The sequence below is a fragment of the Netta rufina genome (genome assembly GCF_964035555.1).
Source record: "Netta rufina genome assembly, chromosome: 2".
Lineage (NCBI taxonomy): Eukaryota > Metazoa > Chordata > Aves > Anseriformes > Anatidae > Netta > Netta rufina.
Window position 1 is genome coordinate 78,159,296 of NC_140124.1, and position 144,179 is coordinate 78,303,474.

Sequence of the window (144,179 nt, forward strand, 5' to 3'; positions counted from 1 at the left end):
GCACTGGGAAGGACGCCTTTGCAGTGGGGAGCACCACACGCTCGCAGGCTTAGGGCAAGGCAGCTAATGGTTTACAGGTGCCCAGCGCTGCAGCTCAGATGGGTTTTCAGAGCAGAGGAGGCCAGAATTTCAGGGAGCACTGATCCCCAGTGCCGCTGGTGGAGGCCTCTCAGGGGTCAGGTGCCCAACTCCAATGCATAGCAGGGCTGAGCCTGCACGGCAGCAGTGACACAGCCAGACCCTTCTCTTGTTCTCCTCAGGGCCTCTCTGCAATTTAAGATGATAATCTTTGAAAGCCTATCCCTTTGTAGCCTCCTAGAAATCAGTGTATCCAGGAGGCAACCTGCCTCAACCCCAGCCCTGGCACAGGAGCAGGCCGCCTGGTTTCTCAGTGGCTTTCAGACACATAGTAGGAAAAGGAGGTGCTCACACAGGCTCCTCGCTTGGGGCTACGCTCAATCCCTGGAGACAGCGTACACTGAGACAGCGTACCCTTCAGGGGCTCCTCGCCCTTTTTGTGAGGTCCACCTGCAGCAAATTGCCTCAAAAACTCAGGGCAGAGCTGGATGCCGAGAGCAATCAGGCCAATCCTCCCCACACCTCAGACCAGTGAGCCACAGCAGAGGTGGCTGCCAAACCTTGCAGGCCAGGGGTTGCCCGAGCATATTCAGCCCCACAAAACCTCCCTGGCTCACCGGGGAGAGGGAACTGTGGCCATCTGGCTGGAGGCAGCCCGGCCGCAGCCCTGACAGTAGCAGGCACCCCGCCAGGCAGCGCCCATTACTTCCACAACAGGAGGACTGCTCACCTCCTTGTAACTACTTCCCTACCTTTGTATGGTGACTTTGTCGAATTTAGTGATTGTTAGTGGCAGTTCAAGCTCAAGTTTATTTTTTTTTCTGTCCTCTTTTTTTATTATTATTATTATTTTTTATTATTATTTTTATTATTTTTTATTGAAAGCTGGTTCTATCTTGTCCACTGTGTGACACAGTAGATAACAGAGTGGCTTCTTGTGCCTGTTGTGTAAATATATTATATATAAAATTATACAGTGTCACCACAAATATGGTGCCTGAATAGCAAATGGATTCTCCTAGGAAAACTCAAGGCAAACTCCATTCAAATTCTTTATTATGCATCTAGGTTTTAAGGTCTATTTTTTCTTGCAAATTAGACAGACTTAGCATCCCTCTCACAGCAAGAAGAATTCAATTCTGTCTTTTCTTCTTGCTTGGCAGTACCACAAAGTGCAATTTATAAAATCAGTACTGCATATTAAATATTGAAAGTGCCATATTGCAGTGGATACAAAAATTCGCAGTAGTATTTCTTTGCACCTTGTTGCATGCCAGCGTGCTAGATGATATAATTAGTATTTAACAATGCTTTCACACATCGCTAGAATTGTCATTTATAGATAAGCAAGTGTTAGATTAGGGGCTATAAAGTGGGTTTCAAGGCTGTTTTAAGCCTGCTGTTCTTACAACCACACCTATTTGAAGAGAAGAAACATTACTAGTAAATTTAGCTAAGCCAGGCAGAGATGAGCAACACAGTTGGCTTTTAATTTGGAAATGCGTCTGATCTAACAATAGGGGAGCTATTAAAAGATACCGAGGAATTCACAGGGACCTGTTTACAAGGGAGACATTTCCAGCCTTGCTATTGCAGAACAATAACATCTCCACACTTGAAATAGAATAGCATTTCTAACACAGTGTATTCCATCCCAACTCCCAAATCAACCACTTTATTCCAGAAAAGGGATTTTTATTCCAGAAGAATGAATGTTTCAGGTTAAGAATCCCTCTATCCCACAGCAGCACCAGTATGTGAAGATGCAGCAAACCAGCGCGCCTGCAGACGGTGCCGACACGATTGTGCCAGGACACCTCCCCATGCAGACCGGCCCTTGGAAGAGAGCTAAGGCAAAATCTTGCAGTGAGCTCTGAAGAAAGGAATTTGGGATTTTCCAGACGGCTCGACTGGCAGTACCACAGGGCTGGAATATGTTCCCAGACCTGATATGGATGGATACACTATCTAATCATAAGGAAAAAAAAATCTCCCACAAGAACAAGTTATCTATGTTTCAGCTATTGCTTATAAAAAAATGTCTGGGAAAGATCCCAAGTAGAAGAGAAACACTCTACATGTAACAACAACAATATTTTTTAAATTTGTCCTAAGAAACAGATATATTTTTCTGATGATTGTTTATATTGTTAGCTGTCAGGTCTTAGTTCATTCTATGGAAAGGTATTTCATAGTTGTTAAACACGAATGGGAGAGGCAACTTTCAAATGATCCAGTTTTGGAAGTAACAGGCTGCATTACAAGGCACAACATTTTCATTTCTCTGTCACGAAATAAACTAACAAAAACCATTAACTGAATATTTCTAGTCCTACAGAAATACAGTGGTCATAAAGAAGTGGAACAGGGAGAAATGCCTTTGGGAATGTGTGCACATGTACAGTATGCATAAAAAGAAGGGAAATAATAAAGCGAACATTGGGAGCTAGGCATGTTTCAAAGTCAGACTTAACTGTGTTGAACAGGGACAACAGTGCGCAGTCACTTCTACACTTCCAGACTGCCTACAACAGCCAGAGGGAGACTGGTGTGGATAGGAAGACAGACATCATCTTTTTCAGACCAAGTAAATTAAATCAAGGCCATTTCCATGCAAATTTCTAGTGAAGAAAGTCCTTTTCTCTTGATTATTAAATGTGCTAAATTTCTGCATCAGATATATCTTGATGGCCTCCTGCAGTGTTTTCAGTGAATTATGGACAGTGATTCTGAGCAGGTAACTCTCTGCAGACACCATCATGTTACCTCTTCCTGCCACCATCTGTTTCAAATCTCTCCATGTTTCATTTGGCTATAAGCAGTACTGAAGTGTTTTACAAGGCCACCATCCCAACTGGATGCTGCCATCCCCTGCCCATTTGTGTTTCAATTAACACTGCAGTCTGAGCTCCCTTGTCAAATGAGAGCTGACAAATTAACAGCCATTATGCTATTTCTGACAAGTATGAACTATTTTGTAAGTTGTGAAAGGCAGGGTATTTTTCCAGCCCCTCTAGACCTGTGAAACAGCAGCCTTCCCCAGTAAATGTCAGAGCCACGACATTTATTATTTTCAATTTAGCCTTCAGAAAGACTTGTTTTCTTAGAGGTTGATTCTTTATTTAAGAAAAAAAAAAAAAAAAAAGGAACAAAAGTATATTTAATATCTACAGCTTCATGCTCCAGAAGAAGGGAAAAAACACAGCAGCCGACTCCATGATTTAACACCAGCCTGTCCTCTCAGCACTTTTATTTAGGCACAGCTGAGACAATCTTGATCCTGCCCATCATTTTGCAATATTATACTTTTCAGCCCATACCTGCACTGGGCACACACTAAACACTTCCCTGAACAGTATCCAAAAGCCATGTCTAGGGTTGCAGGGAGTTCAAGAGTCAGAGACCCAGGATTTTCAGGCAGAAGAATGGAAAATGAATTGCAGGGGGTGGGAGACAGGGGGAGGTAATCAGTCACGTGCAAGGCAGGCCCACGGCACTTAAAAGCCACAAAGCTGTCATATTATACATAGAGTTACTAGATTTCAAAGGAGCTTTTACAGAAGCTGCTCTTATTTTGTTTTCTGCATGTCTTCTCTCTCTCAAAAAAAAAAAAAAAGGAAAAAAAGGAAAAAAAGGTGCTGCAAACTCCAAATTTTTCCTTCTGCAAATTTAATTTGACAAAGAAGATGCAAGTCCAGCACATAGAGAAATCCTTTCCACTCCCATGGGCTTTTGACCTTTCCTATGAGACTGCACTATTTATGTAAATATACTTGGAGACACTTTCTATAAGCTTTTAGTTTTCTACAATCTATTACTTTAGTGTTTATTAAGGAAACAAATGTATAGTATTATTAAGCATTCAGGTGAACACAACAAAGAAACAACACTGCAAACACAAAGCTGTTCTGGATTTTGACATATAAAAACTCTTCAGAAACACTGTACTGTTTTCATTCTGTGATTACTTTCATTGCTTTGAAAATTAAACTTAAAAAAAAAAAGGCCTTATAATAAATGCTATGTGCATCTTAACTGTGTTACTGAGCTAAATCAATCTGGCAAACTCCTATTGCGATTTGTGATTTTTAAACCCTTAAAATAAATGCTTTTCGGTATTGATCTTTTTTAATTAAAAATACTTCCAAGCATAAATTGAAACTAGTGCCACCACCTGGGAAGATTTACTTGCTGGTATGCTCCAGCTACACAGTCTCTCATGATGTGTCCCCCTGAGTAGGGGAAGCCTGAGCATCGGATGGATCTGCTCACCACTGAAGAACATTTGCAGGTGACAACATTTTTCAAGATTTACACCTAGAAGCTTCCCTCTATTACAAAGGGATCCATGCTGGAACGATCATCTCTTCTGCAGCATGGGTGGGCAATTTGTTATGGTCAGATGGCAAGTGTGCACTCTCTCCCTTATATTTCTTGTTCACTGTACTGGCTTCTTTTTTGGGGGTGGGGAGCAGGGGGAAATGAAACTTAAGGATTTAATGAGAAACCAATTTGAACAACAATTTCTCACAGACAGAGTGAATTTGCCTTTTTGCAAATTGATTTTTGTAACAAGTTATTTATATGATGCTACTTAATAAATTGTTTTTTTCTAACTTGCTTTTTTTTTTTCCCTAATTCTCTCAAGATATGGTTTGTATTTACAAAGCAATTGTAACACTAAGCCTTCAAAAAGATTCTGCAATCACTTTGAAGTACAGAGGTAAACTGGCTCAGTCTTTAAAACACCATTTGTAAGTGCCTGGCTTGCAACATGCTGTAAAAGCAGTAGGATCGGTAGCCTGTGGTCAGTGAGGCATCCCAAAAGAGTGATATAATTTCAGAAAGCATTCATTAGTCATGCTTACTATCAAGAGGATATTAATCTATGAAAACAAGCCACATTTTGACTAGCTCTGGCTTCCTTAGAAGTCAGCAGGAGCTTTGCCTAAGTAAAGCATGTGGAATACCATCCCTGAAGGATATAAAGATCATAGCATCTACAGTGGCACTGTTCAGTTATTTGCCTTTCATTGCATGAAGTACCAAAAAAAAAAAAAAAAAAAAAAAAGACTAAATCTTGGTTCACTTGAGAAGAGTCCAAATGTCATTTTCAATATCTTTTTACATAAGCAGAACAACCTCCAGAGGAAATGATTCATTTTAACATTTCCTAAATAAAAGATCTGTCTACATCTCCAGAAATTTGATCATATTTAAAATCCTTCCTAAATGGAAGGACAAAGAACAGACTGGGAAAAGTTACAGCAAAGCAGTACTTCACCAAAAGCATTACTAACCAAAAAGAGCAAGTAGTATAACACTGAGATCTACCTGTAGTTTATGAATGAACTGAGGACCTTCTGTAACTGGTTAAAGGAGTTAACCTAAACATCCACCTGCAATCCTTGGTGGACCTCAAGAAGGTCTTCTGTATGATTAGCCCAGAAACAGTTTTGTTGGACACTCAATAATAGACCATAAAGTGATAAATACAGAGGTCTACATATTAACTAGAAGTTTTCGCTTATTTTTGTTTCATTATCCAAACACCAAATCACAGAAACTAAGCCCTGCACCCATCTCCTTTCCCCCAGACCTTGCAGTAAGGTCACACACTTGCAGGAGCCAGCACAGAGAGGCTACCAATGTTACTTTTGGTGTTACAGCAGCCCTACAAGATTTCAGAAAATATCAGACTGAGTGCTCCATCTTTTAAATGAAGATGTTATCAGCAGCAGCAGGAAGAGGAGGAGGAGGAATCCTGGTTGCCCACTGCTTGAGCAGTGGTCCAGGCTCTGCAGACCTCCACATACACAGAGGGCTGAGTGCCAGCATCAGAGCAGATGGACCCTACAACTTTTCTTTATGGGAAAGAGGAATTGGAACCATTCTTTGTTTTATTTACTGTATTACAGAGCAGCTCAATCACAGGAAAGTCAGCTAGAGGCTGGTATTTTAGCTAGAAAGCATATCTGGTTCTCAGATAGTCATTTACCAGTTTTATCTATGTAAAATGCCTCTTTCCACCCTGCAACAAGCAACACACAAACCACAAACATGCTGAAAGTTCATCATTCATTATTCCTATCAAAGTCATCACAGAGACAAGTTACGTAGATGAGCCATTAATGGCTACAGTGTCTTAAAAAAGTTTTACCAGTCATTGCTGAATTTCAAGGGCAGCTCAAACAAGAAACCCAAGAAGAGAGCAATATGTTTCACTAAGGCTTTAATCCTTACATAGGAATTGCAGTAATGATCATTTACATGAGCAGCCAAGTGAAATCAGTGTTGGTCCCTCCAATTTTAATACCAGATGATGTTACGTTTGACACTGTAAATAAAATCCAACTTTGTAGGATAAGATACAGACCATAGGGCATGGGGGAGAAAAAAGAAAAAAAAAAGGAAAAACAAAAAAGAAAAGAAAGATATATATATTCCCACCCAAAGCCTTTAAAACCTTCCCTCTTTCTTACCAACAATGGAATATTGTCCCATTTTAAGCACAGATGGCTGTCTAGCAAACGCCCATCCTCTGCATTCCCTTTTCTCCAGACTGACCATACCAACTAACAGATTCTCAGCCACTCTCTGCCCAGTCAGCCTCTGCTTATTCCCACCAAATCAGAAAGCAAAATTCAGCACCATCAGAAGTCCCCAGCCACTCCCTGTCAACCTCCGAATTGCCCTAGTACTCATCATGCATTTTTTAAGCCATGCCTAAGCACTGAGTGCGCAAACCCCTGTACACTAGCTGTGGATCTACTTTTGGCCTAATGGGACCTCATCGTGCATCTCACTTCATTTGAGCAAAAGAGAAGAGATTTACTAGGACCAGGGGAACACAGATAGGAAAGTTGTATGCAAGGGGATACATCAACCTGAATCCTCCCCCCCAGTGGGGTGGTTCTTCCTGTACAAAAAGCCAATAATCACCCATATTGAGCTTCTCTCTACCCCCTGCTAGAACTTCGCCTTTCTTCACTCAGAACTTTGCTGGCTGTCTGCTCATGCATGCATCTTAATTAATAAACAAATGAATAAATCCCCTCCTGATTGCTTTTACATGTTTTTCTAAACATCTGCTTCTACCTACATTGTTAGACAAAGCTGTTCTCTTCCACAACTCAGCTGGGGAACTTATTTCTTTCTCTCTCTCAGGACGCAATTGGGTTTTTCACGTCAATTATCTTAATTGGAAGCAAGCTTAACCCATTTCCCAATTACAGCTCCAGCTTATTAGAACAAACAAACTCTCAAACCTCCTTTAATAAAATATAATACAACCAGAAACACCCCCAAAGAACAAATGCTAACTTTGGTAACAAGACACTGAGAAAGGGACTGAATAAAACAGCTCTGGTAAGGGAAAGAGTGGGGTGCTTTGGAAGCTGGAGAAGCAGAAGGAGAAAGTGGGGTCTGATTGTCCAGCTCAATTTCTTATTTAGCATTCTTAAAGGTCTGCATGCTGGTGACTCACAGAGGGCGAGCACTTCACCGTCACTCATTCCATATGCTTTTTCCCTCCACATACCAAAGGGCTCCTCTTAGAAACAAAACGCTGAGCTAAATGCAACTTTGCTTTGATAACGCTGGGCATTTTGCTGTCCCTGCCTCTGTACAGTTTGAGGCTGGAGCCAGGCTCTCTCCACCTCCTCCTCACTCCACTCCCAGCCTTTATCACTCCTGTTTGATGGACATGAACCTAATACCTATTATCAAACACGGAAAGCCTAAAGAAATAAAGAGAGTCCTGTGGCAAGAGGGAGAAGCCAAGTGTTACAGCTCCAGATGATGGTTGGTGTAGTCATGCCTCCTCACATGGCCCTGGGTCTCCTGCTTACCCATTTTTCATCACAGTGTCAATGCATCAAAGCTGCAGCTTCCAGTACCAGACACACACTTTGCTACAGATTTGTGAAAACTGCAGATTTTCACCTTCCTATTTGGCTTCCCACGACTGCCACCAGCTTTTTGAGAGGCACCTTTTATACACATGCTGGATTCCAGCCTAAGAAGCTATACACAGAAATCGTTCCACTTGCACAGATCACAGGATAAATGGGCAAAATATTTAGCCCACAAAGATGTAACACTCTACACCTACAGCATCTGCCAGGCATGGATCCAGTGATGAGCATTTCCCCCTAGCCAAGCTTACACATTCAGACACAGCAGCTACGATGCTGTTTTGATTCTGTTGTTCTCCGGTATTGTCAACATTTCTCTAAACAATTTTTACAGTTGTTTTTGAGTAACAGAGAAAAGTCAAAACTAAACTTGGAGATTCACCGTTCTAATATCTTGGTATTTAATCAACCTGTAATATAATATTGATTATGAATGCCCTGGAGACAAGAGATTGGTACTTTTCTTTAGAGCAGATACTTCATATAGCTCTTTATTGCAGTAAGAGCCTTTCGAATGTTCTGATAACAAATATCCATCTGGCCCATGGGCTCGATCGCTTCTGCAGTCAGAATTTTATCATTGATTCTGGCAGGAGTGAGACGGGACTCCTGGAAGGCAACACGCCTTAACTGTGTGATGGCCAGGAGGAGCTGCAGCAGAGGGCAAAGGGACTCAGACTGTGGATATTGCTCCAGAGGGCCATGAAATAAAAGAACCACACATGAAGAAAGATTTCCGGCAGAAGGAACATAACATACAAAATATTCTGTTGAGATTTCAGCAATTCTTCTCATTGCTCAGGAACAGTTACCTTGCACAAGAATAAAAATAAAATAAAATAAAATAAAATAAAATAAAATAAAATAAAATAAAATAAAATAAAATAAAATAAAATAAAATAAACAACCTCACTGTATGCCGGCTGTTTCCCTGCTCTCTCCCAGTCCCTCTCCACAGAAAGGTCACATCCCTGGTGTGTCTGGTGGTCCTTATCTTGTGCCAGCTCTGGCTGTTCCTCCTGCATGCCCAGCCTCTAGACTAACTGGACCAAAGCTGAACGGCAGACTTACATTTCATTCAGCTCTTCTTCTGGCATCTCCTTTCTTTTATCCTCTGCACAGCCTGCATACATTCATAAACATGAGTGCTATATACTAACCCTGTACGTATAGAGCTGTAATGTGAATGATGGCACAGCCTTATCCTGCTCCATATTGTGTTTTGAAACCCTGCCAGGCACAAAGCCCATGCTCTGGGTCACCCCTCTCAGTGTAAATGGGCTGCTCACGCTTCACTGCTGCCCTTAGGTCTGGGCACCCGCCAGGTACCAGGTGTTAAGCACAGCACCGAAAGGATAGAGCAGAAAGTAGCTTTAAGAAGCCTTTTTAATGATCAAATCAGCAGCCAGCTAAAATTATCTTCCCATCCCTCCACCTGTAGTACCATGGCAAAGGAAGAACAGAGTGGTAGACTGGAGAAATGTTGTTCCTGATGCAATTATAACTTAGACTGTCATACAGGGTTACTGGGCACGTTTACATCCATAACCCTGAACCATTAATATCACAAGCACACAAGAGCTGAGCAAGGGGAACTCAAAAATCCAAAGACTGCTCCAAAAAACATGAATTAATTTCTAGAACCTGATGGGGGCTCAGAAACTGACTTAATATATATACTTAGTTTGATGTTTTTTCCACCTGCCAGTTCTTTGAAACCAAAGACGCTAGTCCAGGTACATAAATGAAAAATATGCATAAATCTGGGCAAAATGGGTACCTTATTTTCTTCAGCAGCAGGACAAGGATCCAAACTGTAGCCAGACTGAGCTGTTATTTGAAAACACAATTCTGCACTTGTGAAGACCAGAACAATCCTTTTAAATAACATTATCTGTATTTTCCATCATCTCTTTGAGTCATTCTTCACTCACTCCACACCAAAAGGTATGATAACGTTGTGCAGGGCAAATAGCTGGAGCTGGGTATATCAGAATAAGTGCTGATATGCTGCAGGTATGAGGGTTCACACTCATGACAAAATTATCATGTGGTGTTAGGCATTGTCAGTTCTAGTCCTCAAAACCCTGCTGCTTTACTGCATTAGATTTCTCCTCTATTTACTGTAACAACTTCAAGTCATTTACAATAAAGTCAGAATAAGCATACTTGTGCAAAGAAGCTTTGAAGAGTAAACTCATCAATGTGTGAACGTACTCTAGGACAGGGTTCATTAACACAATTAATGCCCTATCCACAAACTCGCTGCATTTGGAAGGATTGCTACAGTGCTCACTTCCTTGAATTGGCTCTGTACCAATGTACCAGTGTGCCCCCCTGCAATAAGTGACAAAACAAGAGTTTGTTAAATTTCTTGTTACGTTCTGGATTAATGCAATACTCTCCTTTGTTGTCAATGGTTCTGCACCTGTCTGAGGATGCTTGTCTAATCAGATGTTTGCCATGTCCTGATTTTATGGAGGTAGCTTTCTTTGCTACGCAGTAACTATATTTAAATCACCCTGTGCCGCACAATTTAAGCGAATAAATAACAATTTGGCATGCATTGGAGTTAGTTTGTTTAGGAAAAAAAAAGGAAATGCAGTCCCCAGTCTTCTATTACAGTGTGCGGACAGACAGCTGCATCAGTACAGAGCAGCACAACAAGCCAAGGAATAATTTACAAGGCTATCAAAAGGGAAAAAGATAAAATGTTACTAAATATTTAGTGTTAGTGATATATTTAAAGCCCCAGAGTACAAGCTGTTCTGTCCACAGACAGTCAAAAATCACACACATGAAAGTGTTCAGACAGTTTCTTTCCATGTTACAGGTTGACTTGATGTAATAATTCATTTTTTCAAAAGGGTATTTTTGTCTTGGGGAAAAAAAAAAAAAAAAAAAAAAAGGTCAGGCTCCCTCTGTTTTCTCCTACTTGCTTTTATATATACTAGAACAAATGAGTCTGCCAGGCATAAAGACACAGTTTATGACTCAGACTTGTTGAGAGTTGTATGGAGAATAACTATGAATTTGTATTTTGTGCTTCCTTATCTCTGGCTGAGTTGAAAGACCTGATGCTTTAATTTCAGATATTTATTTTTCAAATCATTTTAGTTACCCTAGTTGAAAAAATTCATCAGGGAAACACTATCAGGCTTTTTAACAAGACTGGCACAAATAGTATCTTTATAATGTGGTGCCTATTGTACTTAACGCTTGAGCTACAAAAAAGCACAATGCTCCTCCAAATTCCCCCGTGTACAAGAAAGGTGATTTTCTTTATTTGAGTCCCTTGAAGTGAGAAAGAAAGGGAGAGGAGATAGATACAGCTCTTTGTGGCACTGCTCAGATGCAAAAGTTAATCATAAAGTGCAGTGCTCTTTTTACATGTTTCAGAACGTAAAGCAGGGATGCATTCAGACCTGCCTCAAAAATGGGCTGTTCTAGTTGAAACTTGGAGAAATGAATTCCTGGCTCTGCTTCTCTTTACTGAGAAAGAAAACACAGTGGCCTTCTGGGGCAAGATCTTTAAAGATTTTCGATGAGATTTATGTGGCAGAAAGAGCTCTCAGAGACAAATCAATATAACTAAGTACAGCACTCTTCTACAATCACGCTGATCAGGAAAACCGGCTGCATCATCACAGGGCTGTCATTTTCTCACTCGCTTCGTGTGAGATCGCCTAAGGTTTCTCACAACATTGAAACCAAACCCTCTGGATGACAGCAGCCAGGGACAACAGGGGGCTCAGGAGTGGCATCACCTCCAGTTTGTCGGTTGTGATGCCCATTGCTTTTCCTGGCATCTTCGAGCTTCCCCTTCCCTGGCACTGCAGCACTGTATTGCCAGCACTGGCACACTCTCATATTGTGGCTGCCCCTCTATTAGACAATTTTTATAAGTGGTAACAAATATGAGGCCAAAGGCTGCACGAAAAAGTATATTCTTGCACTTTCTATTCCTCCATTCTATTTAAGGATATATTTTTTATCAGACTGCTTGCAAGGAACAGAAACACAATGCCTCACCTTGGATCAATTAGCAAGGTGTTTCTGCTTGTCAGTTCTTCACTCCCTCATCATCAGATGAGCTGATTGCATTGTGTCTGTTTGGCTTGGCTCCTTTTACTTTGCATTAAATTCACCCTGTACGGCACCCTGGTGTTGCTTCAGTCTTGTTTTGCTGCTGTTTGCAGCCTGGTGCAGAGGAGGAGCTGGGAAGAGCAGGGCTCTGCTGTTCCCAGTACTGCATGGAGAAAAGGGCAGCTTCTGCCTAGAAAACTTACCACAACCAGGTTGCAGATGTCAAAAGGAATTCAAAGTTGGAAGGTAAGATCAAAAATGTAAGCATTAGAAACTCAGCCAGCCTAGTAGTCACTCCTGAAAATCCCCCTAGACCTCTACACGCAGGTCAATGTGCTTAAATAGAGCTGGAAACCTGGCCTGACCCTTGGCAGGAAAAAGGAAAGGAAAAGCATCCGAAGCAGAAAACGCATCCTGAGTGCCATTCTTGTACATTAGTTGTAGAGCACACGTTCGCTACCTGCTTGTTCAAATGCACACACCAGGGACAGACACAGACCACAAGTTACACAGGCTCCATGCAAGTCCAGGCTGCTTGCAAATAACTGTGCACCAGTAATGAATCCAAGCAATGGGAATATAATGTCCTCCTTGAAAAAATGAAGGTTTTAGTTTTGGTTTTGCTATGGGTTTTTGCACCACTGCAGCAGCTACTTTAGTAATACAAAATGTTTGCTGCTGATGTATATTAAAAGCACAAAACAATGTGAGAAAACTGGCAATATTATGGAGTATTTTTATGACATCCCCTGCCCCCAAACCATTTTAAGGTGAGTTCTGCTCCTTACTATTAGTCAAACACGGGAAAGAAGATCACATGTAAAATTAGTTAAGGTACTGAGCTGTACTGGTGATAGAAAAGACGGTGAGCATACAAATGAGGGAAAGAGAGGAAAAAATAAAGGAACCGAAGAGAGCAGTACAGGGGGAGAAGTGAAACCTCGGGAGGAAAATGAACATAGCCTGTAAATATCTTCAAGGTAACAATGTAAATGAAGGAAGGAAATAACACCAAGTCTCAGAAGATAACAGATAAAGAAGTAATGGCCACAAGCAAAGGAAGGAGAAGTTTAGGCTAAACATGAGCAAAAATCTAAGAGTAATTAGGCTAGTGAAATAAATTCAGAGATAGCTGAGATGTAATTAATGCCCAGATTTAAGAACACTAGACAAAGAAGAAAAAAATTGGAGAGAGCAGATCTGTAAAATTTAAGCTTTGAGAGGAAGCAAAAAAGAAAGTCTTCCTCCCTGGCACTCTGTGACTTTTCTCCTCAATCATCTGATTGACTTCAGATTGGCACAGTGCTCAACTTCTGTTACTTGCAACATACCTATTTTTTCATTACACCTGCTTGTTCGTAAGTTTTTTCTTTTGTGACAGCTGACATCAGTCCCTTTTTTTGTTTTTTTTTTTTTTTGGATCTTATTTGACTTTTCATCAGTTATACCTCAGTCACAGCATCTCCTCAGCTCAGCTCATCATTTTCTCCTCTCTCCATCCGGTTCCTTCAATCTGTTTATATGGACATATAGACAGATGCCTCTTTTGCAGTGAGCACTAATTCGGCTGTGTGTTCCTTCAGCTGCTTTTGCCCCAAGCATTTCAAATCGTCATGTTGCAAAGAGAGCCCGTAGCTGTTCAGATGTAAGTGGCCACTGTTAAAAGCTGCGCAAATGGATGACCTTTGTTCAACACGGGGGTGGTTTTCAATAGGTATTTTCTTTCAAGAGACATCTGTGTTTCAATAAGTACATTATGATTTAGTACACAGAATAGGTGTTGTTTCATCAACACTGTCTCCTTGATATTTTGACAAACTGTAAATTCATGCTTTTAAAGTCTCAGTTACTCACATGCCAAGGTTTCATTTCAAGGTTCAACTTTCAGCTGAGTATAGACACTTATTAAAGTCAAGGGAAGGATCCTATCAACTCGGATGAGTTTAGAATGAGGCCTAATACTTCTATTCAAGTTTAAGTAACCCAGAACATAAATTTGCCATTTGGATCCTTTAACACAGTCAGTACAATAGCTTCCACTTCTGCCATCACCAACTGCACTGTAATTCAACAGGCTGTCTTCAGTCCTCACAGTGCTCAATGCCTTTGTATGTGAGCACTCAGAAATCAAAAACAGACTTACACTTCCAACATTGTATGGCCAAGAAGTGTTCTTTTCTGCTTTTGCAGATGGGCAATTGACATGCAGTTAAAAAGGACTCGGGTGCCTACATAACCTTGGTGACCTACTCCAAAAGGACTTTTGTGGTGTTCCAGTAGTCCTTCAGATTTTCCTGGAAAAAAACACTTGAACCCAAGTTTCTCAGCACAGAGGGGGCCATAAGGTAGGGAAAGCTGGATGGAGCCACAGCACAGCCATGGAGACAAAGAAATGTTGGTGGAGCAGCAAGGAGCTCAAGCCAGCCCAGGGACACCAATGGAAGGCACAGGGGAGAGAAAGGGAGGGCAAAGTTCATAGTCCTTTAACATTTTGCTCCTTGTTTTGCCATTCTAAACTTGCCCTTGCTGGGCTTAATTAATATCCATCCATGCCAGTGCTAGAGAAACAATGCAAATTGCAGTTTTTACCCCTCTCCCACGTTTTCCATGGCCTCAGCCAGACCTTGGGATGTAACCTCTGTGAATGCTGTCTCATTAACTTCCCACTAATTAGTCACATACCATTTATGATGTATATTATCTGGGGATCTTATACGGTTTAACACATTAAAAAATAAAGCTTCTTGACATTTGAAAACGCTCTCACTTAGGAGAAACTGTCACTCCTCCTCACACCTGCAGGTAAAGAGATGGCCGAGGGAGTCATCTGGGGATAACGGAGCATCCTCCCCACAGCAATGACTTATGCAAAGTGTTAAGGTGGCTGCGCCATGATGCCTAAACTTTTGTCTTAGCTACAGCAATATGCCACGTGCTTAAAGCCCAGATTCAGCTCTTCTGACCATGGGCACTGGACTAATCACCGAGATAAATGAGCTGTCGCCCTTCAGTTTGCAGACAAGTGAGGACAGTGCGTCTTGTGAGGGAATCATCCCACCTAAGCCATGAACCAGTCTCTCTCTGGAGGTGTTGCCGTCCCTCTCCACTTATTACAGCAAGCAGTAGGACTCATTGTCTACTACTTGGTAGGTTGTATTCAACCTTGGAGTTTAGCGCTGCAGATGAACTTGCCAGGAGTCCTCGGGTTTGGGGCTCCTGCTTCTTCTATAGCTGCAGCTTGCCACAAGTTCTAACTTCAGCCACGGTCCTTGAAAGCCTGTTGTGCCAGCCTGTGCTCCCCTCCGCTGTTCTGTGCCTTCAAGTGCACACATACTGAAGACAAAGGTCACTAAAAACGCATCCCCGAGCAACAGAAGCCAGATTAGCACATTTCCTCCACAGAACTATGATGGCTCAGGTACTTAAAATACAAAGGCTGCTCTGCAGAGCCAGGTACACTCACAGGCTGCTGGTATTCACCTCCAGCAAAATAACAGCCCCCAGTCGTTTCCCCACTATCCCTTCCTCCTCGGAAAAGTGAGAGGAATCAATGAGGATTTAACTTCTGAAAGAGCCATGCCAGAAGTCAAGAGAGGAGCTTTTCTCTCTCTCTCTCCACAGAACATCTGATGGGATGTCTCCTCCAGACTTGCCTTCTCTACACATGCCTCCTTGTGCAGAAAAATTGCTGAACAAAAGAAGCTGACTTCAGGTGAACACCTCGAGTTGTATTACAAGTTTTAAGAAAGAAGGATGTGATCTATTCTGAAAGTCCCTGATGATTTATTTAGTGGGCATATTCTTACATTGTTTCCCTTAACATCAGAGAGAAGGTGCCTTTGGAGAGGCATGGCTTTTATCTCACCTGCTTTAAAATCACACCACAGATCTCGAAAGAAAGGCTATGCCATGTCAGAATTTAAAAGATTCACCTTATGGCTGTCACCCACAGTAGATGAAACATGTGCCACGGAGTTTTAAATGATTGCTTATGCTGCCAATCATAGTTAATACTATGGAGTCAGACTCTCAGCTGAATGATGTAAGTTCTCATTGTTTTCCTGAAAGTGAAGAAACTGAATCATTTTATACCAGAAAAGGATCTGGCCTGAAAGTTTCAACTTCTTCTGAATCCAAAGTAATTTCATCTACCTGAATAATTTATCATAACCTATTTTTCATTAATGTGACTACGCTCTCGGGCTTGGTACTTAGCGTAGCTCTACTGCAAAAACAACTATGTGAAATTAGCACTTTCTTACTCAGCAGGTCCCTTTCCTGTGTGAAGTCGGAAAGAGGGTTTTTTAACTTTCCATAAAAAGTACTAAAATCCCCTTCCCTCCCCATTTTTTTTTCCTCTCCTCCCCTCCATCCTTTCCACCCAGCAGAACCCATAGAGTTAAGGGGAAGCAAACAGGAGAGGATTTTGGGCTTGTGTATTTACACAAATATTAACTCAGATACAGGGCCACCCGTGAAACCTCTGTGTCTCCAGATTATGAACATCACATTCCCACTGCAGACGACAAAGGGCTGCAAGCACACATTAAGCTTGCGAGGATCTTGCCACTGATGAATGCAGCTTGAAACATGAGTCCCAATTCCCAACTGACCTGCTCAGCTCAACGCAGACAATTGCATGTTTAAAATTAATCATAGGTGTAAGCATTGCAGAATCAGGGCCACTGCAAGTCTGGGGACTAAAAACCACATAGGGCTATTTGGAAATGTCCTGCAAAACATCTCCTGTATACACCCTTCTGTACCCATCCATTTAGTTAAAACAGACTGTGCAATTGGACTGAGTGTCCCAGAATCGAGTAAGATTTGGGGACAATTTCTTATACTGTAAGAGAGAAATTGAGTGCTCTTTCAGAGCCAAAGTAACACTGGCATAATATCTCCTCTCTTGTGGAAGAAGGTACAGTTTGAGGCAATGCACCCTCCAATATAGTCAAAATATTTCTTCTACTTTTCAAGATAAGCCCTTTCTAAAACTCACATTAAAATTTTAAAATTAGTATCCCCCCAAGATTGTTGTTAAGTGCATGCAATTAAGTAGAAAATTTCAAAAATGCTTTCAATTTCCATTTGTTATAAAATAACTTTTATTTCCAGGATATTCTTCAAATTTAGACAGTCTCTAACATATGACTAAATCTGAAGTCACTTTGTCTGTCAAAAGGTAAAGGGCAAATGAGTTATAAGGTCAGCTGGGTCATCAGAAGTCTTTCTCTTTGGACCTGATGCAGTAAAAAATACCCACAGTCTTCCAAACAGTGAAAGTCCCAAAAGGCCACAAATCCTAGCTTTGCAACAGTCCAACCTATTCAACACAAAGGTCAGTATCGTTAAATAAAATAAATGAAACCAATCCTATAGCCAGAAATGACAGATCTGCCTAGGAGGTGAAGGAGCCATGCAGCCCTCTCTCTGGGCCTCCTTCACTCCCACTCTTGCACAGGCCCAGACTTCTTCATACGTGCACACACACGCTTGTCCAATTAAGTGCATACATTAACTCCACACTTCTGCACGCGTGTGCAAGTGGGTGGGCGAGCAGTCTTTTCCCTACCTCCACCTCCCATTACTGCCACTGAGGCTGGAGGACGCAAACCGCCCAGCCAGAGTGAGCACATGCTGCATTCAGCATGAGGCTGGGAAGAGGGGACACTGAGTGACATTAACCCATGGCACCTTCTGTCACTCTGTGGCCATCACTGGAAGGCAAACAATCCTCAGAAACATCTTTTCAAGGAGACAAAGAAATTGCTTTGCCACTCTTCAGTAAAGTACTATGCATAAATAAGTGTGCAGCTCTTTACACACTTATTTTCTCTTGTGACTGTGCTTGAAACACTTGCACAGAGCCACGCTAAGCTCAAATGGGTTTTGTTCTAGCCGAGTGTCACTTGTTCCATGGCCTGTCACAAAGACTGAAGGGTAGACCCCAGAGCTACGAGGCCGAGCTGCTGCAGCAGGAGGTGTACATCAAAGGCAGCAAAGACAAACACAGCGGCTGCGGAGGGAGGCTTAACACGCAGTACCAACTGGTTGTGTTTTCTTTTCCATGCATCGCTTTTTTAATTATTTCCATGAGCTTTCAGTTTGAAAGAGATTATGTAAAACCACATTCTAGTCTGCTGTGCATGAAATTCAAAATGTCTACATTAATGCAGAAATAAAGCAACTCCCACCTCTAAAGCTAAATGCTGTAAATAAATAGCTACATGGTATGAAGAGAGAACGAGGCTCAGCTGGGGCTCGACAGACTCAGGTTTTGTTCTCATTTCTACCCTTGACCTGTTCTGTGACTTTGAGCAAGTTGTTGCTTTTTTCCTATTTCTTTCTGGGTCAGGGACTACCCGTCATTTTATGTTCATATAGTGGCTGGCATGAAAAGCCCTAGCACTAGCAGAGATCTCTGGATACCACTACAATACAAACAATATTTTAATACCTGTTAAACAAGAAGCACAGAAGAGACATTTTTCTTTCCCATTAAAAAAAGTTTCTTGCTGTAATGAGTGAAAACTTCATGTGTTTCATAAATACATCTATGTTTCTGTTAACCTCAAACACATATTCAAATACGTTCCTAATTAAAATCCAGATGCTTATTACAGAACTGTTAAGAGTATTTTCCACCTCTGTGACTTAAGATACTGAAGTTTTATTGCCTCTCTTCTACTTCTCATAAAAAGTATTGATTTGCTATATCTTATCTTTTAGATTTATATTAAAGGCTTCACAAAAAACTCCACTCCCAATGCATTTTTTTAAACTATCATTATCTCAAGCAGAGGGTGCAACTGTATTTACGTTAGAACAAAACCCCATATATTTACTACATATTTGAAAGTGGTTAATGTATTTTTTTCTATTCAAATCAATCTCTTTCTCAGCAGTCAATGTTGAAATAGGCCTTTTCCTAGTGTCTTAGGTAACAGTTCTGTCTTTTCTTGCCTCTTTCTCCTTGCTTACACATACAAATGTCCAATTATAAATTGCCGGCTGAAATAGATGCCACTCTAATTTCACAAATTCACACAATAAGCTGCAAAAAGTACATCTTTACATGCCTAAAGACTTCACCATCTCTAACGGTGTCATACAGACTCTAATAAAACTACATTAGAAAGATTCAGTTTTTTATTTGTCTGGGTGTACATTAAGGCTTTTGTTCTTACTTTTGGTACTTTATTTCTGATACAAATGCTGAAGTATCATTTCCAAGGACAAAGAGTTCAAGGTCATTGCAAGAAACTGATACCTTGAAATATTCTTTGGAATAAAAGACAATACAATACAGACTGGGTTAAACTAATGAAGAAAATTAAAACACTGGGATGTGAATTCAAAAAGCTGGGAGCAATAATACACAGATCATTTTAACCTGTTCGTGTACATATGCTCATGGAGCCATGATGTTGACAGCAAAATTCAACACATTCTGACCAGTGGAAAATGTATTTAAAATATATGGCTTGATTTTTGGAAGGAGACAGCAGTATTGAATACCAAAAATATTAAACATGAAAAATTAAAACAGCCGTTTTCTTATTTTTTTCCTTTAGATGCCAGGATATTTACTTTTTTTTTTTTTTTTTTTTTTTTTTAAGTGATTACAAGGCTTAAAGATGCTCACGTATTTGATAATGTTCATCAGCCCAAGAACATAAGGTAAGAACAGCAATTTTAGATGACTTGTCCAATGAGGCCATTAAAAATTCTTATCTTAGAGAATTTTAATTGGATTTTTTATTTTCTTTAAAAACAAACAAAAAACACCACTGTATAATTGGATAGTGAAAAATATTTGCATTTTCAAATGCTGCTGGACTGGGAGATGGTTGCTTTTTGTTTGCCAGTTCAAGTACTCCTCTGGAAACAGAGCCACAACATTTGAATTGTAATTCTAGTTGGCAGCAAAAACGTTTCTTAGCTGGTCAGCATGTCAGGACTGTTCTGACACAGTAAGTGGCTGAAGTAATGACAGGAGGAAGCCCGCAGGGAACGAAATTTTGTTAGAAATGTTGGCTCAGCTGGCTTCAGTGGGGTCACATGGGTCCCCATGACCAGCATGCCCATCTTTATTTAAAGAAAGAAGCTACCTCCAATGACAAACACTCACCCATCACTGCCGCATCACTTCTGGACCGCCGACACAGGAGCTGCTTCTGCCACTGGTAAAAGTTCACAATTTGTCAGCTCAAAAGTCTGTCTTTTGCTAATGGATTACTTTTGAAGTGTCTGCTGAAAGGGAACTTTTAAACTTATTTATGTATTTATTTCTAAATAGAGTACAAAAAGCACGTTGCTTGGGCTCTAGCTTCTCATAGCAGGGTCCCCAATTTTAGAGACCTCCTTGGTCATTGTCTCCCAAGACTCACCCTTGGAAAAGGGATGAGGGTGACAGTGTCCAGATTGCACAGCCAAGCTCTCTTTTTCTCCCTCAGGGGCTTTCAGGCACAGGAAGAGAAAGGTAGCATGCTTTGAAACAAAGATACCTAATCCATAGACTGGAGCATCCCCTGGATGAAGCATCATTGCTCTACCATAGACCTCCGCAGACCTAGACCCCAGTGACAATTTTGTCCTTGCTTTCATCTCTCAGCAATAGGATAAACAGTGCTTTATTCCCTCCACTCAGGTACTGAGAAGAAGAGCAACAAAATCACATTTTTGAGACAATCAGATAGGATTATAATGGAAGTAACATGTATATCATTTATATGCTTATTCATGAAAGATTTTAGAAACCTGTTCAGGAATGCCAAGATGATTTAGATAAAGGGAATGAACCTAATTAGCAAGGTTTCAAGTGCACATCTTTGGTGCTTTCTTTGCAAGCAGGTGAAGGAAAGTGCCTCTGAAATGCACTTGCTACCTGGTGTATGGGGAAATCTGAATGGCCAGATTACATAACCTGCTTCATTTTAAGGCCCATAGAAAAATATCTGTGAAATCTGAGGGTACCTGAAAAACCAGGCATAGAAACGAAATATCCAGGTGAGCTAGAGAAGGTAAGGGCAGAGCTGTCCTTGTCTTTTAATGTTATTAATATTATTATTATTATTTTATTTTTTAAATAGGGGAGATCTTTCCTTTAATTTCTCTTCACAGGCTCAGCCTACCTGTTCTGGCCAAAACACTCAGCTGCAGCTGCAGGGCCAGCCTCTCTGACTGCCCTGCTGTCGTGGCACCTGGCAGATCTTCCAGCATGCTGATACCCGCCAATGCACTCCGGTCAGCAATGCTCCCAGCAATGCGCCTTTCTCTCAGCTCATTACCTTCCAGGCCAGGAATGTGCCTACAAGCAGACAAAACAGACAAAAGAACCTAAGTCTTTTCTTCTGCAAGCTTCAGAGAGTTCCTCTGGATTGAACAACTCACCGCAACAGCAATGAGGTAGGCTACCACAAACAGAAGAAAATAAGGAAAATAAGACAAGTGCATTTACCCTTATTTCCTCCTACAGAGAACTGTTTTAGAAGAGGAATCCAGTGAAACACTAACTAGTTGTTGTGATGGATGATCTCACCTAGCATTTCATTGCTAGGCAGACGTAGCATGTTCATAAACATGAAAAATTTGCTATGAAACACACCATCTGTAACTCAAGCTGGGAACACAAAATACATCAGAATACAAGGGAAGAAAATCATGAAATATTTTTGAAAGGCTCTTCTCACTAAACTAAACTTTCTATCTTGTCTATAATTCGAAGTGACCAACACATCCCTAGATTTGCAGTCCATTTTAGTGAGCATTCATATATCAAAGAGAGATTATGGCTTCAAAACACAAGGAGTTAACCTATTTTTCAAGCAGACCCACTTGGGATTAGTGGAAGATGGTCTAATGGGCAGCTCTGCAGAAAGATTAAATTGTATTGAGATGTGAGAGTGACAGATGAGGGAATTGATTCCTGCCCCACCTACTGTATCGGTATGGCAATTTTTCTTTTTTAGCACAGAAAAAAAAATCAACAAAAGCTTATTATGCAGCTGCTTTTCAGGTTATTCACTGTATTTCCCAAAGGTGAACAAAAGAACACAGACAGCAGAATCCAGAACGTCTGTCCCCTGACAGCAGGCTAGCCTGGGCTTACTGGGAAAGAATAATCACCAGAAACCACTGACAGGTCGTGTCACCTTTCTTTCTGACCCTATTTGTGATAAGATTTCAGTCATTCCAAGAGCTAAGAGCAGACAGCACTGTGTTCTTCAATAGCAAGCTTTTGCTACAGCCTAGACAATGCTTCAATGAAACAAAACACGACCCACCTTCTGGTTTAGTATTCCCCATTTACACAAAGCTATTTAAAATGCTGGATGACGAATGTATAACCTCTAAGGGAAGGAGTGAGTAAAATGCAGGGTGGGGCATATGAGTCTCAAATTTTTATCGCAATATCAGCTCCACCAAATATAACGTACGCTGTGGATGATCAACTTCTGAAGCTCTTACAGGCTTTATAAACTTCCAAACAAACTTTTCACACGTGAATCGCTTCATTTAAATACGCAGCCTGTAAAATCAAATAGTCTTTGAAGTAGGAAGACATGATCAGGATTTGCCTTTTGATCTTTCCAAATTGCTTTAGCAAATAACAACCATGCCTGAAGTCTCTTCTGGAAAATTTTATTAGCAACAATGTTTACACCAGTCTTAGAAACCAAGGCTCTTTTATTATCACTGTTGAATAATCTTCCTGAAGCCTCACAAAGCGAGCTTAAGCTCCACAAATAGTGATGAATTTCAGGTAAGTTCAATTAATATCCCCATTCAAATGAGCTGTATTTTGCATTATTATTCAATCCTCTGTACATTACACGTGTTAAAAAAAGGAAAATGCTTTAACAGTACCTGCTGGATCCATGCAAAACTCAGTCCCATTCTTCTGATATACAAAACAAGTCATTGGATCTTGCATTAGCACCTAAAAATATGTGTTAATATAGATAGGAGGGCAGCTCACTCGTGAAAAATGATCATCTTCTACATTTTACTATAGGAGACTTAGAATTCATTGACTATAGTAACAGAATGCAGAAATTGGTTATGTTTGTTTTCAAGCAGTTTCAGTGTCAAAGACAAAAAGAGAACAGTTCCACGTTCCACCTCCCGAACAGCATAGCTGATGAAATCAACAACCTATTTTTATGCAAACATTTATGAATAAGCTCAGTCTTCTTACACGTGAAAAGTGGTATGATGTATAGGAAAAATAAAAGTGATGTGTAAGTATGAGCCAACACTTCCGTGGGGTACACTGGAGACACAAGACATGAGGAGAGGTTTTTACAAAGCAAATTCACACCCATGAATATGCAGTTAGTGCACCTTCTATTTGTTAAACACAGAATCTGGTCACCTTTAAGAGAAAAATAATGATGTAAGCAACTACCTGTGACCCTCTACTACTGCACCACTTCAACTTATTAGTAGAAGCAGAGGGGCAATGCTGCAAAAGAAGTTGAAATACAAAAGACTTAGGGTCAGGGGAGTTGATGCTTCTTGCTTTTTAAGTCTTCTGCTGTTCAGAGATGTTTCAGCTTTTTATTTACAGAGGGAAGCTGTAAGGAGCTGCAATCACTTCTCAAAAGTCAAAGAAGAGCAGCATCCAGCAGAGAGTAGCTTCTTGCCTTTATCTCATTGTTTTTATCCTTTCTTTATGTTTTAATGGTTTATTATCACTCTCTAAATTACTGAACGTTTTCCTCTGATACTCTGAAATGGATTCAAAACATCAATCCATTAAGAAAAGGTAATCATACAAACTGGAAGAAGTGAGGTAGTGCTGTGGGGTCAAGTTTTAAAAAACACATTTAAGCACGCTTCACGTTGCATGTATACAAAAATTGTGCTTATGCAAATACACACTGATTAGCTCAGAAGTGAAACTTTGGGAAGACAGGTGTAGTCTGATCTTTTCAGCTACGCTTGAGTCTACTTTGGCACCTGCAAAAAAGTGCTTTTAGTGATCTCCATCACACACCTACAGAAGGGTGCTCCAGACAACTAAATAATTAGTACTGGAAACTAGTGCTGGTAAACATGCTCAGAGTAGCATGGCCATTGGGCAAAGTGTTTTTTTTTTTTTTTTTTTTTTTGTTCCCCTCTCCCCCCCCCAGAACACTGCTTAAATCCTGTGGGCCAGATTCATGCATCCTTGCTCATCAATGTGCCTGGCTACCTTATCAAATATATCTGTTATTCGTACTAGCAAAGATGCATAAATGACTCACCAAACAGGAGCTGAAGCAGGCAGAAAATTCAGAGTTCAGATTCAACTTTTTTTTGCTCATCAGAAAAGGAAGATGCAAAGATGACTCAACTACACAACAGGTACTAAGGGACTGATCCATCTCACAAGTCAGCACAACAGAAATGAATGGTTTGAAGCAGGCAAATTAAAAATAAAAACACACACTTACAATGAAGCCAACAGTCAGATGGACAAAGCATCAACAGACTTGGAGGATATTTCATTCTTTGGGAACATTCACAGCTTTTGTAGAAGTGTTTTACACAGGCCAGAGACTCCAAAAGTGAAGAAACTGGATTACATACATTAGTTGTCCAGGAGGTCAGCAGACCTGGTTGTCCTGGACTTAAACTTGTACACAATCTATGAAATACACTTCATAGATGTTAGTGAAGGTACACACCAGCTTGATAAAGCAGTAAGATGAGAATGAAACATTATATACATTCTCTACATTCATAAATTCTCTACAAAAAATATACATTGGCATTCTCTTACTTCAAAAGTACTATGTTCCCCACCACCCTTGAAGTTTCACAGTGTTGACTTAAAAAACACCTTTCACACATCCATCACTTTCAAAGTATATGTCCCACTGTTTAAAACAAAAGTGAGTATCTCCTTTGCTTAAGTTACTGTACCAATCTATGTAAAAGGACCAGAAGTTTATGTCTGTGGTTTAGGAGTCAGGAAGCACATTCAGCAGCAAAGCTGGAGTTAGATACATACTTCAGTTCTCTGAATTAGTATGTCATAACACTTTCCCCCTCCACACTTAATAACTGACGCAACAGCACTGGGACATAGTAGTCACTTGTTACACTGCTTTTTCTCCTACAGACTTTTGAAATTAATACTTTATTATTTCATACAAGATAGTAAAAACAATAAAAACAATCCCACAAATTTTCTTAAAAATTAAAACTTAAAAACAAACCTTATGGGAAAAAAAAAAAAAACAAAACTTGACAGTTAAAACCAAACTAACAAAACACTATATACACACTTTGAAGCAGAGGTTATGTTTTCCTGTTGGATATCAACAGGCACTCCTCATTCATCATCTGCAAGAAACTAGGTTAGGTCTCCATAGGCCACAGTCAGAGTTATTAGGTAAGTAAATATGCCACTGCTTCCGTGCCCTCCTTTTATTTCCTTGCTTCTTCGGTCTCATCTGGCTCTCTCTCTTGATGCTCTCTTTCCCACCTCATTTCTTTCAACTCTTGTCTGTATTTCCGTTCAATGAACCGTTTCTGATGGGCCATCTGGGGAAAGTTATCTGACACAAGGAAAAATATTTTATATTAATAAACAAACTGGCAACACAGAAAGCTTTTTTTTTTTAAAAAATTTAAAATTTAAAATTTAAAAAAAAAAAAAAAAAAAAAAGCTTTCATGAGATGAAGGGTTGGAGGGGAATAATGTTATTACCATTTTTACTCATTTCTAATAATCCATAGAAACAAGTGCTCTCTGTCATAAGACTTTGGTTTCTTTATGATTTCCACACCTGTTTCTCCTGCAACAAACTACTGCCAAATCTAATACACTCACAAAAAAAAAAAAAAAAAAAAAAAAAATCTGGTATAGCAACATGGCCAGGTATTACTTAGATTTTTACATTCAGTTCCCTTAGCAACAAGTGGTCAGTACTGAAAAGTGAATGAGTCTACTGTCAGTGCTGTCAAGTTTTTTTTGCCTTGTTCTCACTCCAGGAAGCATAAGTCACTGGTTCCAAGCATTGTACAGGTGTTTCCATTATTATTTTAAATCATGCAGAATCCACTAGATGCCCCCACGTTATGGCAGGGTTCCTAATGGAAAAGTAATAGCGTGGCAGAATAAATTGCAGTAAAATCCATTCTTGAAAAAGTTAGCGCTTAGTTATGTGCCAGTACACAGGCTTAGCATAGTTTATGAGCATGGATGAGTGAAGACTGGATAAAATAGACTAGACGCAGCTGAGGTGATGGAGAAATAGCTAGGGGGTGGATACTTGTGATTTCAGACATTTGCTGCTTGGCTGGTACACAGGTACAGTAAGCTGTACCATGAGGCTGTAAATCAGCTTATGCAATTGCTCTCTATTTAGCGCACATCTGGCAGAATACAGCATTTTCTGCATGATCAGGACACTGACATTCATCTACCTACACTGTAGACAACTGCCTGGACCTGCATCTCCAGCCAGTCTGCATCTGGCATCAAGTCCTGCTGAGATCCTACAGCAACAGAGCTCTGGGATCAGCATTAGCTGCTTGTCTGTATCTGAGATGAATGCAAAAGGTTGCTACATTGACCTTTAAAGCCATAAGCAAGTCTGGAATATGTCTTAGCAAAGGATTGCTCTAGTTAGCTACTGCAAGAGAATTCAGCTGAGGTTCCTCAGGGAGAGGCCCTTTGGCACCAAGAGAGATAGAGGCTCTGGGTGGTTTTTCCCCCAGGAGAGCTTTCCTGTTCTTTCCAGGTCCCAGGCAACAAAGATGTTTTTCAGCTGTAGAACACAGTGTGGAAGGCACCTAATTTGCAGGAGTTTCTGGCAGAGCAGAATGACTTTATTGCTATGCTTTATTGGCTGGCGAAATTTGTGTCTTTTTATAACACTACAGGAATAAAAAGTTTCCTCATCAGTTATTCACAACTTCGGTATAGGAATGTATTCTTATTTAAAACAAAACGATCTAAACAAAAGCAAATTGTTTTTAAATTGTTGTTGTATTTAAAACTCCAGTGCTTTGTTTAATGGAGTTCTGGGAAATTTTGTTGCTCATGTGCACCATAAAATGAAAATTGTATTTTTGGCGTTGTGCCTGTAACATGATTCTTTAAGAACTCTGCAAAACTCAGCTTGGTAGCAACCTGTTTATAGCCCATTAATGATGTGGAGAAAGAAGTTTATTATATAAACTTATCACAACTATCATATATATAAACAGGTATGGGAAAATGACTTTTACGTGAAGTTAACTAGTTATGCATTCATTAAAAAAAGCACCCAAACCACTCCACAAATACACATACCAGAACAGGTGCCCATAAGGACTATGGAGCCTCCATCTCTTAGCAGGGTCAAAAATGGACTGCACAAGAACCTGAGAATATTATCTAACTGCAAAGTTGGGCTTGCTTTGAGGGGTAGCTGGAGCAGAGACCTCTAGAGATCTCTCCCTACCTACATTATTCTACAGTATCCAATCAAAAACATGTCAGAAAAAAAGAGGTGAAAAGTCCTTACACGGATAGGAGATGAAGTTCACAGCTCTTTGAGAAGTGGTACTCTCACAAGGAAATACAAGGCAAACTTCATGAAGATTCTACAATTATTCACTAGAGAAGTTGTGCCTTATACTTGCCAAATTTACTGGTGAGGAGTCTACACCTAGCAAATGGATACAAAAAATTCTGGTACCCCTGGAATTACAGGGATTCATTGTCTTCTGAAAGTTTTAGGTCCTGGGATTTCTACATGCAGGGAACAGATTAAAACCCTTGGGCAACTGAAGAACTGCAGGCCTTTCAATCAAACGTAAAATGTACTTTAGTCTTTCTGCTTAGAGAGCTTCTGCTGCACAAAATGCATGCCATTTATTTGCTTATGGTATTTGCACATCTGGCATTTTAACTCAGCTGAAGTTTTCATATAAGATGCCTGCATACGTTCACTCCTTTCATCTCAGATTCCATTGCAATGCGGGACTGCTCCAATGCTGGCTTTCCTGTGTGTAATTTTGAAAGGCGCAAAGATCACTGGATCCTCAGCTGATAGGAGCTGTTGTTAACAGCTTAGTATCAACTTATATTAGGTGGAGACCTACCTGTTAGATTTTAACCTCACCTGCTATAAAATTTGCAATCAAAATTTATTTTCCAAATTAGCAACTGAAAATTAATTTCCTCCTCCCCAAATTAGAGTATGAGATAAGTCTGTTTGGTCTGACATTGAACTTATCCCATTGAGATTTTTTCCATGCTTGAATATGCTATGAAATTTCATTGTTCATGCTTCCCTCTATGTCACATTTACTGTAACATACCAACTCCCTTTAAAAAAAACACCTATTAGTACCATTAACACCTGTTTTTACAACATTGCCTTGGAAGTACTGATTAGCAAACCTGTTGCTCAGAAGCTGACAGCATTCAACACAGCATTCATCTGCTGTGTTCAGTTTTGCTTCTCCACATAACCTGCACCTCACTTTAGTAAAGTCCAAGGATGTAATCTAAAAATAATTTTCTTTGTTGCCCAAATATCTTACATTTTTCAAGTGCATCCATTGCAGCTCCCATTTCTGCTTGCTGAATACTGTGAAAGCCAAACAAAAACATGTTAAATATAGAATCATAGTATCATTTAGGTTGGATAAGACCTCTAAGATCATCAAGTATATGATTTAACTTGTAAAGAATAAACTAAAGTATATAACAAAGTTAGTGCTCGGTAGTAAAACTCTTTGGATAACCACTAGCCAGTAATTCCCAGAGTATATATCAGCATAAACATGTGAGCAACAGTACCACAGCTCCAGTGGAATATTTTTAAACTCTGACCAATAACACTAACAGAATATTCTACTACATTCTTTACTGAAACATTTGTTTTGACCTGAGAGAAAATAGGAACAAAATTTGGTAGCTCAAAATGGGCTTACGGTTGAAGTCTTTGCAATTCTAGAAGCCAATCAAAAAACAACTAGAAATGGTAATATCAGAAAAAAGCTAAGAGCCTCACACTCCTACTTTGCCAGCTTAAGCTGAACAATAGTCTTGCAGTAAAGCCACAGATGAAGTTGCTCTTTCCTGCAAGCTGTTCTGCAGTTTCCATTCTGAGAGCCACAAGTAGAGTATTATAGCGAGCCACCTTGTTCTTCAACACTAAAGACCCCAAAGTACACCAACTTCAAACCCTTCAGGTATTCCCAAAGCAGAAACTCATAATGACTTGAGGAAGGCTCCACAGTTTTCATCTTCTAAGGCCAACCAGACTCTTAGCTATCTTTGTGGTTGGCCATTTTGGACACCACCACAGTCAAACTTCGACAATATGTGATTAATTTATTTTTTTTTATTATTTTTTTTTTTTTTACTATACCTTGGGCCTTTACCACATCCTATTCTTTCCCCTTTGAAATAAACAGCTACTGTGTATGTCCTGGCATGAGATGGTCCCACTGTTTGTAGAGTCCTGAAATGAGAGACATGATTTATTCAGGCAGGAAGTATTAAAAAGCAGAACCTGTCAGTGGCACATACATCACCAAGCTCTCAGCCTGGTAAATACACTTAGTGGAACTAGCGCATAGCAAGGAGCAAGAGTTGAACGATGGCTGTACAAGTTACATTAACCCAGAGATTGCCAGGACGGTGCACATGCAATAAAAAGGAGCAATTTACATCAAATGCATCCCACTTATATCGAGTATACTTAATTCTTCCGGGTTCAGTCAAGGAGCACTAGGAAAATTAAAACCTTAACCTATAGGCAAAAATGCACACTATGCATTTGTTTCAGCAAAGTGCTGAAACACTGAATACACTTGGAATAAAATCAGTTAAATTGCATGTGGCTGTGCAATTGCAAATAATCACACCAATATGATTGCATGCACTAAAATTTTAGTCCTTGAGAGTTGCACAGTTAGCAAGGACTTTATATTGAGCACAGTACACCTCTCCACATTGTGAATTATCACAGTAATTTTCCATCAGCTTTGAAAAGTTACAGTTTGTCACAAAAAAAACACCTTTCCATTTGAGCTAAAGTCTAGGACATGCATCAACAATCACCTACTGTGGAAAAAGATAATTCCCTAGACATACAATGAGTGTTTCTTTTGCTGTCTCTTCTTCCTGTCCCAAATCTCTGCCTGCTGTCAGCTTGAGTGCTGTCCACTACCTTGTTTCTTTTTGGAAGTAGTACCAATTTCACATCAACATTTAAAGTATCTCTGTGTGCTGTGTAACTAGCATGAGCAAATATAAGCAACCCCAAATTTAAAAGCAATACTTCTGACTGCACTGAAACAGAACCCCAGGAAAAGGTATTCAACCAGATAATAGTGAGATAACTAAGCTGTGCTACAGAAATCAATTTATCATCATAGCAAAACAAAATAAACATTTGTTATCTGATACCTAGTGGGTTTTTACAAGAATCAGACATCATTTATTTTGTATCTATCTCCCTCACACGAGATAAAGGTGAGCCCTCACAGAGGCCCTAAGGAGTCAGGTTTCCAGTGTATCAATTACAGTGTTGAAACAATCCTATTTCTGAAGAGCACTGTTTCTCACTGAATCACTACATTTCATTGAAAACTTCACTTCCATACATGCGACAAATGAAGACTCACTCTTCATGTCTTTTTTTATATAATAATCCCAACAACACTAGCCTTGAACTTTCTTAGCCTCTCTTTCTTTTGGGGGTTAACTTTGCACTCATCCCTGCATAACTGGGTGGATATGGATGCAGTATACAATCTTAAATTTCATTATTGCCTCCAAAGCAGCTAGTATGCTATTTTACAACTCTTCACAAAAGAGAAGTAAGGCCCATCCCATCCAGCTTCAGGTATACAGGAAGACAGATACAGGGTGAATTGCACAGTGAGCGTCCAACAACTGTTACCCTTCAAATGCATCCAGCTGTGGATTACCAACAACCTACGATCAGGGCATGTATCAAGGCATCTATGTTTCCACAGGGATGTAGAGAAATTTCATACTACTGAAAAATAGAATGGAGGTATTTTGACTTCATATCCAAACACCTACTGTTCGATTCATTCCATATAAAATACTCACTCCTTACATTAAAGGAGAAACAAATATAGAATGATGCCAATGAAATATTCCATCAAACATACATCAAACGTAATGTTTTCCTCTCAAACTGTAAAAGATAAAAATGCTTTATAATTCTGTAATGGTTTAAAACATCTAAAACTTGTAAAACAATAGTTCAACATTTTCCATTTTCAGACAGTGACTTGAAGGCTACGGGAAAAACAAGGTGAACAAATACATCTTCCTCCATATAAAATAAAGATTGATAATTAACTGGTAGCTGTAAGATGCTGGTTCTTACTTGTAAAGAGGAATGTCTGGTTCTTTTCCTTCAGTCCTGAGAGTCAAGCAGCATTGCTGAAGCTGAGATTTAGGGTCATTCCAATCTTGATTTAAAATGAACTCCTACAAGAAGTTCACAAAGAAGATTACAGTTGAGAGATTGTGATATGAGTCCAAAACACTGCGTGTTAAAATTCAGTAGTGGTAGGAATGTAGGAAACTGACTGGCCTTACCTTTAGCCGTGGAAAAAAGCATACATTCATGAAAGTGTGAACATATTCCAAATCTTTATCAATGTATAGGGCAGCAATAAAGGCTGGGGAGAAGGGGAAAAAAAAAAAAAGGTTCTGTCATTTATATCCACGGAGAATGTTAATGGCTTACACTTTTAGAAACAAATATTCCTGAGTACAGTAAAGACATACTGAATTATGTTTCACAGCAGCGATCTGAGGAGGGTATTACTGTCTTGCACACAAAGAAAAAAATGAAGTTGACCAAGAGGCTAAATGACTTACCCAAATCCACTCAGTCATTTAAAGACTTTCACATTTTAACCAGCAAGCCATGGCTACTTAGTAATAAATTGCTGCCGGGTACTAAGAAAACATTTTATATCTAAATCACTACTGTTTGTGTGCAATTTCCATTTGCTAAGAGATCTTGGCAAAAGCCAAGGAAGTCTGGATGGCTCACAAAATATATCAAAATATACAAGATACAGATTAACTTTCTTTGCATAATATTGATCATTGTTTCCACTTCCTTTGGGGGAAAAAAAAAAAGTAGCACACGCTTTCATAAACAGACAAATCATTTAATTTCTGTGTAACTTTCCCTCTTGTGGAATGGCCATTTTGAAACCTCCTAAAGTGTAGTTAAATGAACCACAAAAATACTCACCTCCTGATGGTACAATGTTCTTCCCATAGTTCTCATAGTACCAAGAACATACTATTGAAACATTGCAACTGCTGTTAAACAGCTTGACTCAGTGACAAGTTTGAACTTCCAAGACATTCTTTTGACCCAGTCACCATGACCATCACGGCCATCATTTGTAACCCTACAGTTTTGTATCTGCAATTACACCTTCCTCGTGCTTGCATACAGACTTCAAAAATATAGGCTAGTGTTCAAAAATTTGGTGCGCAGAGGTATAGTCATAATTTACTTGAAAAAACGACTATACATTTTTAATAATGATCTGAGCAATTTCTGATGACTTTCATAAATAAGCCCTGAGGATAAGAAAGTTGCATAATCACTAAGCTGTTATAACCACGCTAACTCACATTCCAAGAGATCAGCCAAAGTCTTAGTTCGAAGAGCTACAGGTCTTTTTGTCTTGTCATTAGTGATGGCAAACTCTTGCATTCCCAGCTCTTCTGCCACTTTGGCCTGTGTCCTGTTGTTCACCAAAGAACTTCTCAACAGCTGCAAGAGAAAGAAGTTCCACTCAATGGTAACAATTAGCGATGCCAAACTACAAAAGGTAGGACGAGCTGGGGGGAGGTTTTTTTTTATTTTTTAATCCTTGCTGCCTCTCACTTCTCAGTTTGAGAATGTTTTAGCACACCTCAAATGATTTATGTACACATGCATTTTCTACCACTGATTCTTCCCTTCTCACCAATTTATTCTCTAGATATATTCCTTCTATAGATAAGTCTTGCATTTACAATGCTTTTTCTTGTGAGATTCTTTGCATTCATATGCCATCTCTTCATCAGTCCTATACTTCTTCAACTAACCTACATTCTTCTAGTCCAGGTAACACACAAAGTTGTACACATTTATTCTACATAAAGTATAAATGTATATTTTGAAGCCTATAGAACAGTCCCCATTGTCCACTACATTACATCAGTGTAATGTAACTTTGCTCTACTGAAGGCACTATAGCTGAACTGATGTATCCCTGATGAAAATCTGGCTCTAACATTTTCAAGACATGACAATGTCCAGGATACCTGGTTTCCCAGCAGAGCTCCCTAAGAGCTTACTGACTGTAGGCAGATTGCTAAATTAGCAATCTGATCAGAACTCTGTCAAAGATACAACAATCTGGCACAGCCTAAAGGAGTATTTTGGTATTTCAGATTTTTGTTATATTTTCTGAACCCATGGTTAAGGTGAGCTTTGTGTTTGTGGATTTTAATTTTCTTCTTTAAATTAATATTTTAATAAATTGGGGGATATTCTGAGAAAAATGCCTCTTTTCCACAGCTTATATATAAACGAGAGCTGAGAAGCTGGATACAATGTTTTTACCTCTTTTGTCTTCCATATCACATTTGCACAGCTTATTAGATCCAAGTTATGTGCTACCTGGCTCCAGAACGTCAACTGAGCTTATGAAAATCAAGATTTATTCACTGCACTTGATACTTCATCTCTGACAACAGATAAATAAAGAACAATATGTTCATAATTTGTCTGGCAATGATGTATGAAGCAGATACTTGCAACTTGATCTTCATAAACTAGGCAGACTGCAGAAAGGATTACTACCAGCCTTCCTAACCTGTGCTTAAACTCATCTTCTACTTGTTCCTTTCCAAAAGCCTTTTTTTTTTTTTTCCCATAAGATACTCTTCCCAACCATATCCTAACTCCAACATGCAAGCTATGCATGTATCATGTGATGATGCAGTATCATGTAAGGAAAATCCATTTATTGCAATGGGAGAAGTAGGATTTCTTTTGCTGTGTTTGCAGAGTCTTTATTTTGACATCCACTATTAGCACTATCATAAGTGAGCCACATACAAACTACATAGCAAATTAGAGATGGCAAGAACCACTTACCCATTCACCACTGTGGTTCTCAACTTATGCCATAGTAAACCTTGCTTCTTTTATAAGTGGAATCTAGCAAGAAGCTCAATTCCTCTTTGCAATATAGTGAGGATCTCAATTCTAATCAAAACTGAGTTGGTTTTCTTCCACTTTCACGCAGCATACTGCTACCCATGACTGTAGCATAAGTTAGCACTGGGGAAGCATCTTCCAGTAGCCAACAAAATTTCATTCTATTTTTTGGCAGATTATTTTGCTATCTCAAAACATGCATACAAGATCACGTTCTCCTTTCCTTGTTCTTACACATACTTAATTTACAGACCTCTCTTCACAAGTAATCACACTGGGAAGCCACTGCATTGCCAGTCAAGTGGTATCTTTCCATCCTTTACCAATGTTGTCTTCAACAGACACCACCCACCTAATGCTCCATTATTATTTCCAAACATCTCAAGTCAAGAGGAGAAAGAACCCAGAGTTTGCTGTTTCTCTTCAGGTCCTACATCAGTCTCCCTCCACCTCACAAGTCTCATTTCATTTGCCCTCGTATTTAAGAGATGTTCAAAGACTATTTTCTTTTCCACTGCATGCACATCCCCAGAATTTAAATTTTATTCTAGGCATTGCCTACCTCTGTGTCATAATGTATTTTCAGCATCCATTCCACCCTTTGTAGTTTCCCCTAAATCTTGGACAATGTGCAGCTTGTTCTACTTGCCAACTCACTTATCATTAAATTAAGCAACACAGTGATGTTCTGATCGTTGTTTTGAGTATTTATACCCATTAATAGCAACACTTTATGTCCTTCCTGCCAAATATTTTTGGAAGACTTATCTTACTATAACAACACTGATGCATATGTTCTTAAAAGTCACCTACAAAGGAAAACAACGCCAGTCTTGGATTTCTGCCTTATGCTTTTGTTTCTTCTGTAAAGAATTAATATGACAAGGTCCCTTTTAATTTTTACATTAGAAGTTCAGGCTTCATCAACTGCTTCTCCTGAATGGTGCAGAAGAATTCACACAAACGTAAATGACACTTGAGAAATGGTGAGGGAAAATGAAAATGACTTAATTAGAGCACATACTTCGTCTTTTTTGTAAACACCTAAGTGGTATTTTCTTCAAAACGCACTGCCTGTCAGATACTTATCAGCACCATCCCTTCACTGATTTGCAAAATCCACTCTCAGTAGCTAAGAAATCTATAGTGTTACTTTCTAATCTGAACTAGAGAACTTGACATATATTCTTAATACATGTATCACTTTTTTATTTCAATCATCAAGACTTGAAAACTAAGAAAAATTTAGCAAGCCTAAGAAAAACATCTTTCTCTCATACTGCCTAGCTGCAGTACTAAAGAAATCAGTCAATCAGGAAACCATTACATATATTACAACCCTACATCTAAAGTAATATAAGTAACTGAAAAATCCCCAGACTAGGCTGTTCAGAGCATGAACAAGAAATGCTGAAAAGTTACCATAATCAGCAATAGCTGACTAACAATATTAAAACTAAATTCAGAAGTTATTATAGGGGCTCCAAATTAAAAGCAATAAGAAAACATCGTAAAATAGATTGTAAAAATTTCCTGTCTTGAAAGATAACCCTGCCTGGTTTGGGGTTCAAAGGGTTAGAAGTCATGAATAAAACCCATGTGATGTGCCTGTTTAAATAAATGGTTTGAAACACCTGTCATTAAACATGAACTAGTCTTATCTCCCAAGTTTGTAACTGACGTCCTTAAAATTATTGATCCATTTCACAGGCAACAAAAATTATTGCACTGGGCTCACAAATCACCTTTTCCTATTCATTGCAGAGCTCGTGACTTAAAATTAACAGTCTTATTAAGAGCAGTGGTTGCTCAGGCCTCTTTTATTAATCAAATCCAGAACAATTCACTAGCGGCTCCCGTAATTTCAGTCTGCATCCCACACTTGCTCTCTCAGAGCATGATTGATGGCAGTCTCACCGTTAAGTGCCCTTCATGATGATCAGGGAAATGTATGAATAAATACTCTGTGGCTACCAGCTGCATTATGGAGTCACCCAGGAATTCCATCCTCTGATTGTGGCCTCTGAAAAATGAGACATCAATGCAGCAAAATCAATAAGCACTCAGGAAGGAAAAAACAAAACCAGCATGCACACACAAATTAAAATAAAGAGTGATCTGAAAGTGAGCTTCACTCATTTTTGAATACACTTAAGACAAATTTCCAGAGTTAACTAGGTGAGATGAAAACACAACAAACTGTTGTAATACTGACTTTGAGCAGGAAAGCAAATCAAAGTAGCTACAGATAAACATGGTTTTTAGATCACAGATCTAGGACTAATTGAAGACCAGTTGAAATCAGGTTTGTGATGGGTTAAGGTCTCTACCTGTAGCTTCTTAAAAACAAGCAAACTATTGAATCACAGAATGCTTTGGGTTGGAAGGGATCCTTAAGTATCATCCAGTTCCAACCCCCTTGTCACGGGCACGGACACCTCCCAGCAGACCAGGTTGCCCAAAGCCTCATCCGACCTGGCCTTGAACACCTCCAGGGATGGGGCATCCACAGCTTCTCTGGGCAACCTGTGCCAGGGCATCACCACTCTTGAGTGAAGAATTCCTTCCTAATATCTAATCTAAATCTACCCTCTTTTAGTTTAAAGTCCTTTGTCCCATCACTACACTCTGTGATAGCTTTCCCTCTACATTCTCTCTCCAGCTTTCCGTAGGCCTCCTTTAGGTACTGGAAGGCCACAATAAGGTCTTCCCAGAGCCCTCTATTCTCCTGGCTGAACAACCCCAACTCTCTGAGCCTGTTTTTCATAGGAGAGGTGATCCAGCCCTTTGGTCATCCCCATGGCCCTCCTCTGGGCTCACTCCAACAGGTCCACATCCATCTTATGTAATTTTATGTTAGGGGAGCCCAGAGCTGAACGCAGGATTCAAGGTAGGGTCTCAAAAGGGCAGAGCAGAAAAATCCCCTCCCTCACCCTGCTGGCCACACTTTTTTTTTGATGTATACAATGTACATGGATACGGTTGGCTTTCTAGGCTTAAGTGCACATCGCTGGCTCATGTTGGTCTTCTGACCAACCATCACCCCCAGGTCCTTCTCAGGGCTGCTCTCAATCCATTCTCTGCCCAGCCTGTATTTGTGCTTTGGATTGCCTCAACCCAGATGCAGGACCTTGCACTTGGCCTTCTTGAACTCTATGAGGTTCACACAGGCCCACTTCTCAAGCCTGCTAGGTCTCTCTGGATGGCATCCCTTCCCTCCAACATGCTGACTGTACCACACAGCTTGGTGTCATCAGCAAACTTGCTGAGGGTGCACTCACTACTGGGTCCCAGTATTGACCCTTGAGGAATGCCACTCACTGGTTTCCACCTGGACATTGAACTGCTGACTGCAACACTGAGTGTGACCATCCAAACTATTCCTTATCCACTGAGTGGTCAGTTCACCAAATCCATTTCTCTCCAATTCAGAGACAAGGATGTTGTGTGGGACTGTCAGATGCTTTGCACAAGTCCAGGTAGATGACATCAATTGCTCTTCCCTTACCCACCAATGCTGTAACCCCATCATAGAAGGCCACGTGTCAGGCACGATTTGCCCTTAGTGAAGCCACGCTGGTTGTCACCAGTCACCTCCTTATTCTCCATCCTTAGCATAGTTTCCAGGAGGATCTGCTCCATGATCTTGCCGGGTATGGAGGGAGACTGACTGGCCTGTAACTCCCCAGGTCTTCCTTTTTTTTTTTTTTTTTTTTTTACTTTTTAAAAATGTGTTTCCCCTCTTCCAGTCAGTAGGAACTTCAGATTGCCATGACTTCTCAAATACAACAGACAGTGGCTTAGCAGCTTCATCTGCCAGTTCCCTCAGGACCAGCGGATGAGCCTCATCTGGTCCCACGGACTTGTGCACCTTCAGGTTCCTTAGATGGTCTTGAACCTGATCTTCTCCTACAATGGGCTATACTTGCAGTGATTTCAATAGAGAAAGATCTGTCCATTCACAAGAAATAAAAGGATCAGGGTTTACACCCATGTTCGATCCTGGACTGGATATGCACTGGTACAACACTATTTTCTTTATTACATGGTCTGGCAGCTCTAGTCAGAGACCCAAGCCTACTGTGTGTTTAGGTGCTGTACACACAATATAACACAAGGGCTGTAGCTGCACCAAAAAAACATGACTTTTTTCCTCTGCCCAGATGTACCTTCAGGAGTGTTTTGCTACAGTGTCAAGAATGTTGTCCCAAAGTCAATGATGCAGGAAGCTCAGAAGATACACCAGGATGGTTCTTTAACACACGTAATTCCCAAGTTATCCACTATTGACTACTGTCAGAGACAGGACACCAAGACACGCAGGCTGACAAACATAGCTATTCTCTCTTCTGAAGAAGAGATAGAACATCTAGAGTTTGTTTGCAAACAAAGCAATTTGGGATATTAACAGCAGGGCCAACAGAGCTATACAAGGATTCTTGCCACATACTCACAGAGTCAGGTGGTTAAAGCCTACTGTCCTCAGAGTGAACGCACGTGCTAGAAGCCGAACGTGAGTAAAGATGACTCCAATTGCCTCCTCAAACTCCGTAAGCTTTTGAAGAACTGGAGATGTCTCAATGAGTTGCCTGTCAGTATTAGACTCCTGCAGCTGTAAATAAAATGAAGAGCGAGTAAAGACAAACTGGTACTATTTCAGAACTTTTCAGAAAAAAAAGAAAACATTCTGTAAACCAAGGGCAAAGAACACAGTGAACTAGTCATTTTGTGAACAGCAGAACTGAGAAAATCCAGTTTCCTCTGGCTTTTTTACTTGGATATTTACTATGCAAAGAAAACGTGAGGTCAGATGAATGTGTTTTGGCTTCTTTTTCTTTTAAAAACACTTAAGGTGTTTATAACACATTGCTTATATGGTCTTGTCTCATGTCAATAGCATGTGCTACTTATCTTCATAAAATGTATAAAATTGTGTCAGATCTCTGATGTTAAGAAATTGCAATTGAACAACAAATTCAAAAATTAATAGAATATGGCTGTCACACCACGCATCAAGATGAGAAAATACTAATCTATTTCTCTCGCTCGAGTATCAAAAATGAAGAACACTTCATATACAAAATTCATAAGGACACAATAACATCAGAAAATTAAAATGATCACTTAGGTCAGTATCTGTCCTTATCAGTTTCTTGTCTAACGTCTTTGACGTAGGAACACTAAAATGACTTTCTGGAGTTGGAAAATGACTTAGGCAATTTCTCCAGTCACTCTGGGCATTTGTCTTGTATAACAACGTCTAAGAGAAGGCATCCAAATGACGCCTAAAGGAAAAGCAATAATAATGCAAGTATATTAAGGACTTTCCTGATAACTATTTAATCCTCCAACTATCAATGGACTGCCCAAGTTCTATGCTGTTTAGGTATACTTAGTAACCCACAATGGGTTGTGCAAGTCCTCTTCCACAAGCTTGACTCATTGTCACATACAAGCTTTCAGTATCCCCAGAAATGTTCATCAACAAGTTCCACAAATCTGCTGATTTTATTTTTTTTTCCTAAAGAACCAGGTTGGTTCAAACTTGGGTATCAAGTTTTCTTTTTGATTATTCCTCTGGCTTATACTGGAACAGGCAATTGGTTAACTGTTTGTCTACTTATGTTTTGGACATGTCTGTTCCAGGCCTTGCCTTCCCATCAGGCCCCATCCCTGGAGGTGCTCAAGGCCAGGCTGGACTGGGCTTTGAACAACCTGGTCTGGTGGGAGGTGTCCCTGCCCATGGCAGGGGGCTGGAACCGGGTGATCTTTTAAGGTTCCTTCCAGCCCAAACCATTCTGTGATCATCTCTTTTCCAGCCTGAAGATCACTAACTTACTTGCTTTCCTTCCATCACTAACTTACTTGCTTTCCTTCCAAGAGAAGCTTTGATCCTTTCTAGGATATCTTTGTTGCCTCTACTTCTTTCTTCCCACCACCTCTTATATTTCTAGTGTATCATTGTCAAAATGCGAGGCAGAACAGCACATAATATTCAAGGTGTACACACAAGCCACATGTTTTTTGAAGTGGCATTATAATATTTTTTTGTTTATTCTGTCCTTTTTCTATTAATTGATAACCTTCAGGTGGTCTTTTTTGAAACACTGAGCTTTCACCCTATGTCTTCACAAGGCTACATATCCCAGCACTGAAATCCCCTTTTTGATGATTATGGTCAGATTGGAGTTCAGTTGCATGTGGAGCTGGGACTGGTTTTTTTTGCTTCCTTATGTGAAGCCCTTTATATTTACCTACATGGTATTTTGTTCTTTTTCACTTCATAGCTATTCACTCTTGAATTCTCACTGTCAGACTGCAATTCTTCAGCCTCCTGTTGTCCCTGCAACCCTGAATAATTTGGTGTTGTCAAACTGCCACCTCACTGCTCCACCTCCTCCCTAAGGTGGAGATGTGAACAGCCTGTATTTCAGCAAAGATACCTAGGGAAATCCACTGATGATTTCCAATCCCTGTAAGATATGGAGATTTCTACTCCTTCTGTTTCTTATGTTTCAGCTATTTCTTTAAATCTTTGTCGGACTGACAATATTCACTTTTTTGTTGTTTTGTTTTTTGTTCCATTTTACTTAATGTCTATTTTTCTTAATCACATTTTCCACTGATTTGACTAAATCAAATGACAGGGTTACAGACCTTCCAGTTCTCTACATCTCACCCAGAGCTATTATTGTTTATTTTAAATCAGAACCTAATTTGCCATATTGTTAGAGACACTTAATAAAAAATTAAATTGCCACTTGTCAGGCTAGCTGTACCCAAGGTGCAACTTAGGAGGCCTGTGCCTCCCCTTCCTGGCAAGCAGAGAGTTAGGACAGCTTCTGAGACATGGAAGAAAGAACACTTTCATCAGAGCAGTCAGGATAGGGGTAACAAATGACAAGCATATATAGTCTCCAATATCATACATAGATAGACAGATTGGAGATTATCTATGACAGGACGAGGGGGAATGGGCTTAAGTTGCGCCAGGGGAGTTTTAGGTTGGATGTTAGGAAGAACTTCTTTACCGAAAGGGTTGTTAGACATTGGAACAGGCTGCCCAGGGAAGTGGTGGAGTCACCATCCCTGGAAGTCTTTAAAAGACGTTTAGATGTAGAGCTTAGGGATATGGTTTAGTGGGGACTGCTAGCGTTAGGTCAGAGGTTGGACTCGATGATCTTGAGGTCTCTTCCAACCTAGAAATTCTGTGATTCTGTGATATATAGTCACCAGCTCTATAAGCAGAGTCCAAGCCTTCTCTATGAAAACAGAGACAAAGGATAAAAACTAAAATCAAAAATAAAGAAATTCAGAAGAAAACTTTTCTTGGGAACTTATGCCACCACTGAGGATAATTGGTGCTGAATTGTGGAAGATCTTCCCACCAACATTCTTTTCTGTTTAGTTCTGTCTTACACCCACAAAGAGTTGGTTTTAAAATGCTTCAGGTGCACTGATTTGTTGCTGAAGATTTTGCCTAAGTAACCATTGCAAAAATCTGTAAATCTGTCTGCAACATTTCAGATGGAAGCCTCAGAGTGACCTGCTGAAGGGTGTGCTCACAAGTTTCAAAGGAGTCAAACCGACTGCACAAAACATCAGAGATTTGGTTGGACAAAAGAAACACTCTTAGATGTTTGTATGATCCTGAAAACTTTACTGACTGCATCACAACTTGGATACGGCTATCCTCGCAGCACTCCTGCACCCTTGGAAGACGTGAACATAGGAAGCTACAATGCAGTTCTCTCAGCTTCCAAACTTGTAAACTAACCACTGGTGGACCTCACAAATACATAAAAGAAAAAAGTTTTCAGACACCTTCATACTTTCAGTGGTCAGCTATTAAAGCTACAACAACCACTGAAGGAACCATGCTGTCATTGAACAACAAAAATCAGCATCACACTCTTAGGCCATTTAACTAATGTGACTTTCAACTATTAAAGTTCCAGTCTTAATTTCAGGTTAAGAAAACAGGTACAAAGACTGTTTTTGTAACCTTTCCCTGCCCCTAGCTTCCAGAAGATAACAGGAAGATGCCAGAACATTACCTCTCACTAGATTTATCATATGAAAAGCACAGTTATATATCAAACATGAACCAAAGAAAGGTGAATGATTAATCCTGAGAGAGGCATAGATTCATTATTTATCAAAAAATCAAAGGCAAATACATACACTCCTCTGGCTACTTTTTAGAAAATTTTCTGAGATGTCACTACAGTAGAAACCTATGGAAAAGCATCCTTAGAAATAAAACAGCTATGAAATTTATTACAGAAAGGGATACACTTACTTGGAGTGGGTGCAGTGGATAATTAAGCCATACATCCCGCAGGTCCTGCAAACATTGAGAGATGCCTTTAATGCTCAAGGGAGTCATTTAACAAATTCCACAGTACTAAATAAAATGTCATTACTTGAAATACTGAACTATTTCAGATGCTGACTCTGCTTATTGCAAATTCAATAGTGCTGGCAAACTAATTTTTAAAATCGTGTATTTGCTGTTCAAACTGCCTGTACTTCTCCCAATTAGCTTGTGTCAAAGAGGTGGAAAAATCCTTGAACCATATAGAAAGTGGTTAAAGGGAAAAAGATTTTTTTAGGCCTCAGGTCTAACTTTATTTGCACTCCTCAGTAGCAAGTTTGATTTAACCAAAAGTGAGAACTAAAATGAAGAAAAACCTTGTACTCTTGCTTTTCACACAGGTTTCCTTCATTATTTGCTGCCTGGTGCCTGTAAGCATGAGTGACAATAGGCTTCAAAATACTTCTATTTCTAATAAACTTTGTCATTTCACAGACTCAGACTTTCAGGATGGAGAAGACTGATTCATCCCATAACTACTGCTACATGTATTATTCCAACAGAACTTACTGGTTACTTTTCTTAGCCATTATATGGGATAAATGCTAATTAACTGCGATCTAGGATAAAATATGTAGGAATGGATCAGACTAATTAAGCAATTTGGTAAATGTTGGATGAAATCCCCTGTAATTTGTTAAGGTTTCTAAAACTTCTGGGCGTTCTATGATACTACAACTTATGATACAGCAACAGTCACTTGAAATGTGCATACTTTCGCCAAAGCACGCCATCTGGACCCACAGCACCTACCTCTTGTCAGAATAACACTCTGCATGGAAGCCTGCAGGTTTCCCACACCACACTCCCTTCCCTACCTAATCCAACCAACAAACAGCACACCTGAGTGAACACCATAATTTTTTTTTGCCTGAACCAATGCAGCTTGCTTTCCTAAACACGCTATGTTACATTCAGTTTCCAGGAATTAAGTACCACAGGTGTCTTCCTGTTCATGTGTGATTCTCAGGTAAAACAATGGGCAAGGAGACATGTTCTGAGATGTCCTCAGTTATTTTCTAAAATGTAAGGCAAATCAAAAATACATAAATACCTTGTCATTGAAGAGCAAACGTCCAAATAATTGTTTGGCCTCTTCTAGGCTCCCTTCTAGATAAACAGCTCCTACATGAGTAAAACAGTATGTTCAAGTGCAACAATACATTAGTTCTTAGAAGTTTATTAAGTACAAGTTACTCAAAGATCTCCACTGCCTTTACTTCCAATAAATTTATTTAAAAGCACGCTGTGTTAATAATCAAAATAGAATATCAGTTTTTGAGAAATCTAAAGCACATTAAACATGAGCATAAATCAACAGTTGTAAAATGCACAGAAAAAGCTGACACTTAATTCAGTGACAGAAAATGACACACCCAACAAGCAAAGTTTAAGCAAATTAGGCTAGAAGCAATCTATTTCTAAAAGTAGTTTCCAGTTTTCCAGCAATCTATACCGTATATATATTCAATAACTGTCACTGTCTACATTTTAATAGCCAGCAAATAGTTTATATTTATTCTGCACTTTCAACATTATATTCTGCATATAAATGTCAGAACTATTTCAAACCTCAGTGCCTCCTTAGGATCATAACATTATCTCCCTTAACTGCAACTCTCTCTACTTCTAGAGATTAGTTGTACAAATATATATATTTTAACTGCATATGCAGCCCTCACAAGCCCTCCACCTGCCCATTAGTAACAAATTTCAAACTCTGTGTTAGAAGATTAGGCTTTTGGTATACCACATGCACTCTGTCTGCACAGGCACTTTTAAAATTCAATATCAGCACTTTGTTCCTTGATTATCTTTATAGAAAAGCTTCTGAAAACCTCAAGTTAGTCCTTGTACACGCATCTGTATAAAAGCAAAGGGAATACACAGCTACATGAAGAGTACAGAGCAAGGAAGTCAATGTTCCCACATAAAGGGAAAACACTCTGCATTGCTCTGCTTCCACCCCCACCCCCCCTTCTTAATGCTCTCAGGTCAACTACTGTCTTTGGACTCTTTGGAGAATGGTTTTGGGGTTTATAAGAGCATCTTGCCAGAGGCATGTTGACAGCACTGAATTTTAAGCAGGTCCTAGGCAGTCTGCTTACAGTTTTGCTTATTATTTTCATCACAGGGAAAAAACACCAGACTTCTGGAAGGGTTCTCAAATAGGAGCTCCAGAGCCCACATACATTTTTACAGTCCCTTTACAAGTTCCCAGATTTTAGCTATGGCCCTGACAATGCCTTACTGCTCAATTAACTTCATGAACAACTTGATATTGGATTTAAACAGCAATCCTGCTCTCAGAAAATCTCAATGCCTGCCAAATAGTCCTCATCACCGTATCCCAGGCAGGCTGAAGTATACGAATGAAGCCACAGATACATATCTAGTATTCCTCTCCTTTTTTAAATTAATTTTTTATTATTTATTTTTTAAGATCAAAACACTCAAAGAAAGCAAAATAGAGTTAGAAACACAACTCCTGTTTCTTGATAAGATGAAATGCAATTTGGCCCAAGGCAGAACACACAGAACTTGCCATCTAAGCCAGCTGTGATCTGTTTTCTCAAAGCAGAACAAAGAGCTTTAGGATCCTGTATGGAATATAAAGACCTGGAACACGGCTAAGCCATTTCTATAGTTCATATCACATACAGCACATTTGTATGAATACGAAGACAAATCAGTGAAGTTTAAATTGTTTCACGTATTCAAACAAAGATTTAGAAAATGATGCTATTTAAAATGGAGTTCATATGGATGTAATGGATCAGACTTCCTCCTTTATGCTTGCTGATTTTGGTAACTTGTCAGGTCTTCCTGACCTCTCCCACATAAACTTATTCACTAGCAGAACCAGTCACTGATCAGCATGCTAGTGCCCAGCAGCAAAATTGACACAGCTTCCCTTTATCCTCAGCCAGTGAGTTTTGGGAGCTTTATGACATAAGTCATGGCATATTGCCATGCCTTTTTTTTTTTATTATTACTTGGAAGGAAAATAAAAAGACCAAAAAGATTTACTTGGCAAATGTCACATTTAACCCACAGGAGAATGTCACCTGGGCAGAGAGGAAGTGGGCTGGTGCACTCTGAAAGCAAGTCATGGATGAAAATTCAGGGCTGACATGGGACCCCCCCATTACTAGTGGAAGCAGTGAGCCTCCAATTTTCTTGCCAGGCCACGGTGAACAAGCTGCTCCTGCCCAGAGGACTGCATGTGGCAGTCCACAGCATGCATGAGGAGTGAAATCCTCCAGCGATGGGTGGAAGTGCCATACCACAATATGAAACAGGTGCAAGATTTTTCATTGTAAGGCTGCATATTCATCATGTCATACACATGGAGCATGTACAGGAAATGGGAAGAAACAGCGGAAAATTAATAAGCTTTATCACCTACTCTTAGTAGCACTACTCAGCACAGACCTATGTGTTATGCAGACATTAAAACACAGCTGTTTGTGCATACACAAACACACGTGGTTTACCTATCAGGGCTTCAAAGCAGTTGGCCATGGCATGGCGGAGATCCGATTCCCTGCAAAGGTCTGGACCATGGGCATAAAGCATGAATCGATCTAGTTCCAGCTTCTGCAGAATGTGAAAAGAGTTAAAGCCATGGTTATAAAAGTACAAGTTCTAGTCACTAGAACTCAATTACACCACTGCGATGCAGCAACTGGATTTGAGGGAACGTTAAAGCTGTTCTCCACAGTTTCAGTTCAGACATCGGCTTTAAGTTTGAAATTAGAACACTTTAATTGTTTTCTAGAGGCAAGCAGCTACAGTGTAATACTGTGGGAAAGCTAGGAATTATCAAACCAAAGATTCAAGGGAAGACAGATCAAAACAAGTTACTAGTTAAATTTAGGAAGGAATTCAAGAGGAGGGCTGAGGGTGTGACAGAAAAACAGCCTGCTATCAGATGGATGTAAGTGTGCCCTGTCTCTTGCTGGTAGTTTGCCCTCATGTGCTTTGCCTTCAGAAATGCTGAAGCAGCAATCAAAGGGAGGGGAGTTAACGCTGAGGAAAAAGATTACTCCTACGAGAAGAGAACAAAGCAAGACAGTGAGTTACAGGAACTCTGACAGACACAATCCAGTAAACATCTGACTTTATCCTTTATGAGTTTCAACAGGTGGTAATACCAAAAGCCTCTGCTCACTGAAAGCAGAACTGATATTTTAATCTGCAGTGCCACCTAGCTTTCTTTTCCCTTTCAACTGTGAATCATTAACATTCATTTTTAAGCCATATTTCTGCTTGCCAGTCAGAACCTAAGGTAGTGAGTCAGATGCATCATATAATGTATGATAATTCTGCTATAGAAATGCAGGCAAGAGCTACTAGGTTCTCTTTTTGTATTCATCTTTTTGACACAAAACCATTATTGAGATTTTTAAGGAAGAAATTTGCACATCTTGCAAAATTTGTATGAGAATAGGTTCTTCCCAAATGGGCGTAAGTTGCTACTGACCAATTTCTCATTAACTTTCAACTTCATCTTCCCAGAGTATATTTAAGAGGTAAAAGTAGAGAAACTAAGGTATTTGAGATGTGAGGCTTAGACATCTCAATTTGAAAAAAGGAGTCTTCCATTTTCAATGTGTGAGAACATATTCACAGCTCCAGAACAAAGGACAATACCACTTACCACTTTATCCAGTGCAGGGAACACTCGTTAGTTAACATCGAAGTGGAATATTGTTTTACTACAAATTTAAACTTTAGATTTTTTCATTTGTTTGCATTAACTCTTTCTCCAATGTCTTAGCTTCATTTCCATTGCTTGCATTCAGTATATTTTGCACATGCTTTACATCTCATTTCTGATCAAGACATGGCTCAGACTGTTTTTAAAATTGCTGCCACATTATCTCTTAGAAGCCACAGAAATTTATCCTTTGATCCTCAATTAAAACAGCATTCCACATGCCCAAGAGAACTTAAGGAGTTGAGAAATTTTTTGAGAAAGTAAACTGCGTGCAACATGGCACTGCATGGGGTTAATTAAGGGGCATGAAACCAGGATGGTCATATAAGATATACAAGAGGAAAAAAAGGGTAAGTTAGGAAATCAGGAATGTATAGATATCTAGTACTTACTTTCTATCTAATAGAGTTCAAAAAATTTTGCAATACATTTTCAAAGATAGTCCATTTAGAATAGTAAGTATAGTGGAAAGAGCTGGAAGAATATATAAACTTACCTGATTCAGACTTTAAAAAATAAAGTAAATTCAGCGTCAGACAGTTCAATATCGTATTTAAAAACAAAGCCCCAGTTGAAATGTTTTTCAATCAATTCATGCCTATCTAAATCATTAAAGAAAGCTTTGGAGGAAAATGATTTTGTTCATTCCCTACCTTACACTTCTCCAGAGGATTCGGCAAAAAGGCATGTTAGAAATCATGCAGTTTTTGCCAAAATCTCAAGACTGTATATGCTTGTTTAAATTATCGCATGAGTATGAACAGACAAGATTAAGAGAGACTTGAAAATCATCAGCAATACACAGTGGGGTGGTCGTGGGAGATGCACGCGCACGTGCATGGCCTAATACATTATACTGGCAAGCCTCAGACCGTTTTTTAAAAAAATATGTTAACAATCAAATCTGAATAAGGGAATACCAAATTATCTATGAACATAGACTTAATGAGCTTTGTATATCATATTCCCACCTCCAGTATCACGCAGGAATACAAAAAGCTCCTGTCATTCACAGAATTAAATAAAATAAAAATCAGAGGCATCTCAATTTTTCCCATGATGTAACGCTACTTTTCACCAAAAGACTTTTTAACATTTCGCTCTTTCACAGTTCACAGAAAGTTTGAAGGTAACTGCTTAGGTTAGGGAGTGGATGAAACAAACTCCCCTACCACCACCCCTCCACTGTCTCTACAGCCTGCTGCCATCTTCTACCTTAATGCTCCATCCCACAGTCCCTTTAAAGTAAACCAATTTTACTTCCCTTCTACTATCAATCTCAACATCTATGTTATTTAAAGTTAAATATAGAGGCACCTTCACCATAAGCATCCTAAAAACCTAATCTTCTGCTGGCAAAAATGACCCAACTATTCTTCTTAAAAACCTGCTCTGGAGGTAACACCAAGCCCTACTTCATCTCTAAAATAACTTACAAATTAAAAAAAGCTCCTGTACCCTAAATTCTGTGCACAAAACATGATAAAGGCTGATGTTTGAAGCAGACAGATCCCTCAAGAAGCTACTCATGCACTAATAGTCTCACACATGGGTTTCAGCTACAGACACATAAAGCATAGGGATGTACCTTAGCCAGCATGGCCAGATGTTGGTTCTGAACGATGGCGGTGCGGTATGTAGCTAGTCCTCCTTCCTCCAGAGTGGGAAACAGGTAGTACAAGTGGACACTGGCAAAGCAAAATGAAGATGCTGTCAGCATTTGGTTAAAGATGAACTGACGTACGTCTCTATGGAACACCGCCTTCCCATCAGATCCTAGCTGGTAATGGGTCCCTTCCCAAGGTAGAAGATCAGCTTGAAGGTAAAGAAACAATCAAAGATTAAAACAGTTCTCAATAATATTGTCTGGGTAGCATGGGAAGCAGGGGAGAATGAGTGCTGCTTCTTTACTGGGCAGCACATAATTTCTAAACCCCTGCAGTGACAGGCAGTTCCCTCATCTGAAGGCATCTACCAACAGCAAAGGTGTTACCTGGAGGATGCTGAGCAATAAAAGCAGGGGAGAACCATCTGGCTTGAACTCTGTGCCACAGGTACACCACAGTGCTTTACGATGATATTATTCAGCCTGGACCACCACTTGGGATTTATTTAGTTTTTTAATTAATTAACTTATTTATTTTTACAGTACTTTAGAAAATAATTGCTCTTAAATGCCAATAAAAATAGTCTGTTTAAAAACAACATTACCAAACAGATGCTAACAGAGCCAAAGAACAGGAATCAACAGTCTGTATTTATCAAATGCGTGAAGTCATTAATACCACAAACAGAGAGAAAATGAGTTAAAGTCACAGGCTTTCAACTGCTGTTAATAATATTTATCATTGTGAAAGTAATATATTTTATTAGTAAACAAGAATTCAATGAGACAACCAAGACTTGAGTAAAGGATAAATGACACTGACTAGCTCTATATGGCTATTGAACCCACATCAAGAAAAGTTGAAGAGGGTTTTCAGAACCCCACAACTGGATTGCACTGGTAAGAGAGCGCTAATTATTAAAATACTTATTAATCCACTACAAAGGGGAAAAATCTGCAGGTGGAAACAGGATTTAAGAACAAGAGTTGCTATACAACTTAGAGGCAATCTAATCAAGGATCATAATTCACAAAAGCAGAAGCCTGAAGTTGAGTTGGGAAAAAAGCTTCAGATTTAAATAGGTGTTTACATGCTTTATTGAACAGAAACATAGCAGAGTTTTTTTCTTAATTGAGACAAAAGTTAGCTCAGAAAGTCAAGTGATGGTTGATGAACAATGACAATGAAAAATGCAAGACAATTTATTCAGCAAGTCTTCCATCTTATCAGCAAGTATTGTTCTATAGGAGAAAAGGCCATGGGCTTTAAGGGCAGTGGAGACCTTTACAGACTAATAGCTTTTAATACTGGGTAGCTAATGGGTAGTAGAGGCTAGCAGTGAATGGAGATAGGGGCAATTTTGTTATATGTATCAAACTTACTGTAAAGTTTTTCTTTATACAAGACTATTCTCCCATTAACAGTGGTAAAACAAAGCAGTGAAAATGGATAATCCTTGTTTCATGGAAATTGGTTGCCACCAGTGCCCACTAAGAGAACCCAGTGAAGGTAGCTTTTACAATATTTTTGTGTTGTTCACTAATTTCAGAGTACTTGAAATGGACCAAAACTGGAGCTGTTCTGATGAAGCACGATTTCTTGCTTTTAGTTCTAAATAATTTAGATTTGTCCTCAACAATTTTATTTATATACAGACACTATGCAAGATATAGCCCTCATTGCTGGAAATTAAGAGCTGCAACACATTCAATATTACCAATTAGTGTTTTTCACTGGCAGCTAGAGAAAAAGAACCTATGGAAACAAAATGGCATGCTAATAAAAATCTTTCCTGTAAAAAATGGATACAAACTTCAATTTGACTGTTGCTGAAATATTAATTTCTAAAAACTCCAATCAATTTTAAATCACACTCAGTAAAACAAACTCTAGTTTCTCAGCAGCAGCATGAGAAGAATTTTCAAGAGGCATGTGCAGATGTGCAGCTTGAAATATCAGGGGCAGGACTGCAAACACAGGTGGTGCAAGCACAGGTGGTACACTGCAAAGCTTCATAAACCAAATGGTATGAGAATAACATACAACAATGAGGGCTATTGAAGAATTCCCTGTTTACCTTGTTAAGAATTCTACCACAGCATCTCCCAGAAATTCTAAACGCTCGTTGTGGTTAATCCTGAAAAAGACAATTTAAGGTTTACTATTAAATAGCACGTGCCTGTAACTTACACAGTACATTTGGAACATTTATGAGTTGCTTGCTAATCAGACATGAATAGCCATTCCTGCAGCCTTCCCCACCCTCTCTGGAGTATGAGGGTACAAAAACAGAGTAACTACACAAATCTTAAAACTCATGATTGACAGTCTTTGAAATTTCCGTATGTTCCATTCTGAGCTACTGTCAGAGCACAATAAATGCAGAGAGGAAACTGTTGTTGACTGGCACTGTGTGAAGCCCTACTGAGACTGGGTTTCTTTGTCCATAACAGGACATCAGGTGGTTGAAACAAATGACCATCTTCTGCATTTAGTGGGTAACTAGGGCAGTGTACGTAATTAACACCAACACCTGCAGGGTACAGTGCTTCTGCAAGACTTGTTGGTATGGCAGAGCTACAACGGAGCAAGTACCTTCATTTTTCATGGCACCTTTAAATACCAGATAGGCACGCAGACTGTTTTCTGTAATTTCATTTGAGCTCAAAACAAAGAATTGCTGAGGAAGATACATTCCAAGATACCATAAAGTTCTACACACTTTATATTCAGTGATTTCTTGCGATTGCTCCCAGTTTCCCTTTGTTTTGTATAAAGTTTCATTTCCCCCTGAACTCTCTGCCTGTTTATAAAACAAAGGACTAACAGGACACAGGGATTGCAAAGGAATGTGAGTTTGTCTTTAAATATATACAAATTTCTGCTCTACACCTCTAAGCATGTAATTAGCACCATTTTGATTTCACATGTGGATGTAACAGAATTAAGGCCATAGCCACAGGATGGTTTTGTATCCAAAAGATCTTTTGAGTGTTTGACAGCTTTTATGATAATTTGCATTCCCTCAATGATTATATGACTTTTGTTCATGCAGACCTTTGTTATGGGCTGAAAGAATTCAAGTACCTATGCTGTGTAGAACAATGAAGTGATGAATACAGAAACTCTGCTGTGTAGTGACATAGCAGAAAATACAGGTCTTTCAAAAGCAGGATTTTATTTTGTGGATTATTTAATGCGAATGCAATTTAACCTTATCTCACATTGTTTTACAAAGGCTGAAATAATCTTGAGATGGACTCTCAAAGAAAAAAGGGCACAGTCTAGCTGAAACAGCATTCGGGGAACACTACAACAATCATTTATTCAGAATTCAACTACCTCTGCTCCCGAGCTTCCTCCAGAGTGATGGCTCTCAAAAGGCCCAGTCATAACCACGGGTTAACCAATATACCCCATCCTCTAGTTCAGGCAGTAAGGAGACTTCACATGTAACTGTTTCTTGCATTATCCCTATCAGCTTTGTTTACTCAGTTTGGCTACATCTGGTGTCTGTAGCTATTAAGCTCAAACATTTTTTTGCACAGAACTCTTAGTGGTTATTTAAACTACTGGTTAAACTAGTGGTTATTTAAACTATACAGCTGTAATAATTCAGCTTTTTGTCCTCAGCTGTTTATGCGTCTCTCTTTAAACTGGACCAGTAGACCAGCAAAGCCCATATTTGAGATCATACTTGTGTTAACAAGGTGCCATGCCAGGAAAAGTACTGCTACAAGGAAAGGTGATGGAGAATCCAATTTACAGCAATGATAACAGTAACAGAACTTACTTTTCATCGTGCAGAAAGCAAAAGGTAGCATTTTAGCCCTCATTTCAAGGATAAGCAGAAATTACAGAATTAGCTTTTAAAACCTTCCTTAGGATTTCTCTGCAGGCAAACATTTACTATGTCACTGATAAACAAAGTTCAGCACATCCCCAGAAGATAAGTCAATTCCACATTACTCCATTTCAACTATTTGCCAAAACTGCTGCCGCCAATAAGTTGGTTGAAGTAACTCCTGCAACAGTTTATCTCCTTGCAACTAGATCATAACTAACATGCTGTACAAATCCAAAAGCAATTATATTTGTTACCTGGAAGGAGCTGGATCATCCTGTCCCAAACGGGACATAATATTTATCAAGGTGTTTATCCCTAGAAATATAAACAATATCATATATTATATAATAAGTATTATTAAACAATTGCTAATTCAATTTACATAGACAAAATAATTACTCAAAATGGTACTTTGTGATTGCTATACACAAAATCTTGCTGTTATTTATAGAGCTCATTTACAGCAAGTATAATCCTGACAGATGTTTTCTAACTGACCACCGTCCCATTACAAGCAGCTTTTTTACGTTTGTGTTCAAAAAGCCAGAGACATACTACCTCTGCCAGAAAGACATTCTGAACATTACACAAAAATAAAAAAATTCTTCTCTACATCTGAATATATTTAAGGGGTAAGGACTAGTTTAGAGCAGACAGACCACATTTTCGTTTTAATAAGATACCTTTACAAAATATCCTCCAGTATGCTTACAATGTTGAATAGCAAGTTAAGAAAACAATACTTTACAAAAGTATTTATAATTTATCTTGCTTTTTCTCAGCAACTCGACTAATTTCTAAAATCCAGTTGTTCAGAAAGATCCCACTGGTTGTATGTATAACCATTGAAATCCTCCACTAAAGTGATCTCAGAAGAGCAATGGACAACAAAATAGTAACAGACAAAATTTTTTCTTACTGATTAAGAGTGAGGTGAGAGAAAATGGTAGTGGTGTAACTACGTACCTTTTTTTCTCATATGCATATGATGAACCTTTCTGTCTCCATACTTTGGCTGTCGAATTCCACAGTTGGATAAGGAATTTCTGGCATGGTCCGGATTCATTCCAAAGTTTAAGTGATGGCTTGGATGAGTCATGGCAAGCTGTATTGTAGCACATGCAAGAAAATGAAGTCTTAGGTTTATTTTTGCAAATAAAATAAAAAATACTGGATTGGTAGCTAATAATTATTATTTTTTTTTTTTTTTAGTTTGAAGAAAAGCTACAAAGTGATGTTGTCAATTAGTAGCTTGGTTCCAGCAATTTAAACATAGGGTGTATGATTTCAGATGTCAGAGAAGAAGCAACACTTATGCCCAATCATCACTTTACCAAATTAATTTTCAGTTTTTTTTTTCTTTTTAAGAAAAATTACCTTTGAAGGTAAAAGCATGAACTGTCAATTTGCCCTAACAGTTTTGCTTACCAGCTATGCTGACTTGTTTTAAATACAACTACATTTGCTTATTCAAAAATATACTCATTGTAACGTTGCAGGACAAATGTTCATATTAAAAACCGGAACAGTAAAGAGTATCTCCACTATTCACATATTTGATTAAGGGCATTTAAATATTAGTAAAGCTTTCCTACTTTCAAGTAAAAACAAACAAACAAACAAACAAGTGCATTATCTCTGGCACAGTTATACAAAGCAGGACTCTCAGGACCATAGAGAGCCACTCTTCAACTGAAAGTTAACATCAGTGGCAGAATTGGTCTTCTGTTTTAAGTTTCTACCATTTCGCACCCGCTAACTTCCTCTGCTGCTGATACCAAGATTGCAAAAATGGCAGCAGGTAAAGGTACTCTAACTTGCTTTTATGACTCTCTGCAAACTCATTGTTGGGTGTGTATATGCAAAGAAAATGTATATTATGCATGCATAGATGTATACATTCATATACCCCTTATATAAGAGAGACACTAGCAAATTCAAGTTGCAGAAAGTTGTTTCTGAAACACTTGCAGGAATGTTGCTGCAGGCTATAAGCAAAGACATTCCAGTAGCCCTATGCACACTTCATTCAAACAGTGGCTACAGCTTTCCAAAGACAAGACTTAGAGAAACTTCAGTTGCTGGGAATAAAAAGAATAGTCATTCAACAGTAAGAATTTTCTCAAAGTCCTTTTCAGTTCCTCACTAATGTTAGTAAGATTGTCATAACTGCATATTTTCAACTTCTGCTCCATCTGTACTGGATGAAACACTACCTTGTCTGAACTGTTAAGCTAGCATATTCTTTCTTACCCAGTCTGTGCTTTAAAAACAACACAATATGACAGAACATGTGAAAATCAATGCAAAACTATACATCTGTTATTTTCTATGCACAAATGTTAAAGGTGCTATATAAATTTTTTAACAAGTCTTTCCTGGAACAACTTACTGTGCTTTAAATAAATATGCACAGGGATCAGCATTAAAGAGTTGTAACATTTATTATAACTAAACATTAATTTGACTGATGTCAACATACTTCATTTTATGCGTTCTCCCCTTTTCAAATGTGATCAGTTTTTTAGTTTGTGTCTTTCGTCTCAACATTTAAGATTTGTCACTGCATTTTTATCTTTCATGTTAAAACCAAGGCAGCCTGCAAACAAAACCTACAAGATCCCCAATGTTTAATGCAACTTTCAGTAGGATTGAAGTAGGACTTTTTTTCTCTAAAAGCACCTTTTAGAAAACAAAGAAACTATGAAAAAAAATCTCAGCAAGCCTTGACTTAGAATTCTTCAGGAGGTTTAAGGTCTACATCCACATATAGAAACTGCATTTTTTGAACTTTGGGAAAATTAAATTAAATTTTTTCAGCCCCTACCACAGTCAGTGGAGGGAGACTGGGTATTTTAGGGAGAGATCTTGAACAGAAGCCCATTTTCCTTCAGCAACTTCAGAAGAAACATATGGGGAAAGGGACCAGCATGCCAAAAGTCAGTCTTCTGGATCTTCTGGAGCTGACCAGTTCCACACACACACTTACATAAATGGCTGGTCACGCAACAAGGATGTATTTAAAAAAAATAAGCCCCCCCTCCTCTCCAGTTCCTGCCCTTGTTTGTAAATGCAACATTTCATTACGTACTTGTAGAAATCAAGAGCTGAAGAGAAGTTTGAAAATTCCTTGCACTAGCTATACATGTTGCCTTTTCATTTTGCATTTAAGTTACTCGTCTTTGGAATAACAGGCTATAAAAGGAAAAAGCAAGGCACTGACTCATCTGCAGAAAACCACTATCCATCACAAATAGGTAAAATAACAAGTACTGTACCGTCCAGTCTTTTCAGACAGACTATTCTTTTTCTTCTACACATTACAAGCAAATCCAGGTTTACCACTGAGCAAAGGCAGGTGGATGTCTACATGCATAGATGTAGAATAGATGTGTTAATTTAAAAACCTGTCGGAATAACTAAAACATTTGAAAGATTTTTGGTGCAAACAATCAAAATATCTCAAAGCAGCTCATTTTCATGATTTTATGTAGAAGACAGGATTATAAATAAACTAAATTTTAGGAAGACAAAATGGCAAGTAATTTATTTTTGCATAACCTACCTGCAGCAAGCACCTATCTCGAAAAGTGTAGCCTATCAATTTGTCCAAATGCATCAGACACTGATGGTAGCGAATATGGTGGGTGAGAACAGGAAGCATCATTGCGTGCTAAAAAAACAATAAGGAAAAGCATTCATCTTCACTGCACAGAATACACCATTGACTAAGCTATAAATACAAACATCCCATTTGTCACAACATCCATTGTCTTGGTTTAAGTGAGAAAAATACGAAAATCATGGTTTCCCAATCCCCATCACCAGAACATAGTGAAGTTGGATTTGTCCACCTGCATAATCACAGTGAGAACATTCCCCTGCCAACATAAACAGAATAATAAATGCATAATAAGTTTTACTGAAGTATTTTGAATAAGGAAAAACATCTAGTCACCAGCAGGGTCAAATTTTCAAGAACCTGTGGCTGAATACAATGCTAGATGCTTTAATACCCTGCAGCTTCAGGTTAGTACCAGTGGAGGACCGACCACCTCCCTTGGCCCCATATAACATCAGAGAACATGTAAACCACTTTATCCTGCTTTTTACAAAGAAAAGTAATTTTCAAGCACTGTTATTACTACATTAATTCTTCTTCAAAGGAACTGAAGTTAAGGGCTTTTTGAAGTTTTTTGAAGCAATTTCTGGGATTATGTGCTAAAAATATTGGAAAGGTTGCCATTTTACCATCTAGTACAGAAACTTTTCTGTTTGGGGAAATATAAATAAGAAGTAAACTTATGTTGCAACAACAAGAGTTTCCCTCTTTCAGAGTTTTAAAACTAATTCCACTTAGTGTTACTGATTGTGGATGATCTGGATTGAAATGACACCATTTACCAGTACCAGTATGATGATTATCAATATCAAAAACCTTGCATTGCAGTGAAAAGTGAGAGCACTACAAGGATTTATGCATGTAACTGCCTTTGTGACACTGATGTCAAATTTCAGCTCTTTCCTATGAGTGACATTTCATGAATATATTCAAAAGGGTAACATGCTTTAAGGGAATTAAAATATGAGGGCTATCCATATTAATTTCATAAAGACGAATATATTATGATTACAGATGATTAATGTATAGTGTGGAGAGATGCAAAAAAGCAAGCATACAAATCGGATGATGTATAATTCATGGTAAGTGACGTTATGGATTTCTGCATGGCATTAAAGAAAGAACAGCAGAAGAAAACTTGTGAAAGTTACAATAATGAGAAGTTAAGAATAACCAATGGCAAAGGTTTCTATTCAAGTAAGATATTGCTGGTTCAGTTCTTTAGAACTGAACACGTAACAAAGGTAACAAAGGAAACAACTAGTTAACAGCAAGAAAGAGGCTCTCTGGATCTCCGAATAGCAGGAAAATGCAAAACCACAGGAAGCAAAACAAGTATGTCCAAATGAAACTTTATTTTGTTCATGTCACTCATTTAGAGTTTTTGGGTAATGTAAAAGCTGGGGGAACACACCTCTTATCTCCACATAAACTCACATTTGTGTTTCATGGAAGAAATTAGTTACAGTAAGTAAAAATGTTGCTTCACAGGACAACTCTGCTTCCCTACCTGTATGTTCCCCTCCGCAGGCTGCCAGACAGCAAAGCAAGGTTTGATATTGTTTTCACTGAGCAACCAATACATATGGCCCGAAGTCTGAGACTGGAATAAGAAGCTTCAGATTGTATCAGCTGTTCTGCAGTGAATGAGGAATTGGCATCTCCCTGGGAGGCACGTAGAAGGTCTTTAATTTGACTCTTGTAGTTATATTGACAAACTGCTGCTTTCATAGCACTAAATACTTGATTGATTCAATTAATGTGTGTCATGATGGATTACAGCTATTTGATGTTTCTGATGTTTTATTTATCTCTATAAGAAACTGAAATGTAGGCTTTAAAATTGTATTAGGCTCAAGAATGGCTAGTGATTAAAAAGTTCTCTTTAAATTGTACGGCTACAGGAGTTACCCCATAACCTTGGTACTTGAATCTGGTTATAAACATACTAGTAACTTTTAGGTATTTGATTCTAGACTTTGTTGCCTATTCTTTTCTTGCTGCAGCTGGCATTGCAAGGCAGAGGACTCTCCCAGATGTCCCCAGGGCTGTCCCCTAGCTTGGCAAGAGCCAAGCTGCCAGTGCAACTCTGACCTGAAGCTACCAAGAAGAGTCAGAAAAACTGATGTATCTTGAAATGCATCATTTCTCTCCCTGAACACCTAATGCAGCTGTTGAGGAGCAGGACAGGCAATGATGGATGGGTATCTTCATGGTGGGACCCAGTCTGAAGAGTAAGTGCTGCCCATCTCAGTCCTCAGTGACCAAGAAGTGCATTTCACCTACTGAATAATGTTAAGTAAGCCTGGCAGAAAACAGCCATTGCACATTTTCAAAACATTTCACTCGCCTTTATTCCTCCCTCCAAGAAGTTCATTCTTGAAGTCACTAAGACGAGTGTTACAACAGCTGCATTGAACTTGGAGCAACTTTAAACTGTTAGAATGACTTAAGTTTCAATCTTCTAATCTATAATCCTTTTAAACACTAAGGAAAGCCAGTATTTTTAAATTACTGCACTTTAGGTCTACCTACAGAGTTAATTTACATGTATTTAGGTTTAGTCTGATTTAGAAAAAAACATGCAGCAACAATAGCAGTCTTTCATTTTTACAGATTTACAGTCTGCCTACTCTTGACCTCTCAAAGAAAAAAAAAATCAAAGGACTTTCATTGTAGAACTGCCTGATTTAGATGTTCTGGCTGCAGATGTGCAGTTTTATTCCCATAGCTCTTAGGTGATTTGCTATCCTTCAACAGCAAATGAGAACAAAAAATATCCAATGATACATTAAAAGTTGAATCTTAAAAGTTATTATGAATAAGAAAAAACTTTCAAATTTCCTAAATTAGAAGTTTATACTGTTTCCTTAACTTGTAACAGCTCCAATTTACAACAAAAAATAGAAAGGGGATATAAATTTCCTCTGCTACGTGAGAGGATACTGTTCAACTGTTCTTTGACTTCAGAATCAACTGTAGAATCAAAGTACTTCACACAGGAAAAAAAAGCAATTTTAGTTATTAGCATTTTTCTCCCATTCAAATGCCCCCTCTGGCCTTACCAAGGTTCCAATACATCAACAGGATTTCTAACTAAACCTTTCCCAAGTCACCCCTAAGTTTTTATTTCATACCATTAATATTGATATTTTTTTTAGCCTGTAATTCTTAATCAACATCTCTGAAACAGCAAAAATAACCCAATTATACTACTAGTATATTTATTTGGCTGATACACTTATTTGAATTTTGCTAATACAATGTTAGACAAATGCATTTTATTATATTTAAACCTTTTGTTTGTAATCAAAGTAGGTGGCTGCCACCTGCTTGGGATTAGGATCCAGCAGAGATTTGCACCTTGAAAGTTTCATGCATTTAGAACATTAACTTATCTGAAAGATCTTCCTACTGAGTGTCACCCTTTTTTAATCCATGTTTGATTCTTTTTCTTTCAAGTAAAAAAAAACACTTTGTGCTACAGTAAGAAAAAAAAATCTCTAAATATAAAGATATCTTAAGCTAAAAATATCTAATACCAACCCAATTGATGAAGAAGCATTGATGTTCAGCACTTGACTCAACATACGGTTGATAGAAGTCAAGGCTACTGCATTTCAGACCTCCAGGTCTCAAATCTGCCATTCTTGAGTCCTATCATTCCCATGCCTGCCCCACTTTGTGCTAGTCAAGAGTAGCAAGCTGGAAAATTACACCTATAAAATAGCTTCTTGGGGAAGGTGTGTGTGTGTGCGTGAATGGGGCTAGAACAGCTCCCTACAGCAACAGATCATGTTGAGGCAAAGGTATTAATTTCCAGTGGTTGGTTCTTCAGCACAGAACCATAGCAAATTCTTACAGGAGGTAAGTGGCAGCAATGGAGAAAAACAATACATCATGCATCTCTGCAGTTTAGTCACCTGGCAGACGTCGGAGCGTATCCCTGTTTTCCAGAATCCCTGGCTACTCAATTCAACAGTCACTTCACGCCTCATCGTGTTCTTCTGCCGGATTTTCTGCAGTGCTTCCTAGACAGGCAGAAAACACAGCTTCTGTGAAGAACTTTCTACAGCAAAGCAGCATCAAAGAAAGCACATGCATTCGCAATATTTAAGGTTCACTTTTGGCAAATGGTTTCTAAAACTACTGTAACTCTTGTAACTGCCAGCCACAGACCATGGTGGATATGGAATACAATGCAGACAAAAGAGTTTGTCAGACCAAGAAGATAAATATGACTATTTTTTGTTGTAGATGACAAAATGAACTAGCTCTACCTGTAACTTCCAAAGTTGTGCATACACAAGCAAGCTAACATCCTTATAACGAAAGAACCTTCTTTACCATTGTGCATAACAATCTCTTCAAGTCTATGTCCGTGAGTATTCCCAGACTGAAGAATTCAGTAGGAATAAGGTATTCAACAGATTAAATAACAGAAATCCTGTTACATGACCCCAGCTACATCATAACACTATTGTCAGTACCACCAGTCTGGGAAAGGGGTCAGCATTCGCTGGTCCTGGAGCCTATTATGATGAAATCTACCAATATTATTACAATTAAATTAAAGGTACTTTAAACGTTTAAAAAAAACAACACAGACTGTTTGATGTTGCACAACAGTTCTTTTGGCTGTATAAGCTATGAAATGGGTACTTAGGTCCTCTGACAGAGCCATTTTAAAAAAGTATTCTCTGTAAAAATTGAATGAAAAAGAAAAAACACTAAAATAAATCCCCTCCAGACCAGGATCTTTTGGTTCCAATACTACAGAGCCCCTGCAGTATGCAGCATGCACTAAAGTAAAGACACCCCCCAGAGCTCTTCCTTCTTCAGTCAAGAAAATTTTCAAAGCTTCAACTCATCCTTCCTCTCCTTCTCCCTACAGGGCACACGCTCAAAGCCATCCCTTCCCAGTTCCCGGTCTGAAGCCAGCGAGCATCTCTGGGCAGGAACAGGCTGTGCTTTCTGCTCCAGAGAAACTCACAGAATGGTTCCAAGAGGCACATCTACCCAAACAGTTTAATCAAACCTGTTTCTAGACAGTACTATGACGTCTAGCATAGGATGCTAGTCAGCCCAGGCTCCGTTCATATGCAGTGAAGGGGGATAAGCCGCTTCAGAAAACACGTTTCTCTCTTAACTGCCTTCAAAGTGAGCCTTAGGGTCCCAACTTATGCATCTGCTCTAAGAAGTCGAAGTCAGGTTAGAGCCCCTATGCATGACCTTGTCACAAATAACATCATGCAATCGCAAGTGGTGAATGACTGAGGGCAGAGGTGCCTACAGCACTGCACCCCTTGGGCACTGTCTAAAACTTGCATTTCAAGGCCGTGCCATCGGGTGTTTTCCAACATTGGCACTAGAGTGCTTGTGAGACCTCGCTGTACTTTCAGGCTGACGGGCTCAGGAGCACTCCAGCATTACTCATAATACATGACTCAATCCTTAAAAGCACATGCACCAGTTAGGTGCAGCCCTACAGCTCCTACTGTGTTATTGACACCTCCATTAGCAGAATGCAGAGGTTATCCTCATGTAAAGCTTCTTCTTCAGCCCCACACCTCTCTCTGACTGCAGACAACAACTTGAGAAACCCATCATCCTAAACAGTCTAGAAACAAAGACCAGAACACCACACTGTAAATACCACCACATTTTTATCTTCTGAAGCTAAAAAATCACTCAACAAATCCACCACCAACCACAAGCCATCCATTAGCCACTGATAAAAACATGTCCAAAACACAACGGTCCTCCCTTCCACTTGCTCTCCTCTGAGCATGGAAAGCTCTAGCAAAGAAAATCATCTCCTATAGGGTCCTTTTTTTTTTTTTTTTTTCCTTAAAAATTGTGGCACTGGTGAATTGTAACCCTGTTTTTTTTTCCACACGTTTACAGGGAGGGAAGCTAAGGGCTTGTTTAACACCAGCATAAATAAAACATCAACTAAGACTCTTTGTCATGCAACAGCATAATATGCTTTGCAGTAGTAACAAAACCAAATAGGGTGTCAAACAGCTACAGCTACCATAACCACGGACACAGAATTAGCAAATTAGAGGCAATTAAAATAACGGCCTGGCTTTTTAATAAATAAAACCACACCACCATCCATCCTGTGCCAAAGAAGTTCATTTCTCCTCTCTGAATTATTTATATAAGTTGTCCAATGTAGAGTGTCTGACAGACAAGTCACCAGACAAATGCAAAGCTTCAGTGTAAAACCTTAGATGATGGATACCTTAGAGTGGGCTACTTTTGTCTACATGTAGGTGACTATTTTTCTAATTTTGGTTGAGCATTTACACTTTGGAATTGCTTTTTGCTCATCACTCCGGGGGAAAAAGTATTCATACACACACCTATCATTAAATATTACTAAGAACAACCGGATTATCCCAACTGTTTAAGATGTTCTGTTACCACTCAAAGATCTTAAGGAATTCACTAAGATAGTCTAATAAATTAGTTTAAAACTATGCACAAGCATGACAGTTTTTAATCTCAAAAGAGGAATATTTAAAATGATGAGACGCTTAAAAGAGCATTCTGAAATGAAAAGTCCTTCTTTATGCTAATTCCTGAAGCCATTAAAGGCAAGGGCTGTAAAGAAGTTATGGCTCCACAAAGATCATTTCTGTAATTGGATAAAAAAAACTTGAAGTAGTATGAGAGTTGCATAAAAGGAAAAAATGAAAAAAATCCATTCACTAACAAGAAAAGATAAAAATAAAATCTGTATTAACAGCCTCAGAAGAAAACCTTTTGCGAAGGATTTCTATTGTTTCCATAAAAAGGGCACTTATACAGCTTCACTCCATCCTGAATTACTGTGCCCAATTATCAGATATGGGAAGGCCCAGCATACCTCTCTCTGTGATAATTTCTGTTTATCAGCCTGTTTGACTTTGGGACTGTTAGCCAGCAGGTGACGCAGCTTCACGTAACTCTTCCACAGCTTTTGGTATCTGAAGGACAAAACCAGAAAACAAGTATTTTAGTTGATATAACAGAAGCGTCTTGGAGCTTGGCCTTCTGAATTCACATAGACATGGATAATCTACAAGCATCTTTTTGCTCAAAAGATCTCAAAGCATCTTCCAAGAAAGGTGACAGCATCCCTACAGTTGTTACTGACGCAGACACCGCAACATAGAGGAGGCATCAGGGTGCAATGTGAGGTGAACAGCAAAGCTCAGGGGAGAACCCAGGTCTCCCAGATACCCACCTATCCTCACCAAAAGGCCACCCGTGCCTGCTGAAAAGACTTCCCCATAGTGCAACATCTCAATTCAGGCAGAAGACTCCCTCATCTGCATGAGATTCCCCTGTTGCTCACCAAGAAGTATTAATATTTTCCAGGAAGCGTCTGTCCTTACACTGGCTGAAACATTTTAATGAAGCACATGAAGAGAAGGCCTATGAGTCACAAGCAACACAAGCATTCTGTGAATAGTGAAATTAAGCTTCAGTTCATGCCCTACAGTGCCAAGTTCTCTGTGGCTAGTGCATACATAAGGTTCCTGGTTTTTACCCAGCCATCTTGCCTACTTGCATTTTGGGATGGTCTAGTCAGATGGAAATTTAGGCAACAGAGTTTGTTACTGTCTGGATAAGCACCCACTCTTTTCACCCCCGAGACTTATCTGCAAGACTTATCATGCAAGTTTAAGTTCACATATCAGCTTTTTCCCCATTCTCAGGTTATCAAAGTTAATAAAAAGAGGTCAATATTGTGCAGAATTTCACAAAATCTGTAACACTAAGTCACAAGCCTTTCAGACTAAAAAAGTATAATTTGCTGAAAATAAATGTAAAAGAGCACTCCTATACACATCCTTGACAACCAAAGGAGTGAAAACACTAAGGTAAAAAAAAAAAAATTGCTGATGATACAGAAGTACTCAGAATATTAAATCTAAAATCCCCAAAGAGTTGTAGAAGAATGTGTGTCATACATGCGCACTGGAGTAACCGGGCCTCAAAACTGCAGGTGAAATTCAATGTTGTCAAATAGCACTGATCAGTAAGAGGAAAGAGACAACCTTAACTATACATGCAGAAGAGCTGGGGTTTATTTTCTGTCATCATTCAGAAAACAGACCTGTGAGTCAATGGAAGAATTCCCTGAAAATGTCATTAGTTACAAAAAACTTCTAGACTTCTAGAATAAAACCCGGCAACAACTTTTATGCCACTACACAAATCCATAATGAAACAGTATTCCCTGCTGTTCATGAAGTTCTGCTTCCCTTTTCACTCTTCTATCCTTATAGACACAGGAACAAAGGTACATGCAAAAGTAGTGAATGCAAAATCTTCCAAGCTAAAAGCAGCAGACAGACTCAACCCTTCAGGCCATAAAAAAAAAAAGACAAAGAAGGAAGACAGGGTGCAGAGAAACGTAAGTGCCATGAAGAAAGCAAACAGGAAATGGCTACATTATACATTAATAGACGTAAGACCTGAAGAGCATCTAATCAAGTCATGTAGATGCTTGGAAGAAAAAAGAAATTCAGTCTTTTTTTTTTGAATATAATGTACAACAGCACTCAGAAAGTGATTACCTGGAATCTTCTTCCTGTCAGTACACTAAGAAGGTTCAAGCAGTGATTTGAGAAATTTACAAAAGGTAGGTTCACTCAGGCCTGCTAAACAAAATGGTCTAAACATGTCCTCTAGCTCACAAGTCCACATACTGCAGAGCCTGAGGAAGGATGTGTTTTCCTTCTTTCCTGTTAAAACTATTCTCTGGAAAAAAATAACAACCCACAACTGTTCTTGCATGTGCATGCACGTTTACTTGAGAAGATCCTGAATTAATCTAGAAGAAATTACACCTCATTCTCTAACTTGCAAAAGCTAGTGTCCAATCCCATAAGCACTAAGCTTTGTATCGGACTTGATAAGCACATAAACAAGCCCTATTTAAGTCACAAATGACAACAGTAATGAGTTTCTGAATGGAAGATGGAAGGAAAAGCATCTTACTGAGGATCTCCAGCATAACTGAGTTGAGCAGGTCGTATCCCAAAGTGGACAATAATAGGGAAAGTAATTACATCAGGATTGAATTGTTCGCGGTCCAGTTGATCAATACGAACTGAGCTGGGTTTCTAGGAGAAAAACAAAATATACCTAATTGACAACAGTTCCATGAAAAATTTATTGCCTCTAGCCCACACTGTCCAAGAACCGTGAAGCAGCAATATTCCAAGCTTATTAAAATACACGTAAAACTAATCATTTATATTATAATCAATATTTGGCAATGGCAACGACTGAAACAAAGTTAATTAACTTAGCTCTCCCAGCGAAAAAAGGGAAGACTATTTTCATTTTGCAAGTTAGGAAATCTACAGTTTTATTATTTCTGAGAACCTAAAGCAGCTTTCTTTGGTTGAGCATCATGCTGGAAATAAAGTCAGGATTAGCATTCTGGCATTCAGGCTCCCCCAAGCCCGAGCACTTCTCTAAGATCAGGTTACCTCTCTGATTTAGTCCTTATTTCCCAGTGTAAGTGCAGAAATTATTAGATCAAATCACACAGACTAAGTGATATAAAAAATTTAAAAAGCATCATGCTACTCTTAGAAAAGGCTCCCAGGCTGATGCATATAATGAGGAATCCAGTTTTGTATATCAAGGAGACTTTTGTCCTTTTTACATTTCAAAACAGAAGGTTTTTTTTTTGGTTAAAAAGGACAGCATAAGAGAAGGTGACTTTCACTTCACCTTTAAAAATGCAGAAAATGAGTTATTACACGTCACTGTAGATGACATGCTGCTTACAGAGCTCTTGATCATTCATCTAACATTAAAAAAAGAATTCGGCTGAAGTTGCAGCTTGTCTTCAAGTAAATATTTTCTCCATTACCTCCCAAGCTGCTTTGTTATGTGCCTGCTAACTCCCCACTTTGCAATCAGATGTATGAGGCCGATACCTTCTGCTTGTCTAAGGTTTCAGAAAAAGGGCATTACTTCTAGTTACCTGCACCTCAAAACTTCTAATTCAGCACTGCGAATTTCTCAAAGACAAGTTTCAGAGTTACAAAAACAGCTCCCATCATTCTCTTCACAAAACAATAAAAATTGTGTCAAGAACAAAGCTTTCACCCTTCAAACCACCTTTGAAGAACTGTTCACAGGAATCATTTTCTGCATGGATAAGCAAAGCCTATTCTAGAAATGAAGGCAAACCTCCTCAGGTGGCAAAACTTCCAATCTATTCTAAAAAAGATTACCTAAAACTTGGACTTTCAGATAGAGAAACATTTTCCAAGGGAAAAATACTTATCAGCTTCCCTTTAGGCATGATGGCAGAACATAGCTACATCTTCCCACTAAAAAAAAAGTTGCTCATGCTGGCAAGTTTAAAAGAGATGAAAAAGGGTTTCCTCACAGCACTTCCAATAAAAGAGGAATAGGACAGCAAAGTCTAATGAAAAACAGGAAGGATTTCTAGCACGTATAAATTAGATCTCTAATCCAGAGCTGAAATTCCTGAGGTTTTGTGAGTTTTGCAGAAAGATAAATTGAAAAGCTTTTCTTTTTTTTTTTTTTTTTTTTTTGAACTTGACACAAGTTACTTGCTGTCCCATTCTCCCCTTGCCCCCTTGACATTAGGAATGAGGAAATGAGGAATCTCCCCCCACCCTTTTTTCTTTAAGAAAGCAGCCTTGCTTCACAACAATTTCTCTGAGAATCTGGAAGGCAGAATATGGTTAACAGAATACATAACAAGAAGTATATTGAATATACGGATTAAAAATCAATATATTGAGGCTACAGGCAATATTTTTCTATATGTTCCACATGCTAGACATGTGAAGATATATCCAGATATAGTACCGAAATATGTTAAGAATATATGGATTTGTACTGGCAGAAAAAGCAGCAGCATTTTAAAAGAGTGAAGTATTAAAAAGGATTAAAATCTGAACCTTTAAATCTATTCCAATACAAATTTTTACTGAACTAATGAAGCACTATGAATAAATTACTTTTAAATAACGGTGAGCTATTTATTGGTAGTTGTTAAATGGGACATATGCCTATCAATTCCCCCATCATACATATATACACCGCATTTTAAAAAAGAAAATACTTAGAAAGTCTGTTCACAAGAGAAATTATTTCTGAAGTGACACAGCAGAGGAAAGCAGCAAAATAAAATTTAGTGGTTTCACTCTGTCGTGTCAAATGCATAAAATTAAATTTAGAAGTTGTCTTTTACTAAAACGGTTTCACATTGTCTCTATTAGAACTGTTTCATCTTCTAACATTGTAAAATGCACAGAAAACACTTTCACACCATTTTTCACTTTCATTGTCAATAGAATATGCTGCAATGAACCGAAAAAAATCCACAAACTAAGAAAAAAATCTTTGCAATCTTGAGAGAAAAACATGTTCCAAGGGTGACATTATAACATGACAACGTTTCAAAGTACTGCAGATTTCTTTTATGCTTACATATTTTGATGTCCACACACATCTTTAAAAACATCTTGTAGAACACAAAGTTTGTCAATAAAAATCACGGGAAATCAAAGTTAACACTACCACTCAAACTGTGTTGTCTTGTGCATGAAGGCATTTAGTTTTTTGAGTGATGCACAAAAGGAGCATATAGACATACCCTCACGCTAAAGAAAAAAAGAGCAAGCTTTCAGCTAGCTGAAGTCAGCATATCATCAGCCAAACCACTGAAGATATGCCATTAAGATGCTGAAAACTTGCATACTACCAAGTACTTTGTATCACAGAAACCACAGGCAATGTTAAATTAAGCAATTAAGGCTAACAATTTATATTACAAGGTTCTACCTTCATTTTAACCACCTCCAGTAGGGCTTTCCATACTGAGAGTTCACGTGTTCTGTATTTCACACTCCCACACATGGTCTTATTTTCCTTTCAGTGTAGGAAGTTTTAGCCAGAAAAAAATACTCAGTGAAACGAAGGGGAAAATAATCTGATAAATTATGATTACCTTAAGGTAATTTACTAAATGTAATGCTGCCGTACTTAAAAATAGAGGCTTGTTATATGTATATCTAGAAGGGTGTCATGGCTTCAGTCTGGGAACAGGTTCTTCAGTCAGCACACAAAATTTCCCTTTAGGCATCATTCCAATTCATTTTTATCCTCTCATATGTTGTGCAATAAAAGTGGAAAATGAAGCTACAGAAAGGAAGGTCTTACAACATATAAAGTTGCATGTCAGTTTAAAATGTGAGGTCTAAAACATGCCTGTTATTGAGATACCATCATTGTGATGCTGGCCAATCCATGCAAACAGAAGTCCGCAGTTTTTAGTAGACATCATGTAATTCTTGTGTCCCGCATCCCTTAAGTACAAAATTTAGAAAAATAGACTAAATCTGCATATATACAGGATTTGAAAGAAGCTGAGAACTTATGCTTTAAATGCTAACTGTTCCAGAAATTAAGGCCATTTAGGTTTCAAGTTTGTCACTGGAAATTAATAGTTGTGTTCAATTAAATACACAAAATTTCTCCTTGTGAAAGCAGCATAAAAAATGATGGGGGGTGGAGAAAGCACAGAGGCAAAAACTTTTCAATACTCAGGGCAGCATCTATAGAGAGACTATTAAACAGAGCTAGGGAATCAAAAGAGGAACATGAAAGAAAATAGCAAATAATTACTAATTCTCTGGTTCTGTGAAAACAGAACAAGATCATGCACCAAGACTGTTAGAGAAAATATGAAAGCAGAGGAGCAAGTTACTGTTCCCTATACTTAAAACATAGCTATTCCTTCTAATGTGCACATTGAAACAGCGCTTCTCTGGAAACCAGCCCACTGGTAGCACAGCATAGGGTACAAATCTCCCCAGGGTTGGAACAAGTTAGCGAACTGTTCCTATACCAATCTGCAGCTGTCACTGGTCAACTTTGCCCTTTACAATTCAGACTGCAGCAGACTCTTCAGAGCAATAAATGCACATGTCATTGGCTTGTTAATGAATCAGAATTATTTATTCTACCATGCCAGGGCTGGTGACGATCATCCCTTTGCATTCTTCTGCATATTTCTGCCATTCCAGCTCTTCCCACTGAAGCATGTTGGCAATCTCTTCTTCAGGCACCAGAGCTTTATTGCACCGTAACAAGTAGAGGAGAATCTGATGCATTGATAGTACTTCTTTACCTCCATCTTAAAAACATAAATAAAATGCATTTCAGTTATTCAGTCCTAAAGCATAAAGGAAAGAAAATATGCAGCACATAAAATATTCAGATGAGAAAAATAAAATGCAAAATGTTTAAGCAACTTGACAAATAAGAAGGCAAATGTTTTAGTGATGAATAGTACACATGCATAAACACTTCTTTGCTAAACTGGAAGCAATAATGTTAACAGTAGCAAGAATAACAGTTTCATCTCACTGAATGCTGAAGTTTCTAACTTGCCTGAAAAACTTCTAAATGAGGAGGCAGAACAAATCAGCTACATTGTCCATTGACGTCTTCCTTTTCACACTTATCATCCCTTTTACAACACAAGTTAAAAAGCCTTTAGGCATTTATGCAGGTTTTTTAATGAACACTCAAAATTTTACAGGATACTTCTGGATGAATGTAGTAAGTTATCCTTGTATATTGAATTTATCTATAGTGCTTATGTGCTGCACCTGCAGTAATGAAGGGTAAAGAGCCTCATGCTGTCTTCTGTCACTAAATGGATCGAGCGCATGTGAAAACTGCTAAATTCTTCTGAGACCCCTGGAAACATGCACAGCAAAGACCGCTTGCAAGGAATTAACACAGTATAATATACATCTGACCAGATCCAGGCAGTCAGATACAGATGTTAACAGCAAAAGATGAATGATAGTCCTGACAGACCACCACTCAGAAGACACTGTCTGTTCATACAATCCAATTCAACTTGGAAAGGACCCGCAAAGATCATTGGGTCCAACTCCTGGGTCCCAAAAAGATCACACAAAAAAATGAGACCACGTGTCTGAGAGCATTGTTTAAATGCTTCTTGAACTCCAGCAGGCTGCGTGCTGTGACCACTGCCCTGGGGGCCTGTCCCAGTGCCCAACCACCCTCTGGGTCCAGAATCTTTTCCTGATATCCAGCCTGAACCACCCCAATTCAAACTCAAAATTAAAACACTTTAGTCACGCGTCTTCCTTCTTACTCATATGAGCAGACATACTGAATTTGAAAGAAGGAGGTCACAGAGATTTGTACCAAAACCAGGGGTTAAACTCCAGTCATGAAGGCATCTTCAAGTTTTAACCCTTCAGAAATATAAACATTCATTTCCCTTCCCAAGGGATGCAAGACCATTACAGTCCTGCTACAGAGTACATTATTACTATGCACACAATAAGGAATAGAAAAAGTAAAGCTTTCAAGTGATACAGGAATAATGCCACAGCATAAGGAATGTGATTCCAGGCACACACGAAGAGCTTTGCAAAACCACAGCGTACAGCAGCGCTGTGCAAGACATCTTTCACAAAACACGCAGGGGAACAAGAACTCCTCCTACCCTAGCTAGGATTGCAGCACTTTTCCTTTAACAGGAAAGATGAAAAGGAATAATATAACTTGACCTGTTAGAATAATTGACCTCATTCAAGCTCTTAGAACCTAAAAACAGGTAAAACATACCCCAAACGCCAATGGAAACAGAAAATATTTCTGAAGAGCTACAGAGACATTTTTTAATGTAAAATTTTGCTTCACATTAAAGAGGGATTCAATTCATGTGACTTTTATCTTTGTTTCAGTGATTGCTGGACATGGGCTGCATCTTACAATATGAACTAGTTGACAGTGTGTAGCCTTACACACTGACGACTTTACAGGAAGAACAGGTTGCTACAGACAGCTGTGCCAAACAGCAGTAGTTCAGAGACCTGACTTTTCTTGGGTCAAAACATGCAGTAGCTGGGAATTGAAAACAGTTTTCTATCATTTTAATCTTCAATATATTCTTCATCAAAAATCTATGACAAAATCCAATACAGCAGCTATTCTGCATGTTATACACCTCTGGCACTCAGCACACCTGACATGATTATCTCAAAGCTCAGAGCTACCTCAAGGCCTGTCTCTAAGTATCCCACATAGAAAATCTGACATCCTAAACTTCACATTTTTAGACCATGTTAGAAAGATAAGAAAGAAAAGTAGGGGGAAATGGGAAATCACCAATTCATTTCTATCTTTAAGGAGGCAGTTGATGGATGCATGGGGAGATCTGCTGCACCAATGTATCATTATCTTTGAATAGACACAAATAATGTACCACAAACACTTGAAGGAAAATGGATTCCCATTTTCTGGAAATTAAAAATCTCAAGGACATACATTAAATGCATACTTAATGAAAAATACATTTAGCATAAAGATTCTAGAAGGTAACTACATATGTAGAAACATCAGGAAAAATACAATTTTGGAGAGTTAGAGGCCTGGGAACCTTGCAAAGAAGTCACACAGGAATACATGTTAGAGAGACTTATCTCTCCCTGTCAATAAACAATCCAACAGTGCAGAAAGAGCTGACTTCAAAACTAAAACAAATCAGAGTATAAAAACACCGAAGTAACTGGAAAACACCCTTGAGCTACACAATCCAGGCAGGTCAAACTTGTTCTCATTTTGTGATGAGGTCAAGTTAATCAGCCACATGTGGCTTGATGGCTTATTTTGTAAATTGCTTCAGCAGAACCAAATCAATGTTTGCTAGCAAGCCTCAGAGCTCTGCTTCTGATTGAATAGTGTTGTGTATCCAGGAAGGAACAACAATTAGAAACATAGTAATCTAGCCATCAGTACTCTCCACAGTAGCAAGCCAAACCTCATTTAGCTGCAGCTCTAATTAATATCACAACGAAGTTCCAAAGCCCAAAGCAGAGAGCACCTCCAGGCCACAGCCCTCTTGACGTAGGCTGTGCCACATCTCATCTGCACCCTCAGTTTAGCAGCTGAGCACATCCTCCTTTCCACACAACCCTCCTGGAACAGGCACTGACAGAATCTCAGCAGGACGCATTTTCAGCGGAGCCATGACATTTATGTCAACTGAAAGTCTGTCCTACTATCTTCGGATGTGTTAAATGCTTGTAAAAGCTGTTCACTCAAACTGAGCACAACTCTCCACATGAGCTTGTCCTTGGCTGGCAGGCTGGGGTTGAATTGCACTGGAATGGTGTTTTTCTGCCTTTCAGTACTTGCTGCAAGGTCTCAGCTTACATTAAGGTAAGAGAAAGAAAGACACAGAGAAACCTATGCTCAGGAGTGCCAAGCTTGCTGATCCTCAAAATTGCACACCAATAATTTCCATGTAATTGCATGACATGCATCCTGAGGAGCAGAAGGGACATGAAATTCAGTTTCATATGTGAGAATAAATAATAGCACTACCCAAATCCCACAGCTCCATCACAGGACAAGTCAAGAAGGACCCAGCACTGCCTACAGTCACCACATGGCAGACAAAAGCTGGATGCAAGACCTGGCCTGTCTATCACAATACTGGTGCTGAGTAAACCATGCACAGCATCAGTGAGTATGAAAGACTTCAGATGGAAGCACCAGATCAACGTGCAATGCATTTAAGATCTTACTCCATTACCTGGAAGGAACCTCACAAATCGCGGCATGAAATGAAATCTGGGGCAGGAAATAGCATCATCTTCAAGTGAAGGTCCTTAAAGATGAAAAAAACACATAGAAAATTAATGAACAGCAACATATTTACAAAAGAAAATAAAAAGGAATGCTTGCCTCAGATGAAATCAATGAACAATTATTACATTTGATAGGGCTTAAGTTTGACAGAAAAGTATCAAAATGCTCAGAGGAACAAAGTATCAACTTCTGATAAATTCATCCTAGTGGACAAAATCAAATGAAATTGAAATATCTTAAAAAAATAATCAAAAACACATACCACTCTATTTCAAACAGTGATACAGGGGAAAAAAAAATGTTTTATATAGCTAATCTACGTCAGTCTTATAGACTGAAACACTAGTTTTTGATTAGCAATTTTTGTTTTTTTTTTTTTCCTTGTTACAACAAATATAACACAGAAATTTCCATTATGCTGTTTTGTGTTTTTCCTTTCCTATTTCATTATCCAAAGCTTTACATGAAAACAAGAACAGTAAGTATCTGGCATTAAAACAAAAAATTAAAATCAAAACCAGGGATACGAAACATTACTATTTGAATACATTTAGCCAAAGAAGGCTACACAGAATATAGTTAAACAAAGGAGTGTACAAGTGTCATACAAGTGCAGAGTGCATCTCTGTAGACAAAGAGAAGACAACAAAACACACCTACAGATTCTGAAATGAAGTTCCTTTGAAATTGTCTTGGTTTTCTTTTAGACCAAGGGAGGGATTATTCCTGAAATTCTCCTTTGTCAGTCTTCATAGGAACACATTTTCATCTTTTCAAGTTCAAAACAATCAGCTATAATAACTTACCCTTCTGTGGCTGTCTGTATGACACTGCTTTGTAAGATGACTGCAGAGAAATACTGCACGAGTAATTATTTGGTAGCTTATAAAAATAGAGGATAGTTTACCTGATACCTTTGGTGTGACTTTTGCATTTTTTATATAACCCACAATAATGAATCTTAATAAGTTTCAACTTCTCAAAGAAGAAAGCAGAAGTTTGTTACTCTCAATTAGTACAGCATTTGACTATTATTGAAACCACTCCCCACTTTTTTCTTTCTTTAAAAAAGAATATGGCAAAACAGACCTATTTACTGAAGCTGCCACTAATTATTTTTGTATTTTTTCCAGTAAGTATAAGTTACCTTTAAGATTCCAGTCATAGAGCTCCAAAATATCTTTGAATAGATAAGAAGAGAACAGCTCAAGACCTTTCACACAAAAATTCTAGGGGAAAAAAAAACAAAAACATAAACAAACACACAACAAGCTTATAATTACATAGTACTGTAATATAGATAATGCCACTAACAGATAGAGACTTCATATTTGTCAACTTCTAGACATTGTCCTTTGGAAAGTATTAATGCATCTCTGATCATTTACTGTAACACAGTGGTCTCTTCAGGAAAAAAAAAACTGTCAAGAAAGCATTGTAATTTTTTGTGCAATGTCCAAATCCACTCTATAGGCAGAAGTTATGAATCTCATAATTCACCTTGCACCAAAACCCTTTCACTTGAGTAGGCTAAGCAGATAATATTTCTGAGAAGGATCTTTCATAATTCCCTCTTTCCTACAAGTTCATATTAAAAGCTTACAAATCACCATCTGTGGTATCATGATCACTTCTTCCATAGCAACAAATCAGTACAATGCAAATAGAGATTATGACCTTAACACCCAGCAGGAAAGGGGAAAAAAGTTCTTGCTCATCAAGCAGGAAAGCAGCTCCTCCAAAAGCAAAGAGCTTTCAGTCAGAAGTGAAAGAACCATTGCTTTCAAAAGCCTTTCTAAATAAATTCGGGACAGGATAATGTAAGTTGTACATACATAAAGACGGCTATAAATTACAAAGCCAACAACACAATCTTTCACAGGGCTGAATTAGATAAAGATTGTTTAAAAGTACTGCACTTTAGCCACAGGCAACTGACCAGGAGTCCACAAAAACGTAAAATTCCCTAACTTGCTCTGTGGCCATTAACTGTTTTAGAAAAAGATTGAGACAACACAGCAAGTTTAGTAACAAAAAGGGAATTGCATTGATCACATTAATCTTACTGAGGAATCTCAGGGCTCTTGCATATATTTAGTTGCTGTTGAGCAAGAAAAAAAGATAACTAGAAAGAAAGATGTAATTATGACTACAATACTGACCCTATCTTTGTAGATAACATGCAGGGGTAATTCTGTGCTGCAGTGGAATAGCAGGTGTAGGTAATTTACTTCGCAAACTGGCTACACCAGTGATTAATTTGTCATAAACAGATTATGAACTGAATATGCTTTGTTTGTATCCACAGGAAATTTGTTTTGGCAACAGCTTATATTAAGTATTGATAAGTGATCTTCAGAGCTTCAAATTCAAGATTAAGTTTCAGCCCTGGCATTGGTTTATGTGGTCCTGGCAAGCCAGCACCTCCACATGCCTTTCATCAACTGTAAAAGAAGGATAATGGCGATGTCAGCTCACAGATAAGAGTATCTGACACATAACTTAAAATGAAAAGATGCTACGGGTATAAGCACTTCTTACTATTTGATTTTAATGTATGATAGCCTAGGTAGATGGATTTATGCTAGTACCTTTAAGTGCAAATTCCTTTTCAGCCATTCACTCTGAACACAGCCTGTCTCTTACCATCTCTTCACAAGATGGGATTCTGAAGAGTTTAATCCATTAAGCATATCAACTCTTAACCCACTCTGACTTTTTAACTAATTATCCTTCTTACCTCAGGCATCATCTCCTCAATGAAATGAATGGTATAGTCAATGTTAAATCTGATTACTTTACATAGAGGAATCTGGAAGGAAAAGAGATTCGGTATGAAAAACTATACAGTGTCAAATGTACAGTTAATACAATTTTGAATGCAAAGGTATTACTGTCTGCTGAAAACGGCACTTACTAGAACAGCTGCTTAGTGAGATCATGCAAAGACAGGAACGCAAGCGCATGCAAGAGAAGCAACAATTCTAACCTCCACCTCTGATAACACAGGGCTGACAGGAGGGATGGTAATATAAGATTAAATAATGCCATCTACTGGAGATGAAGTTTTGTTTAGGAGAAAAAGCAAAGTTCAGTAAACCCACATCTGCTCTCCCTTGTATATCTGGAAGGGAATTTATTGTTGAGGATACATGTCAGATCAATACGCTAACCTGAAGACAAGGTGGTTTGTTTTTTTTTTTTACACTGCCAATTCTTTCAGCTATACCTTCCATAAAAAATGTTGTTGTGGTGAAAACACAATGTAGGAATTTTCAGAATAAATGTAGAGGATTATATAAATCTCATCCAATAAAAATTTCTAGAAGTTAACTCTTCAGAGGTTGCACTGAAATCAGTGGGCTTTGAGGCACAGTATTTTGCTTGTATCTTTTTGCAGCCCACTGCTAAAAAATTGACTGTTTGTTTACATGTCTGCTGATGGCATGATAAATAAGGAGCTACACCAAACAACCAAATACAAAAACTGATTTTCTAGGAAATGACACAAGTCCTTCAGTATTAAATGTTGTGAATACAAAAATAAAAAACTTCTAAGGTAAGATGTCCCATTTAAAATGTGAGAGGAAACCTGTCACACTTAAATTGGTGATTCTTTTTAAAAAAGTACAGTGTGTTTTCTTATTTTCTAGCATTCGAGTTGAACCAGGACTAGATATGTTCAGAGACTCAATAAACTTGATTACTTTTCCTGATAATAAGAAAAACAGCTTTGGAGAGGTAACGATTACCAAAATCTCCATAAATTAAGAGTTCCACATACAAAAACAAATGCATAATAAAGGAGTATTTGGCTGGTACTATAAAATTTCTGTGGCAGCTGTTTAAAGAATTTGTAATTTCTCTGTACAAACCATTTTCCCTAGTATCTGAGCAGCTGAATTGTTACTGAACAACTGTAATAACAGAAGTAAGACTTTCAACAGTTTGCAAGCTAAGACTTCATATCATACAAATCTGGTTCAAAGATGTTGGTGCTTAAACCTGTATTTCTGCTACCCTTTGTCACATTCCTATTATCAAATACATTCCAAAATGTCTGTCTCAAACAGCAGTTATGATGTTATCCCAAATCATCTCAGGATAGCAAGGCACTCTATTTCCAGACAGCTTTATGCCTGTTGGCAATATGAACAAGCAGTGTTGCTTTGTATTCAAGTCTGTAAAAATGAAATAATTTGCTGCTAATCATTTCCCCTAGTTAGGTTGAGAAATTCCAATTTGATTTTGGCCTAAATGCACCTACTCTACAGTAATGTTCAATGTCTGCACTAACTGCTCATGTCAAACAAGAAGAATTTTCCTTGTTCTCCACATAAAACAAGTATTTCCGTAACACTCCGCTTTCTGGTCATACAACAGACATTAAATGATAAAGGTGGTCTCTTTATCCTTTAAATAGGAGAAAAAACCAAAACTGTTCCTTTTTTGCTCATTTGCAAAGTGAAACTGTAAAGCCCTGGGATAAAACTGCCTTGAACCCCAAGGCTGAGTTAATGCTGCAGGGCAGGAGTGCTTCGCAGTGCCACCCCACCAGCTAAGTGAGCACCACTCACTCACTGGCTTGTCAACAAGAGCCTCTTCCCCTGCTTACCAGAACTTAAGTGTTGTCATACGCATTATGGAAACAAACCATCAGCTAAAAATGCTTTCCTCCCCTCAGTGTCTCTCAGTCCCAGGTATTAGATTCCAGTCTTGCACCAATGAGCATTTTAATACTGGGTTTTGGGACTTGTGGCAAAGCAAGTAACAGGTATAAAAACAAGGAAACAATGCCCCAGAGCACCTGAAAAGTTCTTAAAATATAAAGATATAAAAATCTGAGGTACAGATATTTTAAGTATTTGCATATTTTTAATTCTGATATTGCTAACTCATCTTATATTGCAAAAGCAGGGTCATCTGGCAGCAATAATTTTTGTTATATTTGCTTTCAGAAAATGAAATCTATTTTTTTCTTTTTCTTTTTTTAAATTCAACTTAATAAAACCTCATCCAGTTGAAATCCAATTAACAGTTTTAACAAGTTATTCCATGGTTTATTTCACTTTCGAACTGTGAAACATAAAGAACATTACTTTGATGCACATCACAGTCTCAGTCACAGTTTGAAGGCACTGCCTACCACAAGTACTCAAGACAAAATCTGAGACTCATTAGCACAAATGTCTTCCTCCAGTTCCAAATGCTTGCAAGATACTTGTAACACGCACATGCGAGAGAAGCTCGACTTTGGGGCAGAAACAGCTTGCCTTCCAGACAAATCCCAGGTATGCAGTAATGAACATACTTACATTTGTTAGTGGGGCATGTGAAAACATGGAGAACCCTTCAAAGATATATTCATGGTCATCATACTCAATAACAGTAGGTCTGTCTGTCTAAAAAAGCAAACAAAACCACCATGGAGTAAACAAGAAGCAGTACTACTTCCCCCATTGAAAGCAAAATTAGAACTAGTTAGAATTATTTATAAAGATACCTACTAAGAAGTTTGTGGGAGGCGACACTGTAATTCGGTAGTGGTATAGCCTTCCGGCATTGTTGGTCATGGGGCGACATGGTTTAATAGGCTTAAAGAAAGAGATAAGTAGAATTATGTGTAAAGTCAAGGCAAATTTAGATTAAAAGAGAGAATAAAGCATTTCTAATAGCCATGAAATATGCACTAGAAAAAATTAAATAAAGCAGGTAGTCATAATTAGCTCTTACAGGAAGAAAGTGGGCCTTATCTGTAGCCGCTTCTGGAACTATTTCTAAAGCTATTCAAAGAAAAAAAAAAAAAAAAGTGAAAAATGCTGCTGTAGTTTATTCATTTTCCATTTGACTCCCTATCTTTCCTACGCACAGCAGTTAGCTGTCTACATACCAGACTGATCTCCTTTATTTTTTGGGGGTATTAATTTGTTTCAGGGAACTGATTAACTGATTTTAGAACTCCATAAAAAATAAAATTGGACATTGCCTAAGAAGATCTCAGAATGTTATCAAGAGAGACAAGTATCCACTCATCTGCTGGGGGCAAGTCTGATGCTCCAAAGAGAAGGGACCGGACCATTACCGCAGAGCAAGGCACAGGCAGCCCTGCTCTCTCAGGTCATGATGCTCTCTGTTGATAACAGTAGACCAGCAGGCAGCCTCTCCCTGCATGCCGATGCAAGGCCAAACCATGGTGATTTGCAATTTGCTCCAGCTTGTTCTGAAGCAGTCCTGTTTAAAGACCTAAAAATCCTCAGCAGTCAGACAAAAACAGAGTTCCTCCTGCATACAATATGCTGCAGTTCAGAGGCTTCCACCAACCTGTTCAGGTGTCTGTCTGCAGGAAAAACCCCTGTGGCAAGTGGAGTACTCCACAGAACATTACAAAAGTTGGCGAGGCAGCTGCACCGCTGCACAGCTCTGTGCAGCCTGCAGAATCCATCCAAGAAATAGGGTAATTATTTTGTTCAGCTGCAAATTAAGTTTCTCGTTGCTATGACAAGGCAGGTAAGAACCAGCTAGTTTAAAAGCTAAGTGTGATTATCTGCAGGACACTAAAAATTCATACACCCAAAATTTTCTCAAGGCTCGAATTCCAAGCTGGCCTTGCTCCAGTGAGTAGCTGTCTTTGTGCAGCAGGTTTTATTCATCAGTTTTCTCCCACTAACATTTTCTCTCCCCTTCTCTGCAAGAAAAATACTTCAAACAAAGTGGAAAAGAATTGATCCTGGAGTGATTTACAGACAGCTTCAGACCAAAGCCATTTTTCTGAAACGGAATAATTTATGCTTTGCAACATTCACAAATCCTCAACCGCAGAGAAATAAAAGGATGTTTCAGTTAATGTGTGTAAAAAGGCATAGTGAAAAATTATATTCTTAAAGAGAAGTTACAAAGGTAAATTGTAAAACTACATTTTAACATTCCTAAATGTTTAGAACAAAGCTTTTTAAAACATAAAACTTTAGGTAGTCCAAGCACTACTATTTCCACAAATACTGATCACAAAGCATGCTCTGTACAAACGAACATTTCTACAGAAAATAACCAAACAGCATTTTGAGAACATTTTTCAAAATAAAAGCAACTACCATAATAACTGTTCCAGGAAGCTGATGGACTCTTCCAGGTACTCATTAAGAACTTAGCAAACTGTTTGACAGTGTGAGGTGCAGGCATGCTGTAAGTGCTGAGACAATACGTCTTGGAAAGCTTGCTGCTCCCCGAGCAGTACATTTAGTGACTTATTTACTTTTCCTTTTAAAGTAATCACTTCACAAAAAAAGGACCCTCATAACATACTCATCCACTTGAAGACAGGAGACATTTGACTACTTTTTTTTTTTTTTTTTTTTTTTTAAGGCAATTGTGTTTCAGAAGCTTATAAAACCTACAACCAAACATAAACAGACAAAAGTTTTCCATAGCACTCCAGTGGATTTAATTACTGGTATCGCATTTTAAACGTGAGGTTACATGAATAAAGGATTTAACGTCATACAGGAGTTTTTACTAAGCCTGTAAGCCATGAAAAAAAAAGCAAGCAAGACAGATCAACCAAGGTACAAGCCTACTACAGCAAGTTTGTATTCAAAATTGCAATTCTTACAACTATTTACCTCTTCACCAGGATAAATGCCATGCCTTATCCCTGTTCTTCGGGCTTTAGCACTACATTTGCACAGTGGTCCATCATTCATCTGTCAAAAACAAAACAAAATTCTTCTTTTATTGAAAAATCAAAAGTGATTGTGACTGGACAATCACGTTGGTTTCAATGCCAGAAGCACAAATGCTTCTAAAAACACGTAATTCTTAGATTAAGTGGATGTTCTTAAGCCAGTAAAAATGAAAACAGTATAGACTAACATAAGAAAACGGCAAAACAGCATTAGAACTTCATCACTGATTCAGAAGCACAAAATGGATAAATGGTGTCAGCAGAACTGTGCCTTCCTGCTATCATATGTCTCTTTCCCACTTTATATACACACAAGCAGCATGTCATCCTCCTAAAACAAATTTCAGGCCCTAAACACTCACATGCAATTATTTACGTGCCCAAACCTCCACATTTGAACAGTTCCACCCAGTTCATTGAGTGACACCTTGTCCCTGATTAACCCATCTGCAGCACGGCACTGCTAACACCATAGAGCACAGAGAGCAGACAATTTGAAAGTTTTACTTGATACCTTCAAGTAATGGAAAAAAATCAAATGCATCCTGTGAACAGATCAGTAAAGATAAGGAATGGGGAAAAAGACACTTACACCAATATTACATGTAGGGACATCAAGTAGCTGTATTTAAAAGGGCCACAGCACACTCTAAAGCTAGTCTCTTTTCAACTCTACAACCACATTTGATGCAGGCTATCAATTGCATCAACATCCTAAAGCTTCCTGCTCTTAACATTGTGTCCATTGCTGAAATCCAATCAGAACCAAACCAGAGACAGAGTGACACGATGGGTTCTCTTCACTTTTTTTTAATCCCACACTGAGACCCCGAGGAAAGCACAGATTTAATGAAACTGGTTGATGTCTATAGGTAGAAATATACTTCCTCACTGCTTTATAAGGTTACAGAGCAGACAAGTTAAATAACGCAGTCAGTATCCAACCGCTCAGCACTCCCCCAGAAATAAGACCTACTTGAGGCTATTGAAATAATCACCACTTACTTTAAAAAGAAAATCTTGTCCCTAGTCCTTTAAAGCTGTTCAGCAGTCATACTGCCTCTGCTACTTTAAACGGACAGACCAAGACTGACAGAGATGTGAAGTACCTGTAAGGCCCAGGAATAAAAAGCAAGACAGATATGTATCTACCCCCTTCCTCAACAACACAACTAACAGAAGGAAATGCAGAAAGAGTCATCACAAGGTGTAACAAAACACTGAAATACTGTTATCTTACATAAACTAAGGCAATGGCTTCTAACCTCCTCTGACCAAACAAGGAAACAAGCAGATAACATTTGCAAAAAAAAAAAGGTATAATGGTAGCATCAGCTATAACAATTTATTTTTTGACCACCGCAAGCACTTCTGGACATTAACTGAAGTAACAAACACCACTCAGATTAAAGGGTTGTGAAGATCCATCATAAAAGTCTGGTTACTTGTTGGATAACACTATCCAACTGGTAACTTGTATGCACCAGTGTGCACAGAAATCCTTCCCATCTTATGCAACAGTGGTTAGAAAGCATTTTGGCATACCAGATAAATACCGAGGAAAAATAGCAAACCTTCAAATAAAATTACTCAGAAGAAATACAGTACTGGCAAGCTCACCATGATTTGATTTCAGCCCCTTCTAGAAAGGGAAGGGGGAGAAAATCTCAAGGAAGCCTGGGAAAAAGCTTTTCAGCAGGAAATTCATAAGCCATTTATTCCTGAAACTATTCATCCAAGTTACTCCACTTTTTATTTAGCCAATATTATAGGCTAGAACATTACTTTGAAATGTGCCCAAGAGCAACACACATTTTTTTCAGTTAAATGCCTAAACAGTTTGCTAATTTTGTTTTTCATATAAATAAAACGATCTAGCTATGCTCAGTCTTCTTTTTTATATAACTAGAAGCATAAATATGAGTTGGCAATAGGATATGCAACAGACCTTTGAATTACCATAGTGGCAATAAGCATTGCAGTATCTCTTGGCATTACGATTTGCTGCGTGCTAGCCTTATGAATCACACAAAACACCAGTTAAATTAGTTTACTGAGGTGCCATTTGACAAGGAGTTAGAATAGACTGTAAAATATTTAAGTAAGAAAGATGAAAATGGCAAATTTGCAAACAAAAGCTAGTCTTCTGTGCAATGTATACATTCAAAACAACATTTCACGAGCTCAGCAATTACATTTAATGAGAACTATAATCTCCATGCAATTACAAAAGAACCATTAGACAAGAAATTAGGAGCATTAACAGCATATTTAAAACATTATTTATTATGACCTGAGAGCTTTTAGGTGAATAATATGTAAAACAGATAAACATGCTGCCTTCCCTCCATCTCAAAATTCATCTGTGTACCTTTATCTTGGGATTAATAGGACAGCATAAGTGCACTGTTTGCAATTCAGGTTTTATTACCGCTGCCAGACATGACTGCAGCTGAATACTCCCCAGGATTCACACACTTGAAATCAAAAGTGGGGTGGTTTAAAAAAAAAAAAAAAAAAAAAAAAGAGAGAGAGAGAAAGAGAGAGAAGAGAAAGGAGGAGGAACTTATATTGAAATAGAGGCTGCCCAGCATATTTGACAACACTTCAGAATTTTAGGTCTACAGGGGAGAGACTTTCAGAAACATGACATTTTCCTCTCACTATACCTGTCCTGGATCATTGTACCACAGTTCTTCATGGAGACGATCAGGGTGTGCTTTTTTACGCTTAATTTCGGCAATGACATCAAAAACTTCCGAATCCGAACTGCTAGAGCAACTGCTGTCATCCTCAGAGTCACAGTCTGAGTCACTGGAGCTCTCTGATCCATGGAGGGAAAATAAAGTTAGATGAAACATTTCCACACATTCTCTTCCCCAGAATCAATACGTTCTCTAACATGTCATAGCTCAGCAGCGTACTGAAAGTTATTAAAGAAGTGCATGACATTCACACTAATGAAAATGACAGCAACTGCATTTTTTTAATTAAAAGCGACAGCAAATGCTATAGATATTAAAGACCTACACCAATGGAGTGCTTGCTGTTTGGCTGTCAGGCAGCACCACTGATCAGTTATAGAAAAGCAAGTTCAGTTACTTGACAATGAAATACTTCATGGAACAAGACTATTAAGCTATAGCCAACACAAATAATACTCTAAAATTAAACAAACAAACAAACAAAAAACACAAAGAAATACATGACCTCCTGCTGTTTAAAAGGCTAATTCTGATTGCTATGAGTAAAGTGCTTATATTTAGTTTCATTTTACCTAAAAAATGCTCCCTATCTGTAGTAGGGCTTGACCTATTCAAAAGGTTCAAGAAAGCACGCGTGGATATAATTTTTACAGGATGTGTAGTTACTCTTTTTTCAAAACAAGTATATCTAATAAATCAGTTATCACATTAAAAATCACAGATGAGAAGAAAGCTTTTTTCCATGATTGAAAAAAGCTGATGATAACTGAGTGAATCCATGCTCAAGTTTTACAGCTTTTTTTTTTTTTTTTTTTTTGACTTTTTCCTGTACTTACTAAAGCAATTTTTCTGATACATCAAAGGAAAGAAAAACTCTAAACCAAACCAAAACAAAAAACCCACAGGTCTCATGCCTGTTAATGTCTCCTCAACTGAGCATGATGTCATATATCCCTACACTCCTGTGGTACTTAGAAGCAACTCTACTATATGTAATGCCATTCATTCCACCGATCTCCTCAGCTCCAATTTAAATAAATACTTTCATAGCCAAGACATATAACATGATACAAGTAAGGTTTATTATTCCTGGAAGGTGGGATGTAACACTCCTTCCATTTTTTTTCATTTTTACTTAAAAGAAAGTATATTACTATACTGCTGGTGCTTTCAAATACTCTGGGGAAAAAATGTAAATGTACATTTATTAAATGTTTCCCCTTAGCTACAAGAAAGAAAAATGAAGTGAAAGAACATAAGAACAAAAGTAATAAGCTATTTTTTTTAAGGGAGAGAAAAATCAAGATGTATTTTGATACAGCCCTTAATTCAGTACAAGATGTTTGTCCTTGGGACATACGATTTACATAGGTCATATGTTCAGTTGAAAGTATATACGGATGTCTGCATATATACGAATATATGCATATTCACAGAAAAATAAGTAAACATGTTTTTTGAAATTTCAAGTTTTCAGTAAATTTTAATTACATTAATTAATGTGCAAGCCTAATTTTAAATGCAAAAAGAGCGCGGAGCTTGTGAGAATAAACCAGAGCTCTGAAAGATCAGTACAAAATATCTGAATTTCATGTACTGAAGCAAGCCTTTCATAATCTAAAAATGGTCTTGGAGCACATTGATGTCTCACTAGAATAAACATCTACTTCTAATGAAAGGCACAACAGAGGCCTTTGGCTAGGTACAGAAGACAACCAACTATTAGACCCAACAGAAATATTGTTGTAGGAGAAGCTGGTACAGGCACCACGTCAGCCCAGGTACAGTGCAAATGCAGAGCCTTTGGTTCCCCCAGTAACAGTGGAACAGGAAACACAGCTGAAGTTGCTCTTGGCCCCATCATATCTTATCCTAGAGCAGACAAGGAACATCTTGTGGAGATCCAAGGAAGTGAAACTTTAGACAGGTAGGCTGAATGTAGAAGTTTTGTCCTTCCCTCATGTGCATGAAAATACCTTCTGAATAACTGTGCAGAAGTCTTTGCTAGTGATTCTTGAGTGAATTTAAACATGCAAATCTGATGTTCAAAAAGGTGTTTGCTTTACACAGCTCAAATAAAATAGGAACATTTTTTTCTTTCCTTTCATCTTTATGTTATTTTAAGCTAGCAGCACATAACTAACCGACCCTGTCGTTATATACGCTTGTATTTCAACTTTACAGTTTTTGGTATTTGACTATGAAAGTTACTAGGCTCAGATCTGAGAATCTAAGCATCTCAACATGAGACCATGAAGCATCACTTACAAAGCAAGCCCAGGAGCATCTAAATTAACGTGATATGCCTAAGAATTTCTTGAACACTACTTTCATGGTGGAAACGATACATTATGTAATACTCAGATGCTGGAAGTACAATAAGAACAGCTAACAGTTGTAAGTAAAGCAAATCAGAAAAAACAGCTTTCAACGAGTGATGAGTGAATAAATTGCTAGCAAAAGCTATGCCCTGCTGTTTCAACCAATATTTCCCCAATAACTGATACAGCTAGCAGATATATTTCTCTGTGAAAAGACCCATATGTGAACTGTGATAGTGTAGATCAACTCATATGGCTGCTTGTTATGGCACTGAATTCATTTTCCTTCTACATTGTATTTTAGTTGTGCAATTTTGCTTATTGTGATCTTATGTAGAAATATAAGTTTTCAAAACAGCTTAGCATCACTGCTCTTGCTTCTCTTTTTTTCCTAATAAATATGAAGAGCAGGAGGTCCTTGCAGCCCCTTATCCACCATACTTTGGCCTATCTGATAGTGCTCAGGGTACTTTCATGCCATGGAAGAGAGTTCAGCATTAGGCAGTGCTGGATTCTGTTTTCCCTTAAGCCTTCTAGATAAAGCATCTAGCTCTACTTCAGTAAAAAGCAACAGTAAAACTCTGTGGAACTGCAATAGAAAGGATGGATTTAAAAACATGTATTAGCCTACTGACATCATTAAACATGCACAAGTACTAAAAAGAAAAGGTTAACTACAGTTTGCTCCATTTCAAAGCTTTGCCATCATTTCTGCATACCCAAATCTTCATCCAGTTTGGTCTTTGGTGGCTCCCATGGTGGTCTGGCTGCTTTGGCCTTTGCCTGTCGCTTTCCTAATTCCTCTTCAAACTTTTCATACAGATCTCGGAGCTTGCTTGTTCCTACTACAGTTGAGTCTCCCTGTTAATTAAAAAACAGGTAAAAAAGCAAAGGCAGTGTTGACATTACAGAGGACAAGAGAACAAAGTGTATCAGTGTTTCATAAGGAAAAGCAATGTCGAAAAGAAAAGATCTCCATTCCATAGCTCAAATGAAACATGGAAGTACTTGATCGGGCTTTAAACTAAACACAGTCATTGCTCCTCTAGGTAAATGAGCAGAGAACTTAATCTGCTGGGGAATTATCGAACCTTTGGCCTAGCCAAGCAGAGCTATGGCTAAGCATATTTAATACAGCTCAGTACTGTTTTCTAACAGCTCAGATTTAGAAAAAACAGACCTTCTGTGCAAGTATTTTGTTATTCAGAAGAATCATATCACACCCTAGACACACAGAACTTAACTGATGTTGTTGCCTCCTTTGAAACATTGATTTTACTGTGTCATTCTACAAGAGAAAGAAGAAACCTCCTCACTCAATTACTACTTCTCTACTCCCCCAGCAACTGTTATTGTCAAATAAAAAGAACTGACTTCCTCCTTCTGTACGAAATTTCTCCAGGATTATGGGATGATAGAGTAATTTACGCAGTTTTGTTCAAATACAGGTGTTTATGGATAAAACCTTCTCTCCTGGAGACAAAAATATTCCTCTTTCACGTATCACTAATCTGAATGAAAATAGACTGAAGAAACATGAAAATAGAGAACACCAAAAAAGGTTTCAAGACTGAGATGGCTGGGAAGAGAGAAGGATTCAACACTGAATGACATAAAACATGATCCTGCTGAAGTACTGTCATTAATCAAGTAATCAGATAACCAATAAAGGACTGTGTACAGTGATTTCTGAGTTCTCACGAACATACCACTTGATCCATAGGGTCATTTGAATAGTAGCTTTCAGAATGGGTACAGCGAACCCAGACTGGCTTAAGCAATTCATCATCTTCATCTTCATTCTTTTCAGATGCATTCTCCTCTGACTCTTTGTCTTTGATACTAGTGTAACTTTTTTCTTTACTGGCACTCTGGCTTTCAGACCACCTTTCTCTGTCCTCCTCCCATCGGGGTCTCTTCCTTTCTCTGCTTGGAGAGCAGCTTAATGGAAGAGAAACAAAAGCAATTAATTTATTTTTTTTTAACTTGCAACAGTTAGAAGTACTCTATAGTTTAGATCTACTACAGAAAAGTTAAATTGAAAGTGCTTTTGTATTTTAAACCTTATTCAATAATTAGAATAAAAAAACACACTAGCTTAGACTGAAATTCTTACTTGTATGCTAGATCAGTTTCTTAATTTTGTCCCAAAGTTTGAAGCCCATCAATTAAGTTACCATATTAAGTTTTAATATATATCCCGCAAGCTATTTGTATGAGAGGAACAGGATCTTACTGGAAGGATTATACAGAAACCTGTTTGGCATACCGAAAAAATACTGAAGGATTAAAACCATTGTTTGTGTTAGTCTAACTCTAGCAGTTCATTGAACAACACAAGCTCCAAATTTAGGAAAACTATTTAAAAAAAAAAAAAACACAATACTTGTCTTTAAAGCCAGTAATGTCTCCGAATTTAACTACCCAGGATTTAAAAGGAAAGGAGCATCAAAACAATAAAAAGTTCTTAAAAATATGATCTAAACATAGAATGAACGTTATGCTATCTTGGTACTTCACAGACCGGGAGCAGATGCACAGGGGAGTCTGAGATGCAGTCGAGTCTCCAGAGATTAATCCTGCTTCAACTCTACAAGGCCTTGAGAGAGCTGTGACATTTGCACGTCTATGAAAATGGTTATAAGATTCATCTCTGAGTTTCAAACCAGGCATGTACGCACATACACATGATGCACAGAGCCTCATAAATATGAGAGAGACCAAACCTGCCCTCCTTACCTTCCTGTTCTCTTGTAATCTTTTTTGTATGATCTGTCTGGTGATGGTGATCTTCTGCTGTCACGGTGCCTATGCCTCTCCCTCTCCCGCTCCCTTAAAGAGTTCAAAAACAGAAGTTAAATAAGAAATCTGGCATTTCTTACATTCCACACCCCTGGAAGAGATGCAGAATCAGGCTGAGATCACATTATTCAAGATGACACGACATTCAATGAAGCCATCTATCTCAATGCCATACCTAATTCATACTGTATAAAGAACTTCTATAAATTCACCACAGGACTTCTTGCCATTCGTCCTGTTCTTCTGTTACAAATAGTGAAGAGTAAGATTACTGCACCTTTAACCATTCTTAATGCCTTAAGGAACAGAATGAAAACCTTTTCCATGCACAGTAGCTTTGGAAGCACAGCATTAACTCAAATGTTTCAAGCAAGTACTCTTCTCCTGACAGCCACCTCAGGCACGTGCAAAAAAAGCTGATAGACAGAAAATCAACCACACTGACACCATGAATCTTACCTACAAGACTCAACATGCAGATACTCATAAGGAACTCAACCACTCAAACATATGTCTGTGGCAAAACAGCCCCAGTTAACAGGAATTATTGTGTTACTTTAGGTAGCACAGATCACACACAGGCAGGTTATCAGACTAACAGCTGACAACTTGTTTGTCCACACTCATTTGTGTGACTGTCACATCTCCTAGTAAATGAGTATGCTGATACACAAGGAAGCATGAATACATGCCTCGGGTGGTTTTGTGGGTGAGCAGGATGATGAACCAAGATTTAGGAGTACATATCTATGCTTCCATACACATATATATGACGTAGCACACAATTTTATAAAGCACAAAGTTCATATGAATTATCTACTGGGCTTCCCTACACCCATTCATCCTTCACCTGTGCCTTGTTCAAGCATGGATCAGCCCTCAGAGAGCATGCTCTGTTGCCCTCTGATTTGCTTGAGAGATGAGGATGCTGTGCAAAAAACCATACCAAGGCACCGTGAGAAGATGTTGAGATACACTGTGAACTAGACCTGGAAACTGTTGACCTCAGCTAGTAACACAGAAATATTTGAGAAGGAAGCTGCTGGAAATACTTTTAAAACTTAAACCTGAACTTTTAAGAACAAATTGCGAAATTATGTGGCAAATAACTGAGTCACCTACACAACACAGAGACTTCCACAGACTCATCATACAGTAAAGGCTCGTGACTTAAAGCCAGCCACATTCAGTTTTAGGAAAATCTTATTCTGGAAACCGAAGTGAGCAGAACCAAACCAAACTAAACTTGCTAAATGTGTTTTGTTTGCTTTTGAATACAGCTATTCTGAAATTATATCTCTGCTTTTTTAAATCAAAGTAGTTTCATTTCCACAGGCACTAAATATAAATTCATGTTTCACATGGGACACATGGAAAAAATCAGATCTTTAGAATTAGAAGCATGTGATCCAGCTACTCTGATAAACTCAACTTTAAAGTATCTCTGAAAACTCTGACCTGCATGTAGATCATTAGACAAAAAGAGTGAGCAAGAGAGCAAATTTAAGACTAAACAACTGATGGTGTGCTCTAAAACACCATGCAGCAAACTGTATTAGGCCAATTCATAGCTCACAAGCTGCTTTTATCTATGAAGCAGAGGGACAGAAACTTCATGATACATCCCAAAACTAGCAGTCCACACTCATCTACCTGAATCATAAGATACTAATGTAGCCTACAAAACTTCTTTGTTCCTTTGGACTGGTGCATGAGTTTTCACCTCAGTCCTCCCTGGACATCGCTGACTGGTTTGCTAAGGTCTTCATCCTGAACTGAACTCAACATGCCTACACCGGTCTCCCACAAAGATGAGGATGGAGCAGGATGAAAAACAGTGTGAAAAAGGTTTTTAGTAAAAAAATAACTTACTGTTGCTTTCCGGGGATTACACGTGTGCATCTATCAGGCTATAGACCCCCAGCCTGTTTGCTTGCTGCCTACAAATGCAGGGCTTTCTCAAAGGGCAAATTCAGGTAACATCTGGGACCATAAGTCTCACACCTAAATCTCTATTTTTTTATTATTATTTTTTTTTTAAGTACTGGGACTTACTGTTTTTAAGGCTCAACTCTGAACAAGGTCTTCCACACAAAATTGTGCCAACTCTACTCTCCTGCCAGATATGTATAAAATCCTGTGGTAGACTAGAGCACCACTCAGTTTTCAAACAAGCTCCTGTGCTCGCAGCCATTGCCACAGACAAGGGGAACCAGTCTACGAGCTTGCAAAGTTGAGGCTGGAGCAGTGTATCTGAAAGATGGCAGAACAGCAGCTCTTTCCACCAGAGATGAGCACTGGCTACCTCCCACATCAGGAGGAAAAACAAGCATGAGGAAATACATGAATTCAATCAAATATTGTAGAGCAGCAACCTCTCCCTTTGCAGGCAGAAGCTATTCCAAGTTACCTGCTACGCTCGTAACTTCTATGATGAGGTGATATCCTTCCTCTGTCATAATCTGTCCGGTGCCGACTGCTTTCCTGCCTCCTCCTGTCAGGGCTCCGGCCTCGATCCCGCCGATCCCCGTGGTTATTGGACCGATGCCTGTCCCCATGGATGTGACTGTGCTCACGATGCCGGTGCTCATCGTAGTGCTTGTTCCTCTCTGGAGACCGTCGATCGCTTTGCGACTTCTCTCCCTGGTATTGGCCCGTGTGCCGAAAATGGGTGCTGCCACCACTGCTGTTGGTTGTGCTGCTCTGAAAAGAGCCAGAGTTGTGCTGGTAGCTGTTGAAGTTGGGTGGTGGGAATGACTGCTGCGAATACCCTGTGGAATACACAGGCTGGTAGCTGACCTGCTGTGGTATGACTGGCGGTGGGGGAGGATGTGGTACCGCCGGAGGGGGCATCATGTATGGAAACGTGCTTTGCCCAGTAGGAGTTGCTGGCACGGGGGCATTGCTAGGGGTTGGCACTGGTGGAGGAGCAGGAGGGAAGCATGGAGGCACCGGGAAGCTCTGCCTCATCTGATGGCTTGGAAACGGTGGCCTCATGGGACACTGGCTGATGGGATTTTGCGTGGAAGGGGCCACTGGAGGAGGATACGGCACAAAGTCTGGCCTGGGTGGCATGTAACCAGTGGCCGGAGGGTTTGAATAGGAGGTTGGAGGTGCAGTCTGCTGGTCATACTGGTATTGTACAGAGGGCTGCTGCGGGTGAATCTGCCGCAGGTTCTGAGGGCGGTAAGTCTGTGTGGAAGTTCTTGCTCCTGGTCCCCCCTGACCACGGGGACATCCTCGTCCGGAATGGAAAGACATGGCTCACCTTTAACAAGGAAAATAAAAGTCCACTGTCACACGAGTTTTGTGGAAGGCCCTTAGCACATTTGCAAGAACTGGTCCCGAAACACTGAAATTATTTTCTGCAATTTCCTTTAACAGAAGTGGATGATGACCACCACCTTTCAGTGGAAACTGCATTCCTCAAAGTGCTAGTACAGGTCATTGTGGCCCTTGATTCCTCTAAACCTTTAATCCATGACGTTAGTCTGCTAGTAGTAATCCAGAACCCAAACTGGACCATGCTCTGGCTTAGGGTAATGTTTATTCTAACGCTTGATTGATATGACTGGCCATAGGTGCAAACATCTCTACTAACATGCACTGGATATTTTGATACAAAGCCTTCAGGCGCACTGCATCAAAGAAACCAGTCACTTTAACAACCCAGATCCCCCAGTGCAGACTCCTTTCTAGCACAGCACATTGTTCTAATCCAGGCAGAATGCTTTTTCTGATACCTAGTCACAAGCTACCTGGTCCAACAAACCATGTATGTTTTAAATGAGTTATGTAGCGACTTACACTGAAAATTTGTGTCCCATGTTTAGTACAGAACCAAGTTCAACAGAAGTTTCACCATATTTTAAGGTAGCCAGAAAAATGTTTGTGGGATGAGAATGTTACAGGTCACAGAAGACTCATGAGGTAGGCCATGCTGGTAGTCCAACTTCTTTGAAATAAATGGTTTCCAAAACTCCTCAGCTTTCTGTGAGACCCAGTTACTTTACCAGCAATTGCCAATGCTTCAAGTAGGCTGAAGTCTTGTTCAGAACTACACGTGTATTTAACACACTGTACACCAGGCAGCTTCTGGTGTACAAGCGGGAGAAGAGAAAAGAAATAAGGGGAGGAGAACACACCTCAGGGAGGAGGAACCAAGAGGACACAAAGCATCTCTTGGTACACACCACTGGTGTGGTGTTCATTCCCCCCCCCCCCTTCAGAGCACCCTGCACAAAGGCCAGAGTAAGTCAGAGTCCTGTGTTTACAGGAGGCAACCTTCTAAAGGCTCTCAAGAAGAAACATGATAAAGAAGTCTATATTTTCATTATTTTGCCTGGCAATAATACATTTTTTCCTTTTGCCACTGTTAATTCTAGTCCACTAGGAACTGAAGTAGCTTTGCTTAAGTTCTCAGGTCATGATCTTACATAGCCCAGCCCTGTGCCAGTATACTATTTTATATGCTTTGCTAGTGTTTACATACATCTTTTATTTAAACAGGCTGAACTAAACTTTTGTAACCTTAAAATAAAGCAGAAGCCGCTGCTGCAGTGTGCCTTAGCTTGCAGCATATTTCTTTTTAAAACATCAGGGCACTCAAACAAAAGGTCTTGCTCTCAGACATGGCTACAAGACCTCACCATCAGAGAGCCACACTGACCCCACTGCCGCAGCTTAGCGGCTTCAGAATGATAAAACCCTGGACGAAAAGACTAGAGAAAACCGTGTAAAATGCTGTTAAGCCCCCATGTTATTTATTTATTAAAGCTCCCTCCGCTGCAATTTTTGGTCGCGCTGTTTTCATTGAAGTACACTGGAAGGCGCCGAGGACAAGCCACCCGCGTCCCACCACTCGGGAAAACAAATCCATCCGGCTGGTGACAGCCGTCCCTTCGTTAAAACCCCTTCCCCTTGCACCCACGCCACATCCACCCCCTCCCCGGGCTCCGTGCATGAAGCCCCCAGCCCGGCCGCGCTCCTTCCCCGCTCCCCTCCCGGAGCTCGCCCCGGGACCCCCTCGCCCCCCGGCAGCGAGCCGAGCCCCCAGCCAACCTGCCGCCCCTCCGCCGAGCACAGCCCAGCCCAGCCCGCAGCGCCCCGGCTCCGGAAGAGGAAAGCAATGGGCGGGCAGGGAAGGGAAGGAGGCAGGCGGGAGGGACGGAGCCATGGAGCACCGCCCTAAGGGGCCGGGCTCGCTGAGCCGCCATGAGCGGGGCCGGGGCGGCTGCTGGCCCCGCCGGGCGGCGGCTGCGGGCGTACACGGCCCTGCCGGTGCGGGTGGTGGAGGAGCACCAGGACGTGAGTGGGGCTGGGGGTGTGGGGGAGCCCCTCCGGAGGTGGGGGAGCCCGGGGAAGGGGAGCCCCAGCAGGACGGTGAAGCCAGCCCCAGGCGCCCCCTTAATAACAGCGTCACCTCGCTGCCCCTAAATGAAGTTTGGCACCCAGGTGGCTTCAGTTTCCCTCCCCATGCAGCCATTTCGGCACCTCTGTAAACAACTTGCAGCGTTTGCTTATAGTGGTATAAGCATAACTTTCATTACGCTTCTGGTTTGAGTTAGCTTAGCGAGGGCTATTCACGCTAAATACATGCTCTGTGTTCTCGCTATATGCGTATACGTGCATGATCTGCCATGTGAAGCATACGAGACCTTTCATCACGAAGCACCCAAAGCTTTATATAGCCCATTTCTGGTGCTGATCGGTGGGAAGGTGTTGCTAGATGCATCGCGCTATGATTAATAGTCGCAGCTGGTGCGAAGGCAGTTTTGTTCTCAGCCCAAAGCAGGAGAAAGTTAGAGGTTTTAGGCTCTTCTCCCTTCCCCCATCCCTTCCTAATCTCACAGTTTATGCAAACAATGAGATGAAACTTGGATTTAAATCGCAGAAGTTGTAGGTTGTAAAGGTAGGCCAGATTATTGCCTTTTCCCAAAGATGTTACAGTCATGGAACAAGGGTACCCTTGTTATTTTTGACCTTGTTTTATTTACTGCATAAGGAGTGGGTAAACTGAGTAATTTATATCTAGACAGGTGAAATAGAGTCCAAATTTCTGGTGATGGCCAAATTGTCCAGTTATATCCATGCAGTGTTCAGGATTTGTGATCTTAATCGGTTGTATTCCTAAAAGGTAGCTCTGCTTCTGCTTTAGCATAGAGTAATTTTGTTGCCCAGTCCCTTTACAGCCTTCACCTTCCCTGGGTAGTAGGGCTGGGATTTGCAGCTCTGGCTGGATTTGTTCTGGTAGCTGGGGCAATGTAACTGTAACTGGGCAAAGCTTTACCTCTTGCAGTTCAGTGAGATGCACTGGGAACCAGCAATCAGTGTTTTCCATTCACCACCTGACGCTGTTGCACAGCAGTTACTTGTTATGCTATAAATTGAGGAGCTGAGGTGGTTCCTATTTCCTTATTAGCATGTACCTTTGAGTGAAGACCTTTGGTAGGGGGTGAGGCTAGGTACCTGGGAAAGGTAGTATATTGCAGTTATTAAGTTATATATATATTAGGAATTAAATTCTTTATAAGCATGTGGACCTAAACATCAGCTAAAGTGTAAACAATGGCGGCATTAGTTTTCGCTCTGTATCAGTTAACTTCTAATATCTGAGTAATGAAGTGTTTTCATCTCTGCAGCACCCATACGTAATGAGTAAGTTCTATGGTATGGAAAAGGCAGCACAGGTGCCATGTTCTGCAGAAAGGGGAAGATAAGTTAGAAATGGAATAAAAGAAAAGCCTGGTCATTCAGTTGAATGATTAGTGAGACGAGCCACTGCAAAGAAGAATTTCTATGAATAAGGAGAGGATAGAGCTGTGATTTTCTAGTAGCTTCTCATCTATAGAGCTCTTAGGCTCAGTATTTGCAGCTCATGAGCAGCCTTGTTGCTGGAATTGTTTCTCCTTTGTATTGTTTTTTGTCTTCTCCTCCTTCCAATACGTAACCCAAATTCTAAGAGAGTAAGAGCGAGACAAATGTTTTTGCTGATAAAGCTGTTGTGTTTATCATTTCAGGGATTGCAGTAGAATTATTTTTGTTCCTGTTCTTTTAGGTGCTGCCTTTCATCTATCGTGCCATTGGTTCAAAGCATCTTCCTGCTAGTAACATTAGCTTTGTTCACCTTGATTCCCATCCAGACCTCCTTATCCCTGTGAATATGCCTGCAGACACTGTATTTGACAAAGAAGTGCTCTTTAGGTAAGTCCTACATACTGCATCAGAACACTTTAACTCCACTTCTTGCTGCATTTGGTTTGCAGACCTGTATGTGAAGTATGAACAAAAAATGTATAAATAATCCTTGAGCTGTATTCTTTTGTCTTTTCACTTTTATTCAGAACTAAATGATTTTGCGTGGAAGAAGTTATGTTTGTTTTATGAATGTGATCAAACATTTATGTTACGTGTCCAGGAGGTGTAAGATGTATGAATTGACTTTGTTTAGTTGTTTAGTAATATATCATGTTATTAAACCAGATGGCTCCCCTGGCTAACAGGACAGCATTTTGAGTGGATGCTTTTCACCTGGAGAGCTGTGGTATTAGAACAGCTTTTCTCTCTTCATGCTGAAAAATTGACTGAGAGTGAAATAACATCTGCACTGACAAGATACAAATGTGAAGTTGAAAAAGTTAATTAAGACTAGTGTTTTTCCCCAATTTCTTGTGTAGGCAAAAAAAACACACAATGATCTGTGTTCTTGTCTTTTTCTTCCTGTTTTAAAATAAATATTGATTGTTCCAGTGTTATGGTGATACACAACAGTGACAAGAATGACATAAATAGTATATTAGCAATTGTATCACTCTGCCTATAGTCTGTATTTGTCGTTGTTGTTGTTGGATGAATAAGAAGCCTTGTGGGCTGCATCATACACCCAAACATTTTGTAAGTTTTGGTTAACTCACTTTCACTACTGAGGTTATATTTGAAGTCTACTTAGAGCAATTTACAATAAAACGCTCCCTTGAGCTCTGTTCAGAATAGCATTGATGATGCACTTTCTCTCTGTCAGATGTATCAATAGAGAGAAGGACAAGTCCACATAGTTGATAATCAAAGTACCATGCTAAAAGTGAAGCTGACTATACTTCCTAATAATTTTTTTTTAGTTTTACTACAGACATTTTTGATTCTTCTTATAAATCAATATTTGTTGTTTTTCTTTTCTTGTTTTAATTTCTGATGATTTGCATGGGGGCTTTCAAGATGTGGAATGTATTTGCGCTGTTCTTGACCATGTTTTCCTTGCAAGAAAAGTAAGTATTATCCCTGGTCTTTCCTTCTTCATTACAGTGAATTAAGTATTGAGAACTGGATTATGCCCGCTGTTTATGCTGGCCATATTTCTCAAGTTCTGTGGCTTCACCCACCATGGGCTCAGCAGATCTCAGAGGGAAAACACAATTTTTTAGTTGGGAAAGACATATCAACAACTACAATCAGGTAAGTTGTCTGCTATCATATGTTGGTAATATAAAAGACATGTAGTTTTAATTGACCTTTTTTATATTTCTTGGATAAAAGTAGTGATACATCTGTTTTTCGCAATGAAAAATACAATCTATATTTGTGAGTTCTTTAGGACCTAATGTGACTATATGTTTTAATGGGTACAGTTTAAGATGTGCCTTGTAGTCTCTTTACTAATATGTAATTCAAGCTATTCCCCTTGTCCATCACATGCTTCAACCTAACTAATTTCCGTAGCAGTCCTCTGTTAGATCCTCTTCTGTTTGTTGACATCTCTCATGTCCTGTGGGCCCAAACCTTGGCAGACTATGTACAATGTGACCTCACCAGTGCTGAACACAAAGAGAAAGAAGTCTCTTCTCTTGGCATTTTGGCTAGTACAGAGAAATTTTGTCTAGTACAGATAAATTAATGAGTAGTCTTCACTGTAGGGGTGTACAGCTTGGTCATGCGTAATTTGCTTCCTACTGTGACTGCCCAGTCCTCCTCTGTAGCACCTTGCTGGTCTGTGCCAACCTGCTACTGCCACATGGCGTTTTTCTGTCTCAGATGTGGGACCTTTCATTTCTCTTGAAATTAATGAGATGTTTGTAGGTTGTTCCTGTAGGCTGTCTACATCCCTCAGGAGGCCAACAATGGGGAACTAAACTTCTGCTGTTCGTAAAATTATCTGTCTGTGGTTGATGGATGGTGGTACCCTGTAATTGGCAAGGTCTTAATACAAGTGAACAGAAATTCACTTCTTTCAAGGTTTTTTCAGTCTGAATTTGTTACGTAAGGCTTAATGTGCTGAAATATAGCTTGAAAATAATATTCTATACACTTCCAATCTAGGTGGAGTTTTTATTTTGATTATTTGTTGTTGTTTTTAAATTAAGTGGATATGTAGCTATTAATCCTTGTTACCTGCTCTCCTTACACCTAGAATAAGGAATCATATGTCAGAGGTAGAGAAAAGTTAAACACTAATTAATGCATAATATTTTACTTATAATAAAGTAAATTATATCCATGGATTTCACAGCAGTTCTCAAACGTAACTAAAATAGATTTTCTAAAGAAAAAAGGCAACCTAAGGCAAAACATCCAGTGCTTTGCAGACTTATATGCCGTAACATTGACAGTATCTTGTTAAATTCTTGATGTAAGATATAATTGAACGTCAAACTAATCTTAGTAGCACATAATATAGAATATATCTTTCTCTACCTATTAGAAGCCTTGTAGGGCTATCAAAAAAATTCCAGAATTCTAATGTAGTGATTCAGCATTGAAGAGGTAAATATAATTTCCAGGTGTTTAAATGGCAATTAAAATAAATAACTTTGTATATGCAGTTTTATTGGCTTTGTTACCCATCAAACATCTATTCATTTTTCTCAAGATGCCTTAAATGCATGTTTTTTTGCTAAGTTCTTTGCAAAGTTCTGTATTAACTTCGAGTTGCTGTCAATTGTAGGGTTACAGGTACAGATGATTACTTTTTAAGTGATGGTCTTTATGTCCCTGCTGATCAGCTAGAAAACCAGAAGTCTTTAAATTTACATGTCGTTCTCATTAATCCTACGGAAACATCAAACAACCAGGAAGAAAATGGCGAAGTAATATCCGCTAAGAGACTGAAGCTAAATACAGATGACACAGCACACACTGTTGCTGCCTCTTCATCAGTGACTTCCGGTAACCTTGATCACAGCTCCTCAAATGTGAAGAACAAGGAAATACAAAATGCAAGTGCCCTGAACAGGGCAGAATGTTCATCTTCAAGCTCTCCCAGAAATGACGAATGCCCAATAAGGGAGGTTGCTAAAAATATCTGCCAAGTTCTTCAGAAAGGAGATGCATTTGTTTTAGACATTGACTTAGATTTTTTTTCAGTTAAGAATCCATTCAAAGAAATGTACACACAGGTAAGCATGACAATGGAGAGTCCTCTTACCATTCATAGAAGAGGACTAGTCCTCATAGTGCTTAGTGTCTATGGAGAAACTGTCATCTAATTTAAATTAGCAGATCAGCAGAATCATGATTAATGAATCACACTAATACTTGAAGAGAGACAGTTTAAGGGAGTGCATATTCCAAAGAAGTACAATAACCTAATAGAGCTAGGACCTTACATTTGAAATAGGTGTAGAGAAAACATTCAGGCTTAGAGTTAATGTGGCATGCTCCTGCTTGTTGTGTGGGCAATAAAAGCTGCTTGGATTTCCAAAGTTCATGTCCCAAGTACCCAAAGCAGGATTGATTAATCAGGGAGTGGTGGCAGACTGTATTTCTCACCCCTTCCAGTAGTATGCCACAATGGTACCCCGAGACTGCCTTTCCAAAAGATCTGGTGGCATTGATTATTCAGAGTGGTAACTCCTCTTGATGAGAGGCTGTGATTTATTTCCTTTGTCTGGACTGCTGAGTGTAACGATGAGCAAGCAGCTGTTTCTGATGTTGTGGCTCTGAGCTTAAGACTCTGCACCATATTCAATGTATAGCTTGTGGGCACAGAACTTACCTCACTTGTGTGATGTTGTAAATATGTAGACCTTCAGCTGTGTCAAGCAGTTAGGAGTTTTTCTTTATGTGAACAGGCTTTTTAGGAACTAACTCATCTGCCCTGAAAACTGTGTGCAGCATTTGGGCTTAAAAATTTACTGCAATGTTATGATTGTTTCTAGTGATTAAAACTCTTCTTAACGCTACTTTAACTTCAGTCTGTTCTGGAGAACACTGACATCTTTGAGTTTCAGCTAGAGTACTGCTTCCTTGTTCAGTGTATAGAAGTGAATGCAGTGTCCCTGACCTTTGTTAGTTTCTGACATCCAGTATTTACAATCCTGGTACCTTCAGAAAATAAGCAATCCCAATCATTCTGAATCACAGAAATGTAAGACAAAGTGGAAGCACCACAGGGGTCTTGTCATGTAAGAATACCCTCTTAGGGCTTACAATACATTCTTCATAAAGCCATAGAGGAGTCTTACTGGGTTTTGTTTATTTGGGGGTGGGGGCGGATTTTTTTTCTTGTGCTGAGGTAAGTTCTCAGCTCTAGGAACCACTTTTGGAAGTGGAGTTGCACAGAGCACCCAGTATTACCTTTTTTGATAAGAATTTCATATGTGGTTAATATTTCTTAACTACGTTCCCTCTTCTGTAAAATACAGTAATTCTATCAGAAAATGTTGCTCAAGTTAACTATTGGAATATAGAAATCCAAGGAAAAGCTAAAAAGCAAGTATGTCTCACCAATTCAGAAGAGTATTCTCCTTCCACCAAAAAAAAAAACAAAAAAACAAAAAAACAAAAAAACACCAAAACACTAAAATCCAAAACAGTGCACTAAAGATGCTTTACATTTTTGTAAAATTTATGGTCTCTTAGTCTACCCTTTCTTTCTCCTGAAAAATTCCTGTGTTCACCTTTTCAATGCTGTTAAGTAAATGAGATGTTTATTGTTTAAAGAAACTTGAATATTATCAAGGAGTAGGGCTGACAAGCCCCTGTTACTAGTGAACTACTTGTTCAACCAGCCTAAAACCTTTACCTGTGTGTTTTTCCTTTAAAATCCTACTTATTTATCAGTCTTATTCATCAATTTATTGGGACATCAGTTCAGCAAAATAGATACACAGCTTCAGAGACTGGTTAATTAACAGAACTTGTAAATATGTAATTTATACAGCTGTGTTACTGAAGTCAGGTTTAAAGCTCAGCTGTTTCAAAAATGCTTGGCTGAGGCTGTGAAGTAGTGCTCTCACAGCATCTTCCTCACCTGCGTTTACAGGGAGTTGTCTGTGTTACTGGTGTAGAGAAGCTACCTTGAAGTGTGGGTGTTGTGTGTGTTTGTTTTTTGTTTTGTTTTTTTTTTTTAATACAGATGGCTTTGAAGTTCCTGGTTGTCATTTGATGAGACTAATATTCTCCCCTTTTTCTTTTTTGAAGACAGAGTATGAGCTCTTACAAGAGTTGTACAACTTCAAGAAGCCTCATAAAGATGCAACAGAGGTAAGGCATTTCCTTGTGGGATACGTTATGTGGGAATGATTCTTTTGATTTATGCAGTAAAAATGAATTATGAGAAGGAAAGAACCTATGAAAGGTGCTTAATGAAGTGGTTTCCAATTAAGCTATGCAACATGCTGAATACTAATCAGAAGTGTCTTAGGAATTTTTTTATGTTAAATATGTAACCATGTAAATATTTAGCATGAGAGTAAACACTAATTTCTGTAAACAAATGGTAATTGGCAAGATAGAAATGAAAATACGGTAAGTCATCTGCAGTCTCTCAAGGTGCAATGTTTTTTTTCTCCCTTTAGGGTCTCCTTCTCCTTGCCCTAGTTGTTCTTCCTTGAGAGTGAAAGTAGTGCTAAATGCCTAATTGATATTTTATGTATTTATTTAGACATGGAAGGGCTAGTATTGTGCCACTAGTGCTAAGTGCCTAATTGATATTTTATGTATTTATTTAGATGTGGAAGGGCTAGTATCGTGCCACTGCAGTGTACTTCTCTTTGTATGTGTTGGGTGTTTCTGAATCGTGGAAACATACACCTGCTGCAGCTGCCAAACGTTTATTTAGCCCTGAGCCTAAACCATGTAAAGAGTCATATTAGTGGTCATTATACCACATAATTTCTAAACAAGAGCTTAGCTTTGCTTTTGTAATCATCTGAAGGCTTTTACAGATGATTATAAAAGAGAAATTTTACAGAGAGAGTCAATACATATAATAATCCGAGATTAATAAATCTTAATTTGTATGTATAAAGAAATGGAGATGTCAAATTGGTTTTCAAGTTTCTTAGTCAATCTGCAAGACTGTGGTGAAAACAGGTACCTACTTAAAAGGTATGGAAATGTGGTAGGGGAAAAGGATTGTGATTAAGTTCACAATGTGATTTCAGGGCATGACACATTTATTTAAGACCACAGATTTATTGGAGGCAATTGAAGTAGTTAGCAGAAAGTGAGTAGTAGGTACAGAACTTAATGTAAGACCAGATCTATGGATTGGTTTGTAGTGAGACAACTAACTTAAAGGGTCCAAATGCAGAAAACTAGAGAAATCAGAGTTTTTCCAGGACTCAAAAGTATTCTAGATGTCTTGTCTCTGAAAATCTGTTAGTTATTCCAAAGTACAACTAGATATGTATTTCTATCATAGTGCAAGGTAAGTTAATGGGGCTTCTGTTTTCCTCTTTTTTTTTTTTCCAATACAGATAGAGATTGGATATATCTTTAAGGTTAGTTACTGGTGCTGCACAGAAAGATGTCTTATTCATCCCTCAGAAACCTGAAGGTGTATTTCATGAATAGCTGATACCCTCAGCTGTTCTTAATTTAGCCTGAAGCTGACAACACTAGCCAAAAGAAGCAGCATCTGTTACATGGTAGTCAGCAGCATCCTAAGAGGAACAACTGTTCTTAATTCATAGCCATTTATACCAATGTGCTTTGTAACTTTCCTTCACGCAGCGCTGCACTGAGTCTCTTTTACAATAAATGTGCTAAACGTTGCTTTTCATTTGATATGCTATATAGGGCCTCCCTCTGCAAATACTTATATGCACAACTTGTATGCATGTGCATTTGTAGCCTTGCTTATTCCAAGAAGATTGCCTCTTCATGTATTATGAACATTTTAAGAAAGTGCATAAACTTTATAATAAAAAATAAATACAATTTATTTGCTCTTATGTTTGTTCTTTGTAAATTCTACCAGAATGTAGATGCAGCTTTTTATATGCTATAGGAAAGACAGAGCAAAGAGGTGTGTTTTTCTGAAGGTACCAGTTTCTGCAGGCATTCATTCTCATGATCTTGTAAAGGTGTTCTGTAGCAATAAACTTGTTGTTTGTTTCCCCACATACACTAGATCAATTAAGCCATGATTTAGCTAGGAAAATCATTCTTGCCTCTTTTTCCTAACATGTTTTTATATGTGTATATTTAAAGGAAGGCTTGCTGGATTGTGTTGAAAACCGTGTTCATCAGCTAGAAGATCTGGAAGCAGCATTTGCAGATTTGTGTGACAATGATGATGAAGAAACCTTACAGAAGTGGGCTTCATATCCTGGGTAGGAGATCTCTAAATGGCTTAAAACCCTCCTGCCATTGGTTTATTCCCGTAGCCTTTGGAGAAGAATCTTCATGAACTGGTGACACAGTTAACAGTAAAGTGTTCTTCCTTATTCCCATCATATTGGAACTCTTCCCAGTCAGCTTATTAAGCTTAAGTAAGTTGAGATGACACAATTTCAGATAAGCCTGTTTTTGATTCCTTTAGATCAAGCTCTTTCCTGCTAATACTACTAGAATAATCTCCTCTTCTGAAAGACCTTTACCTTTCCCATACTAGTATGGGTAGGTTTTGATTTTTCTTGGATCTCATTACGTTAGCACCTTCCTTTCCCTTATCTAAGATTCAGCTGTCTATCGCCACCCCCCCACCCCCTCCCAAAAAAAAAAAAAAAGGCAATTTAGCAATTTACCAGTGCCAGTAAGGTTTCTTTCCTGCAACTGCTCCTTTCTTGGGAGCCTTTCTGGAGCACAGTAGACAAGGCTCTCGTTCCTGATCTATTGCAGAAGCAGTGCTGCAGGAGACCTCCAGATTTACCCTGGTGGGTAGTCTTGAAAAGTGTCAGAACTGCAGACGAGGTCATAGCTCTGGAAGAAGTCTTCTATTAGAATAACTCTGAAGAGGGAAAAACAGTATGTACTATAAGGCTAGTAAGCAGAGTCAAAAGGATGTGATTTCAAATGAGTTTCCTGAAAAATATGTGATAGCTATCTGTATATTTCAGTTTTAAACGGAAGAATGCTTAACATACTGTTTTTCCTAAACTTTTTCTTAAGGCCAGGAATAATAACTATAATTTAGTCTGTGTAAGACATGTCTTAGATTTACACCTAAGAACTTAAGTGTTGAGTCTTCTTAAGTTCAGTTGTCCTTAATTTCTGTAATGCAGTTGTTTAGGAACTGATTAGCCCAGCACTTTGCTAACAGAAAATGCGGGAATCTGGATGGGATCTATGCAAGGCTACCAGATTTTCTTTGCTTTTAGAAGAGCAAGTCAGACAATGCAAAAGTTAAGTCTGTCTGCAGTGCCACATGGCGAACATTTTATAAGATCAGCCTTATAGAGGCTGATTTCTGCATGAACAGAATCACAGAATCACAGAATTTCTAGGTTGGAAGAGACCTCAAGATCATCGAGTCGAACCTCTACCTAACACTAACAATCCCCACTAAACCATATCCGTAAGCTCTACGTCTAAACGTCTTTTAAAGACTTCCAGGGATGGTGACTCCACCACTTTCCTGGGCAGCCTGTTCCAATGCCTAACAACCCTTTCGGTAAAGAAGTTACCTTCAAGCAAAAGAACCTTCATGCAAATTTTGTCCTCTCTGGAGGGAAGCAAGTTTGGTGAAATTTTGTGATCGATGTGAGGCAGAACTCTCATAAAAAGCAACAAAATATTGGGGTTATACAGAAGGGCTGCTTTGGTGCTACAGAAGTCCTTGCTTTCTGTGGAAGAATGAGTGAAAGGCTGCACACATGAGTGAGTGTCCACAAAACATGTCAGTGCCATCTGCTGTGCTTCTAAATAAATGTTTTAATCTGAAAAGAAACTGAGCAAAAGACCAAGTTTTCCCTTAATAGGAAGATTATTCATTTTTGCTGTCAAATACAGCAGTTACTGCCAGACTTCTGTAACAATCAATGCAAGTATATCAAGTTAATAAAACTTTTGAGTGACAACAGCTTCTCTCTAGGTCTGCCCTGAAAGAAAGGGGAAGAGGCCTTGCAGAATAGGTATGAATAGTAGGGTTTCCTGAGACCTAGGGAAACAGCAAAATAATACTGATACTCTCCATTTTTCTTAGGTACAAGATGACATGGGCAACATAACTTCTACTTTTTTCTTTTTTTTTTTTTTAAACTTAGGTTAAATGTATCAGTTTCTAAGTTTTTACATAACTTTTTTTTTTTTTTTTTTTAACTGCAGAATGAAGCCCCTTGTTCAGCTAGTTCACAGTTTGAAAAGCAGGATGGAGAGCCCAGACTATGAAATGGTAGGTCACTGTATAAAGGAGCAGAAAGTTGGTAATTTCCAAAACATATGTTCAACAGGGAGGGAAAAAGTTATGTTTAATTTTAGACTTGACTCCTTGATTCAGTACTTCTTGGGATTTTAATAGTTTTTTTAATGTTACTGCTTAGAGCAGCTTTTTTTAAAAGCTTCTGAATTTTTATTGAATTTTTATATGAATTTTATTGAAATTTTATATGAATTTTTATTCTGCTTGTCTATATTTTATATTGTCTATATATTTATGCAACATTAATATGATATTTAGGACACTCATGTCTCAAGCTGCTTCTTTTGAAATTAGTTTTCACTTCACCAGGGTCTGTCAATATACTTTATAGAACTTAAGATACCTGCTTGTAAAAGATCAGGCCTGCCATCTTCAAGGACTGCAGCATGCTCTGAATTCATAGGAGAGGTACATTGCACTGGAGATAATGAAACAATCCTTGTAAACTCAGGATTTTATTTTTTTTTGTTTGAGTACTAGCTGGGAATAAAAAACTTACTGTCTGAAGGTGTGTAAGTTACCTCTTGGGCTAGGAATAGCAATTTAGGGATTTCTTATATAGACAAGCCATATCAATACTTTGTTTGTATGACAAGTGAAAATCTGTTAATTACAAAATGAAAATATGTTTAATTTACATGTAGGTCCATCAGGCTGGTTTGACCTGTGATTATATGGAGCTTCCCCACCATGTTAGCACGGAAGAGGAGATTGAAGGCCTCATACAATCCACTAAAGTTCTACTGAAAAACATGCCTAAGCCCACACTTGTGACAATTGCTCGGTAAGATGTGTAGATTCTTTAAAACATTCATACAGCTTTACAAAGCTAAATGATTCTATGAATATAACACTGGTTAATGTATCTTTTTTAAAAAAATCCATCTTCCATTGGAAAACTTAGTGTACTGAAAATTGAGATTTGAAAGCATTAATCATACGGCAGTGACAGTATACTGCTTAAGGGAAGGTTCTGTGCTGATGGCCAGTTTTACTAGGCTTCAGAGTGGCCAGCACAGATTTCAACAAGCAGTGAAAACATGATGACTTAATGAGTTTCAGTGCAGGCTATATAAAGCCTATGATGAGGCCTTGCGTTGCAGTGGATGTTGCAGTGGATGGCTGTCACTGAGGTTCATATTACCTTTGCTACTTCTGTTAAGCAATTTAGAGTAAAGCTATCTTGATCAACCTTGCATGGGCTGAAATTATGCCTTCTCTACTCTTGTGCTAGGATTCATTACACTATTGGTAAGATCTGTTTTCAGTGAAATTTTTAATGGAAAAAATTTTGATTAGGTGGGACAGGTTTTCGTCTAATAATCTGAAGGGTATTTATATTCTAGAAAGCTCTAATGACGTTTTGCGTAGGGTTAAAATTACTCTTCCAGGACTGTAAAGGAATTATTTGGGAGAACAGAATGGAGTTGGGGTCAATGTACTACCCTATCCTGGGAGAACTTAATTTGAAGACCACAGTGTAACTCTTAACTAATTATTGCAACTTACTCACTTGAAGAATACCATGTGTGCCCTATAAGTACAGGCAGCAACACTAGGATCTGACACGAAATAGTTTGTGTCAACAACAAATACCTACAACAAAAGAAAGCTGTATTTTCTGTGCCAGCCACAGAATTGTTATGCACTTTTGCAGAGGAAATAGAGAATCTGACAGATCTAAAATACTAGAAGCGTAGCTTTTTTTTTTTTTTTTACCAGCATCTGTTTGTGGTAAATATTGTTATCCCAGGAATTACACAGATTATTATTTTTTTTAATTTTCCTACCCATTTTAACTAGTAGCAATTGAATTTTTCAATCTACCTGTCCACCAGTACTTTCCAACAGTACTAATCCAAATAATTGGATTATTTGCTTGAATTCTGATTGGCAACATGTTGTGTTAGAGTTGGAAGTTGTGTTTCTGATCATCTGTGGGCTTTCTGTTCAACTTCAGGCAAATTGCAGTTGTTGAAAGCAGAGAGGAAAAGCACAGTAGTATGCTTTGAAAAGATACTGGGAGGCAGAACTTTTCATGCTTTGAAAGTAACTTCAACACCCTGGATACAAAGCATTACAAGAATACAAATTAATTTATACTCCCTCATTGTTTTATTCAAATCTTTGTTACAGATCAAGTTTGGACGACTATTGCCCTTCTGAGCAGGTTGACATCATTCAAGAGAAGGTTCTCAATTTACTAGGTTTGGTGTATGGCACTCTGGATGTGCGCTTAGATTACTCAACCAACTCCTCTTTGTGACATTTCTTCATATATTGCTTTCCAATGCAGTAGATTAATTTAAATTGCGTATTTGCTGTGGTTGCAGGGGAAAAAACACACTTATTTCAGCAGATGGCACTAGAACCCAAGCTGACCAAGAGCTAGGTTTAAGTTGCACTGCTTTCAGTCGGCTGTATCTGAACTGTTACCCATTTCTTTTGATTGTTATTTTTACTGTCTTGCTTATTTTAAAAATTGGTTCAAAAGAAACTGTTTGTCCACAGAATGTACTTTCTCCACCTGATTTCTTGAAGTGTGTGTAAAAAAAAAAAAAAAAAAAATCTAAAAATAAATAGATTGCTTTTATAAACTTAAACTTTTTGGTGTTCCTGAGTTGCATTCTATTCTTTTAAGAGTTACCTCAGTAGTGCCAATAAGACCTTGCGTTTGCATAGTGATCTTTCCTAAGTGCTGTACTTCAGCACTCCCCTCACATTTTCAAGAGCAGTTTATGGCTTCTGCCCATCCACAGAATATTATTTGTATTTATAATCTGCATTAATATTGTCTCTTTACCTTAGAGTATTTCTTTGGTGACTCGGATAATGTTCCTGAAATGCAGACATTGAATTTTTATTTTTAAAGATACTTTTTAATACATAAAAATAACATATGTGTGTGCATGCTTTTATTTACTGAATCCTGCAAGGAACTGAATTGATGTTTTCTTCAGGAAACAAAAATTTAACTTCACTGAAGTACAGAGCCTTCTGTACCAGGCTTTCACTCATTTCATTTCCCACTTGGAAAGTAAGTTTTAGAACTATTTAATATGCAAAGCAATCTAATTCTAGAGAAAACTGATACTTCAGGAACAACAACAACAATAACAAAAGAAGAGGATTGTTTTGGAAATGAAGCTGAAATGGGAAAGAAAATACCACCTAGATTATTGTGCTTTTTTTGTGAATAAATTCTGCTTGTAACTTTTCTGAAATAGTTAATTCATAAGCACTAATAGTTTTGCTCTACAGTGACTTCATCTACTTTTACAGGTTTTTTGTACTATTTCTGTTGTTGACACAAATGACTAGATTGTGAATACTTAATAGAAGAAATATTTTAAAACAATAAGTTCCATGACTACAGCACCTTTTTTCTTCTTTATGAGTTCTGTCACAAAGACACCTAATCTTGGATCCAAGCTTCTTAGTACTTCATGAATTACAGAGCATATATATTGTGTACAGAAATAAAGTGGAGTAATTTCATGTACTGCTTGTGCAGAGAGGATTGTGTGTGTGTGTAAGAGATGCTCTTTGCTGGGCTTTGGGTAAGGTTGTAAAGAACTAAAAAAGCATTGAAATGTAGGTGCTGGGGTACATCCCTGCTACAGTGTACTATGAGCCCCAGAGAGGTGCTGTAGCACAGTTCTGCCTGGGTGCCTGACACGATTCTTCCACAGGGTCCCCCAAAAGAAGCAGCAGCACATTGGCCTGGGCTAGGCCCTGCCAACTATCAGCCTGGGGCTGCCTTGTACCGGCTCCAGCAGGGTATGGCTGGGCCCAGCAGCCAAGATGCCAGTGCCTTGCCTTGGGGACAGCCTGGGGAAGAAAGGAGGGCACATGTATTTTGTATTTATTTTGGCCTCCAAAGAGCTTTTTCTGCCTCATTTTCTCCCCTCCATCCTGTAGAGGAGGGGCTGGATGGGCACCTGGCAGCCATCCCAGCTAGCCCACCACAATGCTCAGGCTTGCTGTAGACTGTCTCTGAGCTTTTGAGCAGTCCTGTATTGCAGGATTGGGTGTGACCTATGGGAGTCGACTCAAGTTCTGAAACGGTTAAGATGGGTACAAGCTGTAGCCCAGGTTGTTGGGAGTCATAACCTGGGGGAAGAATATAAACTCCACAAAACTGGTGTTCAGCATGGTAAACATAACCAGGTTACAAGTGACACTTAGAAGCCTTTTCCCTGAAATGATTAAAATGAACAAAATTAAGAACATAAGTATTGCCAAGCCTGATTAGATGTCTGTTGGAGGTTTTGTGCACTGATACTGCCTAGAAGTGGTGCCAAAGGTATCATATCTGTTAATAGCCAGCTACCTTTACTCCATGCAGAAAAATACTAACGAAAAAGCAAATCAGTTTTTCTTTAATTTCCAGAAAATAAAGTTATGTAGTCTTTCCATTTGCCTGTTCAGAAAGGTTGACTTCACAATACGTAGTCTGGGTGCATCAGTGAGAATTTTACAGCAGGTTAAGACAAATTATGGAGGTTATACTGCATTAAGTCAAATGAAAAGATCAGCATCCTGTGCAATGTTTGCAGTGTATAATTTTATTTGGTCACTTTTTTACTTCTCAGTGTGCTGAGAAATGTCAATGTAGTCCCAGAAATAAGCTTCCGTAATGAAGTGGGGGAAGGATAAGCATGGTTTCAAGAAGACATGCAGTCAATATTGACTTGATTTCCATTTTCAAATATTTCTATACAAAAATGAATATTTGCAGTAGAATGCTTTTTGATACAGAATAGAATGGGTGGATCATGCCTATTTCTTAAATGTTACAGTAACTTAGAATTCAAGCAGGTGTTATTTGAAGTCATGTAGAGGATCTCTTCGCAGTAAGAAACAGTCATTTGAATTTGTATTGTTTCAGCTTATTTTTTATTTTATTTTTTTTAGGCAAGAATTAATGAGCTGTTGCTACACTGATTATAGCAAAAGAGTAAGCTAGTTACACTTAATTGCAAGAACATTTTTTTATTATTATTATTTTAGGTGTTAAGGCAGAGTGCAGCATTTTTATCATGCAGTCTGATAAACTCCACAACACAGGTTGTTTCCCACAGTGGTTTCTCATGTAAGTAACCAGTATTTCCTCAAAGTGGTACTGGTAAGAAACGCCTCTATTCCCACAGTGTGTTCCTCTTCTGAAAAAGAAATGTAAACAAAATGTGAAAGCTTTTTTCCTGCTCAATATTTAACCTTGGGCCTCCTAGTTTTCTCCTTGCTTAGCTTCTTACTAGTGATCTGTGATTCAGTCACACTGACCCATGCCTATAGATGTCCTTTCTGTGATGCAAGTGTGCCATGTAAACCTTTTTTTGGTAGGAATCCCAATTTAGCACCAATTTAGCTTATGTTGTTACCTATGGTAAAATGTAGCTCCATACAGTCTTGATGGGATGCATCCACACCAGCCTGTGGGCATGGGCATCAATTCCAACGTTAACCTGAAGATACTTTGGAGAAGTACGAGAAGAATTTGGTACAGCATTTCTGTGACAGCAGACCTGAATGGGTTATGTTTAGCCTCAAAAAGAAACTAACCTGTAGTGAACAGCGTATCTCCATGCAGCTGAAGAAGAGAGACTTCTCCACTTGGAGGGAGTCTTTTAAATGCCTGTCTTCATGCCACAAATACCTGTGCTGATGGAGCCCAAGGCTTCACTAACACAGTTAAAAGCATCTTGCGTATTTCCCACTAGGTGGAGAGAGAAGTGCATGTTACTGTATCCACTGTCCTAATTATCTGAAAGGCTGCAAATGCATTTCCAGGTTCACGTTGTGATTAAACTCTATTTATCCTTTGGAAATAATAAAGGGAGAACAGAATAACCAGCCTCTTTAATGCAGTAGAAAATTTCCAGTCACAAAGAACTCTGCATCAGTGTTTGCCCCTAAGATCTGTCATGCAGATAAACGAGAGGTGAAATTTGCCCAAGTTAAGAAAATACAAATGAAAAATTACAGCCTGAGCTAGGGGCCAAACACAACTGAATTTTAAAGAAAACTTTTATTGAGTTTGTTGTGGTTTAACCTGGCAGGCAGCCAAGAACCACACAGCACTCTGCTCCCTCCCTCCCAGTGGGATGGGGGATAGAATCAGGAAAAAAAGATAAACTTGTGGGTTGAGATAAAGACAGTTTATTAGGATAAGAAGGAAGGGAAAACAATAGTAATAAAAATAAGCAAGTGATGCACAGCACAATTGCTCACCGCCTGCTGACTGATGCCTAGCCAGTCCCTGAGCAGCGGCTGCTCTCCCAGCCAACCCTCCCATTTTTATTCTTCATCATGACACCGCAAGGTATGGGACATCCGTCTGGCCAGCCTGGGATGGCTGTCCTGGCTCTGTCCCCTCCCAGCTCCTGGTGCACCCTGAGCTTCCTTGCTGTCAGGGCAATAAGAGAAGCAGAAAAGTCCTTGGCTCTGGGCAAGCACTACTCTGCACTATCCCTGTGTTATCAACATTATTTTTCTCCTAAACCCAAAACAGAGCAACATATCAAACACTATGAAGAAAATTAACTCTCAGTTGAAACCAGGACAGAGTTTTATGAATGTGAACTTGCATAGGTAAATGATACTTCAGCACTACAACCGTGGAAGGCCAATTGCAGAATTTCTGTTAAAATTGTTAGAGATCTGATTTCTGAGAACAACCAGTTTTTCGTATAGAAACAGTTCTGAGCACTAAGTTCCCAAGTGAAGTTACTCTTAAAAATGAAGTCCACTATGATAACACTTCAGCAAATTCTCTGAAAATCTGCAGAAAACAAGGCAAATTGTTTACTTGCTAGGCTATGATGTTTTAAGATCTTTCTTTCCTCATGCATTTCCAACAACCATCTCTTTTCTGTTTCTCTAACTTGTGTGTTATACTTTGGATTCTGTGTCATAATTTTAATAAACCACTGGGAAGTCTGTGATGGCCACTGACAGGACAGAAAAGGTTGCTGCCAAAGCAATGAGTAAGTGGAAATGGGAAGGTTCCTGGCCACCTAAAGCAGTGCAGCAAGGCAGACAACCCTCACAAGATAGCTGGAGTGAAAGAGCAGAGGGGAAAGGCTGGTGCTGCTGAGCCAGTTGTTCTGCCTGTGTTTCTGACTACAAGAGGAAGATACCTCTTCGTGAGCTCCTGCTTATGAGTGTGGGGGATTAATCCTACCACCTGATCTAGATTTAGATCTATATACATATATATATATATATGGACTGTATAGCAGTGATTCAGATTAGTTTCTTGGCTCTGATGAGCAGCCCTGTTGCTTGACTGCTGTCCCCCAGGGCAATTCTTGCAGAAGTAATCCCTTCCTCAAGAATCTACCTCCTGATAGGAAAGCTAGAAGACTGCCCAGCCCCTCCAAACAGACTGAGGAGGTAAAACTGCATACAGATCAAGGGAATTCCTGTTTACCTGAGCTGTTTGAGGCACTTCCCTTAAAAGTTGTGGAGACAGTTTTAAAGAAATTAGCCCTAATTATGTTGTGAGATTTGACAAGAGTGTGGGCCCATTACTTTTTACAGTGTGTAATTTACTTGTCCCAAGGAACTATCCTTACAGAAAAATCACATGCCTTGAAAAATTTGCTGTCAAATCAGTCTCCCTCTTCTGTGCTTTTCTGAATGAAGAAGGATAGCTCGACCTCTGTCTGGCACAAAAACATGCAATTTTTTCATTGCAGTATTTCTACAATATTTTATGTATGTTTCAGAACAAACATAAAACCCGGCTTCTGTCTTCCCTCCTTTTCCCTTCCCCAAACTGTCCTTTCAAAATAAAGCATCAGTCAAGACAACTTCTGGCTTGATGAGCTGAGTAGCTACCATCACCACAGATCAGCACTCAGAGAAAACAAGGGTCTGAACCGCAAAGCCAGGAAGATTACTGCCCTTTCTTAGGGAAATGTCTCATTGTCCAGATTCAGCTGTTGTATACCTTAAAGAGTTCACCAAAGAATAAATGTCCATTTCTGTGCTGTTAAACCCTGCATATTACCACACTATAGGCTGGGAATACATTTCATTTGCTGAGAAGAATCCTTCAGCGGAACAAGAAAAAGACAATAACTCATTAAATAAACATGCTATCTGCTTTATTTTCTCCTAAGACAGTGTCAGGACAACTGGAAGCCTCCCTAACATACTTAACTATGTTGAACTTATTACTGAACAAAGGCACAGCATTAAAATCATTATTTTTATAAGGGACTTAAAATCAGAAATGAAACAATCAGACCTGCCAAAACGGAGTAAAGATGGGGCCAAGCTTTGAAGCTGGCAGAGGCACTGGGTCAGGGCTTTTTGGGGAGAGGGAATGGATACTCTGCCTGATTTAACACAGAATGACCTGACATTACACTGCGCCATTGTTCATGACAGTAGCCCAGTAGCCCCTTTAATGGTTCCTCAGGTACAGGGCTATCTATGGTACTAGGTGAAGGTGGTTTTATTCATCTATAACCTTCCTCCTCCTCCACTGTGTGTTGAGGTCCCAGGGACACCACCAGCCTTCACTGCTCCTGCCACACTGCCCCAGGGCTCCCCCCACTCTGCCCCAGAGATGCTGCAGCAGGGCCTGAGCCCAGAACTGTGCCCTCATTTCTTTATAGATCGACCAGTTTGACCACAGACCTGGCTTGTTTCTGTGCTTTCACCCAGCCATCACAGGACTGCCAACACAACCTTCTGCTGTCACCACCCAGCTATGCCCTGTAGGTGCAGCAAACCCAGCCCATGCTGGAACCCCTCCAGTACCCTGCTCCCTGCCCAGATGGAGCCACTGCCCTTGCTGCACCCCGACGGCCAGATGAGGCCATCTCATGCCCTGAGCCAGCATCACCATTAGTAGGTATTTTTTGCAGCAGCCTCTGCTTTAGATCTTTACCTCTGCACGCTTCCTGTTTAATTGGCCATATATATGTCTTATCATCTGATTCTTCATGCTCTGAAGGATGAGTAAGAATAAATCCTGCAGCAAAAAGGCCAACGTAATCTGAGAGCTGGGAAAACAAGTGCCACGATTAGACAAAGGCTTTTGCACTGTGATGTTGCAGATATGCACTGAGCCATCTGTGTGCTAAGGGAGGTGCATCTTTGGGAGGCACAGTATTTTTGTGTTGACTTTCACAGAGTCATTTTTTATGTGGTCTTTTGAATACTTAACAACACTCTTAGTTCTGTTTAATTTTCATTAATTAGAACAGCTTAACAGCATATCTTATTGCAATGAGTGTTGAGGGATAGAGCTATGGGGTTTCATTAGAACTTAAAACTTCTACTGTGCCTTAAAATTGCACTTCATTTTCATTATTGTTCCCAAATCTGTCTTCACCAATTGCCTGTTCTGGCAAGTAACTATATAAAACTAGCATTTCTCAGTACTACTCTAATGCGTCATGTTTTGTTCCCTTGTGTGAGTTACTGGCAGGGAGAGTAGCTATGTTTTAATAAAGATTGTTTTCTTCCCATAGGTAGCAGAGGCTTATAAAAATTGATTTTATGCCTCAGTGTGTGAAGACGGGAGAGCTGAATAGTCATACATCCTAGTTGTTAGAAAGGAAGGTAGGCAATAAACTTCTTTTACATATTCACGTGCATGCAAAGCTGGGCAATGCATCTGAAAGGACAAAAGGGTGGGGAAAGCAGTTGTTGGACACACTATCCAAAGCTCAGAAAAAAACTTGCTGAATGGTAAAAGACAACTGGGAAGTATCACATGCTACTGCCTCTGACATGAATGAGATGAAAATGCTAAAAATAAAAGGTGACGGAAAAGAAGACAAAGTTTAAAATATGCTTTCAACTCATTAGATGGCTGATGTAGAGTTGATTGCATCTTCGTGAGGGTTGGGTCCAAACAGCAGTACTACTTTGGGTGCTGCCTATAGATTTTTGTTCACCAGCAACTAAGACATCCAGGTCTGTGGGGTGAAACACTGCTTGCCATGGTGTTCTCTGGGTGAGAGGTAACTGAGGTTCTGGTAGATACAGTATTCCAGTAAGAACATGAATTTTAACTTCAAGATAAGCAGTGATGTATTACTTCTTAAACACATATATATGCATCTGGGATTGCTGCCAAAGTAGACAAATTTGCTTTCCAACCATCAGGTGAAAAAAGAAGACAGCATGAAATGAAGTGTGTAGAGAACTTTGTTATACCATCTTGGACTAGCTGCTATTCCCAGTCTGTGTTGGAAGAGGAAAGAGAAAGGAATAGTCCCCTGCAAAGGTTCTAGAAAGACAGGTCTTGATGGGAGCAACCTCTGAACAAACCCAGATGGACTTTGTTGGATTCAGTTTCCCCTTGAGAGTTGTGTTTTTAATCAGTGAAGGATTCCAAAAACTATTCTCAAGCATATGATTGTACCAATATAGAAGTCATCTTTTCTCAAGCAACCATCTTATTTAGACATATGCAGTGGTGGTTCCTAAATCAATTATTATTCCCACCAGGGTTGGACACAGAGAAACTGAAGAATTTGGAATCATTACAGGATTAAAAGATAAGCTCAAAGTTCAGTGTTGATCAAATACAGAAACTGTCTTCTCAAAGACAGAAGAAAGCAACATGCACTTACATCTTAATCACTGTTGATAGTTGTAATCTTGCTATCAATGTGGCAGTACCAGAAGAATGTTGTAGTGCCATAGAAAGGAAGAGGGCTATCAGGTATGGGTCTTTTCGTACAAGAAGAGGTGAAGCAGAATCTTCACTCTGGTAAAGAACTAGAATTAAAGGAATGACAGTTGACATGGAGAAAGTGGAAAGGGAAGATAATTTTTTGTTCCTCTACAACATAAGAACTAGAGAGCATCTGATGAAATTTTGAGATAGCAGACCTGAAAAACAGAAAAAGGGATTTTATTTATTTTTTTATTTTCCTTAGAATACATACGTTGTGCAGCACATGGGTAGGGAATGTGTAAATACCATAAGTTCAGATGAATTTGTCCTCCGTGCTTTCTCTCTAATAATCTTTTTAATCTATCAATCACAACTGCTAAAACACATAGCAGTAAAATCTTTCTCAAGGTCCCTAACCTGCTGGGATCTGAGAGTGTGCTGAAGCAAGGATTTTTTAGGCTTTCTTTCTTTAATAATTTCTGTAAACATAAAATATTGTAATGAAATCGTAAAGTATTCTGTGTGAAATAGCTGAATTTGAATGACAGTCCATGACTTGCTAGTAGCACATAATAGCAAATTTAAATGTGTGCATCTTGAGAAAAGTCGTGAAGAAAAAGGCATGATGCCTCAGCTAAACATGACATTACTGTTGAATTCTGCTCTGAGGAAGTACTTGTAAGAGTTCCTGAAGAACCATAGGGAAATAATATCTATTTTTTTCCTGCATATGCAAAATTTACCTTAAAAAATGGTAAGGGAAAAGGGTTTGTTTGCTTGTTTTTGAGGTTTTCCTGTGCTAGGTAGTGTTGTTTGGGTTACACTTTGATGTAAACATGGAGACAGCCTCAATTTTAATTGGGCTTGGTGGCTTGAGAGTATACCAGCTACAGGGAAACAAACAGAGAAAAGAGAAGTGATAAAAATACAGGCATAGGTGGTTAAATGCAGCTAAATTTAAAAAATAAATAAATAAATAAATAAAATTGTATAATTGAATTCTATATATCAATTTTCATAGACATTCTTATCAGAACATGTTATGGACACTATAACACTACACCAGGGAACTACCTTGTGCCTAACCACTTTGGGGAAAATTGAATATAACTGACTTTACTCTATTTTGATAGCATTCAGCAGAATTCCCACTGATGTTTCATGCATTGATGTTGTTTTTAAAAGTCATGTCCATGTGTTTCAAGGTTCAAACACTGATAGTAATGTCCTAAAACCCTGCATAGCTTCAGAGAAGATGAGCAGAATCTTGAATCTTTACTCTCATTTTTTAGTTTGTTTCTCCCCTTACTCTGTATTTCTTCAAAGACAAGCTGAAGCCAGCACTGCTTTTGCTAATGAAAGTCAACTCTTCAACATGTGTGTAAAGTTTCCAAATCTTCAGCACATGGAACAACTTAATGTGTGCTAAGTCATAAAAGTCAGTTTTCTGTCAGAGACATTTTCCAAGGTTACTTTTTATTTCACTTAAAATTTTCTTATAAAGCACAGGAACTTTACTGTGGCTTCCTGAAAGTGCTATTTCTCTCTCTTCTCTATGCAGAATAAGTCACTGATTTGATCATATTCACATATCATCTTATCCAAGTTTTGTCTTCTCTTTTCTTTCACTTTCTCCTGCAGCTGGCTCTGTCTGGAATGGTAGTGTTACACACGCCATTAGATAGAGGGCTGGTAACCAGGTGGGTAAGGGTGATGTTCTTTTGAATAGAGGCGTACACAGGCCTTATTACAGAGCAAAATCCCCTGTTCTGCATCATTATTTTCCCTTTATGGAAGCACTGAAGGAAAAAACACATTCCCAGGTAATTTATGGGCATTAGGAGCAGATGGATTTGAAGCCAGTTAAAGGGCCTTTCCTCCGCCTTTAATCCTGTCCTAGATCCTCAGGGAGACAGAAGGCAACAGCACAAAGACAACTTCATAGGTTTCCCACTTCACTCAGAGTTCACAGCATCTTGGATGCCAAACTGAAACCACAGATCATTTGCATCACTGTCACGCTGTTTTTTTTCATCACAGCAGGATACAGAAACTTGCCAAAGCAGATGAGGCTTCTCCAGCAGAAAAGAAAGGGTCAATAGATCCTGGGACCATCTATGTTTTTCTTTCATTGCCAAGCACACACATTAACAAAAATGCTTAGAAGTGGAGCAAATCTAAAGCTAGTCTCTGGAACAAACTCAAGAATATGGTGCTGAAGAAAATGGACAAAACAAGGGTCTTTGAGTAATGCTGTTTCAAAATTTATAAAGATGTTGCAACTTGAGACACTTAAAATAACCGCATGAGTAAAAAACCTTCCAAAATGAAGCAATTAGATAATTAATTTTCTGACTTAATGAAAAAGACCTTTAATTTCAACCTTGCCATACATTTACCTGGAAAAGAAGGGTCTTTATCTGGTCTCCAGCCTACTCAGAGTCACTGGATCAGTCTGGCTCTTTCTCAGATCAGACCTTCTCTCAGGTCAAGAAAGGTTTTGCAACAGCTGATAACTTCAGTGATGGTGTTAGAGTCCAGGCAGTGCAACCAGAGTACACATTTCTAAGCCCATTGTGTGGTCTGTAAGCTTCTCTTCTGCTTCCTTCATGTCAGAAGCATTATGGAAGGCTAACACAGCAAAATCCACATGCCTTTCTTGCTTGAGATTGGATACTAAGAGAATACGGTTTGTACCAAAAGACTCTTATGAAGATGAAATTTCTGCCATTTTCATCCTTCCTTCTGCACAGCCACTTGAAAAATGTAAGTTAATTGCTAATGTTGTAAACAATTTTACAGCTAGACTTGCTTTGTCAGGGATCAAATATTTTACTTGCTGTGGGAAGAGCTTCCTGCTTAAATGCAGTATATTTATTTCTCTCTGCAATCAGCACTGTAGTAATTTCCTTTCTCAGAAGCACCTGTCAGTAGGATAAGATAATTCTTACACCCATGAAAATCGTGCTTTTGTAATAAAGCATGACTGCGAAATCACTGATTACCCTGAAATTTATATTAGGAAATGGTGTACAAAAATTTCGTTTTGGAGATGCTGTGATAAATTGTGATGGGCCAGTGGTCTAGAGATAAAAGATTATTTAAAAAAAAAAAACAAACAAAACAAAACAAACAAACAAAAAACAAAACAGAACAAAGCAAAACAAAGCAAAACAAAACAACCAAAAACCAAAACCAAAAACAAACAAACAAAAAAAGCAGGACAGAGGGAAGGGAAACTCACAGCTCTTACCCAGTCTGGAAGCAGGCCCACCCAGGAAAGCGGTCATCCAGAACGAGGAGAGAATTGGTGAGAAGCAGATGCTGCTGACTTGGCTAGACCTTGCTGCCTGCTTTTCTGGCTGAAAAGGCTTAATGTAATAAATCAGGAAAGGCTGAGTTTATAAACCACCATACACACCTGTGATGGATGCTTTATGCCAAATTCAATTCTAGCTCAAGCTTCAGTACAGGTTCCTAGTTCTTTGTGTTTGTGGGTTACACCTGATCAGTTTATACCAGTTTCCCACAGATAAGACATAACTTAATGTTGCCTTCATTTCCCATGTGGTTATTTGTATTGTAGTGAACTTCAACCAACTACCCTTGCATGGGGTTGGTTGTTGCTTTTAAAATTAAACAATATCCAGGTCGCAGTGGAAGACTGCAACACAAGTAAAATCCTTCCTGAGAGCCTGTCTGTCCATAGCACTGATGTAAAACTATGTAATTCATCAGATACTGATTTCACATTATGGTGGGTATAATTGGAGTCTGAGGGACTCAATTTTTATTATAACGTTTTGATGACTTTTAAAGAACCTTTTGTTGAGCCTGGTGCAGCCTGTTTGCCATGAGACAACTACATAGCAAACAGGTTTTACAACATATAATTTACTTGTCAAGAGAAAGTTTTTACCCAAAAGCATTCCTACCAAAACATTAACCTGTCAAAAAACAACAACTCTATTTTCTTGGGTGTTTTTGCCTAGCACAATGCAAGATTTTCATCCTGATTTCACTTTTTTGATACTTGTGTAAGATTATACCTATATTTCAGATTATATTAAAAAAAAAAAAATCCTACTCTCCCTTTCTCTGCAAGTCCCTCTAGATGGCCACCAATTAATGTTTTTGCTTAATTTCTGCAGCTTCCTTTGCCACAGACTGACACTTGAAACACAGGCAAAAAATTCTTCTGAACAACTTTACTGTGAACATAGTCATACAAACTCTTTGCTAGTCAGAGCCTTTGCTAAAATGAATGCAATGAGTCCTCAGAATAACTGTTGTCTTTATGGGGAAAGATTTCAGTGAACTAGACCCAGACCTATTTTCTCTGTTTCATGCAGCAGAAAGTGAGTGCAATATAATATTTTACTTATCCCAGCATCATTAGACACTTTCACTTTAAATTTTAACATATTGCATCCAGAAATGAAATAAATAAATAAATAAAATTACATTGTCAAGAACATCAGAAAAACTGAAAAAAATTATAATTGAATGAAACTTAAGTATGTATTAATTAAGCAGTACACTTAAGTGAAAATGTGTGTTGCATCCTTCAGTGCTTGGAAAAATAAGACTATTAGAAACAAGCTTAAGCCTAAAACAGCAAATCTGGTTTAGGCACTAGGATTATAATTAGGCACTAGGATTATAATTAACTCAGTTAAGTAAAAAGTACAGGCTTATTGCTTGCAGGGAATAAGCAGCTTCCCATTTGAAGAGAGTTTGAGGATTTGATTTTAAAAAGGACCCGTAACAGCAGAGTGAGTTATATAGGTATTCGTTATTCCACCCACCTGTGAGACTTGAGAGTATAAAGAGAGATCTGCTGCATACAGAGCAACTCCAGAAATCTCTAGTCTTTACTGCAGAAGAAGCAGTAATAGTGAAAGGATTGATTATAATTTTAGGGCACTGGCTGTCTTTGCAAACTGAATGGAATAGCCCACCCCCAGTTTGGTTATTACTATTAAAACAGATGCCTGCATCTTCATCTGCTTTTGGTTTTTCAAATTTTATCATTAATCCTTTTCACTTACTTGACTGGAAGCAAGACATTGTCAAGATAGTTCTAGGAACAGAGCTGAAAATTTCCAGAAACTTTTTATATTAAGTAGTTCTCAAAATGTCTGCACATCAAGTTGGTTATCTCCCTGGAAACATTAATCTTAGACCTAGTATTTGCTCTGAGACTTTTGTACCAGTTATACATGATCTTTTGAACACTTAATGATATTCTTCATTCACTGTGTTAGGTAACTGATTTGCATTAATTAGCCTGGAACAACAGCAGTGTATTACAATGAAGTGCAAGTTTGAGAATGTTGTGGGGGTTCTCTTACAATTAGAATTTAAATTACATCTTAAAATTACAGTTCATTTCCATTTTTATTCTTAAATCCACCAGCATAGGATTTTCTTCTATGTCAAGAAATGGAACGATGTTGGCATTTTTCAGCACTGCAGCAATGGATGCTTTGTTCTCTTTTCTGAGGCACTAACACAGGAGTCACTTCAGATGAGCTTGTTTGCCATACAAGCCTTTCTTTTCTTCAAGTTGTAAGAAGGAAAGCCTTTTAAAATTGCACTTACCCACTACTGCTTTGAAACACAGAATAACTAGCCTGGTTTGAATATGAACTTTATGTTTTGAAAGACTGTATTTGGTGCAGCCTTATGGATCAAAGCTAGACAGTGATTTATATTTCCATTTATGCACAGATGGTGGGTTAGATAGCACAGATGGAAAGCCACAGAGCCATCCAGAAACAGTCAATAATTTCTTAGACATACAAACTTTATAAAAAGGTCTTGAAAAAATAAACCTTTGGCTTCCTCTTTGACAGAAAATTAAACCTGAACAGAATGGAGAATTCCGGTTTATAAGTAGAAGGTAACTCCTGCACTTTCTCTCTATGTTGGTACCAAAAGCAAGAATGCTCTAGGAGGATTGGCTGTTTCCTTCTGACACAAATATTACAAATGCTTAAAAATATCAGAAGAAGTACAGAAGATTTTTTAAAGAGAACACCCAAGGACAGCTGGTTTGAGCACCAGCAGCCAGGTATTATTACTGAACCATGACAAGTAATATGAATTTAAATTTCTTGGTGTGCAGCAGTTGTAAGGAATCAAGTAGTATCTCTTGAGTAAAATTGTCACCTTGCTCATCCATACTACTGTCTTATGTGCAATATGACACATTCTAAAATATATATACATTTCTTGAGGCTATGTGTTATTTTCATGGATGCACATGTGCCCCTGGAATCACCACAGTGAAACAGAATTTTACAACTTTCTGGTGTTTTCAAACAATAAGAAAAACAAAACAACAAAAAAACCTAGCATATTAAGACATTCAGCTACATCATGGGCTAGACACAACCACCAGATTTCCGTCTGAAGTAAAAGAGGTCAATTAATACCACGGAGAAGCTGGAATCCTGGTCAGTGTATGAGCCAATCACATTTCTTTAGCAATCACCCATTGTTTGAGGAAAGATAGGGTCCTAGGAGGAGTCATAAGTCACCCGAAGGCTGAAGAGGCCTTTAGCATTCTGCTAGTTTAACCGTGCTGTAATAGGCAGTAATTCTATTGAAAGTTGCACAGTGATAGGCTTTGAATTAACTATGTGTCAGAGGAATGTTGTCTAGGGTTGGAGAAAGATGCCCAGAAACTCCAGAAGAAGCTCAGACAGCAAGTCAAGTCTAATCAAGTCCTACTGCACAGGAAACAGTTCTCTGTCTCTTGAAAACTCAAAAATCACTTGCATCCCACACTGGGATGAAAGGAAGGCTTTTCAACTTCATGCGGCTTAGCAGAATGCTTCATCACATCACTATCCTTTGTGCAGACCCTTTCACTGCTACCCAGATGTGATATTTGGAAAAACAAATGTCCTTGCTTTGTGCTTCTGTGCCACTCAGAGCAGCTAAACAGCTAACCATCATCCTCTTGTGACCCTCACAGTCCTGGAGCCTCATCAGCCGCAGTTGCCTCCTGGGCTGAGGAATCCTTCCAGTCCGTGGACATACCTGGTGCCATCACTAGGTGGAGCAACAGGTGCATCATCTGAAAGCTGCCTGGAAGGCTGGAAACAAGGTGGAAGAAACCTGGAGGCTTTGCAAGTTCATCTCCTGACTGAATTGTGGTCATGAAAAAGAAATGGGATAATCCCCTCTTGCGTATTCAAGGATTTCTGCTGTAATGAAAGCTCAGCACTACTGTTTACCATTTTAATAGCTGATGCATCTCCTGGAAAACTTGAAATGAAATAGGAGAGTCCCAAGTAAATAAAGAAAGCACAAAGAATGCACATACACTCTGAGAAAGTATGCTAAGGTATCTAATTTTGAAGGGGAAAAATGACGATGACAACAACAACAACAACAACAACAACAAAAACAACTAATCTCCTACAGGTGTATATTTTTACTTACAGTTTTGACCCAAGCCCAGCATAGATGTTTTCCCTGCAAAGGGACAGGGCCTCCTGTAATATGGTTGATAAAAGTCTTAACACTGTATATGGGGACTTGGGACTACAATATGACTACTGGTAGCATACATGGAAGTCTTCAGTAAAATTTCAGTTACTAGCATAGTCATTTCTCTCTCTTCAGTTATGTTTGGAGTTTTCTTTGTAAAAATCACCAGTAAGCATATCTCAGCTGGATCATACTTTCACTATGGTTCTGCAGACTTTAAGTATCGTCATGAATTTTCTATGTGTTAGCTAAGTTATTTAAGAAATTTTCCTTTCATGCACAGTTTTTGTTCACTAATGTCAAACTAGCATCCTCTGAAATCTATGACTAACTCAGACTGTGCATCATGTTCCAGAAAATGCCAGTCTTACATAATTACAATGAAATTAGTTTCTATTTTAAGAGGAAATTTGCAAGGCTACTTTCTACTTTGGCTAAAAGTAATCATCAAACAAACCCAGAAGCAGGTGTCTCTGTTGCTCCAGTCTGCTGTATGTGGCTGCTTTATTGACCACGTGTACGGACCCTCTGTTACCTGTGTCTGCTTCAGTTTTCTTTCAGCTTATTTTCAGATCTTCTGTGCAGAGCAAGGCAAGGAAATTGTAATGCATAAGAACTGTAATCCATGCTGTAAGGATGGGACATTAGTGCCCTGCAAAACTAACTTTGGGGTTATCAGCATAGTGATGTCTCTTTAGACAGCAGTGCCCCACACTGACTTGTAGCTTGATGTCCCTGTCATCCCTGCTACTGCCTTTGCCACCAGTGAGGAGTGAGGCCACACACTTCAGAAGGTAGTTACAGATATTCCTCAACAGCAGAGGCTTGCAGAGATAATTCTGTTAATTACATCTCAGCTTTCAAGGCAGACCATAGAATCATATAATCATAAAATCACAGAATGACTCAAGTTGGAAGGGACCTTAAAGACCATCTGGTTCCACCCCTCCTGCCATGGGCAGGGACACTTCCCACCAGCCCAGCTTGGCCAAAGCCCCATCCAGCCTGGCCTTGAGCACCTCCAGGGATGAGGCATCCACAGCTTCTCTGGGCAGCCTGTGCCAGGGCATCACCACCCTCTGAGTGAAGAACTTCTTTCAAATATCTCACCTAAACCTACCCTCTTTTAGTTTAAAGCCATTCCCCCTTGTCCCATTGCCACACCCCCTGACCAAGAGTCCCTCCCCAGCTCCCCTGTAGGCCCCCTTTAGGTACAGGAAGGCCGCTACATGGTCTCCCAGGAGCCTTCTTTTCTCCAGACTTAATAACCCCAACTCCCTCAGCCTGTCTTTGTAGGAGAGGTGCTCCAGCCTCTGAGCATCCCCATGGCCCTCCTCTGGACTCTCTCCAACAGTTCCCTGTCTTTTTGTTACGACAGTAAAACGATCACACATCTGCGTGTGCTACAGAACTGGGTTTTAATCTAGGTACACTGAGTCTTCCTTGTGCATCAGCAGCATGCTCTGGTTTCCCTGCCTGTCGCTGGAACTAGATGAGCTCTTCCAGGGAAAAATGGACAGGGGATGAGTCAGATGGCTAAGGTTACCATGCCCTCTGTTACTGTTCCTTCCCCTCATTGCAGGCTTTCTGTCTGTGCCTCTGGCAGCTCTGTCCTTTCCTTCCCCAGCTGATGACTGGACTGTGAATTTGTCTCCCTGGCTGGGGACAGAGCTGGATTATGGGGTCAAAGAGTCAATTGCGTAAGAATTTCTCTTCTACTGCTGCTGCTGCTGTGGAGGAGGTTAGACAAGAAAGCAAGAAAGTCGCTTTCCAGCAGAATCAGTCTCAGGGGAAGGGACCCATTTCAATGAGACCCAGGATGAGGGTCCTGTCTGATAGCCCCTGCCAGGACAGGGACACATAGCCCCATCAGTGCCACAAACTCCTTGCACATCACATCTGCTGTCAGGAGGGACAAGGAGAGGAAAGACATTGCTTTTCTGCCTTCAGCTTTCAGTGTTTCTTGCACAAGGATCTCCTCTCTTGCTGCAGCGGAGGTGCAGCTCTCACACCCTGAGGCAGGCAGGAGCTCAGGGACCCGGCAAGCCCAGTCCCAGCTTGTGCCTTGGCACAAACGTCCTTCCTCAGCCTTATCAGCCTCAGCTTGGGGAAGTCTGGCTAAGTCTGCAAATCCCCGGGGAACACCATAACACCCCTCAAAGACAGGTTAGTTCCTTACCTTTATTTAATTTCTGGCCCTCTGGCTGCCCCATTTCTCTGCCACAAGCAGAGGTCACAAATGTGCTGGATCCTGTTGCTGGTGTTGACCACCCTGCAGCCTCACAGGGGCTCCCATCTTCCTCCTCTCAGCTCAGGCAACTCTTCTGCAAGGAAAAGCTGTTCCTCACCATATCCCCAAGCATTCAAGGAGTGGTTCGGATCTGGATTTTCATCAGGTTCTGATTTTTTTACCATTTAATTGCAATTTATGTCAGGGATTCTATCATTTCAGATAAGGATATTTAGCCCTTCCAGGGAAGGAGCAACCTCAGAGGAGAAAGGCGAATCATTCCAGCCCTCCCTGGCTGAAAGCTAGTTACATATGGCCAGCAGTTTGCATAAATATGCTAATAGTTTTGCATGTCCAACACAGGGGACTCTATTGCCTGCTAGGGAGCTTTCTTATGAGATCAGTTAACCTTAGCAGGGTCATTAGCATATAATTTTACTCAAAGCCATTGGCACAACAGAAAAATAACCTTACATTTGTGTTTGTTTTTCACTACATTACAGATTGAAGTCAGTTATGTGAAAACTTAGGGCTAGACCTCCTAAAGCAGGTCTAATGCATGTCCTTCCCTCAACTGCTCTAAATGATTTTAAATCTTTATGCAATGTACAGTGTCAATTAGTCAGAAAACATCTCATGGCAGTGTTATTAACATGAAGTTGAGATAATATGGTGAATACACTGTACTGTGTATTCTAATATTTATGCCCTTTGTGCTCTGTTTCCTGTCCAGAATCTCTTTCAGCCACTCTTGTTACTGCTTTGGAAACATGCTTTGCAAACACAAGTTTATTTAATAAGCTGTATGAAAACAGTCTCAAATGCTCCACCCCACACAAGGTGTTCCCACCCTGCTCTTGATGTCACTCAGCTCTGAACACTAATGCCCAAGCTAACTCAAATACCTGACTTCAATGCATCAAAGCCCTCCTCGGGGCTTTCTTCTCTTTAACTCAGCTGTATTTATTTTTTCACCTGAAGGAAGTACAGGTCACCAGCTACACAATTCCCATTAGTACAAGGCTGTCTAATGACTTACTACTATTGTCTGTGCATTTTCAACTGCATGATACCAAATGTCCCCATGTTCCAGACAGCCCACTGCTTCTCTGAGTCCCTTTCTGTCTTGATTCTAGGCTGGTCATTAAACTGGGAGGTGAATGATCATCCTCATTTGGTATATAAAGCTAATTCTTCTCAAAAATCAGCACTGATGTGATAAACCTCAGTCCTTCCTCACATCTTGAACACATAAAAAGAAAGACAGCTCTTTCTATCTGGGATTGGCATTCCTGTAACTAAATCTTGGGTGGATTCTATTTCCATGCCTCTAGGAGCCATTTTATTTTGAGTATATGTGGGACTGGTTCATGGCTCACTCATTAAAGTTGTTGAGAAGTGCAAATCAAAAGCTGATGCAGTAGTGACTTCCATTTCTCAGATAGGCCAGAAGTCTCAATGCAGGCTACAATTTTTGTCAGTTAGAAATACTTTACTCGCAAGATTTTTTGTTTCCTCATTTATAAATTTCAAGGAGAGTAGAAATAACTGCAGAAAATGTAAGTGATACACTGTAGTTTTTGTAGGGTGCTTGACAGCAAAAAAATCCAAAGCAATTCCTCAGTCTTCCAGTCCCTAGTGAAGCAATTTTGTTCTTACAAGTTTGATGCAATAAAATGAGTGCATTAACATTTTTGTCTTTGATGAGTTGCGAACACTGCTCCTTTTTTTCTAACAAGTCACTTCACATATCATTACACTGCAGAAGAATAGTTGTTCACATTTGGTCCTTTCTTCCTTATATTTCATAGAAATGAGCAACACCAGAAAAAAATCTGTGCTCCTCACCAAAAAAATAATCTCACCAAAATCTCTGCTCCTTCCCCTCACACCCACTCATTCTTTTTAAAATCTATTTCCTTCCCCTGGTTTCTTCCCTTTGCTTCTAATACAGAAGCAAATAATTCAATAATTCTAATAATTCAATTGATAATGTCTGTCTCTGGACAACAGTCATCTGCACTTCACATGCTCTGAAAAACACCATTCTTATTAATCTGCCTTTGTATTAATCAATTACACAGCTTCTTTTGTTCCATTTAGTCAAGAGGAGAAAGAAAAACTACTCCTACTGCCTCAGACTTCCAGACTGTTTCTTTTGCCCTTCCTGTGGTCTGTGTTTCAGCAGGAGACGCAGGATGACAGAGCTGCGAGCCACGTCCTACATTCAGCCACAGGACGCATTATGCACAAAACACCTTTAAGCCCTAAATGTTAGCCACTCTAATGCCATAGCATTAAATACCCTACTTTAAGTCACAACCTAGTACATGATACAAAGTGAGTAATACTAAAATTATCTGCTCATTTAAAGGTACTTTTGGAAGAAAGTTCCAAATATAAATGAGGTTATTATCCCCTCTTTTGTCTCTTCTGTCCTTCCCTACCTGCCAACAATGCTCCTTCAGTTTCTATTTCACCCTTTTTTATTCCAATGTTTCATTTTTTATGTCTAATTTTATAACTCATAGCTGATAAACACTGATTAAGTCATTTGAAGAAAAAAAATCCACCTCCCTTTTGATTCACTGGTAATAATAAATCAACAAAAACAAATCTTCACCATTTTTATTTGTAGTTTTACTAGTTTGTAAAGCCTTTTTCATGCTGAATTGGTGAAATCTGCTTTTTTTTTTTTAATGCATTTACTTCAACCTAAAGATTTTAAAATATTTTTAAGTAAGATTAAGGAAAAGTAGAAATAAAAATAATTTCATCTGAAAAACAGTTTTCACTGAAAAAATATCAAAACATTCCAACTTACATTCTTCAGAAGAAAACCACATTTCTTGATTAAAAAAAGAAAAAAATGTATATAAACTTGTCAAATAGTGGCTAATAGCAAGAAAAATATTGTCAACTAGGATGCTGAAATATTGTCTAAAACTTAACAATTGTGGGTTGGGATTTATCATACTTAATTTCTTCTGTATTTTTCTTCCAGAAGCAGTACTTGTCATATTTTATGTCACATTATCTAACATGCAAGAAAAAATATAATTTTATTAAAAAACAAAATACAGCAAAACAGTATCCTGCAAATCACAGCATCTTTACTTTAGCCACATTTCAATTCCAAGACCTCTCTTCTAGTCATGTCCACAGTCCCACCAGAGTAATCAATACAACTAATGAAAGGGCTTTAGCAGCTAAGTTACTTTTGTTAAATAGTTTATTTACCACATTTAGTTTTTCTTCTTAGGTCCTACTTCTGGATTTTGCAAATCGGGTTGTTCTGTGAAGTAGTTTGTTTTTTTGTGTGTGTGTGTTTGAATGAAAGACAGCTTTCCAGAATGTTTGGTTTTGCACCAGAGAGTTTTCACTCCTGATAATATTTATTTGTTGTTGTTGTTGTTGTTGTTGTTGTTGTTGTTGTTTCTTTCTGCAAACTTTCTCCCACTGTCTGTTCTGAATTCGTAACTTTGATGATTTTCAAATCAGACCAGTAGTACTCTTTTGTCCCCAACACAAAAAGTTATTTTGTCACACGAATATGACTATCCTATGATCAGCATTCCAGTCATTTTAGATTAATACCCAGAGTCCTTTAGTTATTAAAAGAAGGTCTTCATTGTATTGACCACACTTTGTAACGTGACATGTTAAGAATAATGAGTTAATGTAGCACAATCGGCAGCTGCACATAATATACATGTATGTCAACAATGGCTTAAGAAATTTACTTGCAGAAAACATATATAGTTATAAACAGCTTGTTGGTCTATGGTCTTAGAATAATCTTTGGTTAGATTCTGTAGCTGAAATCTATACAATGAAGACCCTTATATGTTCATAAGTGCATACCTCTAACTGTACAGACAGTCTGTGCGTAACAGTTCATCTTTTATTAAAACTTATTTTAGACATGCATCAATCTCAATCACCTTGTGCTTTACCCAAGCTGATCAATCACAGGAAGCATTCCACTGAGTAAAGGAAAAAGGGAAGAAGGAAATACTTTCATTATTTTTCATGTTTGTTATTGCATAATTTTTGTTTCCCGGAATGTACTTCTGGCTGATCAATGCAAATATGAAAACTAGTAAGTCACTATGGAAAGGGTAACTATCAAGTATCTCTGACACAACCCTAAATATGGTTGTTCTCTGAGTGTTCTCCCTGTGATCAGTAGGATTAATAGTGTGGCTATGCTTTGAGGATACAGTTTTGATTTTCAGAATTAGGCATGCCATAAGGATAGAATAGCATCAGATATGAGCTATCTGCCAGCAAACATCAAGTTGTATATATTATTTTTAAATACTGATAGGGAGGAAAAGGGAAAAACTTTTTTCTTTAAAAATAAAAATGTAACATAACAGGAAAATAATATATTGTTAGTATTTGCCACATTCTGAAAAATAATCTTCCAATTGCAGAAAATAAACCTGAGAAGAAATCTATAGACAATACAATTCTTCTCTTCACAGAACTCACACATATTTACATATGCAAGTAACATGGGTATTTGATAACACAGAAAAATATCCCTAGTTGTGGTTTAGAAGCTTTAATTGTTTCATAAGCTAAGAAAGATTTCAGGACAAGGGCTGCTGGAGACAATTCTGCAGTTCTGAAGGGATAGTGATAGGCCTACTTACCTGAACTCTGTAAGGAACAAAATAAACAAAAGGAACTGAATTAACATTTTAAACCCTTTTCATTCTGCAGATGGAGGACAAATAAAGAATTTGGACTGGAGGAGAGCTGTAGAAATTCCTGGTAACATGTGGCCTCCTAAAGAAATGAGCCATATATCACAACGGTCTGGGAGCAAGTGTGACTGTTTCCTCCACGTTTCCATTTCCCCAGATAGTGCTGATTCTGGTTGATCCGAGTCTCCATGATCTTCACAAAGTTTGCAAAGGTTTGGCCTAAAGCTGTTTATCCCAGGGGTCACATCTTGTGTGTCTAGGTTCAAGCACAAGTATGAACACAACCGTAAGAAACTCACAGATTAGCAAAACAGAGGTTTGTCGGGACCCAAGCCAGCTCCAGAATACTTGCAGTAGGAAAATACAGTTAAAATTGAGATCAACAACTTGGGAGTGCAACGGAAGCAGCTGTTTGCTGCATCACAGTTTGCCCAGGAGAAGAAAGTCCTGCAAAACACTGAGCATGGAAGAAAGGCTTGCTTTGACTTTGACAAGATTCATCTGTGAATATACTTTTACTCATCTTGAGGGTTTTCTAACAATGGGGTAGGGGTATGAGAGAAGGAAATGTGGAAACAGTATTTTCTAACTAATCTGAAACTGTTGAGCTTCATGTGGATGGAGATGGAGTAGAAACTGTCCGAAAGCCTGAGAAGAACCAGGAGAATATGCACTTTGGGCAACAGCAACATCAAAGACAAAAATGTCTGAACCAGCCTTTTACAGCAGACAATATAGTTATTCCTTTATCTGTGTGTTAAAGGAAGGTTATGTAAAAAATTGACCATTTTAAATGCTGAGCCCTTTTGATACCTTAGAATTTATTTATTTATTTATTTTAAATAACACAGCTGCTAAAGGTTGTCTCATCACCTTATCTTGCAAAGTGAACTCTGGGACCTCAAGATTTTTAAAAGGGCTGGACGTTACCTCTTATAAAAATTAAGTAATCTGTAATATATATGTACAGCAGATTTCATTCCTATGAGACTTTAACTTTACAGTGAGACACAGGATTTGGGAAATAATCACAAAAATATAATCTTTTATTTTCCACCTGGGGTATTTAATTTCTGTGGCAGAAGATCCAGCTGCTTGAGTATTCAGCCTGCAGACTTCAACAGCTTCAAAGCAATCAAGTCCTAAGCCTTATGAAGTACTGATGCATTCAGGCTTCTGCAGGAACACATTTGCAAGCCATCTTTGTGAAAGTTCAGACTTGGGAATTTGTCATCTTCCATGAGAAGAGCTCAACAGAATTTGACTGCAGCCAGATCATTCAGAAATCAGTGGTGAGTTAAAAATCTATCTTTTGCTGTTTACAAAACATTTAGGATTTGAGATAGTCTTTTGCATGAAAATTATTTTTATTTGTGTGCCCTCAGTCATGGGGTATGGAAGTGCCTTGCCTGGAAAATTACAGGCTCCGTGGGTACTTAAATCTTAAAGATGTGGGAATGCAAGCCAGGTTCTCTCCATGTGCATTCCTGGAACAAATCAAATAAAAACAGAGTCATGGAGTTGTTGAGGTTGGAAGGGGCCGTTGGAGATTATCCTGTTCAACACCCCTGTGCACACAGGACCATCTACTACTTTGGTTTTGGAAAACATTTCCTCTTGTAGACTAGAGATCTTTAAGAGATCCCAGAAGGTGCTTCATTGCCTTAAAGAAATTTTACCTTGTACCCGTCCTAGTCAATCTTGTATAAAATGATGACACTCAGAGCTTCATATCCGCCAAAACAGACAAGAACAGTCATCAGGTAAGTTGATGGCCTTCTTATTTTTTTAGATATGTGCATGCACTTGTTCAGACTTTCCAGTCAAAATAGTTCAAGAATTGGGAAAGAGTGGTTGTGATCTAAAAACATTTTGCTAAGAAACTTTTCTTATGGTACCTACTCATTAAGGGAGTTCTTTCCTCAGAAGGTAATGGCTTCAGATTTAGTTTTAGCATTCAAGGTTAAACAGCTCTTGTTATCTTCATTCACTGCTCAAGAGATTGTGATCATAGTTTTTAAAACAATTGAATTATGCTAGAATAATAGCAGCAAATTGCATTCAAATAAGAATGTGAAAAGTGTAGTAGCTTCAGATTAGACACAAAAATGGAATTGCTCTTTAGCATTCATTTCTTTTTCATTGTTGTTTTGTAATCCATCTGTACAGAGTCTCTCCTGTGGAGACAGGCTGAGTAAAACTGGCATTTCTTAATACTGCAGTTATTGTACCACTTTATTCTTTTCTCTAAGATAAATCATTTGTCAAGATGAAGATGAATCTGCCTTTAATGCTTGCTGATCCTTATTCAGTTTCAAGTAAAATGAATTTAAGGCTGTCTTACATCTGATTTTTCTGAAACAGAAATGCTATGGAAATGTGGGTGTAGACCATAAAGCGTATACTATAGGACTGAGCTTCCACAAGGGAAACAGAAGCACAGGCCTGTATTACTTACCCGAAGGGGCTCACCATCCAGCAACAGGCTGTAGCAATTAAATATTAGAATAGAGATTTTTCAGAAAGAGATGCTGAAGAGAGTACCATTTTGAAGATGCGCTTATACTGTATAGAAATTCCACAGGACAGGGGGAGTATACTGCAGAGAGGACTGAAAAATAAGCTCTTACCATTTTTTCCTCCTCTCTCTCTCTTTATTTAAAACCAGTGGTGTATGTAAATTTTCTAGCTATTTGGCATTAGATAAAACAATGAACTTTTATTTCTTCAAGGCATAAATTAGCATGGCCCTCACTATGGACATAATAGCCTCATGGATTCTGTTCTCTCTCTACATGGTTGTGTGTGCTGCCTCAAAATGTGATATTCCTTCTGAGATTTGGGGCCAGACAAGTAATTATTGGGGAATTCTATATCAGAATTAACTACTGTGTGGATGGTAGTTGGTGTAACAAGCTCAGTCCCCACAGGTAAAGCTTCTCTAAGAACAGAAAAAATGAAACTAAGGAGGATGAAAAGAAGATCTTTTGAAGTTGGCTTGCTGTTGCTTTGCCTGAGGAATGTTGTTCAACAAAATCTATGTTTGGACTCAGATTTGGCAGTCTCCTGCCACTCAGGAGGGTAATGAATATCAGCCATAGTTATCTTTGGTGAACAGGGCTTTCTTCACTACTTTCTGCTCAATAAGTTTTTCATCAAAATATATCCCTGATGGATATGCATGAAACACTTGTGATAAACACTAGCATGGTTTAAAAACTAAGCACTAGGTGTTGTTCTTGAAGATAACATGATATTTATATATGGAATCTGAACATTTCAGTGCAAATACTCTCCTCAAATTTAGAGAGTTTTTCCCTTTGGCTTTGTCTTTTTAATGAAAGTTAATATTCCTTTTTTTTTTTTTTTTTTTTCCTAAATCAGGAGAAATGAAGGAGTGCAGAAAACACTGAGATCCTACAAACTCACCCCCTGAGTTTGGTTGTGTAGCTCTCTGGTATAGTTAGAGTTTCATGTCACATCACTGCATTTTATCCTGTGTCAGCAGAGAGTCTGAACTCCCTGCTTTGCAGTGGTTTATCTGAGCTGAAATTCCACCCAAAGTACCTTTCTTTTTAGAAGCTTGTTTCCAAATAATCATCTCCATACTCCTACCTGTAGGATTATTATCATTTTTTTTTTGAGTAATTTGTAGAAACTGTACTTTAAATTTCCCTGCCATCTAAACTTCTCCTCCTTGCAGTGCAGTGTATGGTTCAGCAGAGTGAAAAACATTCTGTACATCAAGCTGCAGATCTGCCTGTGGTTCTTTTCCCCAAGTGCATTTTTTTATGATGTGCATGTTAGGATGTCATTAAGAACATACCAATAGAGACAAACAGCTCCATATATACCCACTGCATTATGTGGGATTGAAAACAGGAAGCAGTGAACAAAAGAAACAGATAAAATGGTGTATATGCGAGTGAAAGGGAATGTAGAGGTGATTGCAACTATCATTTACACTATTGCAGCATAATCATTGTTTTAGCTACTGCATAGCAGTTAAATCTCAAAGTGAGCAATGCAGACAGTACATGGGACACATGCTGCATTAAGGACTGTCTATAATTGGGCTCATTTAAACAATTACTAGGTATGAAATGGATTGTTTCTTCTCACTTAGATACGATGTTCAATTAATAGAGTTCTATTAATATTCAGCTTGGAGAACAAGACAGGACTCAAAAGTTAATTGACTGTTTAGTAGCCTGTTGCATTTGAAGATCTGAAATGAACTTTCCTTCACACTTAATGAGGTAGAGCTTTTTAAATTGGAAAAATGTTTGCTATAGTGCTCCAGCTGTTAACATTTTAAATGCCTTGGGACTCCTCTAGTTTAATTTGTTATGTTCTTATTTAGAGTTCACAACAATGTATTTTAAGTGGTAACACATGGACCTGGAGGAAAAATTGATCACCTTGTACAGAAGATCCTTCTGGCTGAATCTATGCTGCAAGCCCTGACAAAGCTATGAAGCAGACATTAAAAGCGAGCTGTTGTTTATGGTGGGTGACAGACCTCATGTCAGAGACAAATACCATGGTTTGGAAATGGTGTTTACACTCTACGGAAGCCGTCTGAATAGCAATCTTTTTGCAAAAGAGAACCTACATTTGGGGTGTTACAGTTTTTACTAGGTGAAAAAAAATCTGTATGAACTATCAGGTCATAGTTCTACATATGACCTGGCTTCTGTTGCTCTGGAAAAATCAAAATGTTTGCAAAGTTATGGGTTTTTTGTTTGTTTGTTTGTTTGTTGTTGTTTTTTTGTTTTGTTTTGTTTTCATTATTTTAACTTAGCAAGTGTTCAATCAGGGTTTAAATCTGAGGTTAGCAAAAATATCTGTGAAACAGTGGTGGGAGGAATTGGTTGTTACCACTTAATTTTCAGTTCCTTCCTTGCATCAGCAAATGATGCAAGCACATCTGAAAAGTTCCCTTAGCTAGAACAGACACCTGTGATTGAATGGTATTTCACAGTTTTGGCTCTCTGTAAAAAGTAGCGGTGTAACTAGAGAAATGATCAAAGTTGTCAAAACTCTTGTTCATCTTGATTTAAAAGTAGTGTATTATGAATTCTTCTTCATATCTAGAAATTACAGAGCAGAATTTCTCAATAACATCAAGGGATTTACTTGATCACAAAGAGCGTAAAAAATACATGGCTTTATCTAAATATTAATGTTGTAGTTCAACTTGTTTTATGCCTGCATATGCTTTTAAGGGAAAGAGTGTAGTCATAGTGTAGATTAAGGAGGAGTGACAGTGCTAGTCTCTGGAGTAGCACTCCCCAGCCAAGTAGCTCTAGGATTTCTATACAAGTTTTAATCCAAGTGTGACTGAGATCTTCTAGATCAGGGATTGTTGTTAGTTCCAAAATTTATAACCAAGGAAGAAAAATAGCCTTCTGTGCACAGAAAGAGGAAAGCAGGGGTTAGGCTACTGCCAGAACAACTTGAAGCTTCAAGGACAAGAAGGTGATACTGCTTACTTATTTTCAGTGTAGCAGAGAGACTGTGACTATCGAGAAAGTACTGCGTGCCACACTGGAAATATAAGGGAATTCCAGGACTGGCCAGAGGAAAACACATCTGCGGACAGGACAATAGTATTAGCAATTTGATAGTAAGGGGCAAAGCATATGAAACTTGTAAATTCACTTTCTAGAGGTCTTCGGGAGAGAGGCTGAGGTCAGGGCTGACAGCCAGCCAGGATGAGAGGGAGGTCTCAAGGTAAATAAAGTGGGGGTACTGAGGAGCAAGGATGTTATTATGAAGCTGGAGAAAGAATTACTGGGGTGAAATATTCTTTCATGTTTTAAAGAAAGTCTGTCAGTAGAAACGTGCAAAGCACAGCACAGAGGTGATGTGAGCTAGACAGCCAACCGTCTGTGAGATTTGGAGGAATACTGCAATGACCTGAAGGAGGTAGGGGCAAGCCATTATCTTCAAAAAGCAGCTTCAAAACAGAAGGCTGTAGACTGCAGTCCTGCTACAACAGGAGCACTTCCTTCACCAGGGAAAGTTGTAGCAACATGCTGACTTAAAGGATGATCCATGTACTTGCTGCTTCTGTCAACAGCACAGTAATGCTGTGTACCCATCCATAGATAATAAATATCCAGCATTATAAAAATTATAAAACTTCTAACCTAGTTGTGCAGTGAAGAGACTGCGTAACCCCTTTCCTGTGACTGCATTTATCTGCCTCACCATGGAGCTGTTTGAATAGCCAACCTTGATGTGATTTTCAGTGTGCTGGAGTAAGATCTACAGCACACACTTAAATGCAGAACAGCCACCTATTTTCAGTAAACAAGGTTCCAATATTACAGAGCCTGTCTTGCAAGATAGGCATTCCCTTTAAAATTACTGTACTGAGTAATGCTTTGCTTTAGTTGTTTAGTTGGCACTGTGCTTTGGAAGGAGTGCGAGTACAGCCTCCAGGTCTGCCTATGTCTGATTTAACTCCCATCCTCCAAGCAGAAGTGAGCCTGTTTTTTGCAAGGACTCTGTTGCTCACAGGTGGTGCGTGTGCTCAGACAAAGAGTGGTGGGTACGAATTGGCGGTGCCCCCTTCCTGGTATAAGTAGCCAGCATGTTCCTTTGAAATCTGCAGGTCATCCTCCAACAGTCACGTTGTAGCATCACTGGATTTCTAGAAGTAGAACCACATACACCCATCAGAAATAAAGCTAGCAGTAATCCTGGAAGGCAGCTGAGTAGTAATTTGGTGAGTTGGTTGTTGTTGTTATTGCTTTTGTTCTGTTTGGTTTTCAAGAGCCTGTTCTTAGGAAAAAAATAAATTGATTTGGCTACTCAAGCATAATGGAATCTAATTTTTCATCCATGATCCTTGACAGAGTGTTCTGTTATCTTTACTGGGGTCAGAAGTCGTAAGCCTGAAGCAAGAGTTTCTCATCTACATCAGTACAATAGATTCATTCAGAAGTAAGGCTCTACTTTATGGTACGCCAATGTGAAGAGACTGAGACAGGTCATGCTATTGATTTTATTTTTTTTTTTAATAGAGAAGTAATAACTGTAGGTCAATATATTTGGGCAATGAATGAGCTGACTTCTTCCTGAAAGAAACAACTTAGGAATGAAAACCTGATGCTTGTTGAGCTGATGAATCTGCAGCCTATTTATTATTTCTGCAGGAAAATGTGGGCTCCCAGCAGCTGCCTTAAATGTTCTGCTACATAGTGATTTGTCAGTGCTGTGACAATTGCTTAACTGCTTAGGGATCATCAGATGCAATATATATTTCATTATTGTACACAATCTACATCAACAGGGAAATTGTGTTATTACAATGCGTTGAACATGTCCAATTTCAGACAGAACAAATTTTTCTGAACATTGATGCTTTGACTTGCAATGTATTTTTACAACTATCTCCGGGTAGACACTGAAAAGTGTCATTAAGAGAAAATGGAAGAAAGTGTTCAGTTCTAAGCAAATTCTCACATTTCAGGCTCTCTGTTCCAAGAGCAGGGGGAAGGCTTGTGATATGTTGTTGAATGGAAAAAAAAAAAAAAAAAAAGTATCTTGTTGAGATTCCATAATAAATAATTGAAGCATGGAACAGATACAAGCCAAAAATATGAACAAATTCAAAACCATATCTAACCTATGCTGATAGTGAGATATAATGTTTAAGTATTTAGAGCTTTTTCAAACTTATAAGGTACTTGGAGCAAATAGTATCTGTCAATGGTCTTTCAGAAACTGAAGTATTAATGAAAACAAGTGTACTACTTGTGTGTGGTGTGGATTCTGCAAATCCCATGGCATGTTAACAGGAAGCTGTAACCAGAAGATGTGACCCTGGTTATCAGGATGTCCTTATGGGGTTTAAAGGTTATCAGCTGTAAGTGGAGGTACGTCTGGTTTGAAAATGAATGTTAGTTGCTTAACTAACAGTTACCTAATATTTTTAAAATTAAAATATTGTTCTGGCCTTTTCTAAATGTACTTGCATGGCAGGCCCTGGACAGCAGGGGACAAAGGCTCACTCCAGAAGATCAATTCCCCATGTATCTCAGCTTTACTGAGATAGGGGGCTCTTAACTGCAGCTTCTAACTCCCTGCTTGAACTCAAGAAATATGTGGCAGACTGTCAAATGATGAAAACAAGTATTAAAGTTTGGCTCATGTTGTTACTGTAACATCCAAAAGCAACGGGAATTTCTGGAGCCTCACAGAGCAAAATAAAATCCACTGTTGATACTACCTTGCCAAACACTTAGGTCCAGTGATCTTTGTGCCTGAGCTGAAACTCACCTCCAAGGTTGAAGAACAAGAGTATGTCTAAACATTCATGCTAACACCTAGTAAACATGGAAAGGTCCATGATCCTGTCCTTTGTACTCACCAGTTTCTGAGCTGAGGTGATAGAAATGAAGATATACTTGTCTATTTTTCTTCTCTGTCACCGATAGCTTAAAAAATGAAGTCTGTAAGACTGGCTTTTGACATTTTAAAAGTAAATAGATCTTACTGTTACCACATTCAGTAATAACTGTAGGTGTCCACAGCATACTCTAAAGGTTCAGGGTTGAAACCTGATTGCAATGGAGTTTTGCACTGGGGAAGGAGTTTATATCTCTGTACTACAGGGAGTTATAAATAGTCCTGCCACTTAAAAGGCAAAGAAAATACTGTGTGAACTGCAGAGTAGAGAACTTGAGAGTTAAATATTACACTTCCTGAGGATCCTCAGTTCTGCTGAGGAACTCCCAGTGCTTAAAGACAGGGTAAGGTAGGGGTAGAGAGAAGGGACATCAGGTGGGGTAACCTCTGATGGGCTGAATGGAGAAGACAGGAGCTTCTCATACGCCCTGACAATTATTCACAGGCTGTATCAACTCCAGTTTTGTGTGGGGCTCTGAAAGAAAGACGTAGCTTTCACAACTAGAGGACAGCAGTTCTGCATGTGTCCATGGCTCTTCACTTTTGAAAAGATTAGGATTTTTCCCATGTGAGAAGGAATCACAGACTTAGGCTAAATCAAGGATAAATAGGTGCATAAGAGCCTAGTTTGAGACTTCTCTCAAACTGGTATCTGAAGAAAAGCATCACGATATGATTAAACTACCTAAGGCATGAATGGCTGTAAAAGGCAGCCTTTGGCAAGTCATCAAAGCTGTTCCTCTGTTTTCTTTGCATTTCTAAGGATGCATCTGTAATGATGAAGAAAGAAGATTCTGAAGGCTCACTTTCTCTCTGTATATTCCCCTTTGAGGTCTGAAAGCTGGCAATAAAATACTCAGTTAACATCTCACTCTTCATCAGTTCCACTAATGAACAGACTGTCTACTTAGCAAATAACAGCCACTTAAGAATCAAGTGATTGTGCTTCATGGTGAAACCTGCTATTGCAAATTCTACCTGCCTGAAGTTTTTTGGCATGTCTAATCTGCTAATCTAAATATCTTTGCAGGTCTTTCTTGACAGTCGAGGGTACCTTGGTGAGAGGTAACAAGCTCTTAAGCAGTGTTTAAATGCCATACCTCTGTAACAGGAGAGTAGCAGCCCAATGGAGCTGAATACAGATCTGCCAATTTACTACTAGAAATAGCTTCTGTTAAGATTTATCTTCCCTGTTAAGACTCATCTCAGCTATAGACTATGATATTTCTTAACCACAAATTAATACAATGGGTTCAAATTGAGATTAATCCGAGTGCTGATACATGTGAAAAGGTGCTTTTCATAAAGCTGTAAGAATCTATTTTCTTGTGGTTTTTGTTTGTTTGTTTTTAGTACAAATAAATCAGGCTATCATGTTTGATTTTTTTGCACAGATTTGCTTTTATATCCGTGATGGCTAGATTTTAAAAAGCTCTTTCAAAATTACTTCACTGAAAAAAGATGAATGCATAATGATCCTAACAAATCAGTAAATGTTGCAGTTAATGTCCTGTAACTATGAACCCTCGTATCTTCAGTTCAGAAAGAGTTTGTGTTAATACATGAAGCTAATCCATACTGAGAGTACAATGCAAAGACAATTACAGTAGTGACCTAGCATCCTGAGCATCGATTAAAGGAACTGTTAGTGTTAATTCTAATGAAAATATATTTTGAATGCTGAAGGGTAGAATAACGAGGAAAGTGATGAACCCTCTAGTTTAATATTAAATACCACTTTAGTTAAATGTTCAAGTGGTGGGAATAACACAGGAAAGAAGAGTTGGCAAAAGAAGATGAGCAATGGCATATAGAGCAAACTAGATTAAATTATATTGAAGATTTATGGTTTTCATTAAATATTATTTCTCAAGGATGGAGGCACTCAGTCACAGGGTAACACAGGAGGCAGACTTTCAGGGCTCTGTTACAGGCTGTGCATGTGTCAACACCACTGCATAAATGCTTTCTCTGAGTTATTCCACTGGATATATCTCTCTCAGATTAATCCAGGTCTTCTGTATCATAAACCCACAGATCTTAATATATCAGGAGTTTATGGTGTTCCTTGTCATTATCAGCTTCCAGCTGTCTGCCTCGTCACACTCCAAAGGCGCAGACATGGGGATTAGAAAAAAAAAACAACCCTGTGGGAAACAGAGTTTGATAGCTGAAACCAACTTGAGCTGAAATCACTTGAAGTCTCCAAATCATATTCTTTAGGCACTCTAAATCACAGTCATAGCTGAAAGTGTAATACTTGGGCTCTTTTGTAACTTCTAAGATCTGTACACTTGCACTGGCTTGCCTATACATCCATGCCTGTTGTATACCTCAGCATTTGACAAAGTGTGATGACTGTTGATCCAGATCTTTAATCTCAGCCTACTATCTGTTTCTCTTTTGTAGTGCTAAAACTTATGTACATATAAATAAACATAGCTCGTAACTGTCTGATACAGGTAGGAATGGTAGGTGCAAAGTTTGCAGCTGAAGTGTCTGCAACTCCTAAACTGGCTAGCTGAAAATCTGTCTATCTGCTTATGCATGCTATGGATGTGCAGTTGCAGGCAGCACACAGAAATCAAGGCTTCTCTTAAAAACTGAGCAAAAAAAACGAGTATTTTATTTATTTATAGCTTAGGGTTTTGGTGGTGCTTGGGGCTTGTTTTCTTGTTTGTTTGGTAACTGCTTGAATGATGCAAGCTGATATTTCCCTTTCTGACTGCTGTTTCACACCAGTGTTGCTGACCTACCACCTATCCCATGGGGTGGCAGAACATCTGTAGCAGAACAGGGCTCACTTGTTCCCACCTTGCTTTGTTTTGGGTGCACACCCTGCCTTGCTCCTGTTCCTGGTCTAGCAAAAACACCATAAGCTGCATTGCCCAACAGCACTTGCTAAACAGCTTTTCCAAGCCTGTTTTCTTTATGTTCTCAGTTAAATGTAAGACTGTTCCTCCTTCGTCTCAGTCCCTCTGATCAGTGTCACTTAATGCTTGGTCTCTAGGTGGAGGCAGGGCACAGCAGTATGAGCTCTTTGGTGCCTTCGTGTCCCTCTTCTCTGGCCCAGTTTGTCACTGGGCAGGAGGACAGGAGTTCATCCAGGAGGGACCAGTGGCAGGACAGAGATGACCCTGGTGTTGGGTTGGGCCTCCCAAGGCAGGGAAGGGCCCCACAGGCACTACGCAGAGACCCGGCCTCCTCTTTGTCCCCTGCCATGGGGGAACATAAATGTGAGTTGATGGCTGTGATTTAAAATTGCGATGGGAGGATTAATTCCTGTTGTGTTTCCTTAATGATAACTTAAATGTGTGAGCATTGCCTTTACATGTGAGTTGCCTTATAAAATGAATTGAGGCCACTGGGCATTTATAAGTAAATAATTAAAATGTCAACAAAAGAAAAAAGGAGTCTTTTTTCAACTACAAGCTGAAAGAGCATGAAATTACTGTGGACAACATAAGCTGGAAAACAAAACAACAACACAACAACAACAACAACAAAAACAAAAACAACAACAACAACAAAAAAAAAAAGGGGGAAAAAAAAAAAAAAAAAAAAAAACAGAAAGCTTCCCTGTAGTGGAAGAGAAAGATCAGTAATAACATTTCTTAAAAAAAAAAAAAAGGCTATTAGCTGAAGTTACACCTTTGCAGCTCTTTCTAAAGTTTCAGACTCTAATTTCCAGCTGTGGTTTCCTCTTTGGCACTATGAGCTGGCATTTCAGAATGCTTGACCTGCTAGGAAGTAGCTGGTCTGCTTTTGGGCTACCTACCAGTAGTGCCTGAACTGGCTGGGAACAAAAACTTTCCAATAAAACCTATTTGCTGCTAATAACTGATATCAACACGTGGTAAAACAAGAAACAAACAAACAAACAAACAAAGGATAGCTATTATATAGCTTTTATTTTGTGGACAATGTGAAGAAATGCTCTGAGATTAGATTTTTGCCATTTTATGTTCCACTATGTTAAGAAGATGCCCTGATTGACTAATTTTCTTGTTGCTTTCCTGGTTCAAATTTTGAGGCTCACTTAAAAGACTGATTTTTTTTTTCAAGTGTAGTGATCAGAAAGTCAAGCACCATTTGGCATAGCAAATAAATGGAAAACTGATGGATAGTGTTCATCTGGTGTTCCAGTAAGTGTTTTCTTTTTAAAATCTTTTTTTTTTTTCCCAAGTCTCCAAAAATTTAGTAAAAGAAACACTTGAAAAGACAGATATGCTGGAGCAGTTCCTAAGAGAAGAATTGCATACTGAAATTTGACTTCACCGATATCATTATGGATGCCTGTAATACTTCAGTCTGGTGGAGCAAAATGAACCTCTGCAAAACAATAAAAAGTACTGCACTAATCTTACTTTTACTTGTTGATACAATTCTTCAGCTTTTAAAACTGTAGAGACGGTTAGGATCATCTTAATACCACAATGACATTGTCTGAGAGACAGCCCTACAACTTCCATCTCACATTACTGAGACTTCATTCTTCTGTGGTGACACAGAGCTGAATTAAATTGCCTGCTTCTCTTCTTATTCCACCCACCTTTGCCTATTACATCAAATTTTTCTGGAAACTACCATGTCCTCTCTGGGGCCTGAAACGTGTTGTGGAGGAGAGGCTGGGAAGGAGGAAAGAAGAAAGCAAAAGGGGAGAAATTAAATATATTTTTTTCCTTCCTGGAATTCATAATACATTCACAAAGATTATCTCACTTTCTTTAATCAAACACTTTTGTACAGTTGGCACAGATTTAACTACAGTAAATGGATACATCCTTTTTTTTACATAAGCATAAAATTTTAAGTGACCGAGTAAATGCAGAGGCAGGGAGAAGGTTTAATCAAGGCTGTAAATATGAAGTGTGTGTGTGTAATGCATTTTCATTCATTTTTAGGTAGTTATTCTTTGATATGGTTATTATAATTCTAAATTGTACTGGGAAATTCAATTACTTCTACCTAAGATCATGAAAATCCATTAGTAGTAAAATGTATAAAGAGCCTAAAAAATTGCTTTTCTGCTTGGCTGATAAATTTGGTTGAAATTAGTTACCTTTGTAATCCTAATGCATGCCCTCAGGTTATCCAAGAAGACCATCTTCTTGGATAAGGTGAATTGAAGTAAAAGGATGAGAGAAGACTGATTCTTTAAATAAATAGCCTTCATCCATACCAATATCATTAGATATTTACTGGATTACATATAAGAGATTTTTTAAAGGTACAGTTGCTTATCTTGACTAGCCTGGAGTCTTTTGTAATGTCCTTCTTTAATTTTCTATCTTCTTTTAGTTACATTTTAAAAGAAGATGGGGAAAAAAGATATTGTATCAATTTGAAGAGATTGTAAATACCAATTTCACAGAATCACAGAATACTAGAGATTGGAAGGGA

At 38.8% G+C, this 144,179-nt stretch overlaps 2 protein-coding genes across 2 annotated transcripts; one reads left to right on the forward strand and one right to left on the reverse strand.

Annotated features, from left to right (window-relative positions):
* Positions 1–25,042: 25,042 nt before the first annotated feature.
* On the reverse strand, positions 25,043–93,789 carry DROSHA (drosha ribonuclease III). Its single transcript, XM_084283077.1, has 32 exons — positions 93,742–93,789; positions 91,091–91,948; positions 88,618–88,710; positions 87,588–87,819; positions 86,598–86,739; positions 83,522–83,676; positions 80,791–80,871; positions 78,679–78,765; positions 78,487–78,573; positions 75,912–75,983; positions 74,319–74,400; positions 73,116–73,190; positions 69,499–69,668; positions 65,477–65,601; positions 63,354–63,453; positions 60,400–60,507; positions 56,420–56,527; positions 53,821–53,959; positions 53,109–53,169; positions 51,085–51,144; positions 48,989–49,088; positions 46,175–46,277; positions 43,732–43,802; positions 42,603–42,647; positions 38,755–38,912; positions 36,218–36,323; positions 32,722–32,863; positions 31,660–31,742; positions 31,445–31,548; positions 29,447–29,539; positions 28,614–28,660; positions 25,043–25,633 (listed from the first exon to the last, which is right to left on the reverse strand). The coding sequence occupies exons 2-32, from the start codon at positions 91,939–91,941 to the stop codon at positions 25,503–25,505; spliced, it is 4,011 nt and encodes a 1,336-aa protein (XP_084139203.1). The 5' UTR covers positions 91,942–91,948; positions 93,742–93,789; the 3' UTR covers positions 25,043–25,502.
* A 75-nt stretch (positions 93,790–93,864) lies between these two features.
* LOC311222461 (UPF0489 protein C5orf22 homolog) lies at positions 93,865–108,698 on the forward strand. Its single transcript, XM_084306769.1, has 9 exons — positions 93,865–93,987; positions 95,738–95,883; positions 96,982–97,131; positions 98,618–99,068; positions 101,095–101,157; positions 103,111–103,232; positions 105,166–105,232; positions 105,904–106,043; positions 107,396–108,698. Exons 1-9 carry the CDS (start codon positions 93,895–93,897, stop codon positions 107,523–107,525), a joined length of 1,362 nt encoding a protein of 453 aa, XP_084162895.1. The 5' UTR covers positions 93,865–93,894; the 3' UTR covers positions 107,526–108,698.
* The last annotated feature ends 35,481 nt before the right edge of the window (positions 108,699–144,179 follow it).

Coding starts and splice junctions, on each gene's coding strand:
- LOC311222461 (XM_084306769.1), top strand. CDS start 93,895: ATGAGCGGGGCCGGGGCGGCTGCTGGCCCCGCCGGGCGGCGGCTGCGG. Junction 95,884..96,981: donor GACAAAGAAGTGCTCTTTAG/GTAAGTCCTACA, acceptor TCTTCATTACAG/TGAATTAAGTATTGAGAACT. Junction 106,044..107,395: donor ACACTTGTGACAATTGCTCG/GTAAGATGTGTA, acceptor TCTTTGTTACAG/ATCAAGTTTGGACGACTATT.
- DROSHA (XM_084283077.1), bottom strand. CDS start 91,941: ATGTCTTTCCATTCCGGACGAGGATGTCCCCGTGGTCAGGGGGGACCA. Junction 88,711..91,090: donor AGAAGTTACGAGCGTAGCAG/GTAACTTGGAAT, acceptor GAACTCTTTAAG/GGAGCGGGAGAGGGAGAGGC. Junction 69,669..73,115: donor ATTTGTGAGGTTCCTTCCAG/GTAATGGAGTAA, acceptor TATGTTTTTAAG/ATGGAGGTAAAGAAGTACTA.